Source organism: Silurus aristotelis, assembly GCF_946808225.1.
Source record: "Silurus aristotelis genome assembly, chromosome: 6".
NCBI classification, from domain to species: Eukaryota; Metazoa; Chordata; class Actinopteri; order Siluriformes; family Siluridae; genus Silurus; species Silurus aristotelis.
In genome coordinates, this window is record NC_139579.1 from 21,353,827 (window position 1) to 21,475,352 (window position 121,526).

A 121,526-nucleotide genomic window follows, 5' to 3' on the forward strand; every position below is an offset into this window, starting at 1 on the left:
AGAAAAAATAAACATGGCTATACAATAAGACAACACAATGCACTACACACTCCAGACCTAATGCTATAAATTTAGATTTGCAGCAAACCGAAGGGATCATACCATCCATCTTATCTGTACCCAATGGGAAGCTAAAAAACAAGGAAAAAAAGGAGGAAGGAGGTGGGGGTAAGACAGTAAATCAATTCGTCTCTGCAGCTTTAATATCTGCAGAAGGAGGCAGGAAGCGCACGCCTGCAGCAGCTGGCAGCTTATTTGCTGGGATGGAATGGAATATCTGAGATTGCATACATTATCTGCCAAGGGGGCCCTGGGCTACGAAAGATAGTGCTGACATCACCGTCTATAAATGGCTGTGCTCAGAGGCACACTGAATGAAAACAAAATGGGAATAACCCTTCCCAGACAAACTGCTGCAAAACAGCATGTGTATGCAAGGAGAGAGGAGCGAGAACGAACTAAAAGAACTAAAAAACTAACACACACAATCTCAATACATAACTGAGATCGACTACATGGGCATTTTTTTTATATATTATTTTGAAATACAAACATCTCAACATGCCTTAGATTTTAGGCACCAAAAGCGAAAAGGCATTGGTCATTCTGCATTAGTAACACAAGCAGCACTCTCTATATCTTTCGACTCTCGATAGATAGATAGATAGATAGATAGATAGATAGATAGATAGATAGATAGATAGATAGATAGATAGATAGATAGATAGATAGATAGATAGATAGATAGATTCATTTCTTTGTCCTGTTTTTATTATGTTTATATATTTGAAGAAGACTATAAAAAGGGAAGAAAAAAAATACTTTGCAGGAAAAGAATGTGCGCTCTGGAACATGAAGGGTTAACTGCGGTCTTCCCCATTGTGTCTGCACATTCCTGAATAAATGATGTTGTGAACAAGGCTGGTAACCACGGGCAACCGTGCACGATGGCACTGCAGAGTAACCTTTGGAGTGGCTGTATTTTTATCCCCTGGAAAATTCTCCTTCATAGGACAGAAAGAAGGAGAAAGGGAAAGAAGAGGGAAAGTAAAAAAAAGAGAAACAAAGAAATAGAGGAAAAAAACAACAAAAAATATAAAACAAAAGAGAGGGAGGTGTGTATGTGTTGGGAGGGGGGGCTTCCCTGGGCTGTGGAGTGGGGAACAGACTGCAGAGATTTCACAACACACACAGAAACCTAACAAGCCAAAAACAGACTGGCTCGAGCAGAGCTGGGTGAGAAAGAACAGGATTAGAACGCCGTTCATTCCAACCTCTAAACGACTAGGTTTTGTTATGTTGTAACTGTTCTGGGACAATTTAACGATTAGGCGCATGTGTTCGGTGTGCTGCAGACACAAATAACATTCAGCTTAATAAAACACAAGGACGAAGATGTCTACCGCCTCTCTGTAGCGTCTTCCAAAACGGTCCTTTGATGGTCATTCCCAATGGCTGCAAGAAGTACCGACAAGAACAGTACTGACAAGCTCATTAGGTCACTAAATAGTGCAAAATCCTAAACGTGACAAAGCCTACTACGTACATGCTAAAGCCTGGAAATCCCCGATGAACCTGTTTTAGAACGAAGTGTTGTGCAGATTGCGAACACTAAGCGAGCACCATTTCAGAAACGGAGCGAGTGTGTGTTCGTGTTTCTCTTTACTACGCACACTGCAAACACAGGATACAGAAACTCGGGTAACTGTTACTAGTCACTGGCATCTTAATCAGCATACAGACAATCGAACACAGTCGATCCTGACCGAGTCACCACACCTTCGTGCCAAATAACAGAGCAGGTGGTACCTCGTCTCTGCAATGCACCATTCCAGATGACATCTCTGACTGTACTTTCGATAAGCACAGCGCTAAAGGGGTCGGAGACTGGAGCGTTATATACGTATATAGTGTGCAAAATTGGAAAAGTGGGGTTAATCCATGGACACATTCAATCTTCTACTCTATGTACATATTCAGGAAAAAAAAAATTTTAAACATTGTTTATCCTGTTACCCAACTTTATGAGTCACCGTTAATTTTTTAACGGTTTGTAACGGCTCACAGATGAATAGATTACAAAATATTCAGCACTCTGAGAAAAGCTTCAACCTGAACAACATGCAAAATGTACCACTATTCAACATTAAGCCTTTTCCCCCCTTATTATATAAAACTGACATACAATTGTATAAATGCTACAAGTAACCAATACTGCATACCAGACTTTGGTAACCACAAAGACTATAATAAAGATAGAGTAGATGTGGTTCAGGCCTGAAAGGCTGAAGGTAAGCTCTATTTTGGCATACAGATTATTTTCTGACCTTAAAGCTCTTTGTGATTGTGTCTGGAGGCCCACTTATGCCTAATTGCCATGAAGGAATTGTGCTACCAACCATTTGTCTGAGGAACTGGAAGGGGGGGGGGGGGTGGAAAAAAGAAAAAAAAGAGCATAAGCTTGAGTCATGGCAACAGCCACGTACCAACTGGTTTCCCTCCTATCGATGGCCAATGCAAGATTACAACTGACGGCTCACGTGACCGCCAGCTGAATTCTAAATGAGGAATGTTTCCCTGGGGGCATCTCAGGCATGTGCAAGCACTTTCCCTTCGCTGTCTTTCACAAACATTCACACATGCATGAACAGTCATTTTCAGCACAGGCTAGAACATAGACGACAAGACGCACCGATTAGCCGAACAAATGTTACAGCGAGGGAATCCATGCATTAACATTATTAATGTGATTGACATCAATTTTTAATCGTCAAACTTGTTGCAGCAGGAATAACAGAAAAAACACACACACACAAGCCCGACTGTGACGGAAATAAATCTGAAGCCTCTCACTGGGAACACCAAGCTCTTCCTAAATGCACGAACGCAGGATGGCAGAGCGAGTCGCCCACCCTGTTAGCATAGCTGTAATATGATGTAAAAAGCATCATAAAATTAAACAGCACAGACGTCATTGTGGCAGAGCTCTGCTGAATGCATTCAAAGGACATTTTTAGGTCAAGGTGACTAAGTGAAATGTGTCAAATGACATTTATTGCGAAGGAAGACAGAACAATATTTTGCTTAGGAGGTCAAAGCATAGTAAATAAAAGTAGAGCAATCACATGTAAAGCAAGTTTATAAAAGGCTCAACATATAATAACCATAGAGAATATTTCAGAGTAAATAATAGTGTCCTTTCCTGTGCAAATAACATTAACCACACTACACATTCACAACATTAATGACTGAAAGGGATTTTTTTCAGCAGCACATGGATCTGTAGCAAAAAGCAGAGCTCATCTTACTATAATACAATCCTCGGTTTAAATAGAAAAAAACTTGGATATACATAAACCCATATAAACCTTGCATGTGGAAACACAACGCTGATGCCAAACAAATAGACACTTGACAAATATATTAATATCAATGGATTTATTACAATTTACTCAGCTCCAAGGCACGTTACAAGTCTTCTGTTACTACAGAAATGTATAAACAAACAGAGCATTTCAGTTCATGTACAGTATTTTTGCTCTACTCTTAAGCATCCGTGCACCTTTAAAGCAAAAAGGGAGGAGAATGGAGGAGAAACACGTAGGAAACTATATTTGTACTTTCAGAACACGAAATGAAAGTGAGACATTGGGTTTTTGTGGAGGGGTTTTTTTTCTTTTCTTTTTTTTTTTTTTTTTTTTTTGGAAAGTACGTCAAAAATATAAAGAGACCAAAAGACAAAAACAAAAAAACAAAAAAAACGCCCACTAACGGTCTATAAACCGAGTCATGCCTTGCGCCTTCCTGTTTATGTTGGTAACCAGGACAAAACAGCTCCGGGAACAATCCGGATTAATATAAGGGGTGTGGGGGAGGGGGTGTCTCACCTTAAAAGAAGTGCATGAGCCCAAATCAAAACGTGAGCGCAAAAAAAGTGCATCCCCATCATCCCGTTAACACTGCCACCAAAATACATCGCGACCAAACATGTCCAAACAGCCTCCTCCTTCACATTAGCCATGACATCACACTGCCCACTGTACCTTTTGTTTCAAAACACTGAAATATATGACGGAAAGAGGGGATTCTCTGTACATAGGACTACTTTTGTCAGTTATTCACAACATGTATATAATATACTCGACTCGATTTACGGTTTTTTGACTCGGGAAGTATGATCATTTCATGGGTCCCTTTCCTTTTTCACTTTAACGTCCCCGGCTAAAATGGTCGCGATCTCGCCTTGCATGAAAGCCCAAGGCACGTTCGAACCTACCAGGGGGCATTTCTCTCCGCTGGGGCAATACACCTCGCCGGTTGCCCCCTGTGCTTTGATGCTCTCGCGTGAACACGGGAAGCAAAACTTGTGGTTGGGAACGGAGGGACACTGTACGAAGTGTGTGTCTTCTAAGCGTTCGTGACAAATGGTGCAACACAGCGGTCCGTTGTTGGCCATGGGCGAATCGGGAATGTTTTGTGGGTGCGCCTGCTCCATGTTTTGATGAGACGCGGACTGAGACGGTGTCCCGGCCATGTTTAAGTCTCCGTTACGCGAAGCCAAGCGCCTCTGTCCCGACACGGAAGCGGGCGATACAGGACTGCTGCTGTTGTGTCTGGTGGACGTGGTGGAGTGCACGGAGTTGCTGTCTTTCGGAGAGTGCGCGTTGCCCAGCGTGTCCGCCACAGACATGAGCGCGGCCATGGGCGACTGTCCGTTCTGCGGGGCCGATTCAGGCGGCGTGGCTCGGCTCGAGTGCACGGGCCCAAGGGGCGGAGGGCCACCGTGAGAGGCCACGAATGAGCCTGAAGCCATGGTGAGCTTTAGCGCCTCGCTTTGACTCGCTATCCACTGCTGTCTCTGCTGCTCATCGCTAAGCTTCAGCGCTCCTTCCGCCGAGTCGGGTTCAGGCGACGCTTTGCGCTTGCGCATGCCCGGTCGGAGCGCGCTGGCGGACGGCATGGCACGCGGCATGGTCACCAGCGCTGAGGGCAGCAGCGGGCAGCTGGCGTCGATGTAGGGCTGCGGCAGCATCTCGGCCCCAAGCACTTCCTTAAAGAAACGCACTGTCTCCGGGAGCAAATCGCCCAGGAGTCGCCAGTCGCCGGAACCGTGCTTCTTGTCATATTCCAGATACTTAAACCCAGAAGAGAGTCCCCTGCCATAGTCTTTCATGCAGTCTTGGTACATTTGTTTGGCCACCCCAGATGCGCTGGAAAACACATTACCAGATCCGCTTGGGTATTCAACAAATATTTTCAGCTCGTAGTCCATTCCGGGCTTAGATACGGCGTCGAAAGCAAACACTCTGCCCGAAAGTGAATGGTCTTTCTTGAACCTTACATCAAACGGCGTACAGTTCGAAAGTGTAAGCAAAGTCTCCCTTACGATCTTCGGCTTGCTCGCCCAGTCCTCGGCTCTGTTCCGCAAACTCTCGCTAAGCTCGGCCAAAGCCTCCGCGTTGCGCTGCTTTTCCTTCAGATCGCGGTCTTGGTCAGTGCTGGACACTGAGCCGGGTCTTTTTCCTTGCTCCGACATCGCCTGCGACGCCATGGACAAAGCTGTGCTCATGCTGGCTGTTGGAGGGGCTCTGCCGGCCATGCTGTGCTGCGCAATGCCCGCTGCTGATGGAGGGCCGTTCAGCATGGTCTGCGGAAGGAGATTCGGAGGAACGTTCATTTGCCCCGGCACCGTGACCAGGCCGTGGCTCCGGCGTGAGTTAGGGCTCTGGCGGTTAAGCTCGGGAGGCCCGTCGTCTGATTTTGGGAATCCGTTCGGTCCTCCGAGTCCGTTCGGGAGGCGTCCGGCGTGAGCGCCGATGGCAGAGTAATCGAACCGCGATCTCTCCGTGTTTAGAGAGTAGCGCTCGAGCCCTTGCTGCTGCTGCTGCTGCTGCTTGGACGAGGCGTCCACATGGTTCAGCTGCACCGTCTCCTTAGCCGCCAAGGCTGCCTGCGCCTTCACCGTGGGCGGCGGCGCTGGTCCCGGGGATCTCCCCTCCTGGAAGCCATGAGCCCGCTTTAGATGCCGCGCGGTCTCGATGACAAACTCGATCCGATCCGCGCCTTCGTAATTCACGCAGCCCCTGCACACAGGCTCGGTAAAGTCCCAAATCATAGCCCACGGCATGCGGGGCAAATCGCACAGATAACACGACTGCCTCCTCGACGAGGAGACTTGTGCAGAAGACATGTTGAATGCCTCCCTCTCGGATCCGCGATTTTCAGCTCTTTATAACAAAACGATAAAACGTTATTGTTTTTTGTTTTTTTTTCTCAAGCGGTTTAGGATTCGGAGCTTTGCTCTGCAGAAGGACGCGATTTCGGCACCGTGACTCCGGGCGCGCTTCACATTCTGCCTCGCGTGCGGAGTTGGAATTTTGATTGTGCCTCCACGTCCGCGCGCTCCACTCGGAATGCCACCTGGCTGGGCCGGTGACGTCAGCACCACGTTCCGCAGTTCTTCTCCGTTCCGAATCGACACATGCCACTTGTTGCTGTCCGAGAGCGCATGCTCCAACCACTCCCTACACATCTTCTGAATGGACCCAGCAACACACGACACATTGACCAATTTTTCGGTTAGAAAATAAGACCAGTCAGTGGGATCTAATTTCGCCCATACACACAGCAGCACGAGCTGCCTGCCGTTTAATCCGGTAATATTCACGTCAAGATTTAAGGAAAGAGACATAAAAAAAAGTGCTTACATCAGCAAATACCATCGCTCCTTTTGCCAGTAAAGTGAATGTAATTTGGACTCAAAATCCTTCTACACACTCCCACACACTGTTCTCTGGGAGAAAGGTATTCTGTAAAAGCCAGAATATAGGGGCATTTATAATATTTATACCAATCAATAAATGAATGTATTTATGTATATATCGACTTATATATATCTATACTTAGTTAAATATTCCCTTTCTTCCTAATAAGTACAGCATTCTGCATGGTGTCAAGGATTCTACTAGACTGTAATCAAAGCAAATGAAATCACAGCTATACTTTAGGGGAAAAAAAATTACAAGAAATGGGGGGGGGGGGTTTTCCAAGAAATAAACAATTTAATGTTTTCTCAAAAAAGAAAAAGAAAGAAAGCTATGAAACTGTTTGTGAAGACAACGATATTGTGGCAAGAAAAAACAGATCTTGTAATACCCAGGCAAGAACTTCCACTGCAGTAACCTGCAGCGGCTGATTCTGTGTGCATACGCTGTAGGATATTTTGCTTTCCTTCTCTCCCCCCCTGTGAGATTCTCTGCTATCCCTGCAGTGCTCTCATGCATACAGATCACACTGTGCCTCCCCCCCCCTCCCTCTCTCTCTCATACACAGCGGAAAGTTTTCAGCATTCTGCCTTCCTCAGGACTGTCGTAGGGGTTAACTCTCAGCTTCCGCTAAGCAGCTGGATTCATGCCAGACTGAGGGATTCTGGGAAAGGCAAGCCTTGCCAAGTACAAACTGCCAACATTAAGCAGGCCTGACAGGCCCCTCTCCTCCTCCGAGCCTGGCAGTGGTTCAAAGTGCTCTTTCATTTGAGACGCTGGCGTGCAGCCAAATGCATGCAGATTTACTTTACCTATTCTCAGATGGAGCTGATAGAGGCCGCCTGCCGTTGCCATGGGGACTAGAGGCTGCTGGAGCAGCTCTGTGAGTTACTGCCTCACTTGGGCTCCTTATATGTGTGTATCCAGTACAGACTGCTCAGTAAGCTGCATATGCATGACTTTCCCTTACACTGCCTTTCCCTCTCACTGTTTGTTTTTTTTTGGGTTTTTTTACACAATGGAAAGAATTGAACCTTTTACAATCTTGAGGCAATTGGGTGCTGAAGTGTCCTTACTGTTATATGTAGAAAAAAATAATAAGCATCACATCACTATTAAACAGTAACTGCAATTTAAATAAGTATCCACCAAACTGCAGTACATCATCATCAGTGACATACTAAATATCGAGCTGAGCACTGCATATTCAGGATTGCTGATTGTAGAACGACTACAGCACTGTACAGAATCCATCAAATGAAGGTGAATGCTGTATTGCTTTACATGCTCATAAAATTTGTGTTAATAACAGTATATTTCCCACTCATTTATTTGATTGCTTTCCTGAGCTCATGTCATTAAAGAATTTGTGAAAAAGGAATGGACAAATTGCACAACAACGTACTGACATGTTCACAACACCACAAAGACTTTCCCCCTCAGCGTATCACACCCTGCACAGTCACCTACAGGGCGGACACTGACATCAGTATTGTGGCCCGTGGCACGTTGTGTCACCCTGACAAAGCTGTAGTTTATACAGAAGCACACACATTGTAGTTATTTATACTCCTGAACACTGTCTCTCATAACCCCGATATTTTCTCCACAATCTTGTATGAAGCGTATCAGGATACAGCAATACTGTATACCGTATCAAATATTACACCAGTTATATGCAACAAATGCCTCCATGATTGTTGAAACAAAATGAAAAAGCTTGATTCTTTATCAGTATTGAAAGTAGTAGTACTAGTAGTATGTCTTTTTGGTATCACACTTTTAGAATGAGTGCACAATTAAACAATATTGACTACAAATATTAATCTTTGCAACAAGCTGTGGTGAAATCAGTAATACCTCGAGCGAACCGAAATGTCTCCCGATTGTTATTTATGAAACTTTAGTATTTCCCATACAGCATATAACGCAATATAAAAAAATAAAAAACGAAGTGTGTTAATACCTTGAATGCTCTGGTTGGCTGTCAGTGACTGTTGCTATAGCAACTTGCCTTACTCCATCAGGCTGTACTGGGTGTCTTGTAGATTTCTGGTTGTTCGAGATCTGTTCCTGAAGCCTGCCATTTCCTGCAGAGAGGAAAGGGAGGAAAGGGGGGGAAGGGTGAGACATAACACTGGCTCAATCAGCCTGAGAAGCAAGCACCTGCCTCACTCAGCATTTTACTCAGTCCAAGCACACATATACAGTGATTCATCAATGATTTGCATTCCTACCAAAAAATGCCAAATTTTCCAGTATTTACAGACTGGAGCATTTATAAAATCTGTCAACATCCCAAATAACCTTCTAAATTTGGTATTCGTGAGAATGGTAGTGACAGCCGGCTAAGAAGTGACTGTAAATGGCAAAAAATATATAAAAACCAAAACAAACTTCATCACACAGCTGCTTGTCTAGGGAAGGCAAAATATAACTCTGGTCTGTTTCCAAAGCTCATTAGAGCCCTAAGAGATTTGTAAGAGGAATGTTCCCCCGCAGCAGTGAATGCAGACAAAAGAAAACAAAGCTATATAAATACATGGGAAAAGGATTTCTCGCTCCTCCAAAAACATTACCCCCTTGGCTCCCAAGGAGATCCTGAGTGTAATCATTTCCTCAAGGTTAAAAAGTCACTTTTAAGAGCGGGACTCCTCCTACAAGAACAACAACATCATGTCAGGCTCTTCAAATGCACGTCAGTGTTTGACAATCGTTGAGGCCACACAAGGAAAAAACAAGAAAGGAAACCGGAGGCCTGGAAACTTCATGATGATTTAACAATGTGGAATGGGTCATGCTACTGGTCTTCTAACAAAGGTTTCCTGATTCTTAAAACAATTGTACTGTGTTCCCTCTAGAAGAAGACATGATGACTTATTATAATAATAATAATAAAAAAAAAGGTTATATACTATACTAATTTATTTATACTAATTAATACTAATTAATTTGACATGCAACAATAGGATTCGCTTCTTAGTGCATGTTTAATGTTGAATTTGGCTGAAATAAACATTCAGTGGCAGCAAATCCTTTTGTAACTATATCTCAGTTTTCACATGAGAATGTGTATCAGTAAAAAATGTTTATAAATTGCAGCAATCCTTTCGATTTTTGCGCAAAATAAATGTCGATTCCTTCTCACACCGTAAAAAGCCGTGGTCCCTCGGGTCAGTAATCTTGTGATAGTTGCTGTTGTTTGTGCACAAATTCCAGCGTCATTTCCCAGCAGCTGGGTACAAACTCGGACTGTGTTTACAGCTGCAAAACATTAGCTGGAATGCGGTGGACTCGTAGCAACAGCAAGCGACTGTCTTTCTCTACTGCCTTTACCATTATTCCAAACACAGACGGGCAAACAATAGACAGCGATTAGCACGAAACAGGCACCTCCGTAAGGGGTTGCAGCTCATAGCAAGACCGCAGGTTTTGAAAGAATACACCAGGAGCGTGACGGCCTGCAGAATGGACTAGAGGAAACGGAGCTGGAAGAGGCAGGGAGTGGAAAGCTTCACCACATCATAGAACTCCCCCCCCCCCCCCAGGGCATAGTGGCAGTGCTAGAGGTCTTGGCAGGTAAGAGATAATAATAAAAGTCTGCCATTTATTTCACAAAGGGCATCTTCGTGGAAAGTAGACAAGCCCCTCTGGGTGACATGGCTCAGGAAAAAAAAAACACAAAAAAAAACATGTTCTCTACTATTCATCCCCCTGCATATGGGATTGGCAAAGGAAAGGCCTTGTTTTTACTATTTTTTACACCGGTGTCACCGACTATCAGAAGTAATAACGAAATAATGAGGCAATTGTGAAAACATTCTGCAGGCTTTGAATTGAGACACATATCAGCACAAGCACATGTATGCTTTCACAGCACAAGGCAGAAACAGAAGCCAAAGTAGCTCATTAGAAAAGATAAAATGATTGCTCTCAGATGATGTAACTTTATACCTTGTAAATATCGACCTTTCTTTCAGTTCACACTGGATCCAGGACTTACACCCTTAATTAGGGCAGATCCTGTGAATCAGAGATATGTCGGAATGGATTCTACTTTTAACCCAGACTTTATGACTAATCCGTTCCTCACATCACAATATTGATTATTAACTTGGCTTGGACAGAAAGTCTACAACATCCACGTGGAATAAAAGAGATTTGGTCTAGGTTTATTTTTATGTAAGGTCACTACAGTTTTAAGCTGATCATATGACCAAAACAGTACTGTGCTTCTAGCCAAGATAAACAGGGTTTACACTGGTTGTGTACACCTTATCCAATTGAACACAACTGACAAACATATGGTCTGCTTCAGTTTGAACTAGGAAACATTCATTAGCAACAGTAATACTTGCTCAGGGCTGGCCTATTTTTATACACTACACATTTGTACTTGTTCATGTAATAGAAGCTAACAGAGCTAATAGAAACTGGAAGCCACACTGCAGCATTAAAACACCTCCATATATATATATATATATATATATATATATATATATAGATAGATAGATAGATAGATAGATAGATAGATAGATAGATAGATAGATAGATAGATAGATAGATAGATAGATAGATAGATAGATATAAAATTCTAATTGTATTTGTCACATACACAATATGTATGTATGTATGTATATATATATACACACACACACATACATCCACACAAACACACACACACACACACACACACATATATATATATATATATATGCCTTGATGCTTTGATATTATAATTATCCGTGAGATGTTCACTGACTACTGTACGCTTACCCCAGCTCTCATACCCCAGCATGGATTTAATGTGGGATTTGATGTCATGCTTCAGAAACAAAAGGCAGCAGAACTAAAAATAGCCCACTGCCTTACAGAGAACAGTCTGACAGCCGGGGACGGTGAGAGATCAATCCAGCCGCAGAAATAGCAGGTTGCCACGACAACCAGGCAGAGCACACCATCTACAAAATGGCATCACTAGCAACAGACATCTTAAGCTGGAATTTCCCCCCCCCCAACTAACCTTGACACGAAAAAGTACACAGAAGCAAACGGACTAGTGAGGGTGAGACGGTTTGCACGAGCGACAGAAAGGGGCCTACAGTAAATACGATACGAAATTCTCATGCATGTGAACATCCATTTTGGGATTGTTACAGTATAATTTATTGGATTGTGTTCAGTGAGCGATCAACACAACACACCCTACAGATAACAGATATCCAGAAAAACAGAGAGAGAGAGAGAGAGAGAGAGAGAGAGAGAGAGAGAGAGAGAGAGAGAGAGAGAGAGAGAGAGAGAGAGAGAGAGAGAGAGAGAGAGAGAAGCAGTGTCTGAAGTAATCCTATGTGGGAATGAAAGAGAGCAGGGCCATATTAGATTTTGGGGGGGGAAACCTTCAGTCACAGCCAATGACCTGTGTGTTTAAGACCTTCATTAGCTTAGTACCTCTATTATTTATACCCAAAACAGAGCAAGAGACAAATGAACAAAAAATGGACAAATGAAATAAAGATGGCCTGTTAAAAGAAAAACACTTGGCTGAGGTGCTACCCCAAACCTTTTACCAGCTTTGTGCTTCAGTGTGTTTGAAATTCAGGACTGAAATGGCTTTAGTTTCAGCGTCATCTGTTTGAAGCTACCAACTGAAAGTGTATATCAAGCGTCACCTCGTCAGCCCGCAGTAGCATGTCAAGCCTCCTGAGCTTCTCGAACAAACACTCAGGGTTTTTGAAAATAACCTGTCATGAAAACAAGGCAGCATGGCTGAGACGAACTGCACCAACTGTCCGTATTTACACAGCTGCTCAGCAGCCCTTGTTGAACACACATGTTTTACCCATAATTAGCTTTACTTCAGAAGACACAGGCACGTACCTTCAATCAAAAAGATCTGTGGGCTGTATGAATGAGCCAATTGTTTGGGTTAATGAACAATTTGTAAGAAATTAAACAACAAGATTTTCAATTCTCTGCATTACTGCTTTAGGAGACCACCAGCACGAGTGTGGAGAGCGAATGAGGATTACATCATTTGATTGGGTCTTAAGCAAAATACAATGCAATTTATATACTGAAAGGTACTCACTTACATGAACAATAACAATCATAAAACGCATTATTTATGGTTTATCCTGAAATCCAATAAATGACTTTTCTTAGACAATCTTATTCACAAAAAGGTTTTGTTTCCCCACCTACATAACTGAGAAAGTACTGAACATATTGAAATGTATCCATGCATATGATACGAATCATTATTACCTATGCATACTCCAAAAATATACAGAAAAGCAAACAATTGTTCAGTCCTACGCTCTCTACGCTTGCTATACTGGAGCAGGATTTAGAAATGATGCTACTGCCATCAAGTGGTTTCAGAGTGAATGTCTTTTCTGCAGAACGTGATGTTCCTGCTAGTTCCAGTATCATCATTTTGTAAAGCATAGTTATGTTATTTCCAGAATATGATCTTATTGCAATCTTGACCTAAAATAACTGGAAAGAAGGTACTCTTTAAATGTATGCGCACGACACACATCTCTACAACAACCAATAAGAGCAGATGTGGAATATAAATACCTGTACTTCCATTCTCTACCTCTCAGTACATGCTCTATAATGTCTAGTGTAAGTATGTTAAACCCACCATGTTTCATCTGGGCAGGTTTGTGTGTCCTGCTCTGTTTGCTGTAAGCAGCACGATTCCATTGAGTGGGTTTGGGAATGACATTACGCGGTGCTGGCATTAGCGGACTTTTCCCGCCCCCTCTCGGACTCCCCCTGCTTTGCTGCTGAACAACTAAGTGAGGAGAAAATATAGTAGAAAAAAAAAAGTAGAAAAAGCAAGCAATTTTACATGTAAAAAACCTTATTAGGTTAGAATACTTGACATTGATAAGTGCAATTCTACCTGCAAAACCTGAATTTCCCACAGCAGCATTTTCATTGACATGAAGCCTGCTAAACTCTGGCCTGAATACAGACTCTGGGAAAATTACACCAGAGCCGGTATGAAGTGTGGATCGTGAGGGTGGGATGGTACGTGCTGTTACGGCATCCAGAGCAGACTCGAAAAGACGGTTCTAAAAGGAAGCCAATGAATATAAAAATGAAACTACAACATGGATTGAATTACACCTCAAAAAAATTACATTTTATTATTAGAAGTGAATATCAAGCTCACAAATCTACAAAACTATAAGTGGAAATGTGAGCAGGACCCTGTACCTGCAGCTCAAGCTGTTGGCCTTGGATCATTTCCAGATGTTGAAGCCTCTGCTGGGTCAGCAGTGTCAGCTGCCCCTGCAGCTGGACCATTCTGTCTGCACCACTGCCCGATCTGCTCTCTGACGTGCAGGTTATTCTGCCCTCAGCTTCCTGGAGTCGCCGCAACTCGGACGCCACCTGAGCCACGCGAGCCTCCGTTTCACTCTGGGCCTGTTAATGATATATTAGAACACACTGTTGGTCTGACCTGTTCTGCCGTTCATGAACGTTTATTCTTTTGACAGAACAGTACGGTTTGAAGGACAATTAGAATCACAGTGCTGCTGTGATTGCAACAGTAATTTGCCCCATTATGCCTCAGTCACACACTCCTCTACAGCAGAAGCTTTAAAATAGGAATATATGTCGTCTGAACACATAATTTCCACCATAATCCTCATAAACAAGGACCCCCATACATCTCACAACTATTAATATTAAGAAATTTAATTAAGTACATCATTTACGAGGTGGCATCAAAGTCGGTGCACGCACAGTCACAGGGGGCACCGACCTTAATAAGTCAGTGTGGCAAAAAACACGGTCCTGTGCAACAACACAAAACATCGGGAGCTGTGCAACGGGTGCTTTTCTGACCACGTGCGTTACCACGTCTGCTATTCTGCCCGCACCCTGTCACCGAGCTCTCCTCGCACGTGAGTTTCTCGCAGGAAACATTGTGATCCCACTTCCACTGTCTTATCATTATGACAATAACATGCTATTTAAAGCATATATTCGTTGGCGACCCGGGTTCGACTCCCGGTCAGGGAACCATCCCCAGCCACTCTTAGTGCCGGTCCCAAGCCCGGATAAATTGGGGAGGGTTGCGTTAGGAAGGGCATCCAGCGTAAAACATGTGCCAAATCAAACGTGCGGAGGATCCGCTGTGGCGCCCCCTAACGGGAAAAGCCGAAAAGAAAGTTATTCGTTGGTCTATGTATATTTGGGCAGGTGTGGAAATAATGACCCCTAGTGTGGATCTGGGTTTTCAATTCAGCCCATACAGACCCAGTAACCTTATGAAAAGGCAGTCAGGCAATCTTAATAATTGTTTCTTTAACATATGGGTTACATATGTTATAGCTTCATTCTTGTAATGAACATCAGGAGGCTGAGCAGTACCTTGATTAGAGGAGCTGTGGCTGCTAGGGCAGCAGCTGTAATGGCTGCCGCAGTTGAAGCGGCTCCAGCATCCTGTGATGATAAAGCAGTAGCAGGCTGGACCGCAGGAAGATTTGGTTCACTGCTTTGTGGATGTCCTGCATCCAAAAATTGTACTTTCACCTCCCGCCTCAATGGTTCAGTGTGAGATCTAAATAGGGCAGGAAAAAAAAAAAAAACATAGTGGTTGCCATTTATATCTCAACTGGATGCAAATAACAAGACTTCCTAAATAGTGCATAAAAGCCATTCATAAGGATGTAAGCAATATATACCTGTGTTTTAAAGCAGCTACAACAGCACCTCTCCCATTAGCAGAGTATCTCGATATTAACACATCCTGCCCTGGAAGGTTTTTTAATGTTTTGTTAAAGAAAAAAGAAAAAAGAAAAAACAATGAAAAACATGTGCAAACTTGTCAAATTAGGTGATTAGGTGAGGAAATTACCTTCTTGCTCTTTATTCATTGTTTGGGTGACTGATGTTTTCAGTGCATCTTTACGTCCTCTAGGATGCTGAGAGAAACAAACATTGCTGTTTTTTCATCTTTATTCCAAATCCGGAAAAAAAGCTGGACTACACTCACAAAACCACATCGTATTCAACACTTTGGCAGTGTACCTCTTGCCATGCTGTAGGAGCTGGTTCATTTTGCTTAATGACATGATGATGATTATGATCATCATCATCTACGATCAAAGATGTAATAACCTATAATTATAGTTCTAGCATTAAATGACTAATCACTTGAATTCAGTAATTTCAAATTACATCACATTAACATGTTTTTCATTGGAAAATATTTGTTTTCTTTCAAGCTCATGAATTACATCTAATTATCTAAATCATCCAATTACAATTTTAATATACACAAGAAAAATGCTATTGATGCAAACTGTTTATGTTCTCGCGGGTAAAAAGGATTAGGAATTGAAAAGCTCTCGTGGCTTAAAAAAAGATATAAATTGAATACACACCAGCCTAACAGAGAGGATACCGTAATAGTATAATTATATTTTGGAGAAAAAAATATCTATTTATGCAATTATAAAAGAAAAGAAAAGAAATATATCACTTTTGTACATTACTTTTATCTGATGTCTCACATCACTTCCCCTGGTAACTCCAGAAACTGGATTTGATGCTGTATGATGTTGGTCTTTAGCTGTAAGAAAAGAAAAGAAAATTTTACCTTTATATACACTATCTATCTATTGGGACATCTGACTTTCCAGCCAAATGTGGTTCTTCCCCAAACTGTTACCACAATCTTGAGAGCATACAATTGTATAGAATATCTTAAGATGTGGTAGCATTCAATTTTCTATTCACTTCAAATAGGAGACCCAAACCTCTTTCAAAAAGCTCCATGAAGTTATAGTGTATATGGGTTGGAGTGGAAAATCTTGAGTGGCCTGCTATCTGCCTTAAATCCTAATGAACACCTTTGGGATGATTTGGAACACTGACTTCACACCAGACCTCCTCACCTCACCTACATCAGTACCGGATTTTACTAACACCCTTGTGGCTGATTGATCAGAAATCCCCACAAGCACAGTCCACAATCTAGTGAAACATCTTCCCAGAAGAGTGGAGGTTATTATAACAGCAAATCAGGACTCAATTTGGACTGGGATGTTCAAAATCTCATGGTCGGGTGTCCACAAACTTTTGGTTTCTCTTGGTTACAGTGTATCGTATACACACACATACAAACACACACCATTCTAATATGCATTCAGCAAGCAATTCAATAGAAACACCTTTTTACCTGCTCACTGATTAAGTTATCTGATCGGCCAATCATGTGGCGGCAGCACAATGCACATTCCGTAATTCCGTATAAGAGCGCCAGTTAACATTAACATCAGAGTAAGAAAATTTTTTACTTTGTGGCTTTAACCGTGACACCGACATTTGCTGTGGAAAGAAGTACTAAAGTATGAATATACTCTCTAGAGTCGGTGCAAACTCCTTGTTGATAAGGAAGGTGAGAGGAAAACTGGTTAAGATTAGTTCGAGCTGATTCCCAGGAGAGCAGCAGATTCTGAAATACTCAAACTTACACCCAGGCTGTGGTTGAAGTCACAGAGATCATGTTTTCTCCTCATTCTGAGGTTTGATGTGGAGTTCTTGAACTGTACCTGCATTGTGCTGCTGCCACATGATCGCCTGATTGGATTGGTGCATAAATGACAAGTGGTACGGTGGATATAAAAAGTCCACACACCTGTGCCTTGGTATTTGGAGCTATAAATTTTTTCTTCTATCTTGACAACTTCCCCAGGGCTCAGCTGAAGAGAAGCAGCCCCGAAGCATAATGCTACCCCCACCATGCATCACTGTCAGTATGGTGTTCCTTGGAGGATGCTCTACATTGACTTTGCGGCAAAAATACCTTTTAGAATTATGGCCAAAAAGTTCAACCTTTGTCTCTTCAGACCAGAACACATTTTCCCACAGGGTCTGGGGTGACTAAATGAATCTTTTGGCCTAATTCAGACGGGCTTGCATATTCTTTTTTGTAAGAAACAGCTTGCAGCTTGCGACCCTACCCTGCAGTCAAGAATTAAGCAGAATACAGCAGATGGTGGTCACATGCAAGGCGTGACCAGTACCTGCCAAAATTTTCTGTATTTCATTTAATGTTGCTGTCGGCCTCTTGGTAGCTTCCCTGATAAGTTTTCTCCTCGTCCTCTCAACAAATTTGGAGGGTGATCCGGATCTTTGCAAAGTCTCTGTGGTGCCACATTTTCTTCACTAATTGATTGACGATGATCCACAACGTAGATACTATAGATATAGGCAAATTTAAGGATTTTCATGCCACACCTATATTGCTAATATCGTCGCCAAATGTGTGCAATAATCTCTAATCAATAATTAGTTACATAGCAATAACTTTTATAACTATGACTGCAGTCTGAACTTTTCTGCCTTCTAAACAATTTTCAATTCACTTAATATGTATATTTATGTTTTGTTTGTTTTTTACTTGAAATTTTTACTGAGAGCAACTGCATCCAAACAATTTCCCTTTGGGATCAATAAAGTATTCTGATGGTTTTGACAGTGTTCACATTCAGTGCCTTCGATGTTGTTTAATATCCCTCTCCTGATCGGTACCTTTCAACAATTAAGTCTCGCAGTTTCTTTGCCAACTCTTTGCGGTCCATGGCTCTTAATAGAATGCACCCCAAAACATTCAAGCAAATACTACAGCAACATCTGGTTTTACAGTTTTTCTTAGTTGCTTTCAAGTGTTTTTCTGATCAGAAATGAAATTCCCAAAACTACTTGTTCAACCTCCACATCATGTATTGACCTGTGCAGCTCATAAAAGCAATTTCCAATCGCTTTAAATAAATTGTGAATGCGTTAGTTTAATTGATTGTCTATAATTGTCTGCTGTTTCCTAAATTTTCAATTGTTTATGTCATGTTGAACAAAATATATTATACTGGTATATATTTTCACCTGAACAGCCTTAACCCCCAAAACATCTAGACATTAATACATTGCATAAGTAATTGAATAAAAATATGGTAAAAACCAATTGTCATCATTTGTGAATCTTAAATTTCTATTAAAATTTCTTTGGTAAATGTGTCTTGAATTCGGCAGATGAATCTTGAAAGTCACGAATGAAAGTGAGTGTACGGCATCGGATCAACCAATGATCAACTCTTTCTCTAAAACAGGTGAAAGATGAATCTCGTGAACCTTCATTTGGTGAGCGTATAAAGACAGAATTACAATTTTTGAAAATTAATGTCCAAACAAGGACACAAACAAACACTAGTACAGTACAGTAAATATGTGAATCCTGTCCAGTCTCATGCAATCAGTTAATGTCAACAGTCTGCTACATTGACTTAGGACTACAGTTTGCTTCTGATCACCATCACTGCACCCCACAACATTGTATATTTGCAATAAATGGACATTCAGTGTAACCTAGATGAGGATGGGTTCCCTCTTGAGTCTGGTTCCTCTTGAGGTCAAATCCTTATGCATCTCGGGGAGTTTTTCCTTGCCACAGTCGCTAGCAGCTCAATGATCAGAGACAAACTTACACTTATAAAGAACATCTTATTCATTTTTATCATTACATTATCTGTGGAAAGCAGCTTTGAAACAAAATTCATTTATGCTGCACAGAAGAAATTCAGTCTTTTCAATCATTATAATCCAAACCAAATACCATATTGACATGACTGAACATTTTGACGATCTTGTACAAGGACTTGTCATTCTGATGGCAACGATATGTTCATTAACACACTAACAGACTGAGAAACAGCTTCTTCCCCACACCTGTAGCCTGTATCCCCTCCCTCCCCACCCCACATACACAAACACACACACACACACACACACACACACACACTCACACTCACAGCTACTTAGAACTGAGGTGGATATAAAAAAAAATCAAGCTGTCTGCCCCTATTTCCTATGTTGCTGTTAATGCACCAAACACTTTACACCCAGGAATGTATTATTTATTTATAATTATTATTAATATATTTATAATATTAGTTATTAGTATAAATATATATTTTCTGTATTCTGACAATCTGACAATGTTTGCACTGTTTTGCACTAAGATCGTTGTATCACTATAATGACAAAGTCTCTTAGTCTAAATCTAATTAACACGAATACTTAATTTTGAGAGAAGAAACGAAGGATTTTAAGAAAAGTACAGGCTTTTGCGAGCAATCCATTATGTGGTGCTGTTTGTACAAGCTGTTTGTACAAAGCAACAAAGCAACTGAGAAAAACTGTAATCAGAATCACTTTAATTGATGGTGGACGCATGTTATTTACCTACAAGTCTAATTTTGAATGTGGCTGGTTACATCTGAGGTCAGTTAGAAAAAAGGGTGTAGAGATTTTTTTTTCTTTCTTATCAGGATACAGGAGATTTTTTTGTTGGAAGATCACAATAAAGATGTAACCAGTCTGACATTTATGTTGTTTTTTATATTTTAAAAACCTGTGACTGATCATAAGGGTGTGTAGACAAACCAGAAATGAGTGCCCAGGAGATACAGCAGCGAGACTCTAAGTACCTGTGGGTGAAGCTGCATGTGTGATTACAGGAAGCGCTGGATGAACCATCTTCTCCACAAGCCCACCTTCAGCCACAGCATTAGGAGAATCTGACAGTCTCTGCACATGAATGTTAATATCTCTTTGGTGAGGAATCTCCATATTTTCACTCAGGTCTTTCTCAGGTACCTTTTGATCAAAGACCGCGTTGGTGGAGCGAATTAAAACATCAGCAGCATCACAAGTGGACGTGGACGAATCCAAGGCCATGGTCTAGAAAACAACCGATAAAGAAAATACAGCACTTGATATTATGTTATTGGGATGTAGGTAATGTATATTATTAGACATCATTTATTGTAGATTTTAATAACTAAGAATAATCTTCAAGAAGACGGACGGGAGTGAAACAAAAGACTGGAAATAAAACTTACTTGTCAGATAAAATAGTCAAATAACTAGTGACTCAAATAAGCAGAACAACTCATGGATATTTATATCATTTGCAGACATTATATATTACAAATAATATATAAAACTGTCTAAGAGAAAGCAGTTCTTCACCTGTCAGGAGACATGTACAGAGCTGGAAGTTGGCGTTAGGTTTGAATTTGGCGCCGCGGTCCTGCATTGAGACTCAGCACATCTCTGTGTTACTATAACACGAAGCGAAGCCGTGTATCAGTGTGTGTGTAAGTGTGTATGAAGCCCGTGGTGTACCCGCACACACACAGCACTAGAACCCGGAAAGCTTTTCTACAACATAGCAGCTTGTACACACTAAACCACAACAACTGCTCCTGACAACACAGCTGACAACGGATGTGTATGAAAGCGCCGGAACAGGAAGTTACTCATGTGACACAATAAAAGTGTAACCTGGTCACCAGGTATGTTATGGTAACAGCCTGCAATGGAGTGTATGATCTAAATCATTAAAATAAATAAGTAAATGTTTGAAATTTTCTACACACTACACCATTACTGATTATTAAACTAATCCTAGCCTCAGTCCCATAGAGCTTCCTGTCTGATCAAGTCCATCACATGTACTATTTTATATATTGTACTATATATATATATATACTATATATATATATATATATATATATATATATATATATATATATATATATATATATATATATATATATATATATATATATATATATATATATATTCATATATATATATATATATATATATATATATATATATATATATATATATATATATATATATATATATATATATAAAATATTACAAATTACAAAAAGCAGTAAATAAAAGTGAACGAAAGTTTATTACATTAAAAACAAAAATTAAAAAACTAATTATAGGGACTCCGTTAGAATCAAAATAAATTATTAAAAACATTTTAAATACATTTATGACAAAAAAAAATGACAATTATTTCCTTAATTAATTATTAATTATTTCCTTCTTTCCATTGTTTATTTATTTTTATTATTATTACTATTATTATTATTATTATTATTATTATTATTATTATTATTATTATTATTATTATTATTATTATTATTATTATTATTATGAGATCTTTAAAATTGCGGGCGCCTAGAGATGACGTCACGGACAGAGTTGCATTTGCAACGTAATCTATTTTTACGAATGTTACTTTCGACAAAAAATATTATATTAAGAGATTAAGGATTTTAAAATAATTCGTAGGTAAAGCCTTTATATACTGTTACATTTAATATGTTTTACTTATATTTACAACATTCAGCATTATTTTTAAAATATTTATTTATTCTATTTTGCGAAAGTGCGGCAGTGAAATGTCTGTTTTTAGTCTCACCGTCACATGTCCTTTCAAGGCCCTACAGTGTGAGTGAGACTCGGTCAGATCCAAGGTAATAGAATCCTGCTGTATGTATATATTCATATATGTATTATATGATCATGTGTATATTGACACACGTTGTTTATATTGGGCTATAAAAATGTTATTAGACTCGATAGTGATTTGGAGCGAAAGATTATGAGCCAGTTTTACATCTCTATAGGGTCACTGCAGTAAACCGAAGCTTTATATATTGCTGTATTATTAAAGTCAAGCATGTTATAGTTTCATATTAATACAAATCTATTTATTCAGAGTAATCATCTGGTATATGTGTGTGATTTTGTTTGTTTTCACTCTGATGTGCAGAACAGGAGGCAGGACTATGGCATCTCAGGTCACAGAATCGGACCAGATTAAACAGGTAGGAATGTAATGTCTTGCAGTCTTACGGTCGTTATATAATATTACAGAGATTTTAACATGTTCTGTCTTTCAGTTCAAAGAATTTCTTGGCACCTACAACAAACTGACTGAGAACTGCTTCATGGACTGTGTAAAAGACTTCACCACAAGAGAGGTGAAACCTGAAGAGGTATGAGAGCCACCCTGAAACACCCTGAAACCTCCACCCTGAAACATTTACCCTGAAACCTCCCCTGTAAAACCTCCACCCTGAAACCTCCACTTTGAAACCTTCCCTCCTAAAACCTCCACCCTGAAACGTTTACCCTGAAACGTTTACCCTGAAACGTTTACCCTGAAACGTTTACCCTGAAACGTTTACCCTGAAACGTTTACCCTGAAACCTCCACCCTGAAACCTCCACCCTGAAACCTCCACCTTAAAACCTCCACCTTGAAACATTTACCCTGAAACATTCCCTCTAAAACCTCCACCCTGAAACATTTACCCTGAAACCTCCACCCTGAAACCTGCACCCTGAAACCTCCACCCTGAAACACATCGAATCTGTTGACCCTAAAATATTTGTGCTCACTTGTAAGCTACTGTTGTGTTTTCACTTGTCCTGTGAGTTGGTAGAATGGGTCAAATGATCCAGTAACCATACATTTGATACTGGTGTTGTAATGAGAGGATCGATTCTTACATTAAAATTTTCGATTCTACATGGGATTTTGGAAATTAAAATGTACATGATTAGGAATAGATTCTTTTTCTGCTGGGCATTTGTTCATTGTTCAAACAAATCAGCATTGGCACTCAGTCATATGTCATAGGATCACTGTCATTTGTAATTTCGGAGAACTCAAAGAAGAAACAGGCTGAAGGATATTATTGAATATGAATAATGTGATGAATTATGGGCATTGTCTTGAAAGTACTTGGTTTTGGATTGATGTGGTTTCACACATCCCTAGTAAAAAGTTAGAGGTTGTATGCTGCTCTGAAATCACAGGGGGTTTCCTAGGATCATCTCAATCATAATGGATAATGACAATGTTTGACTGATAGCTCCTACAAACAACAGATAAAGAAAGCTGCTTCTCTTGTTTGCCATTTTCCAGAGAAGTCCTATTAATGAATCCATTCGTGCATAGAAGTGCAACTGTCAGACTCTTTGTTCCAGAAAATGCTTGTCCATGGTGAGCTAGTGATCGATATGAAGACAAGCAAGATGGTGTTAATGCGGTGTTCATTTTGAAGCTTAGGGACTTTACCTGTGTGAGTAGAGCGTAAAGATGAGTGGAGTCAAGTGGATTTTTGTCCTTTCAATTATATACTGCTGGCACAGTGAAATGAACCGATGTTCCTCTAGGACCAGGTTGCTACCAAAGTATTGGACATTAGAATTTTTTTTTTCAGATCGATGGGGTTCTTTCCACACAAGTTGTATAAGATGTGGCAGCATTACATTTTCCTCTCACTTGAACTTGGAGACCCAAACTATGACAATGCCCCTGTACACAATGCGAGCTGCATGAACATAAGCTTTACGTAGGTTAGAGTGAAAGATTTCCTGCTATAGAGCCCTGACCTCAGCACTACTGAACACCTTTGGGATGAATGTGAATGCTGAGTGCATCCCAGGCCACCTCACCTCACCTACATCATTACCTGACTTTACTAACACCTCTTGTGTCTGAATGAGCACAAGTCTCCATAAACACACTCCAAAATCTAGTGGAACAACATCTCATAAGAGTGGAGGAAAATATAACAGCAATTCTGGAAGAAATGGGATGTTCTAAAAGCACGTACGAAATCTCTTGGTCCGGTGTCGACAACGAGAAAATAGAACGTCATATTTACGGTTAATGATCACATGTTGACTAAATTTATTTGCAAATTGTTCACAGTGAAGTTAAGTGACCTTTGTAGTGGACTGTTGATGTTGATAATTGAATGATTCAAATCAAGATATTTTTTTTGTCACATACATACAGAGTACGACATGCAGTGAAATGCTTTTTTACGTCTGTCCGGCATTTAAGCATAAAAAGGAATAGAATTTAAGGATAAAATTAAAACCAGAAAGAAAGAAAAAACTAATTCTTGCTCTGTTCCGATTGCATAAAATAATGCAATAAAAATGCATTAAATCACGTGTTTTAGTAGTGTCATGCTCATTTTGTTTGTCTTTTCTTTTCAGACCTCATGCTCTGAGAGCTGTCTACAGAAGTATCTGAAAATGACACAGCGGATCTCGATGCGCTTCCAAGAATATCATATCCAGCAGAACGAGGCTCTGGCAGCCAAAGCTGGCTTGCTTGTCCAGCCACGATAGTCGAATACATTGTGTTTTACAGTCTCGTATCCTCGGGCTGTGACTCTCCCTCTGCCTGCTTCATATTGGACTGATGAGGCAGAGGACAGTGTCAGAAGATGATGTCCTCCTTTTGGGTCCCTTGATCTTTGCAACGGTGGAGTTTTTTTTTTTGTTCTTCTGATTATGAAGACTCACCTTGGCTTTTTTTTTTTTAAAGCATATTGTGAAGGTAGTGTTTTTATCCTTTTTTTTTCATGGCTGATATATGAATTCACTGCAAATGTATGGAAAATAAAACAGGTAAATAAGTATTTTCTATTCAGACTATATTATTATTTATCTGCAGTATGCAGTATAAATATACAGTATATTTGGTGGAGTCATGTGTGTATATATATATGTATATTTTTTAGTGCCATTTTGGTTGTGAAGAACTAAGATCAACCACTAACAAGCTTTTCAGAGGCAAAGTTGTGTAGGCAATCTTTTGTAATTGTTTTTGTATTATTATTATTATCATTATTATTTGTACACTATGACTTTGACAGGAGATTTATGGCATTTATAGAACACATTTTCTAGCACAGTTCTAGAACGCAGTCTTTGCTTCCTACCCTGGAATTCTTGTGTGAGCCCAATTCCATTTTTTCTTAGGTCAATGCGAGTTTAACGTTCTACCAAATATACGTTTCCATTTTGAACTTCATCAGAAACCTTGTGCACATCGTAGACAAATGATATCCAATCATTAAGAAGTATTGGGTCACATCTTCGTGAGAGCAATCTAAACAAAACATGTTTCTCAGAATTTTTTTAATTCCATATGCTATATTCATAACCTGCAACCGACTTTGATGGTGAAGTCAGCAAACAAGATGTAAAGCCAATTATTCACAGGGCTTTTATACAGTATACTGTGATATGATCAGCAAAACAACCAGATAAAAAAAAAAACACCAAGTGTTGAGTTTATTTGCACTTTGGGAGAGAAAAATACAAGATCAGGGAATATTTCAGCTGAGACAATTAGCCATTTCTTCTAGGAGTAAGCAATGATCCAAATGGCTTGGTCTTAATTTGCTATTAAGGTGTGAAGTGTGCATACACAGTACAGACCAAAAGTTTGGACACACCTTCTCATTCAAAGAGTTTTCTTTATTTTCATGACTATGAAAATTGTAGAGTCACACTGAAGGCATCAAGGGCTATTTGAGCAAGAAGGAGAGTGATGGGGTGCTGCGCCAGATGACCTGGCCTCCACAGTCACCGGACCTGAACCCAATCGAGATGGTTTAGGGGTGAGCTGGACCGCAGAGTGAAGGCAAAAGGGCCAACAAGTGCCAAGCATCTCTCGGGGGGAACTCCTTCAAGACTGTTGGAAGACCATTTCAGGTGAATACCTCTTGAAGCTCATCAAGAGAATGCCAAGAGTGTGCAAAGCAGTAATCAAAGCAAAAGGTGGCTACTTTGAAGAACCTAGAATATGACATTTTTCAGTTGTTTCACACTTTTTTGTTATGTATATAATTCCATATATAATTCCACATGTGTTAATTCATAGTTTTGATGCCTTCAGTGTGAATCTACAATTTTCATAGTCATGAAAATAAAGAAAACTCTTTGAATGAGGTGTGTCCAAACTTTTGGTCTGTACTGTATATACAGTGAGGAAAATAAGTATTTGAACACCCTGCTATTTTGCAAGTTCTCCCACTTAGAAATCATGGAGGGGTCTAAAATTGTCATCGTAGGTGCATGTCCACTGTGAGAGACATAATCTAAAAAAAAAAATCCAGAAATTACAATGTATGATTTTTTAACTATTTATTTGTATGATACAGCTGCAAATATGTATTTGAACACCTGAGAAAGTCAATGTTAATATTTGGTACAGTAGCCTTTGTTTGCAATTACAGAGGTCAAACGTTTCCTGTAGTTTTTCACCAGGTTTGCACACACTGCAGGAGGGATTTTGGCCCACTCCTCCACACAGATCTTCTCTAGATCAGTCAGGTTTCTGGCCTGTCGCTGAGAAACACGGAGTTTGAGCTCCCTCCAAAGATTCTCTATTGGGTTTAGGTCTGGAGACTGGCTAGGCCATGCCAGAACCTTGATATGCTTCTTACAGAGCCACTCCTTGGTTATCCTGGCTGTGTGCTTCGGGTCATTGTCATGTTGGAAGACCCAGCCTCGACCCATCTTCAATGCTCTAACTGAGGGAAGGAGGTTGTTCCCCAAAATCTCGCAATACATGGCACTGGTCATCCTCTCCTTAATACAGTGCAGTCGCCCTGTCCCATGTGCAGAAAAACACCCCCAAAGCATTATGCTACCACCCCCATGCTTCACAGTAGGGATGGTGTTCTTGGGATGGTACTCATCATTCTTCTTCCTCCAAACACGTTTAGTGGAATTATGACCCAAAAGTTCTATTTTGGTCTCATCTGACCACATGACTTTCTCCCATGACTACTCTGGATCATCCAAATGGTCATTGGCAAACTTAAGACGTGCCTGGACATGTGCTGGTTTAAGCAGGGGAACCTTCCGTGCCATGCATGATTTCAAACCATGACGTCTTAGTGTATTACCAACAGTAACCTTGGAAATGGTGGTCCCAGCTCTTTTCAGGTCATTGACCAGCTCCTCCCGTGTAGTTCTGGGCTGATTTCTCACCTTCCTTAGGATCATTGAGACCCCACGAGGTGGGATCTTGCATGGAGCCCCAGTCCGAGGGAGATTGACAGTCATGTTTAGCTTCTTCCATTTTCTAATGATTGCTCCAACAGTGGACCTTTTTTCACCAAGCTGCTTGGCAATTTCCCCGTAGCTCTTTTCAGCCTTGTGGAGGTGTACAATTTTGTCTCTAGTGTCTTTGGACAGCTCTTTGGTCTTGGCCATGTTAGTAGTTGGATTCTTATTGATTGTATGGGGTGGACAGGTGTCTTTATGCAGCTAACGACCTCAAACAGGTGCATCTAATTTAGGATAATAAATGTAGTGGAGGTGGACATTTTAAAGGCAGACTAACAGACTTTGGGGGTCAGAATTCTAGCTGATAGACAGGTGTTCAAATACTTATTTGCAGCTGTATTATATAAATAAATAGTTTAAAAATCATATATTGTGATTTCTGGATTTTTTTTTTTTTTTTAGATTATGTCTCTCACAGTGGACATGCACCTACGATGACAATTTCAGACCCCTCCATGATTTCTAAGTGGGAGAACTTGCAAAATAGCAGGGTGTTCAAATACTTATTTTCCTCACTGTACATATATACATACACACACAGTGTATATATAAGGCTCCCCACCTCATATAGGAAGCGTACATTGACCAGGCATAACATTATGACAGATGATTTAATAAAACAGATTATCTCTTTATTAAGGCACCTGTTAGTGTGTGGGATATATTAGGTAGGAAGTAAATACTTTGTCCTTAAGTTGAAGTGTTAGAAGCAGGAAAAAAGGGCAGGTGTAAGGATGTAAGCGAGTCTGACCAAAAGGTCCAAATTGTGACGGCTAGACGACTGGGTCAGAGCTTCTGCAGAGCTTCTGTTCCTGGTCTGCAGTGGCCATTATATATCAAAAGTGGTTCAAGGAAGGAACAGTGATCTAGAGACAGGGTCATGGGACCAAAACAATATTAGGCAAGTGGTAAAAAAAAATTATATATATATATATATATATATATATATATATATATATATATATATATATATATATACACTGTACATCGCTCACATTTCAGCAATTATTTAAGTATATCTTCTCATATGACTACAATAGAAATGAACCTTGGATATATTTTAGTGTAGTCAATGTGCAGCTTGTAGATTTACTCTCCTCTTAAAATAACTCCACATACAGCTGTTGTCTAAATTAAGTACACCCTAAGTGATAATAGCTGTACGTTATGTGACCATGCAAAAGCAACATGTCCTTTTCATGTTCATGTTTTTGTCTGTTAGACAGGACCATATAAATCTGTGTATCTTGTATTATATATTATTTATAATTATGTATATATAAAATATGAGCATGCTAATATCACATTAATAGAATAAGAATATGTCTGTGAGCTATTGCAAAAGATGCAAACTTTCCAGCATAATAAAAAAAAAAAGAGCATCTGCAAGACTTGTATTTTCTGTAGAAAAGGAAAAAAAAGCAAAAAACAAGCCACCTTTTATCATTCTCACTTTTATACACCATTAAAGCTTCAAGTTCAGCCAATCACAAAGGTCGTACCGGCAGACATGAATGCAACCTTTCAATCAGAATGTGCTGCTCGGGCTTCTTTTATGAACAAATATAATAGAGTGCTGTACAATAGTTTCCTTTTTCCAAAGGGTAATTGGACTTGGAGCGTATAAGAACTGTGAAAAAAACAGAACACTGTGATGTATAAAAAGAAACGTCGGGGTAAATGTACTTGTAAGGAGGATGAGTTCATTACAGCCAGTATGCTGTCACTTTTTTTGTGTGGAAATAATCTGTTTTTCACTGGTTCTGTAGTACACGGAGGCTGGAGAAACCAGGGCATGATTCCTATTTCTTTAAATTGCACCTCTTGCTACTCTCTACATTTCTCACTACATTTCTACTCTCACTGCTTTGCTCCTTCTTCTCAGGAAATGGAGAAGATCCAAAGACAGAAAAAAATCACAATGTTGACCTTTACATTGTAATTGTAAAATAAGATGTTCCTTTTTCCCTTCACATGTTAATGCTTTAATTTATACAAAAGACAACTCTGACTCTTAATATGTGCTTTTTTTGTTTGTTTGTTTTTTTTGTTTGTTTTACAGGATTTACGTTTTTCCAAATCTTTTATTTCTCCCAGTTGTTAATTTGTGGCATATGAGTTTAGTTTGATTGCTCATCATTGTGGTTCCAGGTTTGATCCAGAACTCTGTGTGGAGTTTTATGTCCTCTGGTTTCCTCTCACGTCCCAGAATTAAAGCTAGTTTGTAATTGGTTCTTCAGAATTGCCTCTAGATGTTCGTTAATGTGTTGGTACATGGTCTCCAGCAGCAGTTAAAATACTTCTTACTGTACCCAAGTCATTTTTCTGGTATCAGTACTTTAGTTTACTATTTATTTTTCGGACAACTTTTTAGTTTCACTTATTACATTTTTTACACAGATATCTGTACTTTGTACTTTTTATATTTCACTGTGTGCCGTTTTCAGCCCATCAACATATTTCTTGTCATTGCGTGACTTTTCATGGCTCTCACACACCACAGATGTAGACTAGTTTATGAAGCTAACAATGAGCAGTCAGAAGGCAACAAGAAGTCTGGGGTTAATGTGGATGAGACAGAGGGAGTCAGTGATGTAAACATGACTGAGAACAGACACATTCCTGATCATCATCTTTTCTCTGCTTGTGTTCTATATGGTGGTTGTTCAGCCTGGATACATTTATTAGGTAACACAATGTTGAATTCTTTTGTAATATTCCGTATTAATATGATTTAGAGCTGCAAATAACGATTATATCAATAATCGATTAATAGGACGATTCCCCCTTTAATAAATTCACTCGTGCTGAGATGTTTCTATCTGTAAAAAAGAAATAAATAAATTAAAACAGCATGAGTATGAAAGGTGAAGCAATTTGTGCAAATCAAAATGTGTTTAAGGATAATTGTAGATGGCAAACATGCTTAAAATAAAATCTCAATATAAAATACATTGTTTTGACCATTTTGTGTAAAAATACACAGGCATTTTGTTCACTTGTAAAGATATAAGCATCTAAATTATACTAAACACTAAAACAGGTAGTAGCAATGGCTACTTTTTACTTAAGTACAAGTCAGAGCTAAAACTTATTTTCTTTAACTTGACTAAAAACGTGTAGTCAGTGCTTCAACTTTCACCAGAGTATTAAGTAGAGAAGAATCTGTGCTTCTGCTTGAGTGATGGATGTGTGTTCTTCCCTTCCAGATTATAGGATGTAATGTGTTACTTGCTAGCAGCTTTCTTAATAGTTCCATTTCAAATGTGGGGTCATGTGATAACAAACACGAAGATAATAATAATAAATGTTTACTGTGTGGAGAAAGAGAAGAACTGTAAATAAAATGACAGAATATTAGAATGGTCTACTCATCTGTGATAGTCATTGAAGTGAAAATGTTTTTAAAATAGACTAAAACTTGTGTTTCCTTGATTGTCTACACTTTGAATTTTTGTGGGTGTATTGAAGATATTGATGGTGTACTGGTCCACAGGTTCCTTTACTTTACTATGGAAGACCACATGGTCCACTCTTACAATGGCTATTTATATACCTTTGACATTATTTCAAATACATACCTATATGGACAAAAGTATTGGGACACCTGACTTTTCCAGCCACATTTAGTTCATTACAAAGAGTTGGAGGAATGTCTTTCCCTTCCCTAGAACTAGGAGATCCAAACTTCTTCCATCCAGCATTACAATACCCCTGTGCACAAAACAAGCTTTATGACTATATGGTGTACATGGGTTGAAGTTCATGAGTAGCCTGCTATAGAGCTCTGACCCCAATCTTATTGAACAGCGTATTGAACAAGCACACTCCCAAATTTAGTGGAACATCTTCCCAGAAGAGTGGAAGTTATTAAAACAGCAAATAGGGATTAAATGTGGAATGGGACGTTCAAAAAGCATATTCAAATCTTACAGTCAGGTGTCCACAAACCTTTCTGTATATACTTAATAAATATTACTGTGCTTCTGTGTAGCATATCTTTCAGAGCACATTGCAAGTTGTGGTTTAGCGATTCATAGAAAATGAGCTACACTTAAATTAAGATGTTGGGAATCATCAGACTTGTATCCCCACTTACAAATACAAAAGTTACAACCCCAGGAAGGACATAGTTTTAAACAAAAGTACGCTAAAACAAAAATATACTGATTATATAATAATTCTCTGGATGGTATTTAATAGAGTTTAGTCCAAATAAAGACTAAAAGGCACAAGAATATTTCAAATGTTTTTATTAGAAATGAGAAGAGCTCTGCTTATTTTACATAAAGATACAATGGCTTTGCTCAGGAACCTAATGCCTTCATTCCTTCAACCAGGAATCTGTAAATCCATTTAACTCACAGGGAAGCAGGTTCTGATTATTTCAGCATATTCAACATCCTAGTGGGTTCATATCTCTATAGGACTGGGATTAGGCTCCTGTTGATGACCAGTGGTTGATTATATACAGTAAAGTGTGCTAATTCCTCTACCAACTTGACATAGAAAAAAGTTAATATACAAAGATGTATTGTTTAAAAAATAATATAAATCATTTACAGTTTGTTGTAAAATGTATTTCTCAAATACATGGTTTGGAAGATCTATATACAAAAGAAATCATTGTAGTAAGAAACCCCTGGGCTAAACATACATATCCATTAAGCAACTTTTATTCAAATTGATTGAGACCTCAATGTTGGAACATTAAGAACAAACTGCTTTAACATAAGTACCAGCAAATCTGAACTTGAGCAGGGCAGGTCACCAAGTAATGGTGGTCCATAAAGGTTGAGAGAATAAAGAAAGAAAGAAAAAAAAAAAAAAAGAAGATCATTTGGCCCAAAGGGGAGGCTTGGGAACAATTTACTGCACAGTAGTTACCCAATTGTGACTTCACAGTCTAAACTCATCCAGCACATTCTTACATTAATCGACTTTTCACCATTGACCAAATGAATGTGGGAAGGATTTCATTTTGGAAAGAATAATAATAATAAAAAAAAAGCCTGTTCTTCGCCTGAATAAATATACTTAACAAGTTGCAAGATAATACCTTTATTTTACACAAAAAATTCAGACCTAGAAATATTTCATTAAATAATTTCACGGCTGTAATATATACCTTTTGAAATTTTATACTAAAATAAAACTCTGCAATTACATATAAAAAGACAAAATCCACTCGCAAAGGAAATTAGTCCACTGAAAACATTTTTTGTCCTGTGTTCCACTGTAAACATTTTCTTTCATATTTTATTCTTTTTTTTTTTTTTTTTAAAGACAAAAATAAGAGTTTTGCATAATCATCTGTGCTTGCACACTTTCACACACTACAAAGAGTGGAAGACACCAGCTGCAGTTTTCAGTAAACTACATTCCCTTTTGCAATTGACTTTGTCCCACTTTTTTCCAAAATAGGGCACTCTGCTGTAACGCATGTACTTTGGCAGTTCTGATGGAGCAAGCGCACAAAATTGACCTTTTCTTTTTTTCCTAACCATATCCAGCTGGTTAAGTGACCATACCTATACAGGGAGAATAATTTGGGACTTTACAATGTTGTGATAAAAGCTTTCGGAGACAATTACTAATTCTGTATCAGCCTGTGCGACAGACTTAAAGGAGGAACCTACTCTTTTTAACCGAGTCGAAAGATGAGAGAAAAGTGCCATTGTACTGTCTGTGGATGGATATTTGATTTGTTTTCTTCATCTAATTTTTTTTATCATCTTTTTTTTATTATTTTACATTCAACCCTCACAATGAATCCATTTCCTGATGCGGAAAGTGGCAGCGAGATGGAGCGAGAGGCAGGATCAGTTTACAAAGTGCAGGAGGTGGGAGTGGCCACAAGGATCAGGGGACGGGAAAGGGTGGAGGAGGCAGGGCAGTCGAGTGCTATGGCTGCTTGCTCTGGCTCATCAGTATGCACGTCTCCATAGAGGCAGCAGAGATGCTGAGAAGGCAGAGGTGGGCAGGGTGGAGGAATAAACAGGTGTGATATCACCTGCACTCCACAGCTACAGTGTTCTGAGTGGGCGAAGCTGAGGATGGACTCATGCCTGTGTCTGACGAGCCAGAGGATGTGGATGCTGTGGTGTGGGACACTGCCAAGCACACAGGAAACTTCAGTTAATTGCACATACACACCAGTGAACAGTGAATCTGCTCAGTCAACTTTTATTTTTCTCTCATTGAGTAGACAACCGAAACCGTACCTTCTCTCTCTTTTTTTTTTAATCTTTTCCGCCTCCTGTCGATGGAAGCCACCTCCGATTTCAAGGACATGTAGTATTTGCGGATTTCCTGAAGTTTGTCTTGTAGGAAAGAAATTCTCTCCGTGCTCGACATGTTGTCTAGCTCATCTGCGGCAAAGTAACGAGTGAGTAAACCAGTATGAGGCAACACGCATGAAAATCTAAAAAAGGTACACAGATTAATGGGACTTACTCAGCTGGAAAGTCCATTTGTATGTGCGTGGAGAGGGGAAGGACTGCTTTTCTTTGTGCTTGTCTTTCTCCATGTCTTTGCTGCTGGGGGATGCATGGCCAGGAGAGCGAGAGAGCTTATGGGCCTTGGCCAGGCTGGAGTGTTTTACTGGAGTCAGTTTATTAGAGGTGTCCATAGCAGGCAGGTCTTCACTATCACTGCTGTGACCTAAGAAGAAACACAACATCAAGTACTGACCAAACCAAAAAAACGGACCTAAAAACAGTCATTTGCCACGACGGAGCAAAAAGAAAAAGTATTAAAGGTCATTTTAAAACAGTCAAAATCAAATTGACAATTAAGTTGGTTCCCAACAACAACTGAAACTTTCTATATCTAATGGAAGCAGACACCGATCAGGCAGAACATTATGACATGACCGGTGAAGTGAAGAACACTGTTTTATCTCTTCTTCATGATACCTGTTAGTTGGTGGGATATATTAGGCAGCAAGTGAACATTCGGGCCAAAGTTGACGTGTTGGAAGCAGGAAAAATGGGCAAGCGTAAGGATTTGAGCGAGTTTGACAAGGGACTGATGGCTAGACTGCAGCTCTTGTGGGGTGTTCCCAGTGACAGGGTCATGGATGGCCAAGGCTCATTAGTGCACCTGGAAAGTGTGGTTCCATCCAACAAAAGCTACTGTCGCCAGGTCAGGCGATAAGCGGAGACAGAGGAAAGACTATCCCTCCTGTACACTACGTATCCCTAAACGTTTATTTTAATTTTTCTTCTTTGCTTTTCTTAATTTGTCACAATCTTCGCTTTCTGGCTTCGCTTCGCCATCTAGCAGCGGCGTCTCGAGCTCATACCTCAATTTTTGCTTGCGTAACAAAGCAAAAAAAAAAAAAATAAATAAAAAATCGACCGAGTGACCGCTTGTACCTCGGAAAACTCATACATTAATGCACTCGTAGGTCAAGGTACCACTGTATTAGACACGTGGTCATAATGTATGTCTGATCGGGGTACATTTCATAAGGAAAGACTGACTAATGGGGATTTCACAAACCTGAACCTGCTGGAGCATGATTAATAATTTTTGCTCGGTTAGAAAATAAAAAAAATTAAACAATAAAAGGATTCCCATATTTTTCTTTTAAAACCAGCAATAGGATGATATAATACTGATTTTGTGATCTATAATTTCACCATATGCTTTTTCAACTGTGATCTCTTTTTATAATATTAATGCTTATGATCATGCAGTAAATTAATGCAATTGTAATTCATTTGTGGTAAAAGGCATTAAACAGTCTTCATCAAACTTTTAGCTTGATAGCAACATTTGATATCTAAATACATACAGCACAAAGAATTGCCCTTAAATGTTGTAATTTTCTTGTAACATTCACCCTTCACTTAACAGCATGCTAAACTCTTTATCCCAACAATTATTGGTGCATATAAAAAAAAAAAAATGTGCTTGGAATAATATCTGCTATCAAGAGTATATGTTCTTTGGATACACATCTACACCTTGAACAGACTGCTTACCTGCTCCATTTTTTTCAGCAGCAGAAGCGGTTCCTAACCGCTTTTGGTTACGTTTCTGCTTCTTAGAAGACGAGCCACTGTTGCAGTCATGCAATCTCTTCTGACCTAAAAGAGCACATAAATATTAAAATTGTGGAAGAGGAAATACCTCACCTCATACATCCTTAGCACCTTATAAGCGTGAGCATATGTATGGGCAGCTCACACCAACCTTTGTCCTTGGCATCCCTTTCTTGCAGGGAAATGCTTGAGTTACTGGAACTTGCACTGGCATCAAAGTTCTCACAGAGCCCCTCATGCGACTCGGCCATGCTGTCTGCCTCGATGGTGGCATCACTCTCACTTTTGGTGCTGTGAGACTCATCTGGGCTGGGTGCAGAGGACGGAGAACACAGCTGAGGCGGTGCTGCAGTCGTCAGGCTGGGAGAGAGATGAAACGAGGGCTGCTGGGGCGGCACCTGAGCTACTACCGAGCTGGGAACATGAGTCTTCTCCTCCCTTAGTACCAGTAGCTCCTCTCCCGATGGCTTCTCCTTCTCTTCAGGGTCATCGAGGTCTACCTCGTGACATACCAGTGCCTCTGGACCTATCTGAGGCATCATTTCTTCATCAGTCATTGCTGAGGAGTCCTCCTTCATTGTGCACAAATTTGAAAGAGGTTCCACTCTTATCTGGACTTCTTTGGTAAGAGCAGGCATTTCCATTTTAACATCAGGATCTTCAGGAGGAACCACTACTGCTGGTACTGGTGGTGCAATGGCTTCTTCTGTTTCATGATCGTCATCCATTGGCCTTTCGGTGTCCGATTTCTTCTCTGGTGACAAAGTTTTGGGTTCCTCTTTGTACTCGAGGCGAATCTTCTTGTCCGGAGTCCAATGCTCTGGAGCTTTGCGCTTGGTTACGCAACTCCTGTCTGGAGGACCGATGTCTTCAGTGGCTGAATCGGTGTCTGAGCCAGCTGATTGAGGCACTTGCTCTGCGGGGCTGATGTACTCGTTATCCTGAGGCTTAATAATGCCAGGCCCCTCAAGCTCAGCGTGGTTTGTTGTGGCAGGCAGCTGCATCGGCGTCTCCGACCCGGGTTCTCTCTGGCGAGCCCTTTTTGCTCTTGATTTAGGAGATTTGTCACCAGAGTCTAGTGACATAGCCACTTCTTCCTCAGGTTTCTCCACCTCAGTTTCCTCCAGCAGCTGTGTTTTTTCCTGAGGGAGGCTGGGACACACCGACTCAACCTCAGCAGCCTCTACCCTTTTTTTCTCCTCTTGCCTTTTCTGTTCCTTCTCCTCCTCCTCTTCCTCCTGCTTTCGTGCTGTAGCAGGATCAGTCGTTTCTGCCCATTCAGGCTTCTTCTCAGGACTGTCCTCACAATCGCTCTCTTCTGATGAGTTTCCTGAATCTGCAGAGAGCATTGAAGTTTTACATAACTGCATTTTATTTCAATAGCTTAAGATCTTTACTCAAATGCTCATTTAGACATACCATTAGATGCTCGGTCAGAATCATACATCCCAGAGGCTTTCCTGGTGTGCCGACGGGGAGTTCCTGTCAGGGAATATTTATCGTTGAGAAACCAACAAATCAAAGAGAGTTGAAAAACAATAGATTCCTGTACCGCCCAAACTGATGGCAAAGTCTTACCCTCTCCATTAGGTAGAGTGGAAGGATCTGAGGGACGGGAAGGTTTGGAGCCAGATCTGCTCTCACTGTTTAAAGTTTTGGATAGACTGCGGGATGTGCTGGGAGGGGTAGACTTCAGTGGAGGGCGGCCACGTTTTGCCACCGGTTTGGGTAGTCTGTCCTCCTCCTTCTCACCGTCTTCTTTATTCTGTTGGAAATAGAAGAGCTGTTAAGTTCAATTCAATGTATGGTGTTCTGTGGAAACTCCAAAACTTTCATTTTGGTCTTTCTACCTTCATTTTCTTTTTCTGTCTTCTCTTTGTTCCTCCTTTATCGACAGGCCATATTATCCGATCTGCTTTAACCCATTCGTCATATCTGACACGGAAATACAGAAATTTAAAATCAACCATTTGCACATGGAAAAAAACAAAATAAAACACAATTCCAGAAGTCACAAATTCAAAACTAATGGCTTTAGAATATAAACCACAAAGGTAACAGACACTTATACTAGGTATGTATCATTTGCCCAAAAGATATTTCTTATGGTGTTGCTGACCAAAAATATTCAGGATATCGACCAGAGGACAGTCAGACAGCCAAGAGAAGTGCTGCTTCATATGAAATCAGTCAAGTAAGCGAAACCTTTCTCCTGTATCATCATGTTTGTCCCCATATCCTGTTTGCAGTGTATTGATCCATTAAAAGCCAGTTCTGCCTTCATAAATGACTTACCTCACATTCCATCCATAGTAATGGACCAGATAGAGGACTTCTCCATCGTCCGTCTCTGTGTTCTTAATATTAGCTTCATAGATTTTCTGGGTCTTTCCCTTGCCGTATTTGACCTTGACTTTTGTCCCAGTAACAGAGTGCTCAGACTCTTCATCACCATCTTCATCCCCCCTCTCCTCTCTGAGGAAAAAAAAATCCACAAACAAAACTACTTCAAAAAAGTCAACTAGTAAATGAACAAAACGGGAAAAAAAAAAATGTGTGTAATTCAAAACATGTAGAAATAAACACTCGATCCCTGGCGTACAAGTGAACCATTTTCACGTTCGCCTATATTTATAGGGCATTGTGGTGCAGCATTATTGAAACAACAGGGAAACACTTAATGGTAAATCAGGTAATGTAACTGAAACCACAAAAGCCAATCAGACAGCCAAGAGAAGTGTGACATCACGTGATCTCAGTCAAGTAAGCGAAACCATTCTCTGGTATCATCATGTTAACTCCGGGGGTTTCAATAGCTACAATGGAAATTGCAAAATAAAAATGAATGAATGAACAAAAATTCTTTCATATGAAATCAATTAAAAATCTGAATTTAATGGTAGAGCAAATTCCTGGTTGCTATGCAACAACACTGGTTATTATAAGCTGATTAATAAAAAGTACCTTTCTCTGAGTCTGTATTTTTCACTGTCACCATCATCATCATCACCATCATCATCGTCGTCGTCGTCGTCGTCTTCCTCGCGATCCTCTTCGTCCGAGTCTTTGTCGGACTCTTCTAGGCGCCGACTGCGTCGCTTCCCCGGATTATCTCCCTCGGTCTTTTCCTTCTGTTCCTCTCCGCTGCCTTCTCCTCCTTGCACTTCTTCGTGCTTCTTCTCCTCTTTTACCTTTTCCTGTTTGACAGGCTCCTTCCCTTCCATTTTCAATGGAGTCACTGTACAGCGCCGTCGGCCCTGAAAAGAACGAGGCGCACAGTCACGCAATTATTTTTTGACAGGAGCTTTCCTGAATATGCTCATAAATCTATGCTACTATAGGGATATTTTACTGTAGAAGCATGTACAATAACGGGTATATATGTACTGATAAAAATAAATAAATAAACAAAAAACACTACACAATGCCTGAAAAAAAGAAGCAATACTAATGTTTTAATAATAAGCAATAATCAAAGGAAGCTATATAATGAACATACACCAGACAAACAATTTGAATGACTTTTGATACACAAATACATCTCTAAAACGCAAAGTATTGTTATTCGGTAGTTCTATAGCTGTAAAAGCATTGTGTTTATTACAGGTGCATCTTAAATTAAAATATCATTAAAAAGTTGACTTATTTTAGTAATTTAATACAAAAAGTAAAACTAATTATATAGATTCAATCACACCGACTGATAGATTAAGCGTTTGTGTTTAATTTTGATTATGGTTTATAGCTAATTAAAAACCAAAATTATGTAATATTCAAATTTTCTAAGGTACTGAAGATCAATAAAAAAAGTTTTAACACAAATGTTGGACTACTGAAAAGTATGAACATGTACAGAACTCCAAACTTAGCCAGGACTCCCTTTGCATTATTTACTGCAGCAATGTGGCATGGCATGGAAGCGATCGGTCTGTGACGCTGCTGATGTGATATGGAAGCCCAGGTTGCTCCGATAGTGGCCTTCAATTCTTCTACATTGTTGGGTCTGGTGTCTCATATCATTCTTTTTACAATATCTCAGATTCTTCTTGGGGTTTAGGTCAGGCAAGTTTGCGGACTTATCAAGCACATGGATACCATGGTTCTTAAACCAGCTATTAGGACTTTTGGCAGTGTGGGCAGGTGCCAAATCCTGCTGAAAAATGAAATCAGCATCTCCATAAAGCTGGTCAGCAGAGGGAAGCATGAAGTGCACTAAAACCTCCTGGTAAACGGTGTGCTGACCGTGGACTTGATAAAACACAGTGGACCAACACCAGCAGATGACATGACTCCCCAAACCACCACTGACTGTGCAAACTTTACACTGGACCTCAAGCAACTTGGATTCTGTGCCTCTCCTCTCTTCTTGCAGACTCTGGGATCTTGACTTCTAAATGAAATGCAAAAATTTTCTTTCATCTGAAAAGACAACGTTGGCCCACTGAGCAACAGTCCAGTCCTTTTTGTCCTTTGCCCAGGTAAGACACCTCTGACATTGTCTCTGGTTCAGGAGTGGCTTGACACAAGGAATGAGTCAGTTGTAGACCATGGATACGTATGTGCGTGGAGGCTCTTGAAGCACAGACTCCAGCTGCAGTCCACTCTTTGTGATTCTCTTCCAAATTCTTGAATGGGCTTCATTAAAAGCCTCTTGACTTCACCTTTTTCTACCACATTTTTTCCTTCCATTCAACTTTCCATTAATGTGCTTGGATACAGCACTCTGTGAACAGCAGCTTCTTTAGCGATGAACTTTTGTGTCTTACCCTCCATGTGCAGGGTGTCAATGATCGTCTTCTGGACAACTGTCAAGTCAGCAGTCTTCCCCCATGATTGTGTAGCCTGAACCAGACTGAGACACCATTTAAAGGCCCAGGAAACCTTTGCAGGTGTTTGGATTTAATGCGCTGATAAGAGTGTGACACCACGAGTCTCCAATATTGAACTTTTTCACAATATTGTAATTTTCTGAGATACCGAATTTTGGGTTTTCATTAGCTGTAAGCCGTAATCATCAAAATTAAAAGAAATAAACGCTTGAAATATATCAATCTGTGTGTGAGGAATCTATAAGAGTTTAATTTTTTGTATTGAATTACTAAAATGAATCAACCTAACGATATTTACACACACACAAAGTTTTCCCCCGTTTATCGTGGTAGTTACGTGCCAAAACCGAACGGACTCCACCCCAAAAATGCTTTTATTGAAATTGTTAAAGCCATAAATCATCCTCCCACATTCTTTAAACACACAAATATTTGCAAGAATATAGCGAGATGAATTTTGTGTACATTCGTAGAAATCACATTTATACTGGGTACAGTACTGTAGCGTGGCCTAGGCATAGTTTCTCTGCTTGTTTTTGGTTTAAGTGTCCTATGACGTCAAAAAAGTGTCCGAGTTAAAGATACACATCACCGCATTCTTTATTTCCATTGGCTAAATCTGGTGAATTATGTCTTCACCTCCACCCGTTTATGTCAGAGCCAATCACAACCCAGATTAAATGAATGGGCCATTCCGATTGGCCAGGCTTGTTCCTCCAGCCATATAATGTATATTTTCAGCATCCCAACACCACGATTTTCGTACACAACGCTACGTGTTCTTTGTCCTGTGTGAATGTACGATACACAACGTACGGTATTTTAGGTATACTATTACTTCATTTTATAATTATCATTTATATAATATAATTAAATTATATTTTTATTAATAAATTACCTTATTTCAACATAAAACTCCATCAAAACGATTCGCTATAAGTTTAGATAATGCGTGATAAATATGGACCATTCGTGAAACAAAATAGTTATGTGCCAAATTTATCGCAATAAAGTGGGATCGCTGGATACAACCCGTGATAAATCAAGGGATGACATGTACATACACACATGCAAATCTAAAAACAGGGATAGTTCAGATAGCCAAGAGAAATGTGACATCACATGGCATCAGGTAATAAAAGCGAAACCATTCTCTGGTATCATCATGTGCAGCTATCCCTTAATAAACTATACACTATTACAATCTGTATAAATATGTAAGTAAGTCTCACTATAAGAACCGGACTAGAACAAATTATCCATCAAACATATTTAGCTACTGCCCATTTAGTATAATATAACATTTTTTACTTCCTTAAAACTTACCCTTGGGGAGCAGATGTCTTTGCGACTTTTCTCACTCTCGACATCCGACTCCTCGCCATCAGGTTTGTCTTTGCTTGCTTCGGGCTCAGCTTTAGTTTGCGGGGACAGATCATCTTTTTCTTCACCTGTGGCCTCCTTTTCCGGCTCGACAGGCTTCACATCTGGCTGAACGACTGGCCTAGGCTCATTATGGTGCACGGTCCTGAACTGTATCTGAGCTGATCGGCAGTACTCTTCAAAACCATACAGGTACCTTGAAGATCATTAATATATTTATTAATATAAAAACTATGGAGCAAGACTTTCAGCCTGTACAACATTTTTTAAATACTATTGTCTCTATTAACACTATAGTACCAAGTTTCTGTTTTATTAGTAGACTTACTTTTTATAAGCTGTCTTCACATTATACGAAGCTGCTGAATTTAGAACAGGGATGCCCAAATCCATATAGACCTGTTTCCATACAGATCCGCTCTCAATCTGTAACAAAAACATTATGGCACAGATTTTTTAGGCCAGCATTAAACATGGTTTTAATAGTTAAGAGTGCTCCATTTCATACTGAATAGCTTCATGCATCTGGAATTGATCAGATAGCCAAGAGAATAAAGACATCACTCAATGTCAGTAAAGTTAGCGAAACCGTTCTCTAAGATCATCACTTCAAACTCCAGAGTTAACGACGCACACGCATATTAGTCATTTAAATGAAGCTAATTATATGCGCGTTAAGATCAAGAAACACGATGGAATCACTGGTTTCTGTTTAAATACGCTTTTTTATGCAAGCATATAGAAAAGGAACAATATCAAAGGTGCTTACACCATCACAGCCACCATGCTGATACACCAGCCTGAAGAGCTTGAAGAGGTTCAGGTCCTTGTAGCCCAGTACAGGAGGTTTGTTAATTGGTGTGCCTGGGGAGAAAGGGAGAGAACATTCAGCAAAACAATGCACAAAGGAGGCACAAAAAAAATAAATAAATAAAAATAAAAAAAATCATACTGTGCTTTTTAAACAGACGGGATTACAAACAATGAGCTATACAATTCAGCCATGTACTTAAAAAATGCTCAAAAATGTAAAAGATTTTCAAAACATGATATATTAAATAAATTATATTATTTAAAAAAAAAAAAAAAAAAAAAAAGGTGTGTGTGTTTGCTTCTTACCTCTGTCTTCCATGAACTTATAAAGCTGCTGTAGGAAATCATCCCTCTCTTCTGGGTCTGGCTCATCATCAGGCTGCAGACAGAGGGAGAGGAGAGAAAGAGAGAGGGAATTAATTTTAGGTACAACATGCAAGAATACAACAACAGGTACAAGAAGCAAGAATGTCAAAAACATCAAAACAAAACACAGGAATAATCAAAATTATATATAATTTCAGGAATAATCAGTAAACACATGCGTACAGCATTTAATGAAGCTTCTTTTAAACACTATGATCTTACATGCCATCATCAAAATGTGTTTAAAAAAAAAAAGGTAATCAGTAGACAGTCAGTAGAAAGGTTATATTAAATAATAAGTTGGTGAAACATTGTCTGCCATCGTCTTTGACCCATTAACGCTTGTCAGTTTAGAGCAGCCATGAATACAGTTCAAGCATTAGTAGATCTCACAAGAGCTTATGGTACAAAAACAAAACTGCAACAGTTTGTACTAACTTAGTAAATATTAGTAACTTAGTAAAAATTAAAACTGTCTGGGACATGAATCAAATTGTCTGTAGAGGAAATAATATAACCCCAACACAAACACTCAGCTGTGCAGGAGTTTATCAGCACCACAAATCATTCACAGGAAATGAAACTGAAAGTGTCCGAAGATAGTCCTCAAGCGCTATACATGCAAAACAAGGCTCATTGTTGCATTTTATTGGCCACCGTTTAAAAAAAATAAAAATAAAAAAAGAAGGAAGTCTGTTACTTTAAGAGCTACAAAGGAGAACCCTGACACCCTGTGGAAAGAGAAGCTCTTGTGATGAGCTTCAGATCTGCCCACAAACCCAGCTGGCACACCTCCACTGGCCCTGTGCCAATCCCCATAGCTTGCTTAACCATAGGAAGTAAGGGTTGCCATAGAAGCAGTGTCGGAAACAGACCAAAATGGCTATTTGTCCAAGCACTGAGAGCAGGAAGAATGAAGCATTGTTGACTGGAGATTGAGGGTTTTCCCCACATGCTGAGGCCATTCACTTATTTCACTCAAGGTGCTACAGATCACACCATGCCAGAGCAAAGGAATTTCTTAAAAAAAAAAAAAAAAAAAAAAGAATTAATACTTATTCAGCACTGCTGCAGTACGTACTGATAAATGCAAGATCAAGCCTCAGCCTAGGGCAAAGGTTCCACTGCAGGGGTGTCACTCAACCGTATAGTAAACATTAACCAAAACACAACTCTCCCAAGTCTCAGAGGTGGACAAATCAGAAACCTAGGCTCCTGAAAAATTCCATGTGCGTTGTAAATTTTTTTTTTTACCCTCCACAGATACCTGTCAGACATAGGACTAGTAATCAGGGACTTTTATGTATGTGGAAACCGAACAAAATATGGTATTTTGCTTATCTGCCATATACCTCTCTAACACAGCAAGCAGGACACCATGTGGTCAAACATTTTAAGAGAACATTATGACACAAGCCAGATAATACTGCAGCAAATAATGTTACTTATAATAAAGTTGGCACTGAGCTGTTGAGTTCTTTATTTCTTTTTTTATGTAAAGGTTACAATTATGATGTGCTACACTGGAAATGTTACCTAAAAAGGATAAAAACTACAATCACACAACAAGTCACTCCCTGTTCTGCATTACTGCATTATCTAGCTCACCACAAGTTATTGCAACAAGTTAAAAATAAATAAATAAAAAACCCTTGGGACTAGGCAGCACAGTAAAGCCCAGCAACATAGATTAGATGCCACCACAAACAGCTGTTGAAAATAATGAACATCTAAATAAAATGATCCTACAATCCTTCCTGATAACTCAAGATGAGCACTTTCTTACCTCTTCTGGCTCTGGTTCCTTCTCTTCTTCCTCACTTTCCTTGCCTTCGCCCTCATCACTGCTGGAAGATTCTAAGATCTCACTCATATCCATCTTCCAGGCACCCGGGACCTGCTTGGTCTGGAGGAAGAGCAATGCTTCCTCAAATCCTGTTGAAAGACACAAGATGCCAAGTGAGGCTTAACTCATGGTACATTTGAAATTCACAAAACTCAGTTCACTTACCGTTTTTGTCGGAGTGCTCCGATTTGCACATGGTGTCCAAACACAATTCATGGATTTCATTGCGGGCCACAGTGTGACTAGAAGAAAAGAGAGTAGAACAAAGCCAAAGTTGAAAAGCCTGCAGTGCCAGAACGATCCACAATTTCCAAACACACACACACACACAGGTGACGTGAGGGTGTGCTGTTCTCCGTGCTTGAACTTACAATTTGGAATCAGAAAACGATCTCACTAAGCATTGGTCCCTTTTGACAGTTAAGTCATCGTTGCAGCTCGGAGAGATCACCTTGGTGAGAGAGAGAGAAAGAAAGTTCAGGGCTTTAAGATATATTCTAAACTGATATTTTACACCATGAATGTAAGCGATGTTGACTGACTAGACACAAACTGCTTCAAAGTACATCACTACCATGCCTGTAACTTTTTGCATAACCAGGCAACTGTGACGTGCAAAGAGACAACCTGCTTACTTGGTGACGTCAGTATTGAATCAATACTGGGTAGCACCAATAACAAAAGGTAGCGCCAAGTACCAGAGCTCTAATATTAGTAGTGAAATTAATTTGAACTATGACTGGAGCATTGATTAGCAAAGAACTAGTTTGAGTCATCTTATTCAAATTTAATGTACACATAAGCTTCTATGCAGTGCACCTCACTACAGGAAATTATAATGAAAACTTAAATTAGTGACAAATAAAAAAGGGAAACCTACATAAATGTGTGGATTTTGGATAGAGTTCACAATAGAAACATGTCAAACTGGCTTTGAAATATGGCTCACCATTGGGGCACTTAAGGCAGGAGATTTTAGCACACTTGAAAAGAACAGCATAAGTCTGACACTTGACTCCTGCAGAGAATGGGTCTAATTGCTGTAAAAAAATTATTTTTTTTTTGAGTGTCAATGACAAGTTTTGATTTTGCTTTTTCCTTTAAAGGGAATGGTCAACATAAATGACTTACTTCTCATTTACGATCTCATTTATAAATAAATATTTGGATATTGAGGGTAATAGTCTCTTACACAATGACAAACTCAATCCACAGCACAAAAAGAAACACCATTGGACCAACCTAATAGATAATCATCCCTGCCATTATTAGAAGTGAGAGAATACCTTATGGGAAAATTATTAAGAACAGTCCAATTACACCAAATTAATAAAAATCTATAGCAAGAAGCAGTTTTGTCTGCTCATAGTGCACAACTAAAAGCTCTACCTGCTGCAGTGTCTCCTGGTTGGACCTTAGATAAGAAAGCATCAGACTGAATTGTGGTTTGCAGCTTCATTAGTGTCTGCATTATTGCACTAATGAGTGAACTCTGAAAGACCGCTGGAGCTCACCAGGGCATGGAACCAGCATGCTTCATCTGAACCGGTCTGAATGAAAGCCACCTTCCCTAAAAGGTCATCACTGAGCCGCCGTCTATCGTCCTCCTCCTCCTCGCTGGATGAAGACTCCTTCTCGTCCTCAACGCTACAAAATTCAAAAGGGACTCATTACACTGGAAATGAATTCCTTCATGAAGATTTCAACAACTACTCCAAGTACATAGATTTCTACTCTCGAGCAGGATGGAAAAGCAGAAACTGACTAGTCAAGATTGCAAAATAATACAAATATTAAGTTAAATCAAGTCTGAACTGATAAACTGTAGAAACATTTTCTTTTTGATGTTAGTTGGTTGCTGAATATGCTGTGAAGGTCTATTTGAATGATTGTTGAAGTATTCAAATCATTTCTACTTTATTCTTATGGCAGAGTACCACTGGAATTTCACATACTACAATTTATCAGTATTCAGGAGACTCCTTACATGCTCGAATATGATGCACAGAACTTTTTCTATTTTTCTAAAGTAGCAGCTAATGAAAACAATGGGCTGCAATACAAAACAATACTGGCAACAACAGGTGCTAGAAAACACAACGCAGTTGAATGCCAGTGGAAAACCATGAAGCCACCAAAGTCAATTCTGCACATTTTTTTTCCTCACCAGTGTAAAAAAAAAGAAAAAAAAAAGGAACATACAAACAAAATTGCCCGACATCTCATACAGCCACAGGTGCATACATGTCTGCTCTTTTTGTTTATTTTTCCTATTAATGCCTTAATCTAATCTCGAGTGGAAAGAGAAGCAATCAGAGAAACTGCTGTTGGAATTGAATACTGGCATTAAATCAAGAAACAATTCTGAGCTGGTGGGTTGGTGGACACGGGTGGAAAAGGTTAACAATAAACCAGAAACTTCACCTTCTGTCTACTACTGCCAATGCTACAGTTAATTTAAAAACACCGCATTTGACTTAACATGCCAGGCTGTTGGTAAACCCTGACCTTTCCCTTCAAGTGGGCCTGACTTTATTTATTTACATAATCATCATAATCTAGGGGATTCCTCACAACCACCAATCAACATTAATGAGCAGAATTACAGAAACAAACAAAAATGAGATACAATAACCGACCCTGATCATAACTACGGCGTCGTATTGTTCCAAGTTAATTACAATTAACAGTCTGCCCCTTGTTATCATATTTTTGTTGTTTACTGTATTATATACACAGGCTTGATCTTTACCTAATTTTTACTCAAAATACATTAGATATGAAAGGCATATAAACATCAAAAGTTCTTTGAAGTGAAAGTTGGAAAAAATCTATCGCATAACTTTTTGACCAAGCACACACCTATTAGGTGTCTAAATGTAACCCAATGTTCAAAAGCTATTTATATTTACAACATGTGGCTTTAAACACGATGCCGATAATATATAAACTAGGGTTTACAGCAGAGTTAGTAGTCTGCGTAAAAAAAAAAAAAAAAAACTTTGCAAAGCGGAATATAAATAAACACACAAAAGATACTCACACTGCTTGAGAAGAGCGCCGCCCTCGATTAGTCTTCTTTCCAATCACAGGAGTGCCAAAGTGCTCGGGGTTAGTGAGAGGCAGTTGGTCCAAAGTCTAGAGGGGGGGTTGAGATAGTCCTTTTACTTAGTCTTAAAAATCCAGTGATAGTGAAAACAAAACATCCAGTATGTGGCGATTTTATACCTCGCTCTCTGCAAAATGCCTTTCGCCCTTAAGACACAGTGATGTTCTTCTGAGTGTTTTCTCATCCCCATCATCAAACACTTTTTGTGAAGAAAAAAAAAAATAAAAAATAGGCACAAGTTGTTACAGGAAACGTTAAAAAAAAAAAAATATCTCGCAAGTAATGCCTGCACTTACCCACAGTGTACCAGCTCGCATCTGTAAGTTTAATGATGACAGCTTCACTGAACACTCCTTCTGCACTCTTGACTTCTACTGTGGAGCCCACCTGATTGCATGAAAACACACATTACACTGCAGACGTGTTATCTGAAAACTCGGCATAAAGTCAGCTAGTACAAGACACGATTCTCAAAGAAATCTTTGTTACAATGTTTAGAACAAATCAGTCACCAATACAAGCACTTCCTAAAACAAATTTCATTTCCACCCACACGTCACTGTTCAGCCAGTACTCTTAGGAACTAAAGGCTAGAAAAATATGGCACACTTGCCAACGGAAATAACGTGGTTTCATAGATTTGTTGCTGTACAATGCGGTCTGGTGAAAAAGCTCTGCAAGTTTCTATTAATGAGCTTGATTGCACTTTTAGTAAAGAACTTATTTTCAAAAATCATTCCCACAATGCAACTAATGACAGAAGAAACAGTTTCAAAAAAAGTATCACTTACCCTTAAAGGTCCTTTGACCTGGTCATCTTGCACAACTTGTGAGGTACTGTCTCCTTTGAGCACCACCTAAAAACACATTCATGACAGACAAGATGAAGCAGAGCAGGACACACAAAGATGAAGGATAGAAGTCGAAAGGGATAAGGAGAAAAAACAGGTTCAGTCGAGGTGAAGTTTTCAGGTTGTGTAACACGCAAATGCTGCACTTCATGATCCGTCATAACGGGGCTTCCCACCTAGGGGCCAGGATTGAACTCCATTAAAGTCAGTTAAAACCTGAATTCAAGCATTCTTAAAAGTCTTCTGAACACTTCATATACCAAGCAAGTGCCCTCAAACACTAAGCTGGACTACTAGAAAAGATTCACTTATAGAAAAAAAACAAGCAATTAAGACTAGATGAAAAAACAGCTGCAGTGGGGCATTTATATATTCTGAGAGTTCATATCAATGCATTAAAGCACTATAGCAAGCATACCTTGAACAGACATAACGCATAAACCAAAAAAAGGAAGGAAAAAAAAAAAAAGCCAGCCATTTTCTATCCTAAGCTAACTTTACACTTGAAGTGCAAAGTGCACCAGCAGCAAGTTCCCATCATTTAATTGAAGCATGACAGTGATCAAAACAAGTCTGCACACGAGTGTTAACTAATACAAACAGACAAAATGTTCAATGATGTTCAACGTGTGATTAGACGGCTAAGAAAACACTCACTTTCCGGCCTTCACTTTCCGGATAGACACAACAAAACTCGGAACACATTCGCAGCAATATTCGACCTGCAGAGCAAAGTGCTACACACAACGTCCGGTCACTAAAGCAGTTTCCCGTCTTGCTGTCTGTTGTTTTGACGTAAACACAAGTTTAAACTCACCTTAACTTTCACCATCCGCTTAACAGTCTTGATTTTTGCCTCACAGAAGGCACCTCTGTATTTAGCACTAACATCCGTCCCCACAGTCAGGTAGGCAGGCTCATCTGCTACCTAAAGAAAAGAGAAAAAGCGTGGAATCGAGCAGGTATATAATCTGCACAAAGCTGTGCAAAGAAACAAATCAAACTTTGATCGCAACTCTTGTAATATCTGCTTAGTGTCAAGTCAAAAACTATAACTCCAAGTCCTGCTCTATCCACTGCAGGATGTCCTTTCCTTAATCAAGCACTGAGGAAATCATTTCAACAGCAGCTCATCCAAATCTGAATGTTGACACATAATAAAGGGAGTTTTGTAAAGAACAACACGTGGTGTTGATAAATAAGTTGCCAAGTAAGAGCAGGCTGCTGGTTTGGCTCGGCTCTGAGAGGCGTCGGCTACACTGCTGTCCTCAACTGAAGCCTGCTGCTGGAGCTCACTTACCTTCATTGTGATGGCTATTTGGGGGAGTCCAGCTTGGTTTCGATAACTGGAAAACACAAAACAAAGATACGAAAATAAAAGTGTGTAATGAGACAGGTTTGAAAAAAAACGTGGGGGGAAAAACGGCAATGTTTTTATTTTTAAAATCAGTGACCAGCACGACACAACAGAGACATGCTAACAAGCTAACGGCTAGCTACTACTCACGCATTCTTTTCAAGCTCGATGCCGCGGCCCCCTCCTCCTCCTCCTCCTCCTCTACACGCTACAAAATGTTTCTCAACTGCTTTACCCCAAAAAAACTATGGAGGAAAACCACGGAGTCCTGCTTTTGACCAGCTTCCAATGCTTTACTGAAAGAAAAATAATAGTATAGACAAGAAAAGGGAGGGGGGGCTGACTAGTGCGTGTGTTCTTCCCGCTTTACTCCCTCTATGTGTATGTGTGTGTCACGTCGCCATCATAGCTCACCGCCGGAACCGTGTCAGGCTTTTTGCCTTATAATCTGCAACCAAACACACATTCTCGTTCAGAAAACTGTCATGCACCTTTTAACCCACACCAATAAACGAACAAACGGACTTAACCTCATGTAAAGATGTATGTGAAGATTTTTTTTTCCTTCGAGCTAAATATAGAGAGTCTGCCAACTAACCTGGCTCAACTGTTCACCGCTATTACGGTGCTTAAACTGTCTGCTCGCCCGACTGCCTGCCTGCTTGTCCCCCCGGTCCGCCTGCCTGCCCCCCTGTCCGCCTGGGAACTTCGGCTCAGCAAAGCTGAAAAGCCACAGCTAGTTCCGGAAGATAGTCGAGTCTGTGGCGTCGATTCTTTTCGTCCCATCCGTACATCATTTCTCTACTTTTCAAGTTTCATCAGGACGAGAAAGTGTCCGGATTGCGAGTCTCCGCTTCTATTCCACACAAAAAGGCAGTTAGCGAGCTAGCTGTGAAAACAAGCCGCCTAGCAGCTCTGGCTAGCTCGTCAATGCCATTCAATTTTCCGTCGTGTTAATCCCGCACTTGAGAAATGCCCCCGATACGCTCAACTTCACTTTTCCCCCCACCGACAAAGTAACCAATTCCCGTGTCTCGCCAAACCAAACTTGTTTGAATTGAATGTCACGCTTAGGGATACTTACATACTCCTGTATGTCCGCTCACCACTCGCCTGAGCTGCAAAGCATAAACGAAATAACAAGCTGTTGAGCCAAGGTTGTGTTTCTCGAAATCCGATTGGCTGCTCCAACCGCGGCGGCCACATTCTTTGAATTGTGATTGGATCCCTAGTACGCCCAATTCCATTGGACGAACCTTTTTTTGCGCAGTGATTGGTCAGTATGAAAGCGGCGCTTCGAATGCCTCTTTCCTATTGGTTGTCATGGCGGCCTAATCGTTACAATTAAAACAGAGCACATTTGACATCGGATTGGCTCGGCGTTTTTGATCGCAGGTTGTCTGGCACGATGATTGGTTGGTAGGTCTTCAAAACGACCCGCCTACTTCGCTCATTCGTCGGCACCATGCACACAACGTGGGGTGGGGGGCGATCTTATTTCAGAAGGGAAAAAAAATAAAAGCCGTTCGCGCTGAGTGCGCATGTCAGCACGAACAGCGCGTTCGCCATTTTGTTCTCGACGCAGATATTTTGGACCCACTGACGCCGTGCTCTGCGATGTCGAGGTGAGTCCAAGCTGATATTGAAATTCGGCTAAAAACTGAATGTCTTTGTTGGTTATTTTTTTTCTTATCAGCACCGAAAATGGTCTCCACCAGCTGGTATTTAATTATTCGCTGCCGGGTTGAGGTGAGAGTGGTGTAAACGCGACAGATTAAAAGAAAAGGTCAGTTGAAGGCTATGAGAATAATGGCGCCGTAACGCGGCAGCGCGCAGCACAGACACGTGACGTAAACGGAAGACAACAGAGTCACGCTATTCAGAAGGAGCTGTTAACAGCACCTGGGTCACATTCATGCACGTCACTGAGTTAGACCCTCCTGTTTAATTTGATAATCACGCAAATATGAGTATTTGTTGATCATTATTAGTTCTTTTTTGTAGAAAAGAAAAAATGCTTTAAAAAAAGGTCATGTATATTACAGCACAGTGAAATTCTTTCTTTGCATGTCTCAGCTCACCAGAAAACTGAGTTCATGCAGCACCCCTGGAGCCTTGCTCAAGGGCCCAACAGTAGCAGCTTAGCAGTGCTGGGGCTTGAACCCCCGACCTTCTGATCACTAACCAAAACCATAATCGTTGAGTACCACTTTTCCATTATATTCCTAAATCATGTGTCTCTCAATCCAGCACATTACTAGTTCCATTAATTAATGCTGATTCAAACACACATTTTGTACTTGATTTTTTGATAATTGAGGTTTAAATTAAACCCCTTTGACAACCAGTGACCAGTCAAATAGACCTTTAGTTTGTAAAACAAACCTTATTTTCTTTTTTATTAAATATTCCAGTGCCACTAATAATTGTCACGTCATTCTCATCACAGATCCCACTTGAACACCACGACTTTCCAGCTTAATATTTTTTAAATAGATTTCAGTGATGCCTTCCAACCTTTCAGTCCAAAATGCATGGCTGAGTGAGATTTTTATGCATGCATAAATACTGATCCTGGAGTCAGTTATTTGATACTATGCTTAATAACTAGGCCTAAACGTGCTGAGATACCAACATGTATTCAAGTGACATGATATCCTTTGACACTAGTCTAGTGTACAGACAGTACTAGTGAACAGGTGACGCAAGCCATCTGGACTGCACGACAGGAGGTACTACATCAGAAATGCCCAAATTAGGGCCTGTTATGGCTCACCGTGCCATAGAGGGGGGAAAGTAATTTGGATTGTTTCTCGTTGTATAGTTTTTCTGAACTAGATCTTTGAAACTGATACAGTTGCAGTTAAGCAGAATAATGTTTTTCTAATGAATATTATGAAATCATAAGTGAGGGGAACCATGGCACCTTTTTAAAAATCTTCTGTTGGTTGGTGTAATGCAACATCAATTTTTCAGCCTATGGCCCGCAGTCGAGTTTAATTTGTGGCCCTTTTATAGGGAAAAAGTCTCGTTTAGGCATCTCTGTACTACATGCTTGCACATGGGTATTTGTGAAAATTCGTCTGCACTGCAAACGAAATAAGTCAAGTAGGCTTTATAAACATGTAATGTATGCCGTAAAATGAAATGGCATTCCCACAGGACCAAGGTGCTACATAAGACGTGTTTTAACACAAAACTAACTACGATCCATTTAATTAAGTGCACATGAGTGCAATTGAATTCAAAACTGCTTCAGCCACAATGTGCTTGGCTTTTGCGGATTCAGCGTGTTGTCTAAATGTTCGTGGTGGAGGGAAGTGAGACCCCAGTGATCTTCTCAGGCGGTCACTATCGGTCACTATCTGCTATAAGGTCTTATGATCCGAGGCAATTCCCAAACCAAGCAGTGATGCAGCTTCTCAGGATGCGCTCGACAATCCCTCTGTACAAGTAAATCTTTAAATGCAGTTTTCACTGTAATTGCAATTTTCCCAACAAGCTACAGAGACTTTATTACAACAAAACTGCGAGTTCTGCCAATCGGCTGAATGATTATACTTCCTTGTGTAGACAATTTCATATGCAAATATTTAAATTATTTGGATAATTATTTGCATCTAATTAGCAAAGAAGACTGAACATTTTGGTTCTCAGTTGACTCTTGGAGCAGAAAGACTTCAATGTTCTTCGCTGTTTCAGTCTCTCACACAAAATTGAGTTCGTAGCTGGTTGTGTATCGTGCTGTACTGTGGAGTTTGGTTGTTTTGATTTCTGGCAAGTAGCACTTTTAAAGTCATAACCAGTGCTGATGGAATGATCACCTGCCCTGTTTAAAGCATGAAATGTTGTGTCCCTCATGGCTTCAGGTAAGTGCTCATGTTTTACAAACACATCGGAGGAGTCGCAGGAAGGTAGCATATGGTATGCAAATTCGAATACAAGGTCCCCATATATGGTTTCCAGCAAGAATGCCATGTGTGTCGCTTGTTCCAGTCAGATTCATACGTTGGTGGTTGCTTCAGTCTTTTTTTTTTTTTAGGATTATAGAGAGAAAGTCTGTTGGTTCAGTGGATGTTGTATTAGTGACTGGTAGGATACGAGTTTATAAATGTATAATGAAGCCTCTTTCCTCAGTCGCTGGATTACATTCTCCTGAGGAGAAAATGCACACGTGCACTTTTTGTGCATGTAGAAAGTACGTTTGTTTCAATAAAAATGGAGAGACAAGCCAAGTTGTATCTTGTGAATCTGACTTCTCTCTTATGAGTGCTTTGTTTAGTGGGCTGGATTTCACACACACTCATATGTGTTGTCCTTAGTTTTGGTTTACTAAAATGGAGCTCTTGATAGTTATTCATCACATTAACACATGTGAACTCAAAATGGAAACTTTCCAGTACATCATATTTTCAGCTCATGAGTTACAGATTTAGGCTTTCACTGTACAACAGTTATTCCCTGTACTTTTTCATTTCACTTGGAAACGGTCTTTATAATTCTCTAACCCACAACAGGTAAACTGAAGAATAGAGGAAACCTGTTGTTTGGATATGTACTGGGAGAAAGCACTGCTTGCTTTAATTTTTTTAATGTGTTTACATGCATCTAGGGCTGAAACGATTTCTCGAGTAATTCAAATACCAAAAATATAAATAAATACAAATCATTGAGATTTATTATTATTATTATTATTATTATTATTATTAATAATAATAATAATAATAATAATTATAAATTCTGTTACGCTTAGGTTGGTCCATTTAACTACACACAGAGCACTGTTTCCCCACTGACCATTATTACTGACGTACCACCCACTGAACACTGAAGCGCTCTGGACAGGTAAACACAGAAGACTGAAAAATGGATGAATAGGGCACGGAGAAGACTCGTACCAAAGCTCATTTTCGCCACATAAAAGAAAAAAAAAGTTTGTCAAATTCTGACTTTTTCTTGCAAAATCCCAAGCGTTACACATTGAAAATGAAATCTGCAAAAATCTATAGAATCGCATGGTATCAAACTAAACCTCTGATCCCTGGAGAGAACTTTGTCTAACAATCAGCTCTGGAGGAGACGGAACAAGATGAAGCAGCGGAGCCTCGTTTATACACCAACAGCTTTAAACTTCAGGCCGACAGCATGGTTACCGGTGGATGCACCAGAAATGTTGGATGTTAATGAGAAATAAAGTTAAAATTATTTATCATTAAGATTTGAATGTGGCGGAAACAAGCTTCCATAGGATTCAGGCAAAGAAAACGACTGAATCTTTTAAAACTAAAACATAAAGAAAACACTGTACAGTACATTTCCATTCTACGTAATCTGAAATACATTATGATTTTATTTGTGTGAATTTTAATGTAATATGGCAATTAAATGCACTAAATCAGTTTAGTTTTCACAGATATTCTTGTATGCAATTTCAGCAGTAAAATGTAAATTTTTCCAAAAAGGAGACAAATTACTTGTTCATTTTAAGAGACCTGCCTTATCTTTTGCTTGTATATTGAGTATTGCTCCTTAATAAAGAAAAAGTACTTCTTATCCGATTTATCGATGTAATCTGTAAAATACTCGATTACCAAAATAATTGATAGCAGCAGCACTACATGCGTCTTTTATCCACATTTGCCAAACATGGTGTTAAACATTAAAGTAAAAAAATAAATAAAAGGAGTTAAAACCTTGAGGTTTGCTGAAACAACTCTTACCATTGTAATGGTACAGGCTTGGTACTCCTAAATGCATCCATTTCCATCATTAGATATAAGCCTGGGTCTCAGCTCGAGTTCTAAATTGAGGAAATCTGCTGTTCTGGTGGCAGAGCCTAACGTCACTGGGCATGCTACACCAGTGTCCCTGGAAGCATTGCAGCCCGAAATAACAGCACGAGATTATCATCTTAGCATCACCATGTTTTGCTGTTTCTGAAATAAGTTTCAAAAGTAATTAACATCCTGTTTGTGAAATAATTACACAATTTCTCATTAATGTTGCATAATTTGTCAGTCTAAAGTCACGCCCCCCCCCCCGCCCCAAAAAATCTGTTTACTATCTACATTTATACTCACCTGCCACTTTTATAGACATATTTAGCAGGTACACTTATTAATTCAGTTATCCACACAGGCACTTGTGACCTTGTACACAAGTACAGGTTTTGAGCCACAGTTAATGTTTACCTCAGTCATTAAAATGGCAAAATGTGTTTTTAGGGACTTTGACAATGGCATAGTTGCTGGATTGAGTATTTCTAAAGCTGCAGATCAGAGTACTTTTTTTTACTCCACATTGTATAAAGATTAAACCAAAGTGGACAAATGCACTCAGGGAAACTGCCATGCAGCTGTCTTATGTTTCTGATCCTATTCCCACTGTGTTTCTTTTCTTTTGCTTACAGGAGTGGATGTCTGCTGCTGTAGCCTGTTCCCCTCAGTGTTTGGCATTCTTGTGCATTGCAAAATGCTTTTCTGCTCATTACAGATGTAGAGTTATTACGGTCACCTTCCTGTCAGCAATCTGGGTGGGTTTTTCTTTTTTTTTTTTTTTACCTTCTTTGACCTCCAAAGGCATTTCCTCTGTCCCATTCCCCCCCCCCCCCCCCCCCATTTTCATGTACCTTTCTGCTGCAACATTAGCTATTTAGATAATGACATAAATGTGCAGTTAAACAGATGTTCCTAATTAAGTAAACAAATTTACCCTAGTGGCTGAACCTCAGTCTGGCTTATTTTACATTATACTGCGATCTGGTTTAAAACAGCCTTTATACCTTTACACCTATACCTAGTAGTTAAGATGCTAAGCTTAGAACTTGGTGAAAACAGTACGTCAGTGTTATGAAATGCTTTAAATGGACAAACGGTTGCTCTGCTGTTCCTCACACTGGTGGCCGGCACTGCTGAAGCTCAGCACAAGGTTCAAGTCCTTGCAGTGTACTACTCCAGACTTCTGTTTGTTCATAGTGTACCGATACACTATATGGACAAAAGTATTGGGACACCTGACTTTCTCAGCCATATGTGGTTCTTTCACAAACTGTTTTTGCAAAGCTTGAAGGCACACAATCGTAAAGGATGTCTGTGGATGCAGTAGCATGAAATTGTCCCTTCGCTTGAACTAGGAGACCCAAACCTATTCCAGCATGACAATGAGACAAGAGGTCAGAGCTGCTTTAGAGCTCTGACCTCAACACTACTGAACACCTTTGGGATGAATGTGAATGCTGAGTGCACTCCAGGCCACCTCACCTACATCAACACCTGACTTTACTAACACCTCTTGTGTCTGAATGAGCACAAGTCTCCATAAGCACACTCCGATCTAGTGGAACATCTTTCCAGAAGAGTGGAGGGAAATATAAGAGGAAAGAGGAATGTGGAATGCAAAACTCAAAGAACATACCATACTTATGACCTAGTGTCCCCAAACTTTTGGCAATATAGTGTACAATGTGGCTGCATTGGACTTGGTGGTATGCTCCAATTTTGAGTTAATGCTGGCCATATTAATTGTGCTCAAATATTCTAGTCCAAGAAAGAGAAGAGATTTTCCATTTATTTAATTCTGATCTTAAGCATACATACACAGATTTCAGGCATCTAGAAAACATATAAAAGAAATTTTGAGGGCTGACGGGTGCATGTAAAATGAGTATATTGGAGAATACAGGCATCAAGTTTGTTACATATTGTCCTCATCCGAGTCGTCTTCTTCCTCCAGCGAATCCTGAGGGGGAAGAAAAAAAAGGAATTAATAAAAAATTAGACACAAAACTAAGTGACCCTTACTGCTAAAGGACTTACTTTAGCATATTTCTCAGCTTCCTCTTTGATATCTTTAGGGACCAACTCATGTCGTCCTTTTGTGACTGAAAGAAAAAAATAAATAAATGTTTGGTAAGACACTGGTATTGATGTGGCAAGTTTACTTCTTTCTCTCTAAAACATAAATGCTCGTTACCTTCTCCAACCCAGCTCAGCTCCAACTCAAAGGCTTTGTCCTTCACTTCGTCGTGTACAATGTAGATGCTGTAAAAACAGAAGAAACTCATCAGGTGACACTAAATTGCTCTTGTGCTCATCCTGAAAGAACCTTTTCCAGTGTACCAAGATTTAAACTCGGGGTGCCACAATGTGATTGTTGTACAAAATCAGCCCTGGTCCACTAATTTGATTGGACGAGCGGTTTTCCGGACTGCTTATATTCAGTGAAACCACACTGGGACATCTCACTGTTTGTATCCACCATGCTAATCTGTGTTCAGATGATAAAATTAAATTGCAGCAACGGTCCCACTGAAAGCTTCTCTACAACATTATTAGCAACAAGTGGATATAAACAAAATTTTTCATGACAACTGACAAAATATAAAAGTTCATCTGAGGAAAACGAAGAAAAGCAAGATTCACCAAATGCACTGTTAATGGGAACATACAAATCAATCTCGGCTAGCTGACCTGCTTTAATGTATGTGTAAATTCTTTGGAATCTAGTTCTTTTTGCAAGGAAAAATAATATTACTCTGCTGTATTATCTGACATCACTTTATTTCTTGTTTATAACACTGGTCCATAAAAACCATAACTGGTCCACAAAAAAAAAAAAAACATTTGCAAGAAAATTGTTAAATATTGACATGATATAGGGTGGCATTGTGGTATGCCCAAATCACAGTCATGACTACACAAGTGAAAAATTTCAAAGATGATTTGACTGCACTCAATTAACTATATAATCTCGCCATGCGATATCCTTGGTAGTAAGCAAACAAGTCAAGTCACTTGTAATGCAGCCTTTAAAGAGTTTGCATTTAACACTTTTGTTTGGGTATTTTTACTTCTTAAAATATGTGACCGAACCAAAGGCATTTGTGTGTGTGCATATTATGGGTAAAACATTAGTTTTTACATTGGCAAATACTTTTATATTTTACCACCCATGTTGACAATATGCTGTCTATGCACACACACTCGCTCTCTCTCTAATATTATATATATACAGTGAGGAAAATAAGTATTTGAACACCCTGCTATTTTTCAAGTTCTTCCACTTAGAAATCATGCAGGGGTCTGAAATTGTCATCGTAGGTGCATGTCCACTGTGAGAGACATAATCTAAAAAAAAAAAAAAAAAATCCAGAAAACACAATGTATGATTTTTTAAATATTTATTTGTATGATACAGCTGCAAATAAGTATTTGAACACCTGAGAAAGTCAATGTTAATATTTGGTACAGTAGCCTTTATTTGCAATTACAGAGGTCAAACGTTTCCTGTAGTTTTTCACCAGGTTTGCACACACTGCAGGAGGGATTTTGGCCCACTCCTCCACACAGATCTTCTCTAGATCAGTCAGGTTTCTGGCCTGTCGCTGAGAAACACAGAGTTTGAGCTCCCTCCAAAGATTCTCTATTGGGTTTAGGTCTGGAGACTGGCTAGGCCACGCCAGAACTTAGATATGCTTCTTACAGAGCCACTCCTTGGTTATCCTGGCTGTGTGCTTCGGGTCATTGTCATGTTGGAAGACCCAGCCTCGACCCATCTCCAATGCTCTAACTAAGGGAAGGAGGTTGTTCCCCAAAATCTCACAATACATGGCCCTGGTCATCCTCTCCTTAATACAGTGCAGTCGCCCTGTCCCATGTGCAGAAAAACACCCCCAAAGCATGACGGTACCACCCCCATGCTTCACAGTAGGGATGGTACTCATCATTCTTCTTCCTCCAAACACGTTTAGTGGAATTATGACCCAAAAGTTCTATTTTGGTCTCATCTGACCACATGACTTTCTCCCATGACTCCTCTGGATCATTCAAATGGTCATTGGCATACTTAAGACGTGCCTGGACATGTGCTGGTTTAAGCAGGGGAACTTTCCGTGCCATGCATGATTTCAAACCATGACGTCTTAGTGTATTACCAACAGTAACCTTGGAAACGGTGGTCCCAGCTCTTTTCAGGTCATTGACCAGCTCCTCCCATGTAGTTCTGGGCTGATTTCCCACCTTCCTTAGGATCATTGAGACCCCACGAGGTGAGATCTTGCATAGAGCCCCAGTCCGAGGCAGATTAACAGTCATGTTTAGCTTCTTCCATTTTCTAATGATTGCTCCAACAGTGGACCTTTTTTCACCAAGCTGCTTGGCAATTTCCCCGTAGCCCTTTCCAGCCTTGTGGAGGTGTACAATTTTGTCTCTTGTGTCCTTGGACAGCTCTTTGGTCTTGTCTGTGTTAGTAGTGGGATTCTTACTGATTGTATGGGGTGGACAGGTGTCTTTATGCAGCTAACAACCTCATACAGGTGCATCTAATTTAGGATAATAAATGTAGTGGAGGTGGACATTTTAAAGGCAGGTCTTTGAGGGTCAGAATTCTAGCTGATAGACAGGTGTTCAAATACTTATTTGCAGCTGTATCATACAAATAAATAGTTTAAAAATCATATATTGTGATTTCTGGATTTTTTTTTTTTAGATTATGTCCCTCACAGTGGACATGCACCTACGATGACAATTTCAGACCCCTCCATGATTTCTAAGTGGGAGAACTTGCAAAATAGCAGGGTGTTTAAATACTTATTTTCCTCACTGTATATGTGTATATGTATATATGTGATATATATATATATATATAAAATGAAATATTGCATTACAATTGGCTGCAATTAAAATGTTCATATTTGCTGAACTGGGCAAATAGCTCAATAATCTAGCCAGGGAAATTGTTTCAGTAACACAAAAGACAAGTAATTCTCAGCCTGGCACTAAAATACCCCTGCATGGCATTTATTTTGTCCCGACATTTACGCACACGTTAATTAATAGATATTTTCTGAATCAGACATTCAATACAGCAGCACATGGCTCAGTAAATACTGTAACAATTTCTTGTTATTACACTAAACTTGCTTTTCCTTGTTCAGGCAAAATGCATGTCAAGTCACAATAAACTGGTTATTTAGAAAACATTACTCTGCATTACTTATAAATCACACAAGGTATGAAATTGGTGCTCTACACTCTCTCTAGTGCACTACATCCACAGAAGATCATGTAGATTCAGCTAAAGACAATTTTTTTTATTTTATTTGCACCTTTGGAAGAACCTCTAAATCGCTCATCGTGTCATGCTCGGTAGTTACACAGCTTTGAAGCTTTGAACATCTTATCTCATTGCTGATCACTGGTCATGAATTCTCTTCAGAGAAGTATTTAACCAAGATAAATTTCCATTTCAAATTTGTTAAAATGTCATGTCACATTGTACAGAGGAAAAAACAAAAACTTAAAATACCCAGGGCATGAGTACTCCAGACCCGAGAGCAACTGATTACAATTTACTCAATCATGAAACAGGTATGGAAATCACTACTGCATGTATTGGCATTTTCATTATATTTCCATTATGCTCTCAGGAAAAGGTTTGTATTTTGAACACATACATCCATTTGTTTTACAGTGCTGAAGCACAAGATCAGTACACAATGGCCTAAAGGTTTCACTCTACAGAAGGTCATGAGCTATTAAACTCTCAATATAGACTGTACTTACATTTTTGCAACCTCTTTCACCAGCTCTCGGCAGGTCATATCTTTCATCTGTTAATAAAAAGGAAATTTTTAAAGAAGGAGCCACTGAAAAAGTCCACAGAACAAACTTTGGCTACATCTACATTAATCCAGATACATTTTTGTCTGAAAACATGTTTCAAAAAGCTGCCTTTATCCAACAGTTCACATTTCCAACTAGAACTATTTATCTCCAGGAATACAGTGCAACCTCGATACACGCGGCAGTCACGTTCTTTGACCCCACGCGAGTAACAAAGAATCACAATTTTTTTGACTCTCCTTTTAATGGTTCCCGTTTCAAGGGGAATTGTACTGTACACTCAATGTTCTGTACTGTACACTCAAAAAAAAGGTGAATTGCTTGTCAAATGTTTTATTTACTACTTTATGCTAATAATAAAATAATTTTACAAACATTTATATAATTTATTGGTACAAACTCTGTTTTGAATTGTTACTTCGAACTTTCGAGCCACTCGCGGCTTCTCGTGAACTATCAGAATTTTTTTTGCGAGTTACTCTTAGACCAGTTCCTAATGGAAAGTCGCAAACTGTCGAGGCGTATCGAGGTTCCACTGAACTGCCATTCTGTTTCTCATCTCGCACATATCCTCACCTTATATCAAATCAGAACAAATGTGTCTATGGAAATTCCACAATCAGTGTCCTTAAACTCAAACTCGTGTCTGGTCAGTGCAGGTGGGAATTTTGAGCACAACAATTTAACAACTTGCTTAGTTTAAATAGTCAAAATCAATGATGTGATGAGTGGAGTAGTACAAACAATATTTAATTAAACAAATATCATCATAGCCATAAATACATAATCTTTTTTCCATGCAAATAAAGCTGATTAATCAATAAAGTTTTTCTAATCAGTGTCATAAATTTGGTTGCAAATTCATTTTTCTGTCATTATTCATGCGTTTACATTAGCGCTCATTTCTACACGACTGAAGAATAAGGACCAACGTGAGCTCAGCCACACAAACAGTGAAAACCTACCTGAAGTTTCTCAATTTCTGTTTTTGCAGCTTGCTTGGCTTTTCCAATGGCACAGCCCCAGTAACCCTATAACCAGGGACACCACATTGATATGTTTGTACTAAGAACTTGCAAATTTAATTCATGTTTAAAGCATGTATGAGGCAAAACTGACTTATGAGTCATCTTACATATGAGATCCCCGAAGGGTCCACCATGTACAGCTGGGGTCCGTCATCTTCATCGTGAGAGCCAAGAATGAAACTAGGATCAGAAATCAGAGCTTCTTTTAATCTCAAAAACATAAAAAAGCTACTACTATAGTGATAATGTTGTTCCTGTTTTGTATTTGTTCCCCTTACCTGCACCCAAAAGGCCGTACAGCGCTGTATAATGTGTAGGCATGAACATACATGGCGACTCTGTCTGCTAGATGCTTTTTGAAAAATAAAATAAAAATCACGAGGAAATAGAACAATTATTATACTTTTTTTTATATATATACAGCACAGTGCAAGTTTCATTATTTTCACAAGTTACATTACTCATTTCTTTCAACTACAACTAAAGATGATTGATCTATTGAGGCTCTATAATACTGACAATACAAGAATTACCTTTTACACAACAATAATGTAAAATATGTAACCAGTGTATTGCAGCTTTAATTATTACCTTCAGAGGGATGTCATGGCCATAGTTGGAGCGGAAGTTGGAGGCTTCTTCCCTTGCCACCTCAGCAAGAGATCTGGCATCTGCAAGCAGCCCTGCCACGGCCTAAAAACAGAGCAAGGATCCATAGTTATATAATCTATAAATCCATGTTGTGCGGCACTTGTGAAACAAGTTAGTTCTTGTTAGCACCTAACATTATTTCTGCTCATATCACCAAATGAATCAATAGAGGAGAATGAAAAATTCTGGAGTGAGTGAGTGATAAAGTGGTAGATGGTGTACCTAGGAATAAATGATTGGTGACTGGGGCAGACATTAATGGGCATGTAGGTGAAGGGAACAAAGGTGATGGGTAGGTGATGGGTAGGTATGGCTTCAAAGAGAGGAATGTGGAAGGGCAGATGGTGGTAGATTTTGCTAAAAGGATGGAAATAGCAGTGGTGAACACTTATTTTAAGAAGAAGGAGGAGCATAGGGTGACGTATAAGAGTGGAGGACGGTGCACACAGGTGGATTATGTTCTATGTAGGAGATGCAGCCTGAAGGAGATTGGAGAATGTAAGGTGTTGGCAGGGGACAGTGTAGCTAGACAGCATCGGATGGTGGTCTGTAGGATGGTTTTGGATGTGAAGAAAAAGAGGAGGAGAGTGAGGACTGAAAGAAGAATAAGATGGTGGAAACTGAAGGAGAAAGACTGGAAGAGATCAGACAGAGGCTCGGTGGTGGTGAACAGGTGCTGGATGATTGGGAAACTACTGCAGAAGTGATAAGGGAGACAGCTAGAAAGGTACTTGGTGTGACAGCTGGAAATAGAAAGGAAGACAAAGAGACATGGTGGTGGAATGAGTGCAGAAAAGCATAAGGAGAAAGAAGTTGGCCAAACAGAATTGTAATCGACAGTGTGATGAGAAAAGTAGGCAGGAGTACAAGGAGATGCGGCAGCAGGTGAAGAGGGATGTGGCGAAAGCCAAGGAAAAGGCATAAGAGGAGCTGTATGAGAAGTTGTACACTAGAGAAGGAGAAAAGGATTTATACAGATTAGCCAGGCAGAGGGACCGAGCTGGGAAGGATGTGCTGCAAGTTAGACCAATAAAGGATGGAGATGAAAATGTGTTGACTAGTGAGGAGAGTGTGTTGAGAAGGTGGAGGGGGTATTTTGAGCAGCTGATAAACGAGGAAAATACAAGAGAGAGAAGGTTACATAGTGTGGAGATGGTGAAGCAGGAAGTGGATAGGATTAGTTAGGAGGAAGTGAGAGCAGCGATTAAGATGAAGAATAGTGAAAAGTCATTTGGACTTGGAGTGGGTGGAGAAGAGTGGCAGGAGTGATTTGTGATAAAAGGATATCTGCAAGAGTGAAAGGGAAAGTTTATAGGACTGTGGTGAAACCTGAGATGTTGTATGGATTAGAGACAGTGGCACTGAGTAAAAGACAGGAAGTGGAGCTGGAGGTAGCAGAGCTGAAGATGTTGAGGTTTTCGTTGGGAGTGATGAGGATGGACAGGATTTAAAAAAAGTTTATTAGAGGGACAGCGCATGTAGGACGTTTTGGAGACACGGTAAGGGAGGTGAGATTGAGATGGTTTGGACATGTTCAGAGGAGGGACATGGGGTATATCAGTAGAATAATGTTGAGGATGGAGCCGCCAGGAGGAAGGAAAAGTGGAAGGCCAAGGAGGAGGTTTATGGATGTGGTGAGGAAAGACATGCAGGTAGTTGGTTTAAAAGAGGCAGATGTAGAGGACAGGGGGGTATGGAGACGGATGACCCACTGTGGCGAAAGAAGCATTATTGTTAATTTGTCTATAAATTTAGAGCTGTGCAGTAAAAGAAAAAAAGACAAAAGAAAAAGGGGTGTGAGGGGTGAGCTTAAAAGTGCTCTTATCTAATCTCAGACAGGATACAATGCTAGAAGTTAAGTGTGAGACAGCTTTAAAAAAAATTTAATAAACAGGTGCAAGAAATCAGGTAGAGTTTGTATGCATTGTATGATTGGAATTATTATTATTAATATATTATTAATTATAACTATGCCTCATTATTACTTTTTTCTTTTTTTTACTGTTTAATATTGTTTGTTTGCTGTCATTTGCCTGTAGCCTCATCAAAGCATTTCATTGTACAAACTGTCACTGACTTCTGTACATATGACAAATAAACCTAAAAGTTTGAATATATTCAGAAATTGCTGCTAATGTGAGATTTAAAATGCACATTTTATACACAAAGATGTAAAACCACATCCAGTGAGCAGTAGTTCTTATGGGTGGAAATATTGGGGCTAAGTCAAAGGAGAGTGATCACACTCTTTACAACCACAGTAAGCAGAAAAGCAGCTCACAACTAAAAAAAAAAACTTGGTGGTTTTTATGACCACTTCTGCCAAGCAAGAATCCCACACCAGCCTGTCTGGCACTAACAACAATACCCACAGAGTCACATGATTGTATTTATTCATCATGATTGGCTAACTGGACACCTCACGACATGAACGATCATTGGTTACACGAGTTTCTATTAAAGTGGTATATTCGTGTATATCACCAGCACGGTCACCCTTCTCCGTTTCAGCACAAATACAGCTCTTTATGAACATATACAGCTCTACCATGAACATATCTACGCACCATGCCAACATGACGGTCGATGTTGAAGATGCGCTTGTTGGAGCCTTCTTCATACAGTTTGGACAGCACCAACTTCTCTACACCAAACACGACTCCATCTTTGCAGCGGATTCCAATAGCTGTGCTGCACGAACAAGCAAAAAGCCATCAACACAAAGACACACAGAAAAAAAACATGTAATGAGTCTTTCTTGAAACATCACTTACCTGCTATTTTCTACCGCTTTCATGGCATATTCTACCTGAAATACCCGGCCATCCGGCGAAAAAGTTGAGGCAGACAAGTCATACTGAATTTGGGGACATAGAAAAAAACTTGTTAGTCCTCAGAAAAGCTTAACAGAATTAATAGATGGTACATTACATAGAAATATAGATTTAATATATATCTATCTTTCTCTCTGAAAAGCTGCTTTGAGACAATGTCCACTGATAGAAGCGTTATACAAATATTGTATTGAAAAAGAAAATAATTATTGTATCGATGCATTCTTCTTATTACTACTGTTATTCAAATGAATAAGCACTATATAGTATATTATAATATACCGGATATCATATAGAGAGAATATGAGAGCAAATATTTATTAGTTTTGGGAGTAAGGGAAGATTACTTTCACTTTTGTTAGCCAGTTAGCTAGGTGTCATCTGAGCTTTAGCTTGTTATTCATTGTTAGCAGGCAGTGACTCAGCACAGACTGAAACGAAATTCTAAATTCACACTTCACCAGAAACCAGCAGCAACATTTAAAAACCTTACTGGAAGATTATACGTCCATTTTGACCATAATAACTAAAAATATCGTAAAGCTCTTATTTGCACTTCGTCACCATCAATCCTTCAATGTGCTCCTGCACTGTGGGAGAAGCAGCGCAGCTACAAAACACTCAATACACAGCGCGCTCAGACTCCTCACAACTAAAACAGGTATATATACATATACATATAGAAAACAAACAAGTACAAATATATATATATATATATATATAATATAAACTTACCCCGGTCCCAATAGAACTCATTTTCCTCTACACCTGTACACTGTGGGCCACCACCAAGCTAACTACAGCATCTGCTAGCGTTAGCGGCAAGTTCGGACTGAACCATGGACCAAGCAACAAGGACGTCTCTGATTGGACCAGATATCACCCAATCAGAAGGGAGTTTAATGCTCATGCGCCGTGAATTTTGTGTCGCATGAAATAGCTGAATGAAAAGGTCTATTTTGTATTGTGTACTGAAATAGAATAAAGTTTATTTCTAATAAAATGTATAATATTAAAGCTTATCTGTATCTGAAATAAAAACAGTTTCCGTCAAGAGACCTGAAACACATACACTCTGTTTACTTTATTAGGAAACACAGTGGTGGGCGGTCAGAGCCAGCAAAGACTTCTCTGCTGGCCTAAACACTATCAGAAGCACTGGCCTACATTTACAACCTAAATTCTAATATTTGTTCCATGAAATTGTATACATTTATTCCCAGCAGTTTATTATCTTTATTTCGTAGCGTTTCTCATGGCTGCACCACTTCCATTACGTGTATGTGAATGTTAGATTTTTCATCTAACATCAAATTGTTATCAGATTTTAGCCTCTATGTGCTGCCATGTCAATCTAATCTGCCCAGGGCCTTGAAAGTCAGTACTGCTGGCCTTTTTACCCTAGTCTCTATTATCAATGGATCTGTTTTTTTAACCAATCAGATTTCATATTCACCTCCCAGGGCCAATACATCTGAGTTAGACTTTTTTTACACCTACGAAGGAAGAGAAATTAATTTGGTCTCGGACATACTTAAAAAAATTTTTTCAAGAAAAGCTAGACATCATGAGGAGAGGTCGGCCAGCCCCGAAGATAGCTAGCTTGTCTCAGCCACAGAAAGGGTTTGTTCGGCACTTCCAGAACAGTAAATACGAGCAGTACCACTGGTTTACAGCCTCTGAGGAGAGGTGCAAATTATAAGTATGCATCTCTAGTGAGTAGGTTATATTTTATTCACATTTTAATGTTTTTGTCATGTTATTAGACAAAATGTATTCAGAACTGGTAAAATGTATTCAGGTGGTAGTATAGAGGTTTGAAGCTTGCTTTAGTAAAATGGTATTCACTCTCCATATGCGAAATGCCTCTCTCTCACTGTAATGCCACCCATTGTTATATTGTGTTTTTGTATAGTAATATGGTTTCTATAATTGCGACGTGATAGTGGTGGTAAGTCCCCACTGAAGGCCCAGGTACCAAATTGACAGCCCGCCACTGAGGAAACGCATTCATGCAGTTATTTCTTAGCCATTCATGTGGCAGCAGCCCAATGCATCATATAATGCAGATGTTCATGTTCACATCAAACATCAAAATGGGGTTCTTAGTGCCAGGCTGTGGATAAGGTGTTTAACTACAGATCAAAAGGTTGTAAGTTTAAATTCCAGCACTACCCTGCTTCCAACTGCAGGGCCCTTGAGGAAGGCCCCCTAACCCCCAGCCGCTCAGATATAAGCCCTTCCTCTGACAGACAGGTGTCACTCTTAATGATGCTGGCATGGTCCATTGAGCTCCATCCTTATTGTTTACTTTATTAGTAACATGTTCATGCATTCATAATTAGCAAATCAAGTGGCAGCAGCCCAATACATTATTTAATGCAGATAAAGGCCAAGAGCTTCATGTTCACATCAAGCATCAAAATTGGTTTCTTGGTGCCAGATAGGATGTGGTTAAGTTGTTAGAAATTTCTGATCTGAGGTCCTACGTTTAAATCCCAGCACCACAGTGCTGCTACTGGAGGGGCCCTTGAGCAAGGCCCTTGCAACCCTCAACTGCTCAGATTATTGTAAGTCACCCTGGAAAATGGTGTCTGACAAATAATTAAAATGTTTTGTTAATTTGCTGATCTGGAATTTTTCATCCACACCAGTCTCTAAAGTTTTATACAGAATGGACTTGAAGAACAAACTGTGTGTGAAGGGGTCTGCAGATTGAAGTACCTTACTGATTAAGCTGGTCTGAGTAGACATGAAGGTCATAGTACCTCAAAAAAGAAGGTAAACCTAAACTGGTGAGTATTGTTACCATTGTTCTACCAGTGCTGACAGAAATAAAAAAGGAGGGACCAATTCCTTATTACTGCCATGCCATTGGATTAAAATGATCAATATCACATTTCACATATCACATATGGGAATTATAGTCATGTGTACACAAAATTTTGACTTTATAGTACATCATATTCTTAATTCTATCCAGAATACATTTCCAGAGATTGTACTGGCATCCCATATAGGATTCCAGTTGTAACATGACCCTGACCAGAAATAAAAGCTTGCTGCAATTGTATTCATCAATTTCATATCCTTTAGACATATTAAACATTACAGGATAGAATTTACTTTTATATGTGCTGAACATTTTTTTAATTTTCAAGCAATGGTTTATTTTACTGAAAACACCATTTTTGCAAAGATTTTACTAGACTGTATTTAATTTTTACTACAATTCAAAAACTCTCAATAATTTTTCTTTACATTTTTTTTTTTACAAAGTTTGTAGGCTTATACTCACCAAGCAGAAGTAAATAAGCATGAAATGATTGCCACAATAAATCACAGGTGTTACTGTGATGTTAAATGTTACTGTGTATTTACCTAAGATTTAAATAAGCTTTAGTCCGTCATTCTGAAAACTATCTGCAATATAAAAGCAAACATTTCTTGATTACTTGGGATGTTTAGTGGCATCAGTGTTGTCAAATTGGAACTTTCTAGATTTCTGGCTTCACCCTGTACTGTTCTTGTTGTTTCGGGGTCACAATCTGCAGTATAGTATTTGACGCCAAAAACACAAAATGTCAGCCAGCATGTCAGAAATGGAATGCAAGGTTTAATTACATAAAAATAAAAAGGAGCAATTCAGAAACATACATCTTCACCTGTAACCCAGCTCTTTTCATTCAAACTTGGTACAGTTATAAAAACAGAACAGGTAAAAAGGGTGGCGTGTGCACTGCCGCACCAGACACAACAGATTTGTGTACTTGCACTCAAGTATGGCTCATTACTGTGCTACATTTTATTCTCAAACATCAATCATTACTCAAACTTAAAACTATCCCTATGCATATAATTATACATGGAATTTTCAAAACAAACATTGCTTATTTTTTACTTCATGCAAAATTAAATTATTTCACTTCTGAGCATGTGGTCAGTCATTAACAACTCAATAAGAGTAAGGCTAGAATAAACATCATCAAGTCTGCTATTGTGTTCAGCTTAACTGCTTCCAAGTCAAACAATGTGAATTCATAATAACAAGGCTCGATATTTCCCTGAGACACGATGGACTCTCAGCAGCTATGTGTACGACGCTCACAGGCTCGGACGTCTCCAACACTACTTGTGTCTCAGACAAATGGGGAAACAGCAAAACATTTACCCCTTCCATACTTTAGTCAGTCAACAGATTTCATAGAGATCATGTGATAACTAATTCTTCCATAGGCACAGGAGGTAGGTAGATAATTGGTTCATTCTGCAGGTACCGAGGTTTGAAAGAAGATGGAAGTTTGGAAAACCCATGACATACTAAGCTCGATTTACATTCCTGTTAATTAACCATAAGCATGAAATGAATAACTAGAGCATTTGGTGTTTCCTGCAGGTGCCCATATGTTGACTGAGAAATCTTAGTGTGATGAGTCCTTATAATAAAACATTTCTCAAGATTTTGAGATGGAAGTTATTGTTTCTGGTGGATGAGTGGCTTTGCTATAATATTTCAATAAACAAAAAAAAAAATGCAGTTCAAAAAAGAAAGAAAGAAAGAAAGTAAGTATGTCTGGCTGTAATTTCCAAAATGCATTATCTCTATGCCATCAGGTTTAAATAAAGTTTGGTATAAAAGAAAATGTATGTATTAAAAAAACATAAGAGGTGAAAGAAAATAAAAAGAAGAACATGTAGTCAAGTAAGTGGTAGAATAGTGTGGCATTACAAAGCACTAATAATAAGTGTGTTGTAACAAATTCAATTAGGAACACAATGCCTACATTAATAGAGACCTATCAAGCAAAAGAATGATCATTCAATTCATTTGACTCTTGGTCAGGCTATAGATAAGCATTTTGATCCAATTCACATCAAAATTTCCAGCAATTGGTTAATGGTTAAGAGATGACTGCCACCAAACACAAGAATATTCTATGGTATAAAATTAAAACGCACATCTGAAGGTTTTATATGAGAGGCGTAGAAACAAAGACACGTTGGTGTTGCACTTGGTGTGTAAGGAAAATAGCTTAAAATAGAAGCCTTCATATCTGTGGGATGTCTGCCCAATGGAGCCAGTTATTCTGAGTTCACTTCCCTTTTTCTCTGTTAGATCTGCAGCACAAGGCCCGCAGCGGAGATGTTGTCTCCTCCCCCCGCGGTCTGATACACCTCGGTGCACACAAGTACAGGAGCCACACAGATCTCATATTCATCCTCGGTCCAGCAGGAAACAGGCCGGGACTCCTGCAGGGAAATTCGCTGACTGCCTTCTCTTCTGCTTACAGAGAACGACTCATCTAAGATGAGGCGCGCTTTGCTGGGGTCGATGTCAGCTGAGCCACACACATGACGGTTGGCAGTGAGTGAGGCCTTGGCCGTGGCGGACATGGTGTTCTTCCACTGAGAGCAGTGCGTGACAATTATCGCCTGGAAGGCCAGGGTGTGAACGTGTAGCCTTGTGAGTGGTCGACCGCGTCCGGCCTGCCTGTGCCTGAGGTTGATTACTCGATAAAGCTCACGCATCTGGTCCAACACGGTGGCCACGCGGGGGTTGGGGTCAGACAGCACGGTCACGGTGCTGCCACGCAAAAGGCTTAGCAGGTTCGGCAGCTCCTGCTCGTTCATACCCAGAGAGTCAGCATGAGGCACAACAAGCTCTAGCAGGTCAGACATAAGCGCCTCATCAACAAAACTGGCCATTTCAAAATGCACATTGGTCTGAGGCGAGGCTGAAGATAGCAGCTGACCTAGGCGACTCAGTAAAGCCTCACGCTCTCCTGGAAAAGAGTGATCAGCTTATCAGCTTATGTCAGACACACACCCTGCCTTGTAAATACTGAACATACACAGTCGATATTTATCAAAAGAAGTAACATTTGGATATGTTTTTGCATGTAAAGCATGATCTGAAAATTAGCAGGAACGTATAGTCGTTATAAAATGCTAAAAGTCCAAACCAGTGCAACAAAAAATAAAAGTTACATGGCGATTTATCATTTATCTTCAGCACATCTCTAGACCTCCCCTATGATCTCAATCCAAACATCAATATGACGAGTGTGTGAGGGAGTATGTATGTTCAACTAATCCTGCTTTTGCTCCAGGGCACAATGGTACAGCACAAAATCTACAGCAATATTTCCCCATGGTGGCTGAAAGATTACAGAGGCCCATGGTGTAGCAGTCATTCATGCTAAACAGTACTGACATGAACAAATAGATATTAGAACAAGTATTCAATAATTGTCCGATAAAATTCAAGCCTACTACAGCAGTAACATTACAAAAGCATATATTTTGTATATACAACTGGTATTACTAGTATTACTACAAGCTGTAGAAAAAGCAACTTATCTTACAGCCATCAAGATACTTAGAGCTTTGCTATTATCTGTATAAAGATAAAGATAAAGCGTCCACTCATTTCAAACAGATAAAATGTTTAGGGCTAAGTTGTTCTTCTCAAACTTTTCCTAAACAATTGTTATATCTGTACAACTAATTGTCATAACTGGTTGTCTATAACAAATTCATATAACTCATTTAAGTTTAAAGCGCTATACAAACTACGCATGAATCACTGAGCCCACCTTGCCTGAATGGAAAGTTGTCCATCATCTGAAGGCCTCCCACCACCAGCAGGTCAGGGTTAAAGCTTAGCAGCTTCTTCTCAAACTCATCAATCGAGTCTAAGTATGGGTTGTGGTCATCACTGTGGATAATGTACCTGTGAACAAAAAACATAACTTGGAGCCAGTGTCATTATTGTTCAACACTCACAAGAATCTGATGAGCCAATACAGATTAAAAAAGATTCTAAAATAATCCAATATCCTGAACAAATCAACTGCATTTTACATAAAAACTTTAATTATAGCACTGGGCCATGGGCAATGTTTGTTCCATGTTAAGACAATTTGTGAGCAATTGTACGTAAACATTCCAGAAGAATTTATTACCAAACCGGATTTACTGCATCACTCGGGTGATGTAGTTTTGCAAACAGCAACAGGAATGAAGGAAGCTTAATGATTAAAAAAATATTCACACTCATGCAGGTTGTTTTGAAATTCTAACTTCACGTGTTCCACACAAATACCAGCCTGTCTCAAAGACACAGATTTACTCCTCAGCCACAAACATACTGGCCAGACTTTCTTGTAACTAAGCACACTCACCCTGCAACCTGTAATAAACTATATCAAAGTGCTGACCTGTTGGCTCTTCGGGAGGTATATTGTCCCCATGTTGCCCCAGAGGGATACTCCAGGATCAGATGAATATCTGGTTCCTCCACTGTTTTACCTGCCACTGCAATAAGAAAGCAAAATTATAAAAAAAAATAAAAAAATAGAATGATGGCATTTTCATAATATGGAAATAAAGATGAAGGCAATGGTAGAGTTAATATCTGACCTGTGATACGTTCTGAGAGGTAGTCATTAAAGTCTGGGCCGAAGCTGCCCCCAAGCAGCACGTCACAGCCCTCGCTGGCCATCCTGCCTGCCATCACTGGGGCATTACCCCCAAGTGACCAGCGGTTTCCTGGCAACTCTCGAGAAGCCTCCACCAGCTGACTGAAGAGTGTTTCATTCACCACCAACCTCCTACAGGACAGACATGAGTGAAAAGAAACAAAGAAATTCAATAATAATCATTATTATAATCATTATATAAAGCATTAAAAACATCTAACATTATATAAAAGGCTTGAATTTCTCTTTTATAGGAACCATATATACCTGTATTCTTCTACTGACTACCTTACTGAACAATTTTACTGTTCAACAGCCTATGAACTGGAAAAGTCTAATTCAACTTTGTGTAGTTTACTAAAGTTTAGTAAATGTACCTATATGTTTAACAAGAAAAGAAACGAGAAGAGATACATGTTACAACATGTTTGTAATTTAGGTAAAAAATGCCCTTGCTGGGACTGTCAGAAAACCTTTAGGCAAGACATACATTTTGCAGAACAATTTCATGGATTCCTCGATCAACGGGCCTCAGGAAGTTTCTCTAAACCTGTTTAATTCTGTCATGTTTCAGTGGAAATAAACTGGGTTTGTGTATAAGAACAATCATTTTGAACCCATCATACAGGATTATCTCAAAAACCTATAAATAGATGCTTTCACATATTATATATGTATTAACACATCTAATATAGTTAAAAATGTAGCTCACCATTCATAGTGGTGAACTAATATATATATTAGTTCATATATATATATATATATATATATATATATATATATATATATATATATATATATATATATATATATATATATATATATATATATATTGCTGCTTTCATTATGGATTATTCAGCTATATCAAAAACATAGATAACCAACCAGACTATCTATGAAATGGCTGATCATGCTAACATGTACTTGTTTTATCTGTAACTCTTCTTACAATGACAGGCACTCTTGAAATTTGAGTAGTGTGGAACATGCAAATGTATATATATAAACGAGTAGACATGGAGGCGTGCTTCGGCCAGCTGCAGAAGACATCTTGAAAGCTGTTGGTTACCAGGTAAAGTACTATAACACACTCACTCAGAAGCAGCTCCCGGCGCAAAAAAGTAGGCAAAACTCTGAGCAAGCTGTTCCACGTTTTCAATGTAGTCATGGTGCAGAGGCTGATCGGTCGGATGTAGTCCAATCTTGTTTAGCAATGTCACACCGTCCACAATGATGTCCACACAGCCCCCAAAGCCTGATGATTAAGCGAGTGTGAAAAGACACAGACATAGCAGTTAACTGGTTTTGCCACTGACAATGCTTCTGCTGCAAAAATCTATATATCCTCATAGGTATATTACATATGTATAATGATTTAATGGTTATAAAGGAAGTTGTATTAGTTTGAACAGAAACTACAATGGTCTCCACTGGTAAATTGCTGTTTTATATTCGTTGATACCATTAAGGACCGATAGAACATCTTTGGGAACCTGTAGATCACAAGTTGGTGTCTTCTGGATACCAACAAAGACCATTCTGAGATTTACACACTACAATACATGGAAACCATTTGTTAACAATTAACAGCTGATAGTCTGCAATTGTATTCGTAGTGGAAACCATCAGTATTTCTGTGGTGCTTTATATTGTTTGTTTTTGTGTGTATTTCCGCAGACACATGAAGCATTTACACGTATCGTACAGTAGTAACTGTTGAGCATGCAAGCAATAAGATTTAAAGAATTAATAATCGTTCGCCATCAGAGCGTTCCAAAACCGATCTAATCTCATGGCTACCTAATCTTTGACCCTGAAAAGCCAGCAAAGCACATGAGGCAACATTTTGGTTGTCTAGTGTTGCTCACTATATCCCATGTCCTGCACACTTTCCGCTCCAGTACTCACAGTGCAGAGCAAAGCGCTGAGAATGAGATGAGTGGTTGAATAGGTTACATTGGAGTTGCAAACACTAAAACATGCAGGGATTCACCAGGGATTTGGGAACCAGGGTTGGCTTTAGGATTCATGTTCAAATTTAGCATAATCTCAATCTGGGTTTGGAGAGACAGCATAGAAAAGTGGCAGCAACTCCAAACTACATTAAGTTTTCTTAAAAAAACAAACAAAAAAAAAAAACAATAACATTAATGAAATTCTTCAGTAAAGCACTCACTGGGTGTAAAGTGCTGAGCTGATGACATAATCTGACAGCATTGCGACTGTACACTAATAGACATTGTAGTGTTTGTACTATACAGCAGCCTATGATTTGAAACTATAATTACTCTATGAATTATTTATAATTTTTCTAAATGGTCAAACTTAATTGTAGGTGCATATCACTTGGTTATGTGAAGAATAATGCAACAGTGCCAGAATTGCAAAAAAAAAAGGTCTAATGAAATAAAGAAACAGAGGAGTCCAATGAGAAGAGGAGCAGCAGTAGGGCAGTGTGGTGGAGGAACCTGTAGTTACCTATGGCCACTCGGGGTCTGGCGATGTTCCTTAAGCCCGCTTTGCGCTCAGCGCGCAGTAAAGAGGACAGAACAGCTCCCAGCCTCTCATCTAGAACCGACTGAGGAGATCGGAACCAGTAAGCCAGCAGCAACACGGTGAAAGACAAAACTGTGCCATATTTCACACTGGAGCGCAGCTCGACCGCCATCGTACGGCGTTCCTGCTCTCCAAACTCCACCGTGAACAATGAGCTAAGCAGCTGAAAGCGACAGCGCAGCACAGCCTGGGGGTGGAGTCCAGCGCGTCTCAACAGGAGAAACCACCCTGCTGCTGCTGCTGCTGCGTCACATCCGCGCATGCGCGACTCATAGCCGTCAGAATAAAGGTTTGGTTCTTCTCAATGTAATCGATACGATTTTTCGATACCGAATCAGAATCAGAAAGAGCTTCATTGCCAAGTATGTTTGCATTTACAAGGAATTTGTTTTGGTGACAGAATCTTCCGGTTGCACATGAAAATAAAAAAGGCAAATAAATGAATAAAAAAGACAAAGTATAAAGTTGCATACAGTATACAGAATATTGTGCAATATGCTACTCAAAACCGCAAAACAAAAAAAACGCAGACTGTACAGAGTGTCATTTTTATTCAAGCTTACAATACTGTGCTTAAAGACATACTCTTTTTTTTGTTATAGATATGATATATTTATTCTTCTGCAACGCAAAGCATTTTTCCTTTTATTTCCAAACATGTCACATAATCATGTTTAAGATATATATTTTTTGCAGAAAAATAAAAAAATAAAATAAAAAAAAGCAGATATATATCTGAATAGATCATTGTTTAGACAAAAAGGTGAAACAGTTCAAGTCTGAATTCTTCTTCTTCTTTCTGCTGCTCCCATTAGGGGTCGCCACAGCGGATCATCTGTCTCCATACCACCCTGTACTCTACATCTGCCTCTTTCACACCAACTACCTGCATGTCTTTCCTCACCACATCCATGAACCTCCTCATTGGCCTTACTCTTTTCCTCCTACCTGGCGGCTCCATCCTCAGCATTCTTCTACCAATTTAATTAATGTCCCTCCTCTGCACATGTCCAAACCATCTCAATCTTGCCTCCCTCATCTTGTCACCAAAACATCCTGCATGCGCTGTCCCTCTAATAAACTCATGTCTAATCCTGTCCATCCTCGTCACTCCTAACGAAAACCTTAACATCTTCAGCTCTGCTACCTCCAGCTCCACCTCATGTCTTTTACTCAATGCCACTGTCTCTAATCCATACAACATAGCAGGTCTCACCACAGTCCTATAAACTTTTCCTTTCATTTTTGCAGATACCCTACTATCACAAATCACTCCTGTCACTCTTCTCCACCTACTCCACCCTGCCTGCAGTCTTTTCTTTACTTCTCTAACACACTCTCCATTACTTTGCACTGTTAACCCCAGGTACCTTAACTCCTCCAATGCCCTCTTTCTCATTTACACACATGCACTCTGTCTTACTCCTAATGACTTTCATTCCCCTTCTCTCCAGCGCACTGTCCATCACCACTGCAAACAGGAAAGGGCTCAGGGCTGATCCTTGATGCAGTCCAACCTTCACCCTGAACCAGTCTGTCATTCCTACTGCACACTTCACCGCTGTCACACTGTCCTCATACATGTCCTGCACCACCCTCACATACTTCTCTGACACACCTGACTTCCTCATACAATACCAAGTTCAAGTCTGAATAATAACACAATAAAAATTTTATTAATTGCAACTCACATGTTGTACTCGAGGCCACATTTCTTTTTTTGGTTACATTGTTTTGTTTATTATAGGCAGTCATCATGTATCTCTTCTCTAGTATTTTCTGTATAAACATTTGTATAAACATAATCTAATCAAATCAGTTTGCATTGGTTTTGAAGGGGGTTTACAAGATTAATGTCTGAGACGGTTGCGTTTGTATCAGTCATAGGGGGGAAAAAGTACAACCAAATTTGATTCTATGGCTTTTTCTTTTATTTATCAAAGAAAAATTTGCTCACCAATATTTATAGACAAACCAATAATTTTCAATCATAATAACCAACATTTGGAAAAAACATGGGCACAAATAAGTCAAGTCAAGTCAAGTTTATTTCTTTAGCGCTTTTCACAACAGACATTGTCTCAAAGCAGCTTTGTAGAATTTAAGAGTGATCTAATAAGTACAGGAACAACAGTTTAGTCAATTTACACATCCTTCTGGAAAATTTTGACTTGCTTATCTTTATGATGTTGCTTGAGTTTGTTGATATTTGATGGCATTTATTTATGCACAGCTCTCTTAAAATCCCACCAAAGCATCGCTATGTGGTTAAATTGGACTTTCACTAGGCCTTGCTAAAATCTCTAATTTTAAAACCATTTAGATGTTGTTTTGTTGATGTGCCTGAGATCCCTGTAAAAATGGTCTTAATATTATTCTGGATTAAAGGAAACTTCATGAATGTCAAAATGACTGCAGTTCTGTGACTGCAAAACAAGCCCATATCATCATCACCCAGAGGTGGGAAGAATTAAAGTACAAATACATTGTTACTGTACTTATGTAGATTTCTCTGGTATTAGTACTTTACTTCACTATTTATTTTTTGGACAACTTTTGACTTTTTTTATTACATTATAACACAAATAAAAACCATCCACAGACGTAGACTAGTTTATGAAGCTAACAATGAGCAGTCAGAAGGCAACAAGAAGTCTGGGGTTAACGTGGATGAGACAGAGGGAGTCAGTGATGTAAACATGACTGAGAACAGACACATTCCTGATCACCTGATCATCATCTTTTCTCTGCTTGTGTTCTGTATGGTGGATGTTCAAACTGGACACATTCATTAGGTAACACAATTTGAAATACGTTTTGTATTAATATATTAATCAGGGCTGTGAAAAAAAGGCGTTAACAACGTGTGAATGCGAATTCATTTTAACGGCATATATTTTATTAAAACGCTCATTTCAGTTGGAAAAATATAATGAAATACATATGAAAGAGGCAAAATATAAATCTTTAACGCGACACACGTTTGTTTACATCCTTTCTTTACTCAGATATATATACAGTACAGACCAAAAGTTTGGACACACCTTTTCATTCAAAGAGTTTTCTTTATTTTCATGACTATGAAAATTGTAGAGTCACACTGAAGGCATCAAGGGCTATTTGAGCAAGAAGGAGAGTGATGGGGTGCTGCGCCAGATGACCTGGCCTCCACAGTCACCGGACCTGAACCCAATCAAATGGTTTAGGGGTGAGCTGGACCGCAGAGTGAAGGCAAAAGGGCCAACAAGTGCCAAGCATCTCTCGGGGAACTCCTTCAAGACTGTTGGAAGACCATTTCAGGTGACTACCTCTTGAAGCTCATCAAGAGAATGCCAAGAGTGTGCAAAGCAGTAATCAAAGCAAAAGGTGGCTACTTTGAAGAACCTACAATATGACATTTTTCAGTTGTTTCACACTTTTTTGTTACGTATATAATTCAGTATATAATTCCACATGTGTTAATTCATAGTTTTGATGCCTTCAGTGTGAATCTACAATTTTCATAGTCATGAAAATAAAGAAAACTCTTTGAATGAGAAGGTGTGTCCAAACTTTTGGTCTGTACTGTATATATATATATATATATATATATATATATATATATATATATATATATATATATATATATACTTTCAATTATATTCATATATTCAACCCCTAAAGAGTTTCAAGGATTCATAAATAAAAATCTTTTCAAAGTGCAGGATTCTGCTTTGGGTGGCTTCTTAATGAGTTTAGTGATACATAAAATCAACACAGAAAATGTATGATGTAGTATTTGTGTGTAACAGTATATTTTGTTAAGATCGCCATGTCACAATTATTAAACCCCTATATAATATTGTTGTTTTTAAAGCTTTCTGACAGTTTTTATGGCCTGAAGTAGAGCTGAAACATCATTAAGCCTTTGGGAATTCTATAACGATCATTCATTTGCTTCAGCTGTGATGCATCTATAAACCCCGACCACGAAGGTGTTCAAGGTGAGTTGCAATCATGGGAAAGACAAAGGAGCTTCCACAAAAGCTGAGAGAGGAGATTATTTTATCACATCTGAAGGGCCTTGGGTATAAGAAGATTTACAAAAGATTTAAGATTCCAAGAGACACCATTGGGAGCATTATAAGGAAGTTTAAAACGTATAGAACAGCTGCAAACCTGCCTGGCCGTAGAAGAAAGCTTACAATTTCATCAAGGCCCCTTAGCAACTTAGTTAGGATAGCTAAGAATAGCTAAGAAAACCCCCCCGTGTGATAAATATATATATATATATATATATATACATATATATATATATATATATATATATAAAAGAACTTCACCGAAAATTTATTTTTAATCAGTAAACATTTGTTTTACTGACGTGCCACGTCTCAAATCAGCACCAAAATCCGCTATGATGCTCACAATTAACCCTTCGGGGTCGACAAACGCGGCGGGTCGTTTTGTGGCATTTTTTCCTCATAGCACAGAACTGAAATTATTGTACAGATACAGATAAGAGCAATACAACATTCAAATCTGTAAAGGATCTACTTTTATTTGTATTTCTTTGTATATATGCTCATGGACACATAAATAAAACCGTAATCAAAATAACCAAATCCGTATGAAAGAAGAGGTACAGTTTCTCTGCGATCACCTCATTACCAGTCTGTGTGGAAACATCCTGATGATTTACGTTATTTAAAACACCACAATTACCTTCAAAACATTTACAATAATATTTTGTCTTCATGTTCTATGTTGGGTATTGTTTCACTATTAATAAACATTAGCATAAAGCATCCATATTTGTCTATGCCCATGTCAATTAAAGTATTAAAAACTTAGAAAGTATTAATTTAAAGTACATTTAGAAAAGATAAAAATGTACGATTAAGTTTTGTTTAATGTTGAGTTAACTCATGACAAGCATGACATTAATCGTGATTAAATATTTCAATTGATTGACAGCCCTAATATTAATATGAAGTGATGTCCATTTACCAGTGTGACACTAAAACAGGTAGTAATAATGGTTACTTTTTTTACTTAAGTACATGTCAAAGCCCAAACTTCTTTACTTTAACTTAAGTAAAACAGTTGAGTCATTACTTTAACTTCTACCAGAGTCTTTAAAAACATTTCAAAACAGGATGTGTGTACTTTTTCCACCTCTGTCATCACCTCTCGTCCAGCATGCTAATGCTTGGTACAAGGCGTTGCACAAATGGCACTATGCATAATGACTCAACACATTCACATTGATCTCATCATTTCAAATATCCAGAACATTTGTGCTTTGCTCAGATGTAATTTTGCAAACTTAAGTCATAACATTTCTTTAGGGGTGAAGGGACCTTTCTAGACACCATTCCATTATAGCCATACTTGTTTTGTTTTTTTCCTCAAGTCAATTCAAGTCAAGTAGACATTATTGTCATGCCAACCATCAGCAGTCAGTATGAGAGAATTGTACTCAAAGCATGGACATGTGGCTTTGCATGATTACATGCCATACAGCTGTTATCACTTAGGTTGTACTCACTTTTGTTGGCAGCTATTTTGACAATAACGGCTGTATATTGAGTGATTTTCAGAGGACAAGTTTTATTTCTATAGTATTGTCCCTTGAGAAGATATATTAAAATGTTTGTGAAATGTGTGTGTATATATATATATATATATATATATATATATATATATATATATATATATATATATATATATATATATATATATATATGTATATATAAAACAAGAGCCACTTAGAAGCTGGATTATTCCAAAAGTGTCTAATTTCTTAATTTACCCGCTAGAGGGTGCTAAGAGACTCTCCACCATTAGCAGCAATAGATTTATTTCCCCAACAATAACGTTTGTTTAACAAATACCTATATTAGATTTTTGATTATAAAACAGTAAGTAAAAGCATTACATTCTGCTCTTGTGCACATTTGCCTCAGCAAGATGCTTGGCAAGATCATTGCTTAGCCGTCAGGTCATTCATTTTTTGGGATTAGATTTTGTGCTGGGCTAAATTCTCAGAATAGATTGAAGGTGTGCATCAGTGAGAAGACTCCTGTGTGTGCTTCTGTTCATCAGAGTGAAGTTTCTCAAACAGGTATTTACTTACAGACTGGTCGAGCAGCCTGTAAGCAGAGATGGGGCATTGTTTCAGGAAACTATGTGGCACCCACAGAGTCAAACTGTATCAGTAATAAAAGAAATATGATTTTAACTTTTTTGACCAGATATAATGGATCCTTGGGGCCTTGAGTTTGCATGTCTGGTATATTGTATTTAATGTCATGAAAGTGATTGCTTGTAAACTGAGTTTAATAAAATAACAAGACAACTGAAAGAGATGGCACAATTCACAATCGAGGATATAGAATTTTGTGCAATATACGTTGACAGTTGACAGTGATTGACAGTGCTGACAATGTTTGCCTCTTAACTTGACCTAGAAATTCATTTTGGCCCCCCCTATAATAACCATCCCTGAATTATACAGTATTACTATAGTTCACACGATGCAAAAGGTATATAAAATTCATACAAAAAATTTGTCCAAACTTTTAATGTAAACTCATATGGCACTAATAGATTCATAACCCCTGTGTGTATTCATCTTCTTAGTTGCAGCTGTGTCTAACTGCTTACACACACTCCTGGAAAATGGCCTATATATTTTATATATCCACACAATTGTTTATGTTTTTGGATGCGGTATATTAACATTTGGCGTTCATTTGAGCTTGGAAACCCAAACCTGATTCACCATAGCAATGCTCCTGTGAACAAAGCCAGCTCCATGAAGATATGGTTTAGATTGTTTGGAGAGGAAGATCTTGAGTGATCTGCTATAGAGCTCTGATCTCAACCCTATTAAACACCTTTGGGATGCATGTGGATGCTGACTGCACCCCAGGTCTTCTCACCTCACCTACATCAGTACCTGCCTTAACTAACTACTGCCTGATGAACACAAATGTCCACAAGCACACTCCAAAAATCTAGTGGAACATTTCCTCAGAAGAGTAGAGGGAATAATATGTTGGCCACAAAGCACATCGCAAACTTTTGGCAATATCGTGTAACTATGTTTGTGACATAAAAAGTTGAATCTTGAACATATATGGACATAACATAATGTGTTCAACAAGAGATCAGATTGCAATCACCTGTGATGCACATAGTGATTGTTCTAAAAACTGTGATAATAGTTGCATATATTTAACAAAGCTTAATTTTTTTTATGCCAAGAAAAAGCCAAAAGTCTGACTGAGAAGTAAATTAAGAGAGTGCACCTCCATGGTTGCGACAGTCATTAGTCTACATAGTGCACTATGTATGCGGTAAGGAGACATCTGGGATTCAGCCAATAAAAAAAATAGGAAAGGCGAAAAACCGTGCCGAGCCATTTGGCCACGCCCACAGCACCACCCTTAAGCGCGAAGCCCCACCCTTAAGCGCGAAGCCCCGCCCGGTCGTTTCCTCCGCAGCAAGGCAGCAGGAGCTTATCGAGGGTGTGTATCGTGTTTAAGTGCTGAACTCCGCCTCTGAAACACAGAGCAGGAGAAACAGTTCGCTCACCTCCGTCCCTCCTTGCTACACTCGGACACCAGGAGCCAGCCGACAGCGTCGCCATCATCTCGCTCCAAAACACTGGCCAGTCTGAAGGCTCTCAACAGCAGCAGCAGCAGCTCCTGTAACCCGCGCTGATTTCTCCCGGATTTAACTCGGCGATTTATTTTGGTGTGCGCGTGTGTATGTGTGTGTGTGTGTGTGTGTATGTGTGTGTGTGTTTTTAGTTTGGTTGTGGTTTTTCTTTCTTTCGGTATCGTTTCACGTGTTTAGTAGGATCCTGAACACGAGCCGAGCTTTTAATTATACAATAATAAATATACAGACGTGGCTGAAATTGACTTCTGGGCGGCAAAAGGCTTTTTTGACTCAGGTAAGAGCAAACTTGGTGTTTTTGCAAGATCAAATGTTGGAGGGTTGATATGCAAAAAAAAAGAAGAAAAAAAACAACAACGCTGCTCTGTGTGTGTGCATGTGTGTGTGTGTGTGTGTGTGTGTGAAGCAGTATAAAAGGGGAGGGGGTTCTCCAGGGTTATCTAGACCAGTGCTTCTCAGACTGGGGTCAGTAAAACACAGCCAGGTTGTCTTTAATCTTTAATATTTCTGATGGATGGATGGATGGATGGATAGATAGATAGATGGAAAGATAGAGTTCTTTATAATTCCCAACATGAAATTGTAATGTTGTAGTAGCAGTTCATAGACATGCAACAAGATGCACAATCATATTGGGGCTAGAAGATAAATATTGAGGCCAGTTGAACTTAAAAATCACAGTAAAAAAAAAAAATTCAAGTAATTATTAAAATAAAAAGGTGCATTAATGAGGTAAGAACGTTGCACTGTTTCAAGTGTACAAGATGATTGTATCTACAGGTGGGAACACACTAGCAAGATAATTTGCTACAGGAAGTCAGAATCCACCATTCCACAAGCCATTCTTTTTATTCTCAAGGTTTTATAGCTGTTAGCTAGTTTGATTAAGTCTTTTACATGGAATGTTTTACATTTCAACCTCAGTCATTTAGAAATATGAACAATTGCAATAGTGAAGCTTTTCAGGCACCACTAAGAAACTATTGATCTCAATGAGGAGTGGAATAAAAATCTGCCACGGTGTATATAGTTGTATTTATTGAAATGAAGACATTTGGACCAGGGGAGTCTGACTCCAGATAGTTTTGAGTATTTAGAATGCAGAAAGTAAGCTTTGAGATCTTCTGCATCTTTAAAACGTTCTGTACAAGTGTTAAAACTTGAGCGGGACCTCGCTGCTTCTTGGTGGCGACGGGCAGTTAAAAGGTGGCACATGGGAAGCAACCGAGTATCAAAATTTGATCCAGTCCGTTGGGTTGATGCAATTCCGAAAACCATTTTTGATTCTATCAACTTTGGACAAAGTTCAGGTTCTTTAAAAGCCACTGCAAAGTTGAGATCAATGTAACTGCTGAATTTTGTGTGTTCAAAGTAATGCTTTAAGGAAAACTTTGTTCAAAGGCTGAAGAATGATCCTACACCTCAGGCTTCAAAAGTGTGTGTGTGTGTGTGTAGCTCTTTTTCACTCAGGCATCTGCTGTCGATGGTTATTAGATACCTGTTTAACGGGCATGCTGGGAAAACATTCGAAATCACAGCGACACTAATAATGATCTGGTTTATGTATGTTTATGTGGATTTTTCTTGTCTTGGTGTTTTACCGCATTTTTCTTTTCCAAAGTGTCCGTATTGAAGATTTCCTGTTTACTCATCATCAGTCATACTGAAAAAAATGCAGCGAGGGAATATGTGCTTGAGTCACTGATTTTGGTGTGTGATAGACAACCAGATTGGATTAAGTGCTCTGCTACAGGGAATTCTAGAGGTGGCGAGGAATTGATCAGTAACACCAGTCAGTAGGTTAAAGATTTACTTGCACATGTTCAGCATTGGTGTATTGTCACTCATGCCAATTAGCTATTTATTTTTATGAAGCCTAGTTTCATTTAAAAAATAGCGCCCCAAAACACCAGTTATGTTAAACTTTTATAAGAAGGTTTGTCCAGGCTTAGAGAGAGAATTCAGCACACAGTTTTTAAGGTAAAATGACAGGTGACTTTGGTTCTACACACCTCCCCCATCCTTGTCTCGTGTGAGAACACCTCCTATTTCTATCTTCCCCAAGGCACTGAAACATCACACAGTCTACGCACATATGGCAGAACGTGTAGAAGGACATTGGACATGAATTATCACTTAGTTAGGCAAATGTAAACAGGCGTTTTAATATTTATGATTTGCTGTAGTGCAGGTTGGTGGGGGAGGGCAGAGGCACAAGCACATAGTTCTTGGTGTATAATAAACACCAGCGCAAGAGACGTTCAGTCAGAAAGAAAAGAGTTTTTATAGACTAGATTTTTGTGTGGATTCTCACTGTGACCTGGCAACATGATCTTTTTTATTTATTTTTTTTTTTTATCATAAGGTTGACAATCTTTTTCCTAAGTCTAAAACAGATATCTACTCTGCCTATGGAAATTCTTTGTGGTATTGTGACACAATATTACAAAACAAAGCATAACCACTTTAAAGGATTTTATTTCTAACTAAAATTATCATTCATTCTTAAACATTAGAAGTTGTAAAAAAAAAAAGATATCTTACTCCCTGTATGTTTGTGTAAACTGGATTAAATTGAGAAGAGAAAGCTAGACCTTTACAAATACCCCCTGATACCCACCAGGACATTGACTTTATTTGGTTTATCTTTTTCTTCTCATATATGCAAATGAGACGTTTAAAACAGCAATTACTCAGTATCATGTCGCAAGAAGAGTGGATTAAACAGTGCCTGATGTGCTGCTAATATGGATCACTATGTGCTTTTTAAAAATAGCAAAAGGGTGATGGTAAAGGAGGACGACACGAAGGCTTGGGGGGGGGGGGTGTTTGGAGAGACAGATGATTTTTTTTTTTTCAGTATGCTACAGTTAGGAAAATGCGAATAACCCAAAAGGGTATTCTTGTATAGGTAAGTAGAGGGATGTTTACAGGAAGAAAAAAAAAAGAGTAGACAACCAGGGCGTAGTTTACTTGTGTACAAATATGTACATTTGGATTCACCAGTATTTGATTTGTAAATTTTTTTTATTTTTATTTTTTTCAAAGAAAGTAGCTATTATTAAATTCAGGATTTTTTAGCTCTAATATTGTATGAAAAAAGAAGAAATAAGTCTGTTCCTCGTTTCACTAATTCTAATTTTGAAACAAACAAAAAAGCCAGTGAACGTGACTTGAATTGACCCAGTGATGACTGAGATTATGATTAACATTACCAATATGAGAGAATGGTCATTTAAACTGCATGTTTGAAGTGACATATTCTGGTCGTTTGGACGTTCAAACCACTTTAAAAAAATAATAGTGTAGTTAAAAAGCTCTTGCGAATGCGGTCCTCGTCCCTGTTCGGATCACTGATATATGACCTAATTTCCAATAACGTAGTTTAAACAGGTTAATTTGTCTCGTATTCTGTAGTGTAATGCGCCAGAATGTTACGGAATTGCTTTTGTATTGCTTTTCAGAGCAGTAATTAGCATAAAATTACAGTTTGACATCGGGCCCTGAAGGAAACATAATGTCATTCATAGCTCTGTGAAATTTAAATAGCTTTGATTTTTGTCCCTGAGCATGCACAAGCGATGAGTTTCGGGTTATAGAGTCGTAATGCCTCTCTTTTACACACACACACACACACACACAGAAGGAGAAGCAGCCAGAGCTAACAGATCTTTACATATAGGAGACAGATGGAGCTTCTCAGTGCCATGCTGGCTCCATTCAGTAAAGGAGGAGCCATGAGGGTCAGGACTGGCAACATGTTTTTTTTTTTTGTGTGTGACTAGTGTATAATGGTACTTTGTGGCTAGTGCTCTATACCTGGTGTCAGTCTATTGAATGAAACATTTTTTTTAATTAACATTCCTGAGGTGACTTCTGTGGTAAAATTCCTGATCTGTAAAAATATCTAAATGTACCACAGCTCATCGTTTGAGTCACAGCTATCTTGTTTTGATTTTTGTTTTGATTTTTCTCCCCCCTCCTTTCTCCATACCAGTCAGCTGGTTGTCTCTTTAGCTACAAGGTGAGATGAAGGGTTGAGAATGCCTCTCTGAGAGTGTGACCGAGTTTCAGACACCATCCAGAAACTACATGTTCTGGTCATTCTTCTTTATTCTAGAACTCCTAAAATGGGAAACACACATTACAGAGGTTATGTGGAACTACATTTCTGCCTTACATTTTTTTCTTTCCTCTAGAGAGCATATCACAGAGCATGAGTACTGTGCAGGTGGTATTGTTGAGAGAGTGAAAGGCAAGCAGATGTCCACGAGTTCAGTATGTCACCAGGAGGTCATGGGGAAGAGGCCATCTGTTGTCATACTGCTTTGTGTAAAGAAACAAAAAATTAACTTGATCTCTATCTACTGCGTGTGCAATGTGTAAATCTCAAGAGTATAAAGTATAAATCTCAAGAGTATCCCAAGAGCTAAAGCTACTGTATACAACTCATTGTAGAGATAAAACTTTTATCTATATGTAATCAGTCAAAACACTCCAAGGTTTGATTGAGCCCACATGAAATTTGACAAAAACATCATGAAAGTGTTTAGTGACTTGAATGTTTTTAACTATATTGCTCTACAGTTTGAAAGTTTAAAAATAACATTAATTGGTTCCTTTTTAGACCATTATGAATAAAAAAAAAATTGTGTATATATATATATATATATATATTTTTTTTTTTTTTTTTTGTGATTAGGTGGAATTTATCAACTGCCCATAAGACTTTAATGACAAGCGACTAGCACTATAGAAAGATTTATATAGTGAATTTACTATATAGGCAAAAGTTTCTGGACACCAGACCATAGGATTAGTTTGTGCCTTTTGAACATCCCTTTCCACATTCTGTCCCAATATGCTGTTATAATAACCTCCCTTCTCCTGTGAAGATGTTCTGCTAGATTTTGAAGTGTGCTTGTGAAGATTTGTACTTTTACAGCCAAAAGAGGTAGGTGAGGTGAGGAGAACTGGGGTGCGGTCAGTTTTCCAAATCATCCCATAGGTGGTCTAAAGTGTTGAGGTCAGAGCTTTATAACGGGCTACTCAAGATCTTTCTCTCCAACCTATGTGCATGTTATCTTCATTGAGCTCGTATACAATTGTGTGCCTCCAGCTTTAAGGAAACCGTTTGGGGACGAACCACATGGCTTGAAAAGTCAGGTGTCCCAGTCTATTTCTTCAAATACCTGATATGTTTACTTATCAACAGTAATCACACACTGATACAAAAGATAGCGCTTAAAAAAAATGTCTGTTTTCTTTTTAATATGGATGTGTTAAATTTTTTTAATCAATTTATTTGGAGCAACAAGAGCAAACAGCTCACATACTTGAAATCTAATCTACTTTATATAGTTGTAGATGTTGTGATCGATTGCACACTGATGCTGTAAGATGCGTGTGTGGAGGTGAATGGCAGTCTGATAGACAGACAAATGCATCGTGTGGGTGGGAGTTCAAGTATTTCAAGTCTTTATGTAAAAAAAGGGTTTTCTCAAGTTCCCCTGAGGCATTACAGGAAAAGGTCAGTTCTTTTGAAAGAATAAACACATAAATATGTACCAGTCTCTGTAAATAGTGGTATATTTTAAGCATCTTTTGAATTTGCTGCTCTCTCGCTTTGTCTCTGTCTGTCTCTATTTTGGTTGATGTATTGATGTATCAGTATTGTTGATGGCTCACATGTACTTTCTTCAGCAGGACAGCAGCTACAGTTTATAAGTCTGTGGTTGGTTTTAACAGCAGTGTATTTTCAAAGAGCCCCTGAATGAAACCCTGGTATGCGCTTGTGGTGTTTTTTTTCCGATCAGAATGATTGTTAATGACAGAAAAGGATCGGAGATATATATATATATATATATATATATATATATATATAAAAAAAACACATGATCTTTTTAAAAATAAGTGTGGTTGAAGAGCACGTAATTGTCTTACAAATGGACTTTGTTTGCTGCGTGTTATTAAATGCTTGTTCATATTATTTTCGCAGCTATTAGACTGTGACACTAAGAAGAAGAAAAAAAAGGTGTGATAAAAAATCTCCTAACAAGCATGGCTGAGCCACAGGGGGTGTAGACGCAAACATTTCAATCGCAAAATGCTGCGCCACTGTAATTGTCTCGCACAGGCATGCTCACAGGTGCAGATGAATCAAAGCAGCAGGTTGGTGAATGGGACAGCTGTAATTCACGCGTTGTGTGAGAGAGAGCACTTTAAAACGCAGACGCAGCTTTGAAGTGGATACAGGTGACCTCTTTGTGTCTACTGAAAAGCTATTGCCGCCACCTCTGTGGGCTATATAAACGACATTAACGTTGTTAGGTTTTTTTTTTTTTTTTTTTGGAATTAGTATATCATCATCTCTGCAAACATGTACAACAGTTCCCAAACAACTCGTGATGACGAATAGAAATCACAAGCATGGAAAACACAGAGCTGACACTGAAAAATTTGGGAATCTGTTTTTTTTTTTTTTCAGGAGGTTTTTGTATTGTATCCGTCATTCACTCTCTTTTATTTGGTCTGTCCAAATACTCTTGCGTCTTGCATTTCGAACGTGTTTTAGCGCCGTCAGCTTAGCAGCTCGCATCTGCAAAAGAGCTGCTGCGTGCAACCCTGAATACACAGTGCATTCGGTTGACTGCTTCAGTTGAGTCGATTTAGGGTCATATTGTTTTCTCCCTGCAACTGAACTCGCTGTAGAGTTTCCATGAACCCGGCACCCAGGCAAGCTCGCATGGACGCTCTCTCAGACACGCGTTTGTGTTGGTCCACACTTGAACCGCACAGAAAGGAAGTTTCTGTTTAAATGCTCTGAATAGCACATTGTAAAAGCATCCAGAGGCGGTCGTTAAGCGAGCAAGATATTTTGTAGAGCAAAATTCGGTTTACTAAATTTCTCAGAAAAGCAACAAGGACGATAAAACATTCCGCTTACAGTTACAAATTTGTAAATTAAAAAAAGTCAATGAGAAGTACACCATTTAAATATCTACCAAAAAAGTCACTTGAGTGTCGAAATGTGTAGAAATCAATTATCGAATGCATATTGACTCGTGATAATAAGTGACTGATTGTACTGTAGTGCATTTAAGTTTTCATAACAACAGGGATTATGAGACTGGTGTAAAGTAGGCCTCAGACTTTAAATGCTTTAAATGACTGGGGAGCTACTGGGGAGGTTTTATGGAGTGGGGGTGATTTCATACACAAAAACATTCCACTTCAGTTTGTATGGGATGTGAGGACCGTGTACTTCTTCCCAACTGGCAAAGGAACAAATATTATCCCGGGTGGGTGGAAGCTTTGATGCCGCTAGTCTTTGCATGCATGTTGTCCGCTAGCATAAACATCCAGGTTTGGGAGCTCAGATCCTTTAATCCACTGTGATGTTTTAAGTATCTGAACCATGTCTTAACAAGTCTGACTTGTGATTATGCAAGGCTGTTTAAAGGCTGTACTGTATCTGGTTTGTCATAAGTTATATAGCAGAATATATATATATCTATCTCAGATCTCCTCGATGCCAAACTGGTACTCACTCTTAACTTAAAGTCTAGTCAAATTAGGTTTTTGTGGCAATAACATATACTGTGAATTTATTTTATATTATTTTTTTAACATTTGCATGATTTTCTTCCTGAGAACCCCTGAGGGATAACATGGTCCAAACCATTCTTTGAATAATCCTAACATAACTTTTCTCAGGAAATGAGCAACAAATAAAAAAAACGGATAAAGTACCGTAATTTCCGGACTATTAAGCACACCCAAATATAAGCCGCACCCACTGAATTTTATAAAGATTTTCATTTTGAACATAAATACGCTGCACCTGTCTATAAGCCGCAGGTGTCTACACTGAAACTAATGAACTTTACACAGGCTTTAACGAAAGACAGTGTCTGTTACATGACTTGTAACTAAACAGTAGCCTATCAAGAAAGTCATTGTTCACCGTCTTCCTCCTTCCTTTCACAGCAATTTCTCTCGAGAGTTTATCTTTTGGTATCGTCGTGCGTTTAAAAATCACCATCGGTGAAGCTTTTCTCCCGATGCTGTGCAGCTCAGAACACTGGTGAAGTGCGTTTTTTTCATGCTCGGTTGTTTTCTGCGTGACGAATGATTTCGCATTTCCTGTTGCAGTCCGAGTGAGCGGCAGGTCAAACGTCAGAGGAACCTCATCCATATTTATGATGTGGTGCGACCCGATTCAGTGGGAGCGCGATTTAATATAAAGAGTTTCATTGGTTCACCAGGACCCGTTTGGCAATTTCATTGGTCTAATGATATGGGGCTCAGTTTTTTTGTCTTGAAGCTTGTGAAACCGGGAAAATCCATAAATTAGCCGCTTCATTGTTTAAGCCGTGAGGTTCACAGCGTGGGGGGGGGGAGTAGCGGCTTATAGTCCGGAAAATACGGTAGTTAGTATGGTTAAGCCTTTTCCTTAGATTTTCATCTTTTGACAGAAAGAAGAGTGAATGTTGCGGAGCTTAAAACAGTTGATGCACAGTTAAAAAATGTTGTGAGCCTAGACCTAGATGTGTGGAATTTGACATCAAATATTTAATCATCTTTTTGCCTTTGTGTACAAGAAGACTAATATATATAACATTTCCATGTGCTAACAGCTGTGAAATAGTTAGAGAGCAACAAGGAGATCACTCAGGAGTTCCAAAGGTACTAACTATACTTGGGATAGTTTTATAACAGCTGTCCTTCAATCGTTTTCTACAGTGAAACTGATCTTCTTTAGAGCATGTTCTAAAAACAAAACTGGTCTATCAAAATTAGATGTGTGTGTGTGTGTGTGTGTGTGTGTGTGTGTGTGTGTGTGTGTGTGTGTGTGTGTGTGTGTGTGTGTGTGTGTGTGTGTGTAAATGCCTACAAAGTGTTTCAGGGGTGTCATGCTTTTCACTAACGCTTGATTCTAAGACATACTGGTGTCAGGCTGTGACAGAATACAGAAATGATTGGTTCACTTTCGTTTTTTATTATTCACATATAAATCACATGAAGTCGAAATACATTAGTTTAGCAGCCTCCTAAATGTGTGCTGGTGGAGAAATGTTGCTGACGTCTTACATGTGCTACCATGGTGTATCTCACACTGGCAGTAAAGCAGTCAAGCTTAAAGCGGTGGAGAAAATAATGGGCGACCGTGGGTGAGGAGTTTCTAGTTTATACTCTCGGAATGAAATATGGGGCACATGTGAGAGCAGAGCTTGGGATTTAAAAGAAAATGTTGATGACAGAAGAGCTATGATAAAAGCTCCATTAGGCCTCCCTGAATACTCGGACCCTGTGCTCTGAATGACTGATATTTAGCCTCCAGTGTAATGGCTGGAATGAGGCGTTTGAAGAATGGTTTTGTACGTGGAAGTACATGTGCGGGTCATGTTGTGATCATTCTCAGCCACCCTGAAAGGCCACGAGGTCTTTAATCACAGAAGGGGTCTACTTGTGAGTGAGAGTGTGCAAACAATGTGAAGGATTTCAAGCAATATTGACATCATAGCAGTGAATGTAGTGACCAGATTGTTTGATATTGTGTTTTGTGTTTGCATTTGAGCCGTTTCAATGATAAACGCTTACTGAACTCCTATACTGTATATTAAACATTGGTTTGAATAGTGATTCAGCTCCCTCTTGTGGGAGTAGTGTATTATTGCAGCACTCTATACGATCTGTACAGTCAACTTAATTGAAAAGACAAAGTAGACCATTGTGAGAATCGCGGTCTGATGAATGAAATGTGTGTGTGCATGTGTGTGTGCATGTGTGTGTGCGTGTGCAGGTGTGAGGTGACGGCATGCCCTGCCAGGGGTGAGGGGACACTAGTGTTTTGTGGCTTAGCCCGGTGTACAGCTAGCTGAGACGAGGAGGCCGCAGCACTACAATGGCTTTGCTTGACAAACACATAGTAAAACGCCAAAGGCTCGACAGAATCTGTGAAGGTAAGTTTCAAAGCGTTTCGTTTTGATCAGTGATTTGTTGTTTTTAACATTGCAAATGTCGTGCTGCACTTTCCTGATGCCAGTTAGAAGTACAGGAATGAGGGCATGAACGAACAATCCACAAAACCCTATGAATGTTCATGAAAGCTTTTCCACTTTCTCTACAGTTCTAATTATAGTAACCCGGTAGAATGGTACGCATATGACACACTTACACAAACTTTAGGAATAGTTTCCATGTGCCTGTAAGACACTATAATGGTTTGGCACATTTTAAATGCCTGGTTTAAGGAACGTCTAAACAATATGGTCCTCCCACTATGTGCGTACTGGATTAGGTCTGACTAGGCAGAATGATATTTTTCCCTCTGTGCAAAGACCTGTTAAGCCTGTAGTTCAGACGAATGGAAGACTAAATCAATTGAAATTCATTGTTTAAACATGTAAGACAAAACTGTAAAATCGGACATGTTAAAAGGCCTCCATTAACAGCCTTAGTTTTGCATCTTGATTAGACAGGATGTAGTTCTGCTGAAGTATATGATTAAAACTGATCCGTCTGCACTCTATAGGAAAAAAAAAAGAAAAATCTGTCACCACTATAGCATGCTGAGAAGATTCTGCAAATCGAATGCAGGCTTCCTACGAAAACAAATTCTTACTTTTGTGCTTAATTACAATGGAAAGTGATCTCATCTACTCTCGACTGTGGCATAAGGACCCAGAGGGGGTTGCGGTTGCCAAAGAGGCCTGGCCAAAGAAAAAAAAAAAAAAAGAATGCAGAGACTATTAACTCAGCAGTATTCTTTATCCAGCAGAAAAACACATTGCGGGTCTGCTTATCAAATATGAGAGGCAGTGGATTCTAATTGTGGACTGTATTTTTACTCGTCGGCTTTTTGCAACGTCTAAGATGGTCCTCTGTAGATACATTGTATTAAGTGTTAAGTGCTGTGTTATTCCTCTCTGGCTATGTCATATTCATGCTAGATCAATACCTGTACTTGGTAATGTAGGAAAGTGGGTCAAGAAAGGAAAATACTGGAATGAAAATGAACAAGTGATGCCTTTTGGTGAATGGATTATGAGTGTTTGGTAAGGGCTACATAGTCTCCAGTTACACAATCATCTGTGTGCATCTGTGTTTTTGTGTGTGCTTACCCCCACACACACCCACACACACACACATGCATTAATCCATCTTAACTATCCTGGACCTCTGTGCAGGTCTGATCCTTCCACAATGTGTGTGTTCTGTTCCCATACTAAAGGTGAATATTTCCTTCTGGACCTGTTTTTTTTATTTTTTTTATTTTTATAATTTTTTTCTTCCTTTTTAGGGCGTTGCACTTGTATATGAGACAACATTGCTTTTTCATTCTTGCAGCATGAGGATTAACATTATTGGATTTCATTTGATTTGTGTGATAGAAACATGAGGTCAGATGTTTGGAGTAGTGCTTTACTAAGCAGGGTTCATGGCTGTCTGGCTCTGAAAAGGAAATCATTAAAAAAAAAAAAATTAACAACATGATCAATTCTGGCATTTCAGATCAAACTGAACGAGGTAGAATTATTTGTGTCAGTAAAAAAAATAAAATAAAAAAATAAAATTGATCTTATCTTAGTTTGTTTCGAAAGCAAAATAATATTTATGATGGTGACCTTCATACTGGATGGAATGAGACTCATAATGGCTGAAAATCACAGTAGTTTCCTAATATCAGGTTTTATTGTGCACACAATTTTCCCATTGGAGATGCACGATTCCGAGTAATCCTATCTACATGTGCAATCGTGCTCATCACGCGTTTTCTTTTTTTTTGGTTTCGGATTGGGTTGCAGCAACTCTGTATTTTATATAAATATAAAGGGGGACTAGAGTTTGGTTTTAAAATGACAGTGTAAATGGGTTAATGACAGTTGACATGCCAAGACGTGCATGATCAATGAGATGCACAAAAATAATAATGTAATGTTGTTACTACCAATTTTCTTTTTTTTTCTTGTTTTATGTTAACATTTAAGTTAACTCTGTTATCTCTATGTATAGTGAGCAAAGGAAATTTCAGTGAAATATTAGTTTTGTTTGAAATATGTTTTCTGTGTGAAGACACTGACTTGAAGAGTACTGGGCTCTATAGCTGCATTTTTATATTTAGTAATTTCAATAAATATTCATTCATTTCACACCTTACTTTTACATGTCAGATTGCTTTGAATGTGCTTTGACTGGTTTAAATGTGTTATGTTATAATACTATATATATATACAGCTGTTTTGGTGCAGTTGTCAGGTCAGCTCTTTGCGCTTGTTGCTGAGCACACAGTGTTCGACTAGTTGTAGGATTTCTGTTCTGTCAGGATTGGATCTTTCTAAGGGCTCTGTACGACTTAACAGTAGTACATTAGTTTGTATTAATTCCACCAGACAGCCTCTTTGTCCAGCCTTTTGGGGTTCTAAGAAAGCAATAATTTTTACTGACTACAGGACAAAGACTCAGCATCACAGAGATTCTCTTCTATTCAGCACTGGTAGGTGCGTTGTGTTGTATTGATAAAGATTTCTTCTTCTTAATCATTGTTGTATTTTAACAGTCCGTAAATATAACTTGCATACTGAAATTGTATGTTTTTAGTGTGTCTGTGCCTTTACAGTAGTGGATTTAACCAGGCTTAATTTAGTCCATAATCCCTTATAGCAATCAGAGCGAGTAAAATCTCTTGAGTTGGAGCAGATCAGCTCTGCTGGATTAACCAAAGTCTCTGCCTACTATGCACCACCCCTCCATTGGTTAAAAAAAAAAAAAAAAACTACTCCTCCCAGTGTTCTCATCAGTTCATGGTTTTTGTTTTACATTTTCACAATGGAGTAGCAAGACTGTTTTCGTCTACAGCCAGAGTGTGATAGAGAGCAGTCGGTATCCTCTTTCTTTGCGTTGCCAACAGCAATACGGATTGGATTAATTATTCACCTACCAATAGAAGCTATTTGAAAACAAAGCTCTAAAGGACAGAAGAAAGAGAAAATACAGCTGGAACAAGGACAGTCATGCAACATCAATTTGTTTTTAAATCTGCCACTCCAAGTTACATAAAGGTAATAGAAAAGCTAGAGAGCGCACGAGAAAACCATCTTGCTCCAGTTTTTTTTTTACTGTCTTGGTGCTGATGTTGGTCTCTAACAAGCAGTTGCCGATCGCTCGGTCCCATAGCTGGGACGTTCTGGCTTGGAATGAGAGTCAGTGGGAACGCAGCGAGAATATGTATGAGCAGCAGAACAGGACAACTGACCGGAACTCCTTTGGAGGGGATGCTGAAGGTTGGTATGTACCTTCCACTGGTGTGGGCCCATCTGACATGGACATGAAACGAGAATACCTTAATCAAGGTCCGCTTTATAACAAAAATTTTGTAGATCGACCAGATCCATGTAGTATGAGGAAGAGTTCTGTTCCTGAGCTGAACAGTCATTATGATCGTCCATCCATGGCGCATCGTGGATCTCTAACTCCACTGGATTCTTACCAGCAAAATCCTGCAATGTTTTCCAGGCCACCTGATGGTTTTTATTGTGGGGAACAAATGCCCATTAACCGGCCAGCTTCTAATTATATTATGATGGGAGCGACTCAACCACTTTGGAACCAGAACCAATCTGGGAGGTCAAGTGTGCCTGCTCCCAGTCCAGCACCACCTCCTCCAAGGCACACTATTTACCGGGAGCCATGCGCCCCTGGCCCTTCGCCTGCCACGCCAGTAGCCAAAACAATAGCAGAAAGGCACTGCATACCAAGCCGAGCACCATCTTCTACTCGCTATGCCACTGAAGCAACTACTCCTTGTTACGGGACTGAGGCACCTTCCTCTCTTCCTGGATGCTCAATGTATAGTAATCTTAAAGGAAGACCTGTGGATCCAGGTCAGCCTGCAGCCACCTGCCTTGTGCTAGATCCATTCTCTCAAGGTATGGTTATGCGACAGGAAAACCCATCAACATCTGTTATTGGACAGCAAAAGCAGGAACCAGCACAGCAACTGTTGCAGCCACAAATGCAACAATCTAAGTCATTTCATCCAGTACAGTATCCTGATCAACAACCACAGCAAATCCAGCAAGTGCAGCAAATGCCACAGCCTGCACAATCTGTTCAGCAGGGACAACCTGTGGCACCACTAAATCCTGTTTATGACCCTAACCCTCCCTTGTCATCTCCTGCCTCAGTGACTACTTCAGTCACAGCTACTATGCCTACTCTGGGTTCTCTTCAGCTGCCCACACAACCTGCTCTCACTCTTACAACGACTCAAAACTTCATGGCTCCTGTGGACCCTAAGAAGTCAGTTGACCCAGAGTATCTGGGATTTCTACGCAGTGAAGGTTTGTCTGAGAGCACTGTAACCTCTCTGCTACAGCAGGGATTTGATTCCACTGCAATGCTAGCTGTTTTGGAACAGAATGATGTTTACTCTGTTGCACCCAACTTAGGGCAGGCACGTGTTCTCTCTCGTGTGGCAGCCAGTTGCAAACGTCCTCTAGAAGTCCCTCAGCACCAGAGCGCTCCATTCCGAGGACGATCCAACAGTTTCAGCCATCGCAGTGATTCATACGTACACCAGCAACCACCAACGACTCCAAGTCTGGACTCTCAGTATATGCAGCAACCCATGACTCCAGTCCAGACCATCTTTCCAAGGATGACTAAGGTCATGGGCCGCAGACCTAGCAGTGCTCCTTCTCAGCAGCTGCTAGAGGCTACTGGATACCCAGTAACAAGGACACATCCACTTTCATCACACATGACAGGAGTGCAACCACAAATCCTTGGTTTGCAACAACAAATATCACCTTCTATCCATGGCATGCCACAACAAACACTAGCACTGGCTGGACTATCACAGTCTACAACAATGTCCACTCTGCCAGCACAGCAAGCCCCCAAAGCATACTCTACCAACTACACTGTGCCAATAGAGCTGATGAAGAGGGATAGAAGCGTAGCCACAATGTCTAGCCTGTCCAATCCACAGCCAAGCCCCCATATAATGCGGAAGACTGGGAAACCTCACGAGAGTGCCCTGGTGCCAGTGGGTGCTGCTGTACAGACTCCCAATCAGAAGCTCTTACGACGCACTGGACCCCCTGTTATTGTCTCCACTATGCCATCGCCAGACACAAGTAAATCTTTGTCCCAATTTCTTCTTATTTGCCAGATTAACCTTTTCTTCCAAATACCTTGTCTAAGAGTGAGAAATGTTTTTGGTGGGCAAAACTGGTTAATATAGTTAAGTATGAACACAGTTTTAGCTTCTTGTTGGGGCTATTTCAATAATCCAGAGATTTGCTGTTAATGTACTCTATAATATGAATAATTCTACGTGAGCACTACACAACATTAACTATACATTTATAGAGCCTTTACATTATACACAGATTAGACATAACATTAAAACCATCTGATTATTATTGTGTAGGTCCTCATTGTGTCACCAATACAGTTCTGAAGTGTCAAGGCATGGACTTCACAGGTTCTTAAAGGGTATATCATGTTTTAAAGCACCTTTTCTCCCAGTTGGATTTGTTGTTTATTCCTTTTTACGTCACAGTGGGATATCTAGTAATGATCTGAAATTATAATTTTTTAGCCCTATATACATAAAAGAAGACCTTATAGTGCATTATAGTGCGTTATTTCTCCATGACTAGTGACTGAACTGGTGTAATTTTTTTTCTGTATCACAGTGCAGTGGCCTTTTAAAGCACTCTCTAATCCCACCCATGCTGTTGATGTAATAGAGCGCTTTCACCCTGCAGCTCATGAATCTGATGTTAAATGGCTGTGTTGGGGGAGGTGTCAAAGAAGAGCAGTTTTACTGAAGCTGGAATAAAGATACAGTGGTAAAACACTGCAGGAAATTACATGGTGTGTCACAATCCTATTAAATGATTCTAATTATTGTGAACTAAACAGTTGGATATTATTAGAGATTCTATTAAGAGGAAGATGGTAAAGAGACCAGTATCAATGATTAGTAATTGGCTTTGCAGGAATGCTGCTGCTGCAGCAAGAATTTTACATCAGATCGCTTTCATTTGATTGCCTGGTTTCTCATAATATTTTATGTGGTTGCCAGATTCTGCCTGTTGCTGCCTGCAAATTCAAATCACTGTGACTTTTCCCTCCAAGCTTGCTAATGAGAAGCTTTTCATATCTTAAAGCCCCTTCTGCCTTCTGTTCATCAATTTTGGGCTGATGTTATTCTCTTACTTTTCTTAAGGTTCACAATCCTTTAATGTCTTTACTGTTTTATTTTATGCCATATTGGATTTTTGAGTATTTGACAGGTTTTGTCTTGAAGTAGATCCTTTACCTTCTGGAAACACAAGTTGGGACAAGACGTCTTGATACTTTGAGAATTTTACTTTTGTTAACAAAAGGTATATGTTTATTTATTTATTTTTACATTTATGGCATTTGGCAGATGCCCTTATCCAAAGCAACTTACAATTATCTTATTTATGCAGTTGAGGGTTAAGTAGTGCCCAGCAGTGGCAACTTGGTGGTGTTGAATTTGAACTCACGACCTTCCAAAGTTCAAAATCAAGTCCTGTGCTTCCACTTCCCACTTATCGACATGTTACATGGCGAACACTTTTGAAATAGTTGCTTTTGTTCCATTAATTGCTTCTTTGTTTGCCAATAACCGTTTTATTGACTGTATAAGAGAGAGAGCATGTAATGAAGTTACTATTTTCCAGTAAAAGCAAATAATATCCATGGCAATGGAGTTAGTGGTTAGAACACACACAGATGTTTCCTAGAATTACCATTAAGTTGTTTAAACTCAGAGATTCTCAGCACAGATCTATGGGGTGTCAGTGTTTCTGCATGAAGGTTGTTAACTGTTGCTGGGATGGAGGTTAGCAATACAGGACCCTGAGCTGTACTTTGCATTGAAAGATTTTAAATAATTTTAGTATTATACACAACTTGTGCACATACATATAAAGTAATATTTAATTTACATACACATAATTACATAATATTAACATACATATTTAATATAATAGAAGTGTAAACTTCAAAGCTTGTATAGATACCAATTGTTCTTAGGAGCCATGTGCCTACATTCTACTACTCTTTGGGTTTATGTAGACAAATACAATGGTGTTCAGCACTGTGGGGTCACACTCATGAAGGATGAGAAGTAGCCCCTAATAATTCCACTTTATAAAATATGCCTGTAGCCAAGAATTACTTGCACTCAGGTGTGAACAGGTAGCACATAATTTGCATTCTGTTTCCTTCCCTAAGTCGGGGTCTAGCTGCTGGAACAAATGAATTATTTATTGGTTTGGGGAAATGTTATCAGCTATTAACCCTCAGCTAAAAATTGTTTCGCTGTCTGAATATTCTCTCTCTCGAAGTGAGATCGACCACGCTGTATTGGATTTGAGTGTAACTACATAGTTGCTTGTATTAAACACTAATTACTTTCACAGGTAGTTCACTATATTAACAATCCAGTTCTATGATTTCAAATAAAGTGCTCCTGGACATGCCTATTGTGCCTCCACTATAGATTTTTACTGCTAAGTATTTAGCAAATTTGTGGCCAAAACTATTGCTCTCAAAGCAAGCGTTTATAAATAATCTAACTTGTACACAGTTTCTACACAGATCCCTCTCATTTTTATAGTTTGGTGTAGTGTTTAGCTATGACGTATGGTAGATTTTTAGTTTAGAAGTTGGAAAGGTGGACTGAATGAGTGTCGTATCATGCTGATTTTGTGCAATTCGTTAATTTGGAATTTAAAATGTACAAATATTTTCTGTTTAAACAAATGATAATTTGACTTGTCAAAGGAATGCTTATACTCTGTGTGTCTCGGTAAGGTGCACATTCTTGATTTATCTATCCAAACCAGCTTGTGCTTGATTATAATAATGACATGGTCCTTTAAGTACTAGAGCCAGGTTTTCAAATAGAATGCATGCAATTTGCAAGATTAGCAGCTGACATTTCTAAGCCGGAAAGCTGAAGGTGAATTTACAGCCTTTAGAGTAATGTGTATAAAGAGGAGTTTAAACAAAATGGCTAGAAGGGAAAAAGGATAGGAGAATCAAGAAAACCGAAAAAGAGTCAGAGTCTGTAAGAGTAAATGCAGTGGCCATATGTTCATCTTCATGTGCTTCTCCATTATTGTGGTTTTGGAACTATAGCTAAAGGGGAAAAAAGGGACGAGAGAAGAGGGATTACAGTCATAAAATCCTGCCAGCCATCTGTGCAGGGTTGGGCTCGGTGGGGAAGGTGCAGGGTCGCAGTGCTTAATCCAACTGAATGAACAGAATATAATTTCCATTTGGAAAGAATGCTTGCTGTAGGAAAACCACAAGTTCTTAATACTTACAAATCAAACTCATATCTCGTTCTGACCAGACATGAAGAAAAACAGATGAACAGTGAACGGTTATCTATTATAGTGTGTGTGTGTGTGCAACATATGTACAAAAATGTATGCACAGGCAAGCAGGTGATGTGAATTATTTATAGTAAGAAAATGTCATGGTGTCATGAAGATTGAGTTACACTCCACCTAAGAAGGTGGAGCTGACACTATGTGCAGAATGCAGATTGCTCACTGAGCAGCAGACATTTGGCTTGTTTGCTCTAATCCGATAATGGAGATGGGGTTAAAAGCATGTCGTTTGTTAGCAGTTAAATTTAGGCAGCCAAAATAACCACTGCTGTTAGCACGGGGCTACTGTGTTGTCTTTCTTTAGAAGGCACTAACGCTATACACCTATAAATTGATGAAATAATTTGAACATTTCCAATAAGTGAGATTAAAGAATAATCAAATGCTAACCTAAGGTAAACTGGCTGTTCGACCAGTAACCCATGTGTTCACGATTCTTCTCCTGAGTCAACTGTTGCTAACTTTTAATTTTGCTATTAAAAAGATAAGTAAGTACAGACAGAACAGTTGAGCCAAAGAAAGTTGTTCCAGTTTGGGAAGGTCACATGATTGGTCTCATGAGGCAAAGGGATTGTGAGATCAGGCGTTTTTTTTTTTTTTTTTGGCTGATTTCTTCAAGGTGAAAGATGTTTTTTCTCGAATTCGAAAGTCACTTCCCCCTTTCAAAAGTTTTGAATACACTGTTAATGGACTTCTGCATTTATTCTTCGCTCTGTAAAGAAGTGTTTGCTTGTGTGCTCCACTTATTGTTGTAACTCGACTTCAAATGCTCTGCACTGATGCCTCCACATAACAGCTTTCTGTGTTGAGTGGTAACAAGGCCCAGCTGTGTGTGTGTGTGTGTGTGTGTGTGTGTGTGTGTGTGTGTGTGTGTGTGTGTGTGTGTGTGTGTGTGTGTGTGTGTGTGTGTGTGTGTGTGTGTTCATTCTTGTGCGTGTGCATGTTCAGGGCTGGTCCTGTGCTCTCTCTTTGCCAGGCCAGATGGCTCCTGTCACAGAGAGCCCTGATAGGAGGGAGTGAGGGAATGAAAATAATGAATAGAGGAAAAAGCAAAAAAATCAGTAGGAAGCAGATTGCAATGTGAGAAAACACATCCGCAGCTGCACACTGTGGAGTAATGTGAACGCTACAGCCAGAAGTGTGAAGGCTGTGTAAATACATAGACTTTTTATGTTCTGTTCGTTCTTTAGCCACACACACACACACACACACACACACACACACACACACACACACACACACACACACACTTATTTTAAGTGATTTTGCATTTTTAGAACAATATCATGAGCAGAGCCACATGTACCAGTCTCCATGTCTGCATTACTCTATGAAGAGCTCTGAGTTTGTGGAATGAGAGCGAGAGATTATAAGTGAGTGTGTCAGATGTCTAACCCTTACCATAGATCTTGTTTTGTTGCTTATGGCAACCTAATTCTCTTTTAATGCGTCTGTAATGCATTTTTTTTCCACGCCGTACTAAGGAAGTAATAGAAAACCAATTTACTCAAAACTCCCTAATAATGGAATAAGAGCATATGTTGGGACAAGGCATGAATATTCATATTTAATGTTTGTGTTTTTTTTAGGTCATTTCAAAGATTTGACTTTTTTTTTTTTTAGGAAGTAAGAATCTGCTGTTAGGCTTTGCATTGCAGCCTTTGTGGTTCTGATGATGCACGGATACCACCAAACCTGCTCTCAAGCTACAAATGTGGATTAAACTACATAAATACAGCTACATGAAGACGGTTTAGAGTCTACAGCAAAGAGGAATGGCTGCGAGTGTAATGCTTGGCGTGTAATGCTCGTTTTATGCTGTGTATTCATGTGATCTATTTCTCTCTCTACTCGGAGTTAATGCAATCTAAGTGATGCTTCTATAGACTTCTGTAGACTTCTATAATAAGTCCGCTTTGAATTAACAGCCATTTCTAATGTTTATTTCAAAGTGCAGAGAAACATTTTAGAATGATTGCCCAACGTGAATCATCCAACTCTGGAGTATCATCTTATATGTGCGAGTAGGAAATTTACATCGTTATTCCTGCTCTTTTTTTTTTTTTTCCCTTTCCAGAACAATACCACCAACATAATGTGCGCTGCCTCACTAACCAAAACACACACTCATGAGAAGTGCTCACATTATAAGCCTATTTAATATGAAGCGTGCTTGGATAAAAACCAGCAGTTACAACATACATAGAGCAGAGGAAATAGGACGAGGACATGAGGTGTGTGTGTGTGTGTGTGTGTGTGTGTGTGTGTGTGTGTGTGTGTGTGTGTGTGTGTGTGTGTGTGTGTGTGTGTGTGTGTGTGTGTGTGTGTGTGTGTGTGTGTGTGTGTGAGAGAGGAGAGAGATGAGAGAGTAAATGAGATCAGGGTTAAATAAGAAAGAAAAAGCAGGGGAGGGGGTCACCAGCTTCTAAATGCTATGCTTTTACAAATCATAAATTGAAGAAAAAGGCAGTGCAGAGGAGTGAAGGGGCCGTGGGGACGAACAGAGGGGGGAGGAGTGACTGCAGTCGAGACCAGAGGAGAGCCAGTGAAGTGCTGGTTTGGCCTGGCTCTCGCATTAGATTTTTTATTTTTTTTTTCCCCCTCCCTGACGCTCTTTCCTCATTGCTGAAGCGCATTGCATTCTGCTGCTGTGACTGGATCGCTCTCACTACTAGACGCTGAGGCAAAAAAAAGGAGGGAGTGTGTGTGCGAGTGTGTGTGCGTGCATGCCACTGCTCAGGCTTCCCTTGAGCTGAGAAAGAGCAACCACTCCAAACACACTGAGGAGGACTGGGGAAGACACAGAAGAGAAGAGGAGGGGCTGATTTATGGAAGAAAAGATCCCCCCGGAGGACGTATTTTTTCCACTCACCTCTCTCCATTCTTCACTTGGTTTTGGGGGTCTGCAGAGCTCTTAATGGGAGGAATGTGGAGGCAGCAGTTTTCAGGCAAGAAACGCGTTTCCTCTGCACACACTGTCTTTTTCAGGTGTGTGTGTGAGTGTCTGTAAGGATGTTTTTTTTTCCCCTTCTGTGTGGGGACCATCTTCATGATGGGAGCATTTGAGAGTTTTGACCTTGTGTTACCATTTGACTGTTTTGGACTGAAATGGGCAAAGATATTTTTGTCACTGAGGATATTTTCATTTATATTCCATTGTAGAAACCTCACAATGATCGTAATGGCACAGTGTGTGTGTGTGTGTGTGTGTGTGTGTGTGTGTGTGTGTGTGTGTGTGTGTGTGTGTGTGTGCGAGCGTGTGTGCGAGCGTGTGTTCATGAAAGCTTTGTTATATATATATATACAAGTACCCGTACATGAAATGCACTATGCCCCAACTGGGTATGATCCTCATGACTTCAATCACACACCCCTCACACACAGTCTGGCTTGGCACAAAATGTGTATATTGACTCACCCTCTTGGCGACCCGTGTGTTTGGGTGGGTTAAAGCTTTTTTTGTAGGAAACCATTGACCCCATTTATATGACCACATGACAATTTTGACCTTGTGGAAAGATTTAGCTTTTGTATAGTGAGGTAATTTTTCTTAGGTAGAGCAATACAACCTTAAAAAATATATAATAGAAATACAGCTGTGTGTGAGTGTGAGTGTGTGTGTGTGTGAGTGTAAGTGTGTGTTTAGTGGTACTTCTTTTCAGGACCCCAGGACATCCATTGGTATACTCTGACCGATTAGGTTGCTAGGTAACCAAGAGCAGTTATAGACAGTGAGGTGAAGCCACTCTGACTGAGACAAGAAATGTCATTTCTCATTCTCTCTCTATTTAAAAGTAAAAGTCCAACACCCCTGTGAACACACACACACACACGAACACACACACACACACACACACACACACACACACACACACACACACACACACACTCTCTCTCTCTCTCTCTATCAGGCACACACGTCAGCACATGTCCACGCTGTGGAAACTTTTGCTCATTTCCTTCTGTTTTGACAATCCTTTCTTGTTCATGTGGTTTTGGACACTATTACATTACATAATTCCTTTACTGCTTTCTCTTCCTCTCCCTCTCCCTCTTTCTCCCTTTCAGTCAATATTTCTTTTCTTACTTTCATTTTTGATTTCGGAGTGTGATCTCTCCAGCAATAGACTGTATGCTGCCTGGTTGGATGAGCTCATAGCATGAGCAGGGCCCTGTCAGCTTGACTTGTTTAAACAATAACACATGAGCAAAGCTTTTACATTTGATAGTCTGCAGTAGTATCAAGAATACTTACCACTATTCGAAGGTGGGTGCCTTTTTAGTGTCATCCCCCACCTGAAATGTGTATCGCTAATTGTAAGCAGGAAGCGACCTTGAGGCGGAGCAAAGTGCTTTTTAAATGCGACTTACTATTATTACTACGACGAGTCTTACCGCTAACCTGAAGCGCTGATGCTTTGATCTTTCATCAGTGTTGCTGCTTTATGTCTTAGTTAACCTTGAAAACTAGACTATTTCTTTTTTTTTTTTTTATTAGGCAGGAAAGACTTAAGATTGTCATCTCATTTTCAGAGCTTTGCCTTGTGATCTTTTTTTTTTTTTCTCTATATGTGAACAAAGCTGATTTCATGATTCTTACTTCAATTACAAACAGTACTATAAATAATTCTCGAGTCTTCCTGAGGAATGGCCAGAGTGAAGTGAAGAGAGAGAGAGCAGAGAGAAGTGTCTCTGCTCTCCCAGATACCATTAAATTAAATATATTCATAATACTGCTCAAATCCTGTAATCTCCATGACAACCAGATTCACAGCAAAAGGGTTAGCTGGAAAGTCATACAAAGTGTGTTGATCCCATTTTTTTTTTTTTTTTACTCGCTTTCTCACACACTTACAAATGCAAAGTGGTTATCTTAAGTAAACAAGTGCATGAAATGAAATCTCTGTCTCCGTTCCTCTCTCTTTTTCTCTCTTTCTCTCTGTTTCTCTATGCAGGTATAAGGCCACAAATCATGAACGGACCAATGCATCCTCGGCCGCTGGTTGCTCTCTTGGATGGACGGGATTGTACGGTGGAAATGCCCATCCTCAAAGATTTGGCAACCGTGGCCTTCTGTGATGCCCAGTCCACACAGGAGATCCACGAGAAGGTACTCACTCAAATATTGTGCTCTGTCATCATCCAGGTATGAGTTGGACTCGTATCTCACTTGGAATCTAAAGATTAAATTCTATTATGCTGTCGGTATTTTGTATTGCAGAATATTTGCAGCCTTTTATAACGAGGGAAGAATGTGAATGGATGGTTATAATACATAAAAAAGACGAAGTATGTTAACTAGATATTGGTTCACTCAGGGACATCCGCAAAAAAAAAAATGATTGCAGAGATCAAATGGCAGCAAGCTGCTGATAAGAGGATGCCATGTCATCTTAATAATGTAACAGTGGGGGATGAGGTTGAACCTGATGTTGACAAATGATGTTAAGCAGTGTGTTTTTATTTATTTTGGCAGGTACTAAATGAAGCAGTAGGAGCAATGATGTACCACACCATCACACTCACCAGAGAGGACCTGGAGAAGTTTAAAGCCTTACGCATCATCATCCGCATCGGCAGTGGCTACGACAACATTGACATTAAAGCAGCTGGAGAAATGGGTGAGATTTTGTACAGAGCTCTCACTAAGAGAAAAGGCTGCATTTCACAACAGGTAAAACAGACAGCGTGAATAGGGCTGCTTTATAGCAGCGTTGTTCAGAAGCTTTGCGTGGGAGCACACAGAGTGGAAGGAAATCGGCTGTCTGAAAGGATCTGAAGGCATTCGCTGCCTTCGACTGAGCCTGGAGTTTGTATCAAAACGAAATCGACTTCAGAGCCGCCGTTGCTGTTTATTGCAATTCTACATGTTTGGCTTCAAAAAGCAGATATCGGATTTTATTTATTTATTTATTTTATTTCTAGTTACTTTTGTTGCTGTACTGAGAAGAATCCTGAGCACAATGTCAAGGAGAAAAGCTGATAAAAAAAAAAAAAAGCTGGTTGTTGAGTGAAAGGTTAAAGACAGGGCTGGAGGCAGATCCAGCACATTAATATCGATAACTCGGGCAGTAAACTACATGCCAAATGCACCACCTATTTAGAGTCATTTTAGCTGTTTCTCACTAGCAGTCTGTCTAGACCGATTGGCAATGTGCCAGTCATTTCTCCATCAACTCCATAACCCACAAGCGTATGGCTGCCTACTCGTGCCAATTCTAAGAGAATCATCACACTAACACTGCAACGTGAAGCAAAAATGTATAAGTAGGGGTGATGTGTAATGTTCATTTGTGTGTTGTTGCCTGTTGGAGAAGTTATAGATTGTTTAGAAAGGAAGGTACAATAATGATTGCCAGCATAAGCATAGAGCAGTGAGCAGTGAGATAAGTGAGAACCTCTGTCATCTTAGTCTCAGTTTATTGCAGTGAGGAATGGAGATAATGACTTTCTACTGCCCCTTAATGCAATCACCTGGTTACTGCACACAACAGTATCTATAGATTTGGGGATGTTTCAATTGTGAGTGGATGATTTGCATTGCCTGTATCTTTCATGGGAGATCAGTTCAGTTGAAACCTCATCTGCAGACTAATGAATATACATTTTTTACACTTAAGATTCTAGACATATTCATTATGTGTTTGTATTCATTTGTTCTTCTTTACTAGGTCCATGCAATATTTCCTTTTAATAATTGTTGCAGAAAAAGATAACCGAGTAAATATATCTTCTCCGCATTTATTACACATACATCAATTACTGCTATTGCTACCTTAGGGTCAGGGGCGTCAGTAGAGAAATATCAGCCTAAGAACAGGAAAATCGAATTTAGGTGATGTTTCACTATTGTGTAATCACCACATTAATCAACATTCTGCACTAGAAAGACTCACGATTCAAGAATTCAAGAAACAGTACCCTCCAAAAATCCTATGGCTTGAATAAATTAATATTAAATAAATTAAGGACAGAGAAAAATTGACAGACACAATTATAAATGACAAATGTACGAAGTTTTAATGCAAAAAGAAAAGGTGTGCATGTATAATGTGTGCAGCGTGCAATGTAACAGCATAGGAATGCAAGTGCTGCAGAGGTACATTGGTTACACAGAGGAAGATTGGGTAGAGAGAATTTTTTTCACAACTCTCAGTATAGTTTTGGATATGCTGTTGTGCTTGCCTCAATAATACCGCAGATTATCTGATGTGAAGGCTAAAAATACGTTTAATTTTTTCTCCCTACACTAGCGGCCCCTACTGGTAATTACTGGGATTTGCTGAATTCAAACCATTCAGCTCAATTCATTTTGTTTTACCCAGTTCTCCTGTTAGACTTCTTTATCACTAAAGCGTAATAAAGCTTTCCACTACTGCATTCACTGCGTTCACTTCAAAGGGTGAGTGGCATTATCACAGATATCGCTCACCCCAACCATAGACTATTTACCCTTCTCCTAAGGGGCAGACGCTACTGGGGCCTCAGAGCCGCACAAACGGACTGAAATAGAGCATTTTCCCCCTTGCGGCTGTGACTGCACTGAACAGCTCATTATCATACAATGTTAACAATATACTACTGCATTGTCACTTTGTATTTTTCACTGCTTTATCCACTACGCCTTTTTGCACCATCCATAACTCACGTTTATCATTTCACTACTGTATAATCCACCCATATTTATTCTTTATATACTGTATCATACATACATTGATACTTGTACATAACTATATCATGTGATTAGAGCATGTTATCTTCTGACATGTCTGTCTATGCACAATCTTTGCACAGTATATTGTGTATTACTATATATACCATATATTATTACCTACTGCACCTTCTCTACATTATTGACCCTCACCCCTGTATATATGGACCTCATACCCTATTTGTTGTAAATTGGCCACTTATGCACTTCTGGTTAGATGCCAACCGCATTTCATTGGCTTTGCACATGCTCTCAGCCGAGGTGCCCTGCTTTGGGTCTCCTCTGATTCAAAAGGGGAAACAAAAAACAAAAACGAGGTTCAATAAAGTTGAATCTAATTTCAATCAACCGCTCCAAAAAGTGCCAGCAATTTAAGACATTGTTCTCTTATTCCCAGTAATCTGTTTCACGCATTACCTTCCTAATATTTCATTTGAGTTGTTTTCAGTCTTTCAGTCATCCATAAAGTAATTTTAACTCTGTGTTTACACTTTTCCTGAAGTGCCTGTGTGAAAGGGACAATTGTTTTTGTTTTTGTGTCTTCATGTAGGCATAGCAGTGTGCAATATCCCTTCCGCAGCTGTAGAGGAGACAGCAGACTCTACCCTCTGTCACATCCTGAACCTGTACCGGAGGAACACCTGGCTTTACCAGGCTCTTCGGGAGGGCTCGCGGTTCCAGAGCATTGAGCAGATCAGGGAGCTGGCATCAGGAGCCGCTCGTATACGAGGAGAGACGCTGGGACTCATAGGGTTTGGTAAGATGCAATCAGTCAGAGAGAAACATCATTTTGTTTCATTGAGTGTGCATTGTATCGCTTAATATACATTTGTCTTTGTGTTGTACAGGTCGAACGGGCCAGGCGGTAGCGGTTCGGGCAAAAGCGTTTGGCTTCAATGTGATCTTTTATGACCCGTATCTGCAGGATGGTTTAGAACGCTCACTGGGTGTCCAGAGAGTGTACACCCTCCAAGACCTGCTCTACCAAAGTGACTGTGTGTCTCTGCATTGCAATTTAAATGAACATAACCACCACTTGATTAATGACTTTACCATCAAACAGGTGTGCATCAACACACACCACACCTAGACATACATGCACAAGGTTACATGTGAACAATTTTAAATAAAAAAAATTTGAAAATGTGATACAATGCACCGCTGCCATCTAGTGGTTATTTTGATGAATTAGTATTATTTATGTTGGTATCCTAAATTCCTGTGATGGTGTGTGCGGTAATGGTATGTTGCTTCGTTGCTGTAGATGCGTCAGGGTGCATTCCTTGTGAACTGTGCACGTGGGGGTCTGGTGGATGAGAAAGCTTTGGCTCATGCCCTGAAGGAAGGAAGAATCCGGGGAGCGGCTCTGGATGTGCACGAGTCAGAACCATTTAGGTAAGAAGAAGCTTTTACTAGTCACATATACATTACTGCACTGTAAGATACTGTTCATTGCATAAGTCAGCCATGATACAGCACTGCTGGATATGACTGGGTTAGGGCCTTGACTCTGCACTGATCTGTAATCCAGAGCTTTAATGATTAAACCATCAGTAATTTTACCAGATTTGTAATTACATACAGCAGCATGCTACATTCCAGATGTTGGTTCAGATATGCACCAAGATGTTTTTAAAAGAAATTGCAAAAAGTTTTGTTTAATTAATTAAAAATGACAATACTACTATCCACAAAACAACCTGATGTGTATTTTTTCCTTTTTCTAGTTTGAGAACTCATATTAACTGGTATTAATCCAAAGATAGTGTTGTTAATAGGTGGTAATAGGTGGTAACAATCTCCATCTTTTTAAAATCTCCTAGTTAAAAACCTTTCCCTGTGGAAACTCTCCACTTTTCTTCTGAAAATAGTTTTACCCAGGGTCCACTGAAAGATGCTCCCAATCTGATCTGCACGCCTCACACAGCTTGGTACAGTGAGCAGGCCTCGCTGGAGATGCGAGAAGCAGCTGCGACTGAGATAAGAAGAGCTATTACAGGTATGTGCTTTCTTACTACACTTGTGTCTTAACCAGCATTTGGGTTAATCAGTTTTCAGCACATGAGCATGTATGTGTGTGTGTGTGTGTGTGTGTGTGTGTGTGCAGGCCGTATTCCAGACAGCCTTAGAAACTGTGTCAACAAAGAGTACTTTATCGCTACTGCAGCGTGGGGAGCAGTGGAGCAGCATCCAGTGCATCCAGAGCTCAATGGTGGTGCATATAGGTAACTCAATGCAAAGCAGATTTCAGAAAGGACATTATTCCACCATCTGTCACCTTCTATGAGTTAAACCATGATTCAGACAAATATATTTTAATTATTGAGGGCTATTTGAACTGAGTTTTTTTTTTTTTTTAATGCCCAAAGAACTCAATCATTATTCATTTTACTGACAAACAGCTGCTTTACTTATTAACCCACTCATCGTTGTCCCTCACAACAATCTATTAGAACTCCTAAAGCTTGCCATCTTTTTTTTTTTGTTGTTGTTTAGCAGAGTGGCCCAACCATTACAATCCATATCTCCTGGTGGCCTGCAAGACAAAATGTATACCTAAACCCAACCAGGTAATTACATACAAGTTCACAGAATCCAGTGTATTTCTGTATCTGGCCAGCAAAAAATACCATGTATGCCATGATTGTGCCCTGAATATATGGTGCAATTACTTAAATAACAGGGTTCTCTCTGAGGTCTCTGATATTTGACTCCATATTTTTCCTCTGGATTTTTTTAATTTTTTTTTTTTAAGTGCTCTGTTGCTTCTGATCATGTTCATCTGGGATCCTCTAAAAGTTACTGCTTTGAAATGTTATGTCTTAAAGAAGATTAAGATGTAAATACAATGCCAAGTATTCAAGCTTGAAAAAGATCACAAGATATGCCTGGTTTGTACGGCTTTATGTCTATTGATTGATTTTTTACCCACTGTTCCTGGCAGATTTGCTTAAATGTGATTTTTATTTATTTTTTATTTTTTTGTGATTTTGGCTTGGCCACTGTAAAACATTCACCTTGTTTATTTTAACCCGTCTTCCCCTGGCCTTGGGCTTGTGCCAGTTCTCTTACTGAAAAGAGTTAGAGGTGTTTGGGTGATGTGATGCAGCCTTTGTCTAAACTTCTTTAAACACAACATACTTTCTAAAACTTTAAAGACATACATGACTTGGTTTTCCTGACTTTTCTGTAAACATGCCCAGGGTCCGGTGGGGACGACTTCTAGAGGACCAGAGGAGGGCACAAAGCCAGGTGGGGGTCCCAGTGCCCAGACCCCCCAGCCCAACCCTACCCCAGGCCTGAACCAATCCCACACACAACGTGAGCACAGAACAGATATCTAAGGAGAAACCAAACGCAGGGAGGCGTTTATACTGCTACTGAACAGTTCACATAGCGAGTTCATTTCAAACCAGGGATAAGAAGAAGTAAAGTGTCCAGGAGCTACGCCTAACTGCAGTAGGAACAGCTGAAATATCCAGCATGGAGGTGTCCTTTAGCTCCTGTCTTTTCATGGGATTTCTTTTTTTTTCTTGGACGTAGTTGTTTTTGTTCCAGATGTGTTCCTTCCACATGTATGTTATAATGTACTTGTCTGTTTGGGACTGTGTGCATGGACAGGAGGGCAGGAATTCTAGTCCACTCATTGAGTCCTCAAAGGAAGCTTGGCATCACGTCAGTCATCCGTTCTCACCAGCTTTGTGAACACTTGTAGATGCATTTAATCTGTTAACATGTGTTTCTTTCTATTTCCCTGTTGCCTCTTCCTTTAAACCAAACCAGTTATTATTTATCCTTTTAATTCTGTGTTTAAGTGATTTATATTGGTATGCAGTGTATTTATCAAAAAATTTAAGACAAAAGGTTCAATTATTGATAATCTTAGTGTGACCCCTTCTCTTATCTTGGCCTTATAACCAGCTGAACCTTATTAATTAGGAAATAACCACAAGTCTAACCACCATCTCTAATGTTTAGGCATTTTTTTATTCATTTACACAGAAGTGTTCAGGCAACTTATTGAATTAATTGAGAGAATTTCAATCCTTTTTTTTTTTTTTTTTTTTTTTTTTTGTCATAAATGAAGACTATGGATGGCAGCTCAGATTGAAATGGTCAAAAGCTAAATGCCACCCTGCTCAGGAAACACTTCTTCTGTCATGTCTGAGTATTATAATTATAAATCACATGTCTGATTATCCCACCATCCACTTTTCCCTCATACAGCTCTCTTGCTGATATTTTTATAGATGTAAAATAGAAAATATTTTAATGTTGCCCTTAGATTTGTATTACCATAGTATGCAAACCTTTCTTTTGCCTTTTGTGTTATGACACCACCAGAAGTTCATTTTGTTGTTACTGAAATGTCTTTTTCAGCCCACTTTGCCAGTACATTTATATTAGTACAGTGGGTTATGTTTTTATTGTGTTTTCTTGTACCAAGCATCCTTGACAGTGCAAATAAAAAAGGAAAAGGCTTGTTCTCGTGCAGAATTCCAAATAGTGTTCTCGTGTTCAGTTTTATGTGCACAAAATACACACGTATAAACTAAAATATCAAAATCTCAATGCAAAATAATTGAAATAAAAAAGATTTAAAAAAGGGGTACAGGTTAAAAGCTTCAGCTAGTGTTCACATTAGTGTGATCTTTTTTTTGGATAAAATTTTACAGTGCCATTGATACTGGTACCAGAATGGATTCATAAACTGCTGATCTTTTTTTCTCGATTTTCACACACAACAATCTCTGCATTTACATTGAAGGATGTGAAAAACAGTTCCGTAGGTGAAAATGCCTCGAGTTCAGAGGAAAATGGAAAGATTAGTTTGGTGCTGGAATACAGCAACTCATATTATCGCTCTTTATGACATGAGCAGAAAAGCATTACAGAATGCTAATAAAAGCCAGAAAACCACATTAGCCAGGGGTGAAAAACGATAATGTAAAGTAAGGCAATGTAGGGCTGACTTTCAGGCAAGGGGAAGACTTCTTTCATATTTATCAAATGAAAAAAATCGAATGTCATCTTATGTATCACTACTAGACAGTACTGTCCCTTCTTTGCTTTCTGTCATGTAGATGTGTTCAGATGGGCCCATGGTATGTATTAATTGGGACTGAAATGTGTTATGCACGTTGTGTTTTCTGCAGATATTAGAGTTATTGATATAATTATTGACAATTATGAATTGCAAAAATATCTGACATGCATTCATTTCTCAACCAATAAACACTGATCAGGCATAACATTATGAGCAGATGCCTCATATTGTGAAGATCCCCTTTTGCTGCCAAAAAAGTCCTGCTCCATCGAGCATCAACGGCATGAACTTCTTCAGCAATTTGAGCTACATTTAATCGTCTGTAGGATCGGATCACACGGGCAAGCCTTCACTTCTTACGTGCATCAATGAGCCTCGCCGGTTCACCACTGTTCCTTCCTTGGACCACTTTCAATAAATACTGACCACTGCAGACCCGGGAACAGCCCACAAGGGCTGCAGTGATGGAGATGCTCTGACCAGAAGTGGCAAAAGTACACAGATCCTTCACTTTAGCAGAAGTACAGATACTCATGTTTTGAAAGACTCTGGTAGAAGTTGAAGTACCGACTATACTTTTTTACTCAAGTAAAGTAAAGAAGTTTGGGCTTTGACATGTACTTAATTAAAAAATGTAGCCATTACTACTACCTGCTTTAGTGTCACACTGGTAACAGGACGTCACTTTATATTAATATTAGGGCTGTCGATTGATTAAAAATATTTAATCGCGATTAATTGCATGCTTGTCATGAGTTAACTCATTAAACTAAACTTAATCGTACAGTTTTATTTGTTGTAAATGAACCTTAAATTAATACTTTTCAAGTCTTTAATACTCTAATCGACATCAGCATAGACAAATATAGTTCTATACAGACAAATATATTACGCAAATGTATGTTTATAAATAGTGAAACAATACCCAATATAGAGCATGAAGACAAAATATTCCCGTTAAGGTTTTAAAGTAATTTAGTAATTAAAGGTGTTTTAAATTACGTAAATCATCAGATGATACCAGAGAAACTGTACCTCTTCTAAACTTTCATTCGGATTACACAATCAGAGATTACTTGTTTACTTAAAAGTAGACATTTCAAGGTTTCTATTAATGCAGTAATTCTTTGTTTTACCGCGGTTCGAATCTCACGGCCTGGTTTATCGCGGAACTGCATTTGGCTGATTTTACCGCTCTCTCGCTGGTAGCACGCTAGACCAAATAAACTTATAGGGGATTGTTTTTATGGAGTTTTATGTTGAAATAATCAAATGTATTAATAAAAAATAGAATTATTTGTTATAAAATAAATTTAAATGTTAATACAGTACAATATTGTATACATGAAATAGCATTTTTTGGGGTGGCGTGTGTTTATCGCAGTTTTTAGTTTATCGTGGGTGGTTTTGGGACGTAACCACTGCGATAAACAGGGGGTTACTGTACTTATGTCTGTGAGGCAAGTAATGACTGAGATTTAGTTTGTTTTATTTATGTGTCTATGGGCACATTTATGTGTCTAAAGTAGGTCCTTTATAGATTTGAATGATGTATTGCTCTTATCTGTACAATCAAAAAAGACAATTGTTTTAGTTCGTTTTAGCGTTATGAGGAAAAATGCATGTTTATTTCATAAACTAGTTTACATTTGTGGTGTGAAAGCCAGAAAATAACAAGAAATATGTCAGATGGGCTGAAATCAGCAAGCAGTGAGAAAGAAAATATTGACATTTCACCAAATTGATTAAAACTAAAGTACATATATATGTGTTAAAATATAGTTATTCAAAGTTGTCGGAAAAATAAATAGTGAATTAAAGTACTGATACCAGAAAAATCTACATAAGTACATCGATAAAGTATTTCGCTCAAATCCTTACGCTTGCCCATTTTTCCTGCTTCTAGCACATCGACTTTGAGGACAAAATGTTCACTTGCTGCCTAATAAACATCACCTACTAACAGGTACCATGATGAAAAGATAATCAGTGTTATTCACTCACCGGTCATGTTATGCCTGATCAGTGTATCTGTTCATTTCTCCACCCGAGTGAGTCCCATTTCATTTTATTTCAAACTACATGACTATGACCACTGACTTCAAACTGACCTGCACTGAAATGATGCAAATATTCAGTGAACAAATCAGAATGGACTTTTGTATTTTGACCGGAAAAAACATAGGAGTGAATGGAAACGATCACAGTGACGTCACCAGAAAGAATGCGTTTTTTTTTTAAAGCTCTAGGCCCCGCCCTCTTCCGGTATACAGGTGAGCATATGGGCGGTAACTCACAGAGGTTTAGCAAAGACGGAGATTTTTCGTTTTGGGGGACAAAATTAAACACTCAGGAGAACATGTGTGGCTTTGGTAAGAACATGCTCCGTTTCTCTGTTCAAGACTCCAAGTAATTTCGGCGAAATACTATAAGATTAAGTTTTCGCGTTGGTACCTTTGTTGCCTGTTTTATAGACGTTTATCTGGAAATCGACTTTTTCTTTCCTCCATAACAATCATTGCTTTCCGCGCGTGCAGGTGACATCTCGGATTACTTAATGGCACCTCTGCTTTATTCTGTGTCTTGATCGTTTTAGACCAGCAGAAAGGGCCCGGGAGGCTGATGACTAAAGGATTAACACTCATCGTTCTCGGTCATATCAATTTCATCCTGGGCGCTATCGTTCACGGCAGTGTTTTACGGCACATCTCTAAACCCAGTGGAACAATATCTACAGAGTACACCGTGTCCAATATCATAGCTGTCACCTCAGGACTGCTGGTAGGATAGCATCACAATCACTGTTAATGGCAATCACAAGTTTTTATCAATGCCTATTTTGATGCACTAATAATGCTTCTGTATTATTTAGAGTATTGCAAGTGGAATTGTTGCAATATTGGTGTCAAGAAATATCAAGAATGTCAAACTAGTAAGAAACTTCTACTTCTTCAGTGTTTTGCATGTATTTGTTTGCTAGATATTTCAAAATTTGATCTGGCAATTCAATGACGTGCCGATTCCTATCATCAGGAATGATAACCCATATTAATAATAATAATAATAATAATAATAATAATAATATAAAGGTGAGACCCAGAGCTCACGCTGTTCCTCTGCTTTTCCTTCAGCATGTGGGCCTGTTGGTGAGCTCCTTTTTAAATGCCCTGCTCTCGGCAGCCTGCTGTGTGGGTCTACTGCTGGCCATCAGCCTCACCATTTCAGCTGACGGCAGTGTCCTCATGCAGGGCTGCAACAAAACGGACGCTCCCATCAATGCTCGCTCGCCCGTCTCTGTCAACTGCCCCTTCGACACAACACGCATTTATGTGAGTTTCCGTTAACATTGCATAATGCTTGGAAAGTAGTGGACATCGTCTCTGGAGGTTAGATGTTGACTGTAACAGCAAACTAGAATGCAGAGTTACAGCAAAATAATCTAACATTTGGTTAAACAGTGCATGTAAGAGTCAGATGTGTTGGGATTTGAGACTGGTGTCTTTTGTTTTTAAGGACACAACTCTAGCTTTGTGGTTCCCGTGTACTCTACTTTCAGCCATGGAGTCTGGTCTGTCTGTGTGGTGCTTTATAGTGGGTCTTACTCTTCGAGGCATTGGACCTTGTGCTCACTTTTACCTCAAAGAACAAGTAAATCATGCATACACACACCAAATCACATAAATAAATTAATTAATTAATTAAATAAATAAATAAATAAATAAATAAAATCAACATTCCATATAGTTATTTTTCCTTCCCGAATTTTTGTATTATTATTATTGTTATTATTATTATTATTGCTTATAGTCTTTTTGATATCCACTTTTGATCGTATTCTTATTTTTATCTGTTCTTGATATCCTCTTACATGACAGCTGGAGGAAGACGCGTTGGCACACAAATCAAAAATGGATCCAGAATTTTCAGCCCCGAGCCAATCTCTGATTGCACGCCATTCTTGCCAGCAATAGGCAGGAACATCAAAAAATGTGAGGTAGGTTTTCATTAACCTTGTAATCTTTCCATTGTCTGGTTTTCCAAGCACATTTAAACCTCGATATAATTGCAAATTTAGTGTAACAATCATCAAGTGCAATATTTAAGCTTTTAGTGTATTTGTGTATAAATATAAACTTTTTAAAATAATATTTCTTTGATTTATGATTCATTTATGTTCATGTTGACTATCTGACCTTTTTATTATTTATTTCAGATTTGATGAAACTCTGACTGAATAAATAAAGCAGACTGAAATGTATGTATTAGTATGTATTTAGTTTTTAGTCCATTTTGGAAAATATTTTGATTTATATTATTCAAAAAAGTAATAAGTTTACATTCATTTAAAGCTTACATTTAGGTTTTTGAGCATATAACTCTAACTGGATTTTATATCCATTTCGAACAATTTGTTTAGCTATCATCGTTTTAAATACTAAATATTTAACAATTTGAATTGTTAACCTTTTGTTGATTAACCTGTTTAAAATCGTTCACATATACACAATATGACCTCCATCTGATTAGTGTTGAAGGTAAATGGAATCTTTTATATTTTAATTACCAAAGATTTTGTGCACTCCATTGTTGGTGGCTGTATTAAATACTGGGTAAATCAGGAGAAATATGTTTGTTCTGACAGAGAGAATGAAAAGTTTTGAATTGAGAGGAATGGTGCTTATTCTGGTTGAATTTGTATCTAGTTTATAGGATGATGAAAAGCTTAGTCTCAGACTGCTGAAAGGTGAAGATGTCATTATTTTTAGAAGCGTGTGACACTTTTAAAGCAAGTAAGGTGTTCGATGTTTGGTATATACCACAGTGTTCCTGTTGAAGCATATGAATGAATTTGTATTACTTATGTTTTAATCAAATCCCTAAATGTTATTGTACCTGTTCAAAATGTATACAATTTGTTGTTATTATTATTATTAATAATAATAATAATGTTTGAACTCTTACTTATTGCTTTTACTAATGTTTTACTTTTATGCCTTTAAATGAAATTCTAATACAATTCTAATAAATAAAACATTTACTGTATGTGGTTGTTTGTTTCTTTTGTCCGTTAAGGTATATTGTTGTTGAAGTATAATAAAAAAAATAATAATTAGCTCTCTAGATTCAAATGATCAAATGATATAAACACTGATCTGTTCTTCCTATTCAGCGAGTGTGTAAACGCCATCCATCAAGATATAAGGATAATAAAATTTGAGTTTAGGGTCTATTTATCATTGTATTGCACACCTGCTGTGCTGTGGTGTGGTAGTGACCTGATTCACTTCTCCACCTGTTTATTTGTTCAGCTCTTCATCTTCTTCATCTCATACTATGTCATGAAAGGCTAGTTTATGTATTTATTGTCTGCCTGGTTAAAAATATAACTTACTGTGAGCAACTACCAGCTGCCAAAACAGCTCTGACACCTGTGTTCTGGTAGGAAAAAACAACACAACAGTAAGACAACGTAAAATATTCGTTCATTGGTTAGTCAAGTGTTATTAGCTGATTTTATAATATAGGCAATTTGGGAAGAGTAATATTATATAATTTAATCAGGTGTGATCTGAAAGTGCATAGGCTCTCTTTTAAATCTGGTTCATCCTTTAAAAGTTTCTATTTTAAGTCATCTCACCTAGTTATAGGTTGTGTTTTGTTTATTGCTTGCTCATTTTGAATATTTGACTATTGTGTCTATTGTTAAAAGTGATGAATATCATTCTTCTGCAGGATTAAAATGTTGGCCTTAATAATTGCTTTCAATGTCCGTTTATTTTATACGTCATTCTAGAATAAGACTCAGAATGCTTCCACTAGAAGACTCACATTTTACTGTATTTATTCAATTACACAATTATGTGACTCAAATTACTGAATAATTTTTTTCTAAATATGTCTTTAGTCATTATTGGGTCAAGCACCAAGAAGAGCAGGCACCCAATTGTTATTCTACTTGCCATCTTTTTCCTCTTCCTCTGGTTAGGGTGTTTATGGCAGACTGTGGAACCATTTGGTAAAAAGTTATAACAGTTATCACGCTGATTGGGGAGGGTCTAATAAAAATGATTTACACTTTTGGGGCCAATTGCAACTAGCACTGTAGAACAGAGGTGTCTAAATGGAAAGACCCCAAAACAAACTTAATTGAGATTGCCGAACCAAAATAAATGGTGCATTATACAGAACATTATATTAAAACTAAAATTTCATTCATAATATTTAAAAATAAATTAAAAACATTACTTAATAATCTACTTTACTAATGAAGTTATAAGTTCTAGTTCAGTCAAATTTAGTATAACAGAACAATCCAATTTATTGTACA

The 121,526-nt window shown here is 39.1% G+C and overlaps 9 protein-coding genes across 25 annotated transcripts in view; 4 read left to right on the forward strand and 5 right to left on the reverse strand.

Annotated features, from left to right (window-relative positions):
- The window catches only part of kiaa0586 (KIAA0586 ortholog), a 100,517-nt gene extending 79,391 nt beyond the window's left edge, over window positions 1-21,126 (reverse strand). For 4 of the 7 annotated variants that reach the window (XM_083543836.1, XM_083543835.1, XM_083543834.1 and 1 more), the window contains exons 1-10: window positions 20,823-21,126; window positions 20,279-20,531; window positions 16,286-16,362; window positions 15,646-15,712; window positions 15,473-15,554; window positions 15,159-15,348; window positions 13,995-14,204; window positions 13,678-13,849; window positions 13,414-13,566; window positions 8,731-8,854 (exon numbers count right to left, since the gene is read on the reverse strand). In XM_083543836.1, the coding sequence (XP_083399962.1) occupies window positions 8,731-8,854; window positions 13,414-13,566; window positions 13,678-13,849; window positions 13,995-14,204; window positions 15,159-15,348; window positions 15,473-15,554; window positions 15,646-15,712; window positions 16,286-16,362; window positions 20,279-20,528 (1,325 nt within the window). In that variant the 5' untranslated portion in view covers window positions 20,529-20,531; window positions 20,823-21,126. The remainder of the gene's footprint in view (window positions 1-8,730; window positions 8,855-13,413; window positions 13,567-13,677; window positions 13,850-13,994; window positions 14,205-15,158; window positions 15,349-15,472; window positions 15,555-15,645; window positions 15,713-16,285; window positions 16,363-20,278; window positions 20,532-20,822) is intronic. The other 3 variants (XM_083543837.1, XM_083543832.1, XM_083543831.1) reach the window with 1 other exon arrangement.
- On the reverse strand, window positions 3,424-8,075 carry irf2bpl (interferon regulatory factor 2 binding protein-like). The gene has a single exon (XM_083543848.1). It carries the CDS (start codon window positions 6,188-6,190, stop codon window positions 4,184-4,186), a length of 2,007 nt encoding a protein of 668 aa, XP_083399974.1. The 5' UTR covers window positions 6,191-8,075; the 3' UTR covers window positions 3,424-4,183.
- Window positions 21,127-22,036: 910 nt separating the features above from the next.
- Window positions 22,037-25,107, forward strand: timm9 (translocase of inner mitochondrial membrane 9 homolog). Of its 2 annotated transcripts, none has more exons than XM_083543857.1 (4): window positions 22,037-22,135; window positions 22,435-22,489; window positions 22,565-22,660; window positions 24,680-25,107. In XM_083543857.1, the coding sequence occupies exons 2-4, from the start codon at window positions 22,451-22,453 to the stop codon at window positions 24,812-24,814; spliced, it is 270 nt and encodes an 89-aa protein (XP_083399983.1). In that variant the 5' UTR covers window positions 22,037-22,135; window positions 22,435-22,450; the 3' UTR covers window positions 24,815-25,107. The 2 variants fall into 2 exon arrangements, with proteins under 2 accessions (XP_083399983.1, XP_083399984.1); XM_083543858.1 differs by having other exon boundaries at window positions 22,075-22,151.
- Window positions 25,108-33,272: 8,165 nt separating this feature from the next.
- Window positions 33,273-51,772, reverse strand: arid4a (AT-rich interactive domain 4A). Of its 3 annotated transcripts, none has more exons than XM_083543838.1 (25): window positions 51,240-51,772; window positions 50,099-50,144; window positions 49,616-49,726; window positions 48,739-48,804; window positions 48,244-48,334; window positions 48,067-48,146; window positions 47,882-47,976; window positions 46,353-46,485; window positions 45,210-45,289; window positions 45,004-45,080; window positions 44,779-44,927; window positions 42,933-43,005; window positions 42,583-42,677; window positions 42,142-42,239; window positions 41,757-42,009; window positions 38,566-38,858; window positions 37,897-38,076; window positions 37,452-37,536; window positions 37,180-37,366; window positions 37,021-37,083; window positions 35,753-36,937; window positions 35,542-35,646; window positions 34,007-34,213; window positions 33,775-33,921; window positions 33,273-33,663 (listed from the first exon to the last, which is right to left on the reverse strand). In XM_083543838.1, exons 1-25 carry the CDS (start codon window positions 51,359-51,361, stop codon window positions 33,560-33,562), a joined length of 4,125 nt encoding a protein of 1,374 aa, XP_083399964.1. In that variant the 5' UTR covers window positions 51,362-51,772; the 3' UTR covers window positions 33,273-33,559. The 3 variants fall into 3 exon arrangements, with proteins under 3 accessions (XP_083399964.1, XP_083399966.1, XP_083399965.1); XM_083543840.1 differs by lacking the exon at window positions 51,240-51,772 and adding an exon at window positions 50,754-51,177; XM_083543839.1 differs by lacking the exon at window positions 51,240-51,772 and adding an exon at window positions 50,306-51,177.
- Window positions 51,773-57,711: 5,939 nt separating this feature from the next.
- Window positions 57,712-67,180, reverse strand: psma3 (proteasome 20S subunit alpha 3). The gene is made up of 11 exons (XM_083543856.1): window positions 67,025-67,180; window positions 66,230-66,312; window positions 66,023-66,146; window positions 63,396-63,497; window positions 63,083-63,156; window positions 62,912-62,984; window positions 62,742-62,807; window positions 61,717-61,763; window positions 58,127-58,194; window positions 57,970-58,034; window positions 57,712-57,892 (listed from the first exon to the last, which is right to left on the reverse strand). The coding sequence occupies exons 1-11, from the start codon at window positions 67,043-67,045 to the stop codon at window positions 57,848-57,850; spliced, it is 768 nt and encodes a 255-aa protein (XP_083399982.1). The 5' UTR covers window positions 67,046-67,180; the 3' UTR covers window positions 57,712-57,847.
- Window positions 67,181-69,885: 2,705 nt separating this feature from the next.
- adpgk2 (ADP-dependent glucokinase 2) lies at window positions 69,886-76,578 on the reverse strand. The gene is made up of 6 exons (XM_083543849.1): window positions 76,249-76,578; window positions 74,866-75,025; window positions 73,712-73,902; window positions 73,510-73,606; window positions 72,886-73,022; window positions 69,886-72,072 (listed from the first exon to the last, which is right to left on the reverse strand). The coding sequence occupies exons 1-6, from the start codon at window positions 76,436-76,438 to the stop codon at window positions 71,402-71,404; spliced, it is 1,446 nt and encodes a 481-aa protein (XP_083399975.1). The 5' UTR covers window positions 76,439-76,578; the 3' UTR covers window positions 69,886-71,401.
- A 7,183-nt stretch (window positions 76,579-83,761) lies between these two features.
- Window positions 83,762-114,655, forward strand: LOC310727409 (C-terminal-binding protein 2-like). 6 transcript variants are annotated; one of them, XM_083543850.1, is made up of 12 exons: window positions 83,815-84,095; window positions 84,126-84,271; window positions 93,800-93,959; window positions 107,396-107,550; window positions 107,917-108,061; window positions 110,702-110,908; window positions 111,000-111,214; window positions 111,416-111,546; window positions 112,023-112,150; window positions 112,259-112,376; window positions 112,648-112,721; window positions 113,355-114,655. In XM_083543850.1, exons 3-11 carry the CDS (start codon window positions 93,902-93,904, stop codon window positions 112,709-112,711), a joined length of 1,221 nt encoding a protein of 406 aa, XP_083399976.1. In that variant the 5' UTR covers window positions 83,815-84,095; window positions 84,126-84,271; window positions 93,800-93,901; the 3' UTR covers window positions 112,712-112,721; window positions 113,355-114,655. The 6 variants fall into 6 exon arrangements, with proteins under 6 accessions (XP_083399977.1, XP_083399980.1, XP_083399981.1 ...); XM_083543851.1 differs by having other exon boundaries at window positions 83,762-84,271; window positions 112,651-112,721; XM_083543854.1 differs by lacking the exon at window positions 93,800-93,959 and having other exon boundaries at window positions 83,791-84,271.
- On the forward strand, window positions 93,966-99,887 carry LOC310727405 (uncharacterized protein). 3 transcript variants are annotated; one of them, XM_083543842.1, is made up of 3 exons: window positions 93,966-99,137; window positions 99,434-99,498; window positions 99,702-99,787. In XM_083543842.1, the coding sequence occupies exons 1-2, from the start codon at window positions 97,130-97,132 to the stop codon at window positions 99,493-99,495; spliced, it is 2,070 nt and encodes a 689-aa protein (XP_083399968.1). In that variant the 5' UTR covers window positions 93,966-97,129; the 3' UTR covers window positions 99,496-99,498; window positions 99,702-99,787. The 3 variants fall into 3 exon arrangements, with proteins under 3 accessions (XP_083399968.1, XP_083399967.1, XP_083399969.1); XM_083543841.1 differs by lacking the exon at window positions 99,434-99,498 and having other exon boundaries at window positions 99,702-99,887; XM_083543843.1 differs by lacking the exon at window positions 99,702-99,787 and having other exon boundaries at window positions 99,434-99,530.
- Window positions 114,656-117,457: 2,802 nt separating the features above from the next.
- Window positions 117,458-120,241, forward strand: krtcap3 (keratinocyte associated protein 3). The gene is made up of 7 exons (XM_083544203.1): window positions 117,458-117,570; window positions 117,795-117,979; window positions 118,071-118,130; window positions 118,330-118,527; window positions 118,712-118,846; window positions 119,074-119,192; window positions 119,412-120,241. Exons 1-6 carry the CDS (start codon window positions 117,480-117,482, stop codon window positions 119,167-119,169), a joined length of 765 nt encoding a protein of 254 aa, XP_083400329.1. The 5' UTR covers window positions 117,458-117,479; the 3' UTR covers window positions 119,170-119,192; window positions 119,412-120,241.
- Window positions 120,242-121,526: the final 1,285 nt, after the last annotated feature.

Bases quoted from the DNA above. Each gene is read 5' to 3' on its own strand.
- irf2bpl (XM_083543848.1), bottom strand. From the start codon at position 6,190: ATGTCTTCTGCACAAGTCTCCTCGTCGAGGAGGCAGTCGTGTTATCTG.
- timm9 (XM_083543857.1), top strand. From the start codon at position 22,451: ATGGCATCTCAGGTCACAGAATCGGACCAGATTAAACAG. The intron at 22,490-22,564 runs GTAGGAATGTAA...TCTGTCTTTCAG, and splicing joins AATCGGACCAGATTAAACAG to TTCAAAGAATTTCTTGGCAC. The intron at 22,661-24,679 runs GTATGAGAGCCA...TTTTCTTTTCAG, and splicing joins GAGAGGTGAAACCTGAAGAG to ACCTCATGCTCTGAGAGCTG.
- arid4a (XM_083543838.1), bottom strand. From the start codon at position 51,361: ATGTGGCCGCCGCGGTTGGAGCAGCCAATCGGATTTCGAGAAACACAA. The intron at 46,486-47,881 runs GTGAGTATCTTT...TGAATTTTGTAG, and splicing joins CGGCGCTCTTCTCAAGCAGT to CGTTGAGGACGAGAAGGAGT. The intron at 43,006-44,778 runs GTAAGAAAGTGC...CTCTGTCTGCAG, and splicing joins AGGAACCAGAGCCAGAAGAG to CCTGATGATGAGCCAGACCC.
- psma3 (XM_083543856.1), bottom strand. From the start codon at position 67,045: ATGAGTTCTATTGGGACCGGG. The intron at 62,985-63,082 runs GTAAGGGGAACA...TTCTGATCCTAG, and splicing joins GTACGGCCTTTTGGGTGCAG to TTTCATTCTTGGCTCTCACG. The intron at 62,808-62,911 runs GTAAGATGACTC...CCCTGGTTATAG, and splicing joins ACCCTTCGGGGATCTCATAT to GGTTACTGGGGCTGTGCCAT.
- adpgk2 (XM_083543849.1), bottom strand. From the start codon at position 76,438: ATGGCGGTCGAGCTGCGCTCCAGTGTGAAATATGGCACAGTTTTGTCT. The intron at 73,607-73,711 runs GTCAGATATTAA...TTCTTATTGCAG, and splicing joins CCTCTCAGAACGTATCACAG to TGGCAGGTAAAACAGTGGAG. The intron at 72,073-72,885 runs GTGGGCTCAGTG...ACTCTTTTCCAG, and splicing joins CAACTTTCCATTCAGGCAAG to GAGAGCGTGAGGCTTTACTG.
- LOC310727409 (XM_083543850.1), top strand. From the start codon at position 93,902: ATGGCTTTGCTTGACAAACACATAGTAAAACGCCAAAGGCTCGACAGA. The intron at 93,960-107,395 runs GTAAGTTTCAAA...TTCTCTATGCAG, and splicing joins GCTCGACAGAATCTGTGAAG to GTATAAGGCCACAAATCATG. The intron at 111,547-112,022 runs GTAAGAAGAAGC...TTCTGAAAATAG, and splicing joins CACGAGTCAGAACCATTTAG to TTTTACCCAGGGTCCACTGA.
- LOC310727405 (XM_083543841.1), top strand. From the start codon at position 97,130: ATGTTGGTCTCTAACAAGCAGTTGCCGATCGCTCGGTCCCATAGCTGG. The intron at 99,138-99,701 runs GTAAATCTTTGT...TCTGTATCACAG, and splicing joins TATGCCATCGCCAGACACAA to TGCAGTGGCCTTTTAAAGCA.
- krtcap3 (XM_083544203.1), top strand. From the start codon at position 117,480: ATGGGCGGTAACTCACAGAGGTTTAGCAAAGACGGAGATTTTTCGTTT. The intron at 118,528-118,711 runs GTGAGTTTCCGT...TTTGTTTTTAAG, and splicing joins TCGACACAACACGCATTTAT to GACACAACTCTAGCTTTGTG. The intron at 118,847-119,073 runs GTAAATCATGCA...CTTACATGACAG, and splicing joins ACTTTTACCTCAAAGAACAA to CTGGAGGAAGACGCGTTGGC.